Raw genomic sequence first — 144179 nt, forward strand, 5'->3', positions numbered from 1 at the left:
TTCAATAAATGGTGCTGGGAAAACTGGACATCCACATGCAGAAGAATGAAACTAGACCACTCTCTTACACCATACACAAAGATAAACTCAAAATGGATGAAAGATCTAAATGTGAGACAAGAGTCCATCAAAATCCTAGAGGAGAACACAGGCAACACCCTTTTTGAACTTGGCCACTGTAACTTCTTGCAAGATACATCCACGAAAGCAAAAGAAACAAAAGCAAAAATGAACTATTGGGACTTCATCAAGATAAGAAGCTTTTGCACAGCAAAGGATACAGTCAACAGAACTCAAAGACAACCTACAGAATGGGAGAAGATATTTGCAAATAACATATCAGATAAAGGGCTAGTTTCCAAAATCTATAAAGAACTTATTAAACTCAACAGCAAAGAAACAAACAATCCAATCATGAAATGGGCAAAAGACATGAAGAGAAATCTCACAGAGGAAGACATAGACATGGCCAACATGCACATGAGAAAATGCTCTGCATCACTTGCCATCAGGGAAATACAAATCAAAACCACAATGAGATACCACCTCACACCAGTGAGAATGGGGAAAATTAACAAGGCAGGAAACAACAAATGTTGGAGAGGATGCGGAGAAAAGGGAACCCTCTTACACTGTTGGTGGGAATGTGAACTGGTGCAGCCACTCTGGAAAACTGTGTGGAGGTTCCTCAAAGAGTTAAAAATAGACCTGTCCTATGACCCAGCAATTGCACTGTTAGGGATTTACCCCAAAGATTCAGATGCAATGAAATGCCGGGACACCTGCACCCGATGTTTCTAGCAGCCATGTCCACAATAGCCAAACTGTGGAAGGTGCCTCGGTGTCCATCGAAAGATGAATGGATACAGAAGATGTGGTTTATGTATACAATGGAATATTACTCAGCCATTAGAAACGACAAATACCCACCATTTGCTTCAACTGGAGGGTATTATGCTGAGTGAAGTAAGTCAATCGGAGAAGGACAAACAGTGTATGTTCTCATTCATTTGGGGAATATGAATAATAGTGAAAGGGAATATAAGGGAAGGGAGAAGAAATGTGTGGGAAATATCAGAAAGGGACACAGAACATAAAGACTCCTAACTCTGGGAAACGAACTAGGGGTGGTGGAAGGGGAGGAGGGTGGGGGGTGGGGGTGAATGGGTGACGGGCACGGAGGGGGACACTTGACGGGATGAGCACTGGGTGTTATTCTGTATGTTGGTAAATTGAACACCAATAAAAATTAATTTATTAAAAAAAAGAAAAATCTAAATATGCAATAAGAACCCATTAAAATCCTGGAGGAGAACACAGGCAACAACTTGTTTGAACTTGGCCACAGTAACATCTTGCAAGACACACCTGTGAAGGCAATGGAAACAAAAGCAAAAATGAACTATTGGGACTTCATCAAGATAAAGAGCTTCTGCACAGCGAGGGAAACAATCAACAAAACTAAAAGAAAAGTTATTGAATGGGAGAAGATTTTTGCAAATGACATATCATATAAAGGGTTAGTACCCCAAATCTATAAAGAACTTATCAAACTCAACACCCAAGAAACAGAAATTCCAGTCATGAAATGAGCAGAAGACATGAACAGACATTTCTGCAAAAAGAACCTACACATGGCCAAAAGCACATGAGAAAATGCTCCACATCACTTGTCATCAGGGAAATACAAATCAAAACTACAATGAGATACAACTTCTTACCAGTGAGAATGGCTAAAACTAACAAGACAGGAAACAATAAAGGTTGGAGAGGATGTGGAGAAGGGGAACTCTCTTCTACTGTTAGTGGGAATGCAAACTGGTACAGCCACTCTGGAAAACAGTATAAAGTTCCTCAAAGAGTTAAAAATAGAGTTGTCCTATGACTCAGCAATTGCACTACTGGGTATTTACCACAGATATACAGATAAAGTAAAATTCCAGGACACCTGCACTCCAATGTACACAGCAGCAAGTTCACAATAGCCAAATTGTGGAAGGACCTTCAATGTCCTTTGACAGATGAATGGGTAAAGAAGATGTGTTGTGTATATACAAAGGAATATTACTCACTCATCAGAAAGGACAAATACCCACCATTCGCCTCGATGTGGATGGAACTGGAGGATATTATGCTGAGTGAAATAAGTCAATCGGAGGACAATCATCATATGGTTTCAGTCACATGTGGAATATAAGAAATAACGGAAGGGACTATAAGAGAAAGGAGGGAAACTGTGTGGGAAAAATTAGAGAGGGAGGCAAACCATGAGAGACTCCTAATTCTGGTAAACAAACAAAGGGTTGCAGGAGGGGAGGTGGGTGGGGGGATGGGGTGACTGGGTGACAGCACTAAGGAGGGCACTTGATAGAATAAGCACTTGGTGTTATACAATATGTTGGTAAATTGAATTTAAATAAAATATTTCTTTTTAAAAAGAACATTTCTGTTTCCCATATGACTAAGGGGTTGTGGAAAATCTGACACAGCTAAGTTACTTCTAATTAATTTGTAAAAGCTTTACGAAGTATAGGATTTGAACTTCTTAGGTCTTTATCATGAGTATAATAAAATAATTAAGGGTGTAACTTATAGTTGACAGCTTCTCTTCTAAATTCCCTGAGAACAGGGATGATATATGCAGTCTCAGCGACCAGCACTGCATAAACCATAGTAGGTACACAAAAAAATATTTGTTAGACGACTGAACGAGAATGCCTAAGACCCAAAGAACTATATGTCACATTAAGGGTTGAGAAGAAAGGCTGATAGGAAACAGGAAACGGAGAAGTCTGGGTGGTAGGAGGAGATTACCAACATGTGATATCACAGAAGCCAGGGACAAGAGTCTTTCAAGGGAGAAGTGACCCATTGTGTATAATGAAAACTGCAAGGAAGGACATGAAAACCATCAATGGCTCCACCCTCATGACTTAAGCACATTATTTTTTGTCTATTTACCTTTATAGCCACAATGAAAGGTCTGTATAATTTCTAGAAGGATAACTTCCTTATCTATTTTGGTGCCAATTTCCCCAGGCCGGTAAATAATCTAATATTCTACTGCTAGATTCTGCAGTTTATCAAACTTCTATTTGCAAGTTAGGCTATTTTCCTTCCAAACTCTGTCCTTAAACAGTTTCATTTCCTTGAATTCAGTTCTCATCCTCATTCTGCCAGCCTGTAACCCGTGAAATGGGCAAGAATCCGGAGACATTGAAGCCTTCACACGTGACTCAGAAAGCAAACTCCAGTAGACTTTACTGGCTTTCTGAAAGCTTGACCCAAGAAAAACCAGTCACCTAATAGGATCCAAAGCCCTTGGCCACCTCCAATCAACATCTCTGCCGGTTTCCATGCCTCCAATCCCACAGTTCTTTGCAGCCCACTCATCTCCACACCACAAATGAAAGCAGATGATTGTCCATTGCTGCTGCACCCCCTGGGTCTGCATTAGAGTTAATTGGTTCCTTTTACAATGAAAGGAGAGCCCCTCAACGGGGGGAGTTTCACTTAATTCACTTACAAATTGTCAGATTAACAAACCTTGGGCACACAGGGAAGCCATGTTCTGCCTTTCCATTTTCCAGACAGAGGAAGTAATTACAGGTCTCTAGTATTTACAGCACGATGAAGAGGACCAGATCCCTCCTCTTTTAGGGCCTGCTAAGACTATGCTTTGTGTCTAAGTTATTCTATCATGCCATAATAGTTACATCTCTCCAGAGGCTGGAGAACTCAGACTCGGGATTTGAACCGGGAAATGCAACCCTGAGATCTGGGGGCATGATTCTATCAAGGGATCGTCTGTTCACAACTGCCTTGGCCTCCCAAAGAAGGTGGATCATAGGCCACATGTGAGAAGCTTCCAAGGAAATAGTCATCCTCTGGGTGTTTATGCTGACCTTCGCATTCATTTTCTAGTAAGATCTATCTGTTCATCTTTCTGCATAGGTTTACTGGAGGCCTGTCTTTTGGGGAATTGGGTTACAATTTCTTCTTGGGCTCTTAATCCTGAGGACTGATCCTGGATTTATGGCTTTTGATTGGTTGGGCCAACAAGTTCAGGTAAGTTGAGTTCAAATGAACATCTTGCCAATAAGTGCTTTTAGTAATTGGATACAATCCTCAAGACATGTCAGAAATAGGTTCAGCTTGACACAGCTGGCACCTCTGGGGCGGGATGGAAGGGACAATCAGGATAGGATAGTGATGTCATGGATGATATGGGGGAGAGACAACAGTTATTAATTAATAATTAAACAGATTAACATATTCTAGACAAACAAAAATGTAGGTCAACTAATGCAGATGAATAAACCTATTTCTGACATGTCTTGAGGATTATATCCAAATTGACACAGCGGGCTCCTTCTTAAGCATCCCAGAGTCATACTGAATGTCACAAACGACAGGAAATCTGTATGCAGTTATAGCTCAAAAATATACTTCCACGCCATCTACTGGAGTGGGGAAAGCTATGAGGATAGTCCTTCCACAACTCACCAGCAAGTCTGCTGGGCTCCTCCTTGGTGGACTGTAACCACCAATTCCAGGTTGTAATGATTGTCGGCTCTTCCTTTCTTTAACTCAGACCTTCTTGGAATATACTAATGCTGGTGCAGAATTTGTCTTCGGTGACACGTACGCAGACCACTTATTTGCATTTAAGGTAAAACCAAATCCCTTTTTGAAGTAGTTACCTCCTTTTCAGGACCGTCTGGGTCTTTATAGACATTCTGATAGAACCTGACCAGAAACCAGATATACACCTGCTGGTCATGTCCTACATAGATAGCACAGCATTGCCTTTTTCCACTTATCTGATTTTATCTGAAGTCCACAGATTGTAAACATTTTCTTTGTGACCATAGTACTAAGAGAAAGATCTAGAGGAAGTCAGAAATATACAAATAGTTTTGAGGGGGCTCCTGGCATTGCCTGAGATACTACTGAAAAGACCTATGGGGTAATAGTATCTGTGACATCAGGGAAAGGAACATCTGGTACCTGGCCATGATCAGGCACATGGCCACTGAAGGCTTCTAGGCCAAGGATCAGTGACAGCTCTGTGCTCAGGAACCCCATCAGCCTCCCAACAGGAGACTGCTGCCCACCCACATTCACCTCTGTTCTTCCAGAGCCATTTCTGTGCAAAAACTTTCGTGTCCTTCCTTCAGCACAGCAGACCTGGAGGCTGGCCCTTCTCCCGACCAAAGGAGGGACATTATTCTCCAGGGGAAAAGCATTCTGGCCTCCCTGCATTCCCACAAACCCAGGAAGCACAGTTTCCCCTGTCAAGACCCTGCAAATACTTGTTGATGAGTTCCCAAGGATAAATTTGGCTTTTTCTACAGCGTTCTTTCTTGCAGTGCTATTGTTTCTATACTTCTAAGTTGTTTTCTCACTTAGGGACTCTAAGCTTACCTCCAAACTACCCAGTATAAAAGGCCATCTTTTATACTGATTCTTGACTTGTTGATTTTTTTTAACTGCTGATTTGATGCTTTGGTGCTGAGATAACTAAGCCATCTCCAAAAGGCCAAAGGTTTGGAAATATGCTGCTATCAAGAATTGAACCTACACCTGGGAAAAAGACAAGTCACTGGGAAAGCCTAATTTGCTACTCTTTAGACTTTTCCTGCCCACCCACCCACCCACCACCTCCTCTTCCCCAGAGCAGTGGCCTCCATCCTTTCTGCCAAAGCAGAATGCCTGTGGGAACATTCACGAGATAAGCCCCAATAATTCCCTGAAGCTTTCAGGAAGGCTCTGCTTGCCCATTAAAGCCAATAAAAGCACATAAGTGACTGAGCTCTGAGTAATGGCACAAAATGTCTTTTAATATATATTATTAATAGATATTTTAAATTAGATTCTGTATGAATTGTCCTTGGTCATTCTATGTGTCTGGTGGCAGCTTGTCCCTGGACATTTAGCTGGAGAACAGAAGGGAAGGGGTACATAGGGGCAGAGGTGCGGAGGGACCCAGCCCACAGCTCTGTGTGTTCTCTGCAGGGTAGAAACCGCTCACTGTGGAAACAGGCTGCATTGAAGGCACCCAAAAACATCAGGGAAACAGGATCCAAAAAAAGACAATTGTGGTATCACAGAAGTAAACTAGCTTCCAAAGTTCATTTTTTTAGCAATTAAAAAAATCTATAAATAAAATAATTGTTATTTTAAAAGGAGAGAAAATGAGTGGGAAAAATCAGAGAGGGTGACAAAACATGAGACACTCCTAACTCTGGGAAACGAACGAGGGGTAGTAGAAGAGGAGGTGGGCGGGAGGATGGGGAGATTGGGTGACATGAACTGAGGGGGGCACTTGACGGGATGAGCACTGGGTGTTATACTATATGTTCTCAAATTGAACTCCAATTAAAAATATACAAAAATAAAAAACAAATAAAAGCTAAACGAGTAAGTGCTTACTCTCTGGAAGGCAGTGCATGTAAGCACATATCATGCCATATCTGATCCCTGTAGCCTTTCTAAATAAGAAATCTGAGAGGTGACTCACACTCAATTTTGACCAGGATATTCTGCTAATGAGGCTGTTTAATATCAGAACTTCAAGAATATCTGCCAGTGGCCTTTAGTTTGTTGATCTACTTGTTACAAATCCCCCCAAAACTGCATTCCTTCTCTGAGTAACTACAGTAAGAAAACTCATCATCGCAGAGAAACCAAAAAAGTCAAGTTTCCTGTGAAATATACTCAAGCTTATCCAGAGCAAATTCAAATAAGAGATTATAGATGGGGAAACTGCCTGATTAAAGTGTCAATTGATTCAAGAGGAGTTTCCAGTATGTTGATGATGTTTCAGCAGGGCAAAGGAGGCAGGAGAGAGACCTGATCTGAATCATACTAATATACCGAGGCCAACATCAACTCATGATTGCTTTCATCCCCCCACCTCACCCCCAGGTCCTGCCAATCGTGGTTTTCTTCAGCACCGTAATGTCCATGCTTTACTACCTTGGATTGATGCAGTGGATCGTTAGAAAGGTACTGGGACTTGAAACGATTGGGTGACAGGTGTACAGCTGGTTATTTGGGGACAAAGTCTTAAATACCTTTTATCTAGGTTTTCCCAACATGCCTTTATGTTCATACCAAGATCCTCCATCACCTCCTCTTCCACCCCAAGTTATTAGACCCTCGCCAAAAAATCCTACATGTAGCCATAGAGCAAATTTTATCTCAGAGACTTTTATCGGGGCTTTGACCTGCTGGCTATCTTCAGGAAACCTTAGTAATTACTTCTTTGACCAAAGTATTGACTCGAGCAGAGCAGACATCTGTGGGGAGAACAGCACCCTTCCTTCATCCTGGCTGTGTTTCCCTGTGCCTTACATGGAGTCCTGGCTTTCCCTCAGGATATTGCAAAAGTGCCAGTACCACACTGTCTTGATGAACACAGCTTTGTAGTACAACCTGAAATCTGGCATTGTGATGCCCCCAGATATGGTTTTCTTTTTTAAAATTCCCCTGGCTGTTCGGGGTCTTTTCTGATTCCACACAAATCTTAAAATAATTTGTTCTAAGTCTCTGAAGAAAGTCCATGGTATTTTGATAGGGATTGCATTATACGTGTAAATTGCCCTGGGTAACATTGACATTTTCACAATATTAATTCTGCCAATCCATGAGCATGGAATATTTTTCCATCTCTTTGTGTCTTCCTCAATTTCTTTCAGAAGTGTTCTATAATTTTTAGGGTATATTTTGAGAACCATTTGAATGGTAAATGGTTCTCCAACCTTTTATTTTCAGGTTGTAGGTGTCCTTCTGTCTAAAATGAGTCTCTTGTAGACAGCAAATAGATGGGTCCTGCTTTTTTATCCAGTCTGAAACCCTGCGCCTTTTGATGGGGTCATTAAGCCCATTCACGATCAGAGTTACTATTGACAGATATGAGTTTAGTGTCATCATGATATCTATTTAGTCCTTGTTTTTGTGGATTGTTCCACTGGACTTCTTCTTAAAGGGGAGTTTTAAGAGTCCCCCTTAAAATTTCTTGCAGAGCTGGTTTGGAGGTCACATATTCTTTCAGTTCCTGCCTGTCTTGGAAGCTCTTTATCTCTCCTTCCACTTTGAATGAGAGCCTTGCTGGATAAAGTATTCTTGGTTGCATGTTCTTCTCATTTAGGACCCTGAATACATCCTGCCAGCCCTTTCTGGCCTGCCAGGTCTCTGTGGAGAGGTCTGCTGTTACCCTAATATTCCTCCCCATGAAAGTCAGGGACTTCTTGTCTCTTGCTGCTTTAAGGATCTTCTCTTTATCTTTGGAATTTGCAAGCTTCACTATTAAATGTCGAGGATTGAATGTGTTCATCAAGACAGTGTGGTACTGGCACAAAAACAGACATATAGATCAATGGAACAGAATAGAGAACCCAGAAGTGGACCCTGAACTTTATGGTCAACTAATATACGATAAAGGAGGAAAGACGATCCACTGGAAGAAAGACAGTCTCTTCAATAAATGGTGCTGGGAAAATTGGACATCCACATGCAGAAGAATGAAACTGGACCACTCTCTTGCACCATACACAAAGATAAACTCAAAATAGATGAAAGATCTAAATGTGAGACAAGATTCCATCAAAATCCCAGAGGAGAACTCAGGCAACACCCTTTTTGAACTTGGCCACAGTAACCGGAGAAGGACAAACAGTGTATGTTCTCATTCATTTGGGGAATATGAATAATAGTGAAAGGGAATATAAGGGAAGGGAGAAGAAATGTGTGAGAAATATCAGAAAGGGAGACAGAACATAAAGACTTCTAACTCTGGGAAATGAACTAGGGGTGGTGGAGGGGGAGGAGGGCGGGGAGTGGGGGTGAATGGGTGACGGGCACTGAGGGGGACACTTGACGGGATGAGCACTGGGTGTTATTCTGTATGTTGGTAAATTGAACAACAATAAAAATTAATTTATAAAATTTTAAAAAAAAAGTAAAAAAAAAAAGGATGTTGCAAAAGTGGAGACGCCTGCTCTAGTTGTTGTTAGAAGATCAAAGCAAGAAGGAGAAGCTGCTTTGTGTTTCTGAGGGACTTGATAAGCACACACAAGTTTTTTTTTTAATAAAAAACGTCTGATGGGATCCCTGGGTGGCGCAGCGGTTTGGCGCCTGCCTTTGGCCCAGGGCGCGATCCTGGAGACCCGGGATCGAATCCCATATCGGGCTCCCGGTGCATGGAGCCTGCTTCTCCCTCTGCCTGTGTCTCTACCTCTCTCTGTCTGTGACTATCATAAAATAAAAAAAATAAAAATAAAAAAAAATAAATAAAAAAATTTAAAAAACGTCTGAAAAGTTAATCTCATTCCTGCCACCTCAGCATCTGTCAGTTCTACTAGACTTGTGTTAAATCAGAACCTGAGGAAATGTGTAAGTTAGTGCAAATGCACAACCAAACCAGGCGGTGCCTACAGAGATTGGGCACAGCCCTAGCCCTCCCTTGATCCTTGTAAATACATAACTGAGAGGGAAGGAGAGACAAAGGAGAAGGAGAGAGAGGGAGTCAGAGAGGCAGAGAGAAAGAATACCAGCTGAATTCAGAATTTCAGCAACACTGTAATTTTCTGATTGTTGACTTGAACATTCAACAGTACTGGGCTCACTTCTAAGCAGAAAGGAAGGACAGAATGCAACAGGATGTCCCCATTCTGAAGCGGGCACCACAGTCTCTAGCTGGAAGGGCTAGTGTAGAAGTGGGACCATAAACCATGTTCATTTGAGAGTTTAGCACAAAAGGCCCAAAACAACTAACGTGTTCTGTGCCTTGGATTCCTTTGCTATAAAATGGCTATGATTACAGGACCTCTCACAAAGGGTTGTTGTGATCATTAAATTCATTGCCTGAATCAAGAGCTTAAAACAGTGCTTGGAATGCAGCAAAGCTTGTCATGACTGTTAACAATTATTATAATTTATTACTCTTGGGGATCCCTGGGTGGCACAGCAGTTTAGCGCCTGCCTTTGGGCCAGGGCGCGATCCTGGCGACCTGGGATCGAGTCCCACGTCAGGCTCCCTATATGGAGCCTGCTTCTCCCTCTGCCTATTTCTCTGCCTCTGTGTGTGTGTGTGTGTGTGTGTGTGTGTGTGTGTGTGACTATCATGAATAAATAAATAAAATCTTTAGAAAAAATTTATTACTCTTATACAACATTTTGATAGACAATTGTTTGTATAATGAAAGTATGAATTCAGAGGATATACAGTGACTCAGCCCTACCATTCACATAGGAGTATTTGATGGGTCCACTTTGTAGGATAATAACATACGCTCACATTATGCACCATCGCTGGCCTGCCAACAATTATTGAAAGCATTTTCCTTGAAAGATTTTCATCCCTACTTTGAAGTGTCACATATACAAACAGCTCTTCACTGACTTTGTTCCTTTTCCCCTTTTAGGTTGGATGGGTAATGCTAGTTACTATGGGATCATCTCCTATTGAATCTGTAGTGGCTGCTGGCAATATATTCGTTGGACAGGTAAGTTGTAGAATCTAACACCATCTTGACTCGATTACTCCTACCTGCGGGGTAAAAGGGTTGGTTCATGTACTGAGTTTCTATTTAGTCCATGAAGTGAAGCTCAATACATTCCATCTTATAGAACAATTACAAATAATGAGGGGAAACTTGTAAAACTGCACACATGCTTCTGTGGTGCTCAACTGAATACTTACTATGCTAAAAGTACAGCTATTATTTATAGAGAGTCCCATGTCGCAGGCCACCTGTCCTCCTTAATGGGATTCAAGCCCTTACAACTACACTTTCTCTAACTCCTTTCCACCCAAGGGAAAGAGTGGGGTATACGATTCCCAATTAGGAAAGCACCTGTGGGCACCTGTAACCTGTCCTTGTTATTGATGGTATATTCCTAGGCGTCTCTATTTCCCTTTGGTGTAAGCAAAGAGGTTTATGGTCGGTCACGATGAAGCTGGAAGATGAGAAGTCACCAGTTCACAAGGCTAGGGCTCGGTTACTTGGGCAATAGTGTTCCAACTTTAGAAAAGTGTACCTGGCCAGTAGACTCGGCTAGTGGAGACCTTATATGAATTGGTCCTGTAAACTCTGCAAACTTTACACATGACTCAATATGCACACTGACGTAGAGTTCAATGAATCAGACATCAATGGTGTGAGTTCTCAAATGAATATGCATCAGAACCACAATTGAAGGCTTGTTCAAACATGATAGCTGGTCCTATCCCCATAGTTTTTGAATCAGTAAGTCTGAGAACTTGCACGTCTAGCAAGTTCCCAGGTGATGTTGATGGAGCTGTCTGTGGTTCACACTTAGAAATACTGCTTTACATCTGACTCTTGGTTTTGGCTCAGGTCATGATCTTCTATGGGTGCTGGGATTGAGCCCCGGGTCAGGCTCCAAGCTTGTTGTGGAGTCTGTTTGAAATTCTCTCTCCCTCTAACTCTTTTAGTTGTAAAAGTAACTCACACTTGCTCTCTCTCTCTCTCTCTCTCTCTCTCTTTCAGAATAAATAAATAAACTTTCAAAAAAAAAAGAAATACTGCTTTAGACAATGGAATCTGGGGCACCTGAGTGGTTCAGTCAGTTGGGTGTCCAACTCTTGGTCTCAGCTCAGGTCTTGGTCTCAGGCCAACTATGGAAAAATCTCAATGCCCACTGACACATGAATGGATAAAGAATTGTGGTATCTATACAATAGAATACTACTCAGCCATAAAAAAAGAAATCTTGCCATTTGCAACAACATTGATGGAATTAGAAGATATTATGCTAAGCAAACTCAGCCATTCAGAGAAAGATGATTATCATATGATTTCACTCATAGGAGTAATTTAAGAAATAAAACAGAGCATCATAGGGGAAAGGAAGAAAAAACAAAACAAGACAATATCAGAGAGGGAAACAAACCATAAGAGACTATCTGATTATAGAAAACAAACTGAAGGTCCCTGGAGGGGAGAGGGGTGGGTGGACAGAGTAACTGGGTATGAACATTTAGGAGGACACGTGATGTAATGAGCACTATAATTATATAATATTGATGAATCACTGACCTCTACCTGTGAAACCAATAATATGTTACAAGTTAATTAATTGACCTTAAATCAAATTTTAAAAATAAAAATATAATATGGCATTGCATATATGAAAGTTGAGAGAGTAGATCTTAAGAGTTCTCATCACAAGAAAAAAAATCATAAAAAAAGAAAAAAAATCATTACTTATTGTGGTGATCATTTCAAAATATTCACATATATCAAACCACTATGTTGCGTGCATGAAATTAATATAGTGTTATGCCGATTATACCTCAATTTTTTTAAAAAAAATTAATTTTATTGCCAAAGCCCAGACATTCTATGTTCCATTAATCATGTAAGTCAGAGTAAAACACTCCCAAAGAAAAAAAAGCCAACTGAGAGAGTGTTTGGAATTTCAAATTCAGGAAGGTTCACATATTGAAGATTATTCTTTATATATCTAGACATCTTTATTATATGCTGAACATTTTGAATGACATATCATAGAGACTCTGGATTTTGTTCTATTCCTCTAAGAAGTGTGATATTTTGTTTTAACAAACAGATGAATTACTAACATGTCATCTTGATCCTATTGAGTCTTGGGTTTTGACTTTGTTAAGGCAGAATGTTTCATCTTTGTTCTCAATGCTATGGCATGTCCCTTACACCTAGGACATAGTCCTTCCTCCTGAGGTGGGCCTTTCCAGTGTCTCAAGTAAGCGTCCACCTCCACTTTAGCTGTGTCAGAATTCCAATAGCTCTCTTGAGTGTCTACTACTCAAATCACGGTTCACCTTTCAGTCCCCAAGAAGCTGTTCCCAGCTGACTTTGCAGAGTCTCATTCCATGTATATACAGCTAAAGATCTGGCAAAGGATCTGAAGGAAGCCCTTACACAGATTTCTGGGGCTAGTTCTCTTCAGGTTCGTCCTCTCTGGTACCCAAACCTGCAAGTTCCAGCAGCCTTACAACTCTGACCTTCTATTTTTGTGTCCTTTCCCCAACCAGACTGGTGATTTCTGCTTAGGCTCCACTTCCCTAAAGTTTGGAAAATGTCTCAGGCAAAACATCAGCATGGAAGTGAACCTCACCTTGTGTGTTTCTCTCCCCTTAAGAACTGCAGCCCTGGGATGCCTGGGATTAGTTCTTCATCTATTTTGCCCAATTTTATATCTGTTAATGGTAGAAAAGTGAACCTGTTACTCTGTCTTGGCAAGAACTGGAAGTCCTATGAATCTTAACACATCAATAATTTTCATTATTCTAAGAATAACAATGACCTCTAAGCTAAAGCTATCAACACCAGTTTAAAATAAGCCCTGGGGGGCAGCCTGGGTGGCTCAGCGGTTTAGCGCCACCTTCAGCCCAGGGTGTGATCCTGGAGACCCAGGATCAAGTCCTACATCGGGCTCCCTGCATAGAGCCTGCTTCTCCCTCAGCCTGTGTCTCTGCCTCTCTCTCTCTCTCTCTCTCTCTCTCTCTCTCTCTCTCTCTCATGAATAAATAAATAAATAAATCTTTCAAAAAATAAAATAAGCCCTGGGCTTGTAATGAGAAAACCCAGTTACTCCCCCAGTTCCTTCTCTGCGTGGCTGTCATTTAAGCTCCCTAACTCTCAGATTTCAACTCTGTGAAACAAGCCAAGTACCTGATCACTGATGTCTCCTTTAGCCCTAGCATGTGAAGGTCCTTCTACTCCCATTATGTAATTGGGTTAATGAGAAGTATTACTTCAGGAAACAAATCAGTGGTTTTTTGTAAAGGGAAAACCCATGTCTGAAACTCTCCATCCATAGGAGATTCATTGGGGGTCCAAGCCCCCTGCAGTTCCTCTATGCTTGAATGATGGTGCAGCAAGCTCCAGGTCAGTACAGAGGGCAGGAGCCCGTGAGCCATGCAGAGGAACACAGCATGGTGGACCACGTCAGAATACAGGCCCCAACTGACCCAATGTCCAAACTCCTTACTTTGCTTCTCTGACCTACCTTACCATCTGTGAAATGGCAAAAATGATACCCCCTTGTGGGGCTGTTTTATGGATCAACTTAGATAATGCATGTGTTTTGGGGTAACACACAGAAGACTTTTTACCTCTGATATTTTAAAATGCACAGTGGCCTCTAAGAAATGGCAATTCATACATTAAGTTTTGAAATTTCTTCCCCACCATTGTATCTTGCCCACCCCCCTCATGCTGCTACTACAAACACCACTATCCTGATGCTGTATGCATGGAGAGTAATCAGGGGTCAGCAGCACCCTCTGAAGTGGCACCTCATCAGCCTCTCCCCTTCCTGAGGAAATAATCCAAATTTTTTCACCTTAAATGAAAAAGAATTGAGAAGGCTTGAATCAACTAACATTATCTCAAGAAGAGAATGGAATACATTTTTTAGATTTTGAGGATTGCAAAAGAAAAATATCTCAACCTTGGTCTCAGTCTCTCTACCTTTGTACTCAAAATATTCTCAAAACTAAAGAAAAGCAGTGTTTCAGATCCTGGGAGGAGGTCCCCTGAGCTACCCATGGAACCCCAGCCCCAGAGGACAATGACCAAGAACTGAGGACTGCTCCAGAGAATCCACTGAAGAGCACTCTGAACTGAGGGAGGCCCAGAGGAAGTAACATCGCCTTCCTTTGAAAGGCACCAGCTAGTACGGGGTGGAGCAGGTACCACATGGTCAATTGATAAAAGGGTTAGGGCAGGGAGGGTAATGGGATGAGACACAAGGACAATCAGTTCAGAAGTGCCCCCAAGTCGCAAGAAACAGCCACTACAATCAGTTGGCTGACCAACTTGATTTTTCCCCACCTGAAAATGGAAGTTTGGAGAAATTGCCTTTTAGATTGCAAAACTTTCAAAGGCTCCATGAATGATCCAGAAAGGACAGGGGACCCCGAAGAGTATGATGATAAGCTTTTTGCCAATCTAGTAGATGGACACTTAAGCTTATTTGTTCTATACAAGCTGCCACCTATAAGGTACCCAAAGACCAAAAACAAGTCTCGACACATATGAACTCAACAAAGTATCATGAATAAGTGTGAGCTGAACTAAATGAAGACAAAAGCATATATATTATGCTGGCAGGACTTACTAGCCAAAATGACACCCACTAAAATACAAGCTTTATAAAGATGAAACTTTGGTGTTTTGTCCACTGCTGTATCCCCAGCATTTAGAATGATACATATACAGCTTAACAATTATTTGTTGAATTGAATTAGTTAAATGAACTGGATGGAGAGAAGAACCTTTAATAATGTGTCACATGGCTGTCTCTGCATCCCCTTACTATCTAACATAGTTACCAGCAGCTTGAGGAAAGACTTAGAAGATCCCCTTTCTCAAATTAGCCAACAACATCAAGGTAGGGAAAATAGTTGATTCATGGATGACCTGCATCAAAATGCCAAAAAAAAAAAAAAACAAAAAACTAAACCAGTAGAAGGAACTATAATTCATAGAAATTACTGCATATAAGCTGAAAAAATCAAATGTACAATTTCAAGATAAAAAAGACCTGCCCTCATGGAGTCTCTATGGAAAGGACTTGCAAATATTAGTTGGCAGAAAGGAAGGCCTATATTTGCAACATTAGACACCTTTCAAAACACTCATGCAGAAGCAGATGGCCATTTTGGGAGAGTGTCCAGAATAAGTACAAAGTGGTGGAGTAGTTCTAGGGCTCCATGTATAGAATATCACATACATGTGGAGTATAATGTGAGTCATGTGTTGTGAGCCCAGAAAGGAATGGGCAAAAGAATGAGTGGGGAATCTTGAAAACATATCATCCGAGGGACAGTTAAAAAAAAAAAAAACTTGGGATGCCTGGGTGGCTCAGTGAGTAGGTATCTCACTTCATCCCAGGTCATGATCTTAGTGCCCTAGGATCTGGCCCCGCATTTGGCTTACTCTCTCATAAATAAATAAATAAATAAATAAATAAATAAATAAATAAAATCTTAAAAAAAAAACAACTCGGGTTAGCTGTAGAGAAGAAAACACTGCTGGAGGGACAAGATAATTGTCTTCAAATACAGGTAGACGGCCTTAGTTTTGTGTATACCCAAAAGATAAAAGTAGGGCTACTAGATACAAATTATAAGGAGGCTTTAGAAGAGCTTCTCACGATCCAGAGCTGTTTGAAAATAGAATATGCTGTCTTGGGAAGTTATGGTTCCTTACCACTGAAGGAGAGAGAAGAAAATGAGAATTGTATTTAGAGGGCCTGCTGTGTACCAGACACTAGAGTAGAAAATTTGTGTGATCTCATTTCTTCCTTACATTCGTCCTCTGAGATAAGCATTTATTATTAATACAGAATCCTTATATCCAATATTATCCCCTGTAGATAGGTGGTTAATTGAAAAAAATAAGTTAAAGCAGATAATCACAAAAGATGGCACATACATACCTTAAATATTTAATTTCAACTTAATACATATGTTGCTTTCATTCCCCAATGCTGGTGTTGACCCAAGGCCTTTCTTTAAAGGAATCTCCTGATTAGATCTATGTGATCTTTCATAAAATCTACCCCTATGTGTCGATAGTGATTTCCAGTTTCCATTTCTTTAGAGCAGAGCAAGAATTTAAACTCTCTTAAGAAGCAATCTGAAGTGGACAATTTTTCCACGTTTTTATAACGTTCCCTAGGTCTTACAACCACCTCCTCTACACCTGATTCAGAAGCCACATTTTGCCATATGATCCAGTAATTCCATTTCTGGCTGTCTAGCCAAAGTAAATGAAATCGGTGTCTAAGTGTATCCCCATGTTTATTGCAGCATTACTCACAATAGCCAAGACACGGAAATAATCTGTGTCCATCGATGGATGAATGGATAAAGAGAACGAGATGAATAGATAGATAGATAGATAGAATATTAATTAGCCACAAAAAGGGGAAATTTTCCCACTTGTGACAACATGGATGGACTGTAAAAGCATTATGTTGAGTGAAATAAATCAGACAGAAAAGGACAAACACCCTATGATATCACACATATGCCGAGTCTAAAAAAGTCAAACTCACAGAAGCCAGGAAGCCGGGAGGGTGGGTGGGAAAAATGGTGAGATGTTGATCAAAGGATACAAACTTCCAGTTATAAGAGGAATAAATTCTGGAGATCTAATGTACAGCATGGTAACTACAGTTAACATCCTACAGCATATTTGAAAGTTGCTAAGAGAATAGATCATAAAAGTTCTCAATACACACAAAAGATCATAACGATGTGAGGTGATGTGTAATTAAACTTATTGTGGTGATCATTTCACATGCACATATTCGATCTTCACATTGTGCATCTTATTCTTATACAGTGTGATATGGCAATTATAGCTCAACAAAGTTAGGGGTCGGGGAAGCCGGTTTTTTATCAGCTTGTCTGCTCCAAGTCTTGACATTGCATTCAATCGACCATTTCAAAGGAGATGAAAACACCTCTGTTTCTTTTTAACATCCCCATTTCATCAATTTTCGTGACATTTGATTAAATTATGTTAGGATAATATCAAAGAGAGCTGGCCTGGACAGGTTTGGGGAACAACAGGTCTGCCTATGGGAAGGTAGATGTGCCCTCGGGGAGCTCCAGGAGCGTCTCCAGCTGAGCGTGCGGGGGGGGGGGGCATCTGTCAGCCCACAGAGTGGACTGAGGGGAGCCGAGCTGGAGAGATGCTTAAGTGGAGATCTGCTCGGCAAGCTTCTCCTCTGCTTTTCAGTGCGGGAATGTTCTGGCTTCAGAGAAGGTCAGTAGCTCACCCCGGGTCAGACAGCTAAGGGCGTCTTATTCTGAGTCTACACTCTGGCACGGGGTGGGGGGACCCCAGAAGAGTTTGTGGAAACACCGAATGTACAGCAGTCCTTGACCTGTCGGAGGACTCCAATACTGGGGAGAGGGGGAGCTGAATGCTTTCCAAAACTCCTCCAGCTCTGAATCTGTGAGGATCTCTACTGCACCAGGGCTTTGGGTTAGGGAGAAAACATTGTGCTACATTTCAAACACCCCATTGGTGTACCTCTGCAACTTAAGGGGATGTCAGGACATAACGGCAAAAGTCTAGCCTCAAACTAAATGTAAAAAGACATTTTTGAGACAAAAAACGTTGGAGAAATTTGCATATAGACTGGGAATTATGTAACACCTAGAAACTATTACTAACTTGTGATAATGGTATAGGAATTATGAAGAAAATGCCCCACACAGGGAAGAAAGGACTAGATGCTTGGATTTTGCCTGAAAATATTTTATCAAAGACAAAGACCAAAAAAAAAGTATAATTAGGCAAAACAGCATAGCAAAATCTTAAAAATTGTTGAATCTAGGTAATGGATAAATAAGGACTCATGCTATTTGCTTTACTTTTGTATATGTTTACGTTTTTTTCATGATAAAAAGAATCTCGAGTCTAAAGCTGAGATACCCCCCACCCCCCTCCCCCACCCCCCATTATGAGGTAAGAGCCAAAAGGCCCTCCTGAGGACCATCACTCTCTGTCAGTGGGAAAACCAGGCACAGAACCTGCTTCCCGCCCCAGGAAGGTCCTACAGCATCTTGAGGATATGAATGCACACAAACCTCAGCAGCGGTAAGAAGTGGAATCCAGGGCCATGATCTCCACAGGAGCTATCACTTCACAACCACACATTGCCCGCCCCACACACACAGGAAGGAAATGAAAAGGCATCCCTAGACGCTGCACTGCAGGCTCCCCTGCTTCCTCCTGGGAGCTTATTCAACCCCCACACCCCTGGGCTCCAACCCAGACCCACAGAACAGACTGAGAAGGAGCAGGGCCCCAGAATCTGGGTGTGTATTGATTACCCCAGTGATCCTGGGGCAGGCAGCCCTGAACTGGGGGACCCAGAATCTCCAAAGCCAATCAGCACCCACATCCACCAAAGAGGAACTTGGGGGACAAGGTCCTCATCCCCGAGGACTTCCCTCACATTTTTCTGCCTTGCATTCTGCAAGTCTCTCTATGGAAGATGCTGCCTGCTGGACCCCCTCGAAAGAATGGGCCCTGGTTGGGGGGCAGGGCAAGATAGAGGAAGAGTAGGGTCCCCAAGTCACCTGTCCCCACCAACATACCTAGATAACTTTCAAATCATCCTGAAAACCTACGAATTCTGACTGAGATTTAAAGAGAGAACAGGGCAGCCCCGATGGCCCAGCGGTTTGGCCCCACCTTCAGCCCGGGGTGTGATCCTGAAGACCCGGAATCAAGTCCCACATTGGGCTCCCTGCATGGAGCCTGCTTCCTCCTCCTGTGTCTCTGCCTCTCTGTGTTTGTGTGTGTGTGTGTCTCTCATGAATAAATAAAATCTTGTAAAAAAAAAATAAAGAGAGAACAGCTGGAACGCTACAGAGAGAAGAGTTTGCACTTCTAACAAGGTAGGAAGACAGAATAATAAATAAATAAATAAATAAATAAATAAATAAATAATAAATAAATAAATAAATAAATAAATAGAATCAAGTCGGGGAGGGTCCCCCCATCCTCACCCCCCAGGAGCTGGGCTAAGGACTGGGGCGAAAGCCTCTGGGACAGGACAGCCCAGCTCAGAGAAGCAAGAACTTTTAAAAATCCACACCGGAATCTTCCTGGAGGGAAGGGCGCTCGCAAGGAACTCGGGCAGGTTCCCAGGAGGGGCAGTGGAGCCCCTGGCTCCCGGGGTCACTATAGAGGAGGTGCCCCCCGGGGGAGAGCCCCACACCCAGGGCGGAGCGCAGTATACGGCTGCAGCGCCCGGCTGGGCGCGGAGGGGGCTGCGCTGCCAGGGAGCGATTCCAGCGGCGCAGGCCCCAGAGCCCAGGGCGCCGGGGGACACAGCCCAGGATCTGCCCCCCCCCTTGGGATGGGCGGAGGCCCAGAAGGCACAGGACAGCAAGGAAGCCCCTGCCACCGGGCGCCCCCGAGCTGTGCAGGTCAGGGACCCCCACCCCGCCCCCGGAGCATCCAGGCCAGTACAGACCCAGAGGTCTGGTAGTTACTGCAGGGGCTGACTCCAGGGCTGGGGAGCTGGCCGCTGACAGTGGGATTGTACCTCCTGATGTCACCCTGTGCCTGGGACGGGCGGGGCCGCCAGGGAACAGAGGTCTTGCAGATAAACAGCTCCCACTGAGCCTTGCACCTGGCAGGGGGGCGGTGCACACACCTGAGAATCCGCACAGCCGGTCCCTCCCCCAGGAGACCAGCTGGAAGGACAGGGGAAGAGCAAGTGCTTGACCAAGCAGCGCTGGAAAGCTCCAGGGGAAGTCGAGGGATTTACAGTATATAGAACCAGAGGGCAGCCCTCCTTGTTTTTGTTTTGTTTTGTTTTTTGTTTTAATTATTTGGTTTTTTTTTTCTTGTTCTTCCTTTTTCCAGTACAACTCGTTTTTAGCCACTCTGCCCTGAGCAAAATGACTAGAAAGAACTCACCACAAAAGAAAGAATCAGAAACAGTACTCTCTCCCACAGAGTTACAGAATTTGGATTACAATTCGGTGTCAGAAAACCGATTCAGAAGCACAATTATAAAGCTACTGGTGGCTCTGGAAAAACGCATAAAGGACTCAAGAGACTTCATGACTGCAGAATTTAGATCTAATCAGGCCAAAATTAAAAATCAATTAAATGAGATGCAATCCAAACTGGAGGTCCTAATGATGAGGGTTAATGGTAGAACGAGTGAGTGACATAGAAGACAAGTTGATGGCAAGGAGGAAGCTGAGGAAAAAAGAGAAAAACAATTAAAAGACCATGAGGAAAGGTTTAGGGAAATAAATGACAGCCTCGGAAGGAAAAAATTCTACATTTAATTAGGGTTCCAGAGGGCACTGAAAGGGACAGAGGACCAGAAAGCATATTTGAACAAATCATAGCTGAGAACTTCCCTAACATGGGGAGGGAAACAGGCATTCAGATCCAGGAGATAGAGAGGTTCCCCCCAAAAAAAGATCAGTAAAAACCGTTGAACACCTTGACATTTAATAGTGAAACTTGCAAACTCCAAAGATAAAGAGAAAATCCTTAAAGCAGCAAGAGACAAGAGATCTCTAAATTATATGCGGAGAAATATTAGATTAACAGCACACCTCTCCACAGAGACCTGGCAGGCCAGAAAGGGCTGCCAGGATATATTCAGAGTACTAATTGAGAAAAACACGCAGCCAAGAATATGCAGCAAGGCTCTCATTCAGAATAGAAAGAGAGATAAAGAGCTTCCAGGATAAACAGAAACTGAAAGAATATGTGACCAGCAAACCAGCTCTGCAAGAAATATTATGGGGGACTCTGTAAAAGATAGAAGATGCCCAAAGAAATAATACACAAAAACAGGGACTGAATAGGTATCATGATGACACTATAGTCATATTTTTCAATAGTAACTCTGAATGTGAGTGGGCTTAATGATCCCATCAAAAGACACAGGGTCTCAGACTGGATAAAAAAGCAAGACCCAATTATTTGCTATCTAAAAGAGACTCGTTTTAGACCTAAGGACACCTACAGGCTGAAAATAAAAGGTTGGAGAACCATTTACCATTCAAATGGTCCTCAAAAGAGAGCAGAGGTAGCAATCCTCATATCAGATAAATTGAAGTTTATCCCAAAGACTGTAGTAAGGGATAAAGAGGGACACTATATCATACTTAAAGGATCTATCCAACAAGAGGACCTAACAATCATGAATATTTATGCCTCTAATGTGGGAGCTGCCAAGTATATCAATCAATTAATAACCAAAGTAGAGACATATTTAGATAATAATACACTAATCGTAGGAGACTTCACAACACGCAACTTTCTGCAAATGACAGATTTCTAAGCACAACATCTCCAAAGAAATAAGAGCTTTAAATGATACAATGGATCAGATGGGTTTCACAGATATCTACAGAACTTTACATCCAAACTCAACTGAATACACATTCTTCTCAAGTACACATGGAACTTTCTCCAGAATAGACCACATCCTGGGTCACAAATCAGGTCTTAACCGATACCGAAATATTGGGATTGGCCCCTCGCATATTTACAGATCATGCTTTGAAACTAGAACTCAATCGCAAGAAGAAATTTGGGAGAAACTCAAACAAACGGAGGTTAAAGAGCATCCTGCTAAAAGATGAAAGGATCAAACAGGAAATTAGAGAAGAATTAAAAAGATTCATGGAAACTAATGAAAATGAAGATACAACCGTTCAAAATCATTGGGATACAGCAAAAACAGTCCTGAGAGGGAAATACGTTGCAATACAAGCATCCCACAAAAAATTGGAAAAAACTCAAATACACAAACTAACCTTGCACCTAAAGGAACTGGAGAAAAAACAGCAAATAAAACCTACACCCAGAAGCAGAAGAGAGTTAATAAAGATTCAAACAGAACTCAATGAAATAGAGACCAGAAGAACTGTAGAACAGATCAACAAGACCAGGAGTTGGTTCTTTGAAAGAATTAATAAGATTGATAAACCATTAGCCAGCCTTATTTAAAAAAAAAGACTTAAATTAATAAAATCATGAATGAAAAAGGAGAGATCACCACCAATACCAAAGAAATACAAACTATTTTAAAAGCATATTATGAGCAGCTATATGCCAATAAATTTAGCAACCTAGAAGAAATGGATGTATTTCTGGAAAACCACAAACTACCAAAACTGGAACAGGAAGAAATAGAAAACCTGAACAGGCCGATAACCAGGGAAGAAATTGAAGCAGTCATCAAAAACCTCCCAAGACATGAGAGTCCAGGGCCAGATGGCTTCCCAGGGGAATTCTATCAAACGTTTAAAGAAGAAACCATACCTATTCTACTAAAGCTGTTCCGAAAGACAGAAAGCGATAGAATACTTCCAAACTCATTCTATGAGGCCAGCATCACCTTAAATCCAAAATTAGACAAAGACCCCAGCAAAAAGGAGAATTTAGACCAATATCCCTGATGAACACAGATGTAAAACTTCTCAACAAGATACTAGCCAATAGAATCCAACAGTACATTAAGAAGACTATTCATCATGACCAAGTGGGATTTATCCCTGGGATGCAAGGCTGGTTCAACACTCGTAAAGTAAATCAATGTGATAGACCATATCAACAAGAGAAAAAACAAGAACCACATGATCCTCTCAATAGATGCAGAGAAAGCATTTGACAAAATACAACATCCATTCCTGATCAAAACTCTTCAGAGTGTAGGGATAGAGGGAACTTTCTTCAGCATCTTAAAAGTCATCTGTGAAAAGCCCACAGCAAATATCATTCTCAATGGGGAAGCGCTGGGAGCCTTTCCCCTAAGATCAGGAACAAGACAGGGATGTCCACTCTCACCACTGCTATTCAACATAGTATTGGAAGTCCTAGCCTCAGCAATCAGACAACAAAAAGACATTAAAGGCATTCAAATTGGCAAAGAAGAAGTCAAACTCTCCCTCTTCGCCGATGACATGATACTCTACATAGAAAACCCAAAAGCCTCCACCCCAAGATTGCTAGAACTCATACAGCAATTTGGCAGTGTGGCAGGATACAAAATCAATGCCTAGAAATCAGTGGCATTTCTATACACTAACAATGAGACTGAAGAAAGAGAAATTAAGGAGTCAATCCCATTTACAATTGCACCCAAAAGCATAAGATACCTAGGAATAAACCTAACCAAAGAGGTAAAGGATCTATACCCTAAAAACTATAGGACACTTCTGAAAGAAGTTGAGGAAGACACAAAGATATGGAAAAATATTCCGTGCTCATGGATTGGCAGAATTAATATTGTGAAAATGTCAATGCAATTGACCAGGGCAATTTACACGTTTAATGCAATCCCTATCAAAATACCATGGACTTTCTTCAGAGAGTTAGAACAAATTATTTTAAGATTTGTGTGGAATCAGAAAAGACCCTGAATAGCCAGGGGAATTTTAAAAAAGAAAACCATAGCTGGGGGCATCACAATGCCAGATTTCAGGTTGTACTACAAAGCTGTGGTCATCAAGACAGTGTGGTACTGGCACAAAAACAGACACATAGATCAATGGAACAGAATAGAGAACCCAGAAGTGGACCCTGAACTTTATGGTCAACTAATATTCGATAAAGGAGGAAAGACGATCCACTGGAAGAAAGACAGTCTCTTCAATAAATGGTGCTGGGAAAATTGGACATCCACATGCAGAAGAATGAAACTAGACCACTCTCTTGCACCATACACAAAGATAAACTCAAAATGGATGAAAGATTTAAATGTGAGACAAGACTCCATCAAAATCCTAGAGGAGAACACAGGCAACACCCTTTTTGAACTTGGCCACTGTAACTTCTTGCAAGATACATCCACGAAAGCAAAAGAAACAAAAGCAAAAATGAACTATTGGGACTTCATCAAGATAAGAAGCTTTTGCACAGCAAAGGATACAGTCAACAAAACTCAAAGACAACCTACAGAATGGGAGAAGATATTTGCAAATAACATATCAGATAAAGGGCTAGTTTCCAAAATCTATAAAGAACTTATTAAACTCAACAGCAAAGAAACAAACAATCCAATCATGAAATGGGCAAAGGACATGAAGAGAAATCTCACAGAGGAAGACATAGACATGGCCAACATGCACATGAGAAAATGCTCTGCATCACTTGCCATCAGGGAAATACAAATCAAAACCACAATGAGATACCACCTCACACCAGTGAGAATGGGGAAAATTAACAAGGCAGGAAACAACAAATGTTGGAGAGGATGCGGAGAAAGGGGAACCCTCTTACACTGTTGGTGGGAATGTGAACTGGTGCAGCCACTCTGGAAAACTGTGTGGAGGTTCCTCAAAGAGTTAAAAATAGACCTGCCCTACGACCCAGCAATTGCACTGTTAGGGATTTACCCCAAAGATTCAGATGCAATGAAACGCCGGGACACCTGCACCCCGATGTTTCTAGCAGCCATGTCCACAATAGCCAAACTGTGGAAGGAGCCTCGGTGCCCATCGAAAGATGAATGGATAAAGAAGATGTGGTTTATGTATACAATGGAATATTCCTCAGCCATTAGAAACGACAAATACCCACCATTTGCTTCGATGTGGATGGAACTGGAGGGTATTATGCTGAGTGAAGTAAGTCAATCGGAGAAGGACAAACATTGTATGTTCTCATTCATTTGGGGAATATAAACAATAGTGAAAGGGAATATAAGGGAAGGGAGAAGAAATGTGTGGGAAATACCAGAAAGGGACACAGAACATAAAGACTCCTAACTCTGGGAAACGAACTAGAGGTGGTGGAAGGGGAGGAGGGCGGGGGGTGCGGGTGAATGGGTGATGGGCACTGAGGGGGGCACTTGACGGTATGAGCACTGGGTGTTATTCTGTATGTTGGTAAATTGAACACCAATAAAAAATAAATTTGTTATAAAAAAAAGAAGTCAAACTCTCCCTCTTCACAGATGACATGATACTGTACATTGAAAACCCAAAAGACTCCACCCCAAGATTGCTAGAACTCATACAGCAATTCAGGAACATGGCACGATACAAAATCAATGCCCAGAAATCAGTGGCATTTCTATACACTAACAATGAGACTGAAGAAAGAGAAATTAAGGAGTCAATCAAATCAGCCCAACTTCCCCTTGAACTCCTCTCTGCAACACTGACTCTGCCAGCGGCTACAGGGTTTTAGCTGGGAGATGTTCTAATAGAAGACAGGGAGGAGCCACGGGATATCTGTCACAGCCATCATTTTCCACTCAGGACACTATTTTGCATCTTCACTTGAGGCCCAGAAAAGCCTAGACGGAGGAGCCCAGAAATCCGCAGTGGGGAGCTCTTTAAGGAGGGGGCGGGTGGCCGGGCCGACCGCAGCGAAACACTGCCACCACGTGGCCGCTCCGGGTCATCACAGGCGCGGCCCGGCCCCGCACCTTGCGCACCCACGGGGACCCAGGCGGCCGGTGGGGCGCCTTGCCCTTCTCTTCTTCTTAAAACTCTTTTATTTATACCACTGGAAATGCACTCACACGGACAGAACTCGGAGGGCCCCCAGGATCCCCAAGGAACGTCGGTCTCCCCCCCCTTGGCCCCGAAGGCCTGAATGTACCGAGCGTTCCCTGTGTAGCCAGCGGGCGGCGCTCTAAGCACACAGGTACTCTCGTGGTCCACACCTAGGGGGGCACGTTCCGTCCTGTTCCTGCTGCAGCCCTCGTGTGCGGGCAGACACCAGGTAAACATACTCCCCATCTGCAGCTTGAACTTTCTCACCTGCTGTAGCTCATGCACAGTCCCCGGCTCTTGCGATTGATAAAATCCCACCTCTCACAAATACAGCAAGAAAAACAGTAGATAATAAATCAGAGACAGGATTTCAACCAACTGGCCATTCCTTCACACACACACACACACACACACACAAAATCAACTCAGGCCACCTTTCGTGGAAGCCTTAGAAACTCCCTAGTCCAACCTCATTTTACAGGTGAGAAAACAGAGGAGGAATGGGCCTTCATGAGATCACACAGCGCTGGCTTCCCAGGCTCGGGTACATCCACCTGGAGGCTTAGTTGGGGATCTGTACCTTGTCATGAGCCCCGAGCCTGCTCTCTCATCCTGACTGCTCCCTGGCCCTGCCTAGGGGACCTGTGTTCACGGGCCCAGCTCTGTTCCTCCCAGCACTTATCAGAACTCTGGGCTGATTCCACAGCACCCAGGGCCTGCTGCTAAATGCTGCAATTCAGAGGACCCTCTGCGGTCCCGAACAGCCCTGAACACCAGCCCACGGGGTGAACCAGACTGAATTATTTAGCTTCAGCTGCTCTGACAGCCCAGATGGTCCTGCGCTGTGAGAATTTAGGCCTAACAGACCCCAAAAAAGACCTTCTATGGGCCAGGTTATAATCCTGAAATGGATGGCCACGGGAACTAACAGAATCTCTTCTAGAGATCCTACAGTTAGACAGTTACAAAAGAATGCATGAATCTGTAATGCCGTAAAACACGGGGTAAAGCAAAATAAGAGACCCTGAGGGCTGCCTGGAATTTCAAACGGTTTGAAAGTCTCCGACATGCACAGACTCTATGAGCCACGCTTCAAGCAGCTCTTAACACACTAACATGAAGATTATCAGACAAAATCTTTGCATTTACATTTCATGAGAAAGGAACCCAAATATTACTTGTTTTTTACTTGATGGATAGCTTCATAATTAACTGGGTACATAGCAAGTTTAACTTTTTGGCTTATTAAATAATAATAATAATTTCAAAATCGCCCAACAATTTTATCATTTTTTTAATGGTGAACAATTATAAGTAAGGCTAGTTGGCAGTTGTTTTAAGGAATTGATCAACTAAGTGTTCTTTACAAAAACGGAAAGTGAAAAGGCCAGAAAACCTATAGAAAGGACTCTGGAATGGTGGAATCTGGTATCTGAGGGACGGAACCCTAGCACAACACTGTTTTATCATGAGGAAACTGCAATGCAGAGAGTGCAATGGCTTGCCCACCGCCCCTCACCTGTCACCACTCCACCACACACCCTCCCTTAGGGGTAGTGGCTGGGAGCACCCCTACCCGAGATGGGAGGCCTCTGGGTTCTCATTTCACTCAGGACCTACCTGGCTCTGAAATCCCAAGTCACCGTCTACTCTCTCTAAGCCTCAGGTCCCCATCCATATAACAAGGAGGCTGGATGACAGGGCATCTCTGATGCAATGTCCCCCAAACTCTCCATCCTCATGAAACGAAGCTTTAAATACACAGGAATCAGGACAAGCACGTTTGCATCATCTGTAAATCCGAACCCAGCCAGAGCCTCGCAGCATTGGTTCCCAGGTCGGGTTGCAGCTGGAAGGCCACTTCCTGCACAGCTGTGCCTGACCCCACACCGCCCTCCCGCCCCTCCCCAGCCGGTCTGGGCTGGTGGCAGGGGCAAGGTTCTCTGTGGCAGGATGCCTCAACCTTACCCAGTAATTTGCTTCTGGAGATATTTGGAAAACGATTCAGAAGCCCCTGCCATCCCGTGAGTTGTACCTGCTGCCCTCAGAGGGGCAGGGAGGCCAGGCAGAGGCCATACTGCCTTCCCCAGGCTCAGACACATGAGCTCAAAGGTGCAGGCCAGCCACTGGGCAGGTGTTGGCTCCCTCTCAGTTGGTGGCGTCCTGAGAGATTTGGGGAAGGTGAACACCTGCCTAGGCCAGGCTGGCTGTGATCTGGGAAGCTGGGAAGCTCCCAGGGTGGGGAACAGGAGGGTGAGTCACCACCTTGCTGGCCTGCTGCAAGGAAGCAAATACCCCAGAGAAACTCAGAGCGTTTCCTCTACCGCTGGGGCATCTGTAGTGACCACCCACTCCCGCTTCCACCACCGGCCCCCTCACTAGCTCCCAGATCCTACCCCTCACCATGCCTCCCTCCCAGATTTGACCACCAGCCCCGTCTCCTGGGATTTTTTTGGTTGCCCTGCTCATGAGTAGCTGAGAGACCTCAACCCAGGCTCCTTCTAATCAGAGCCTACGTGACATGGGTTTAGGGAAGCAAGTGGCAGAAGCAAAACCCAGGATGCTTTGGGAGGAGCCCACTTTATGTCTCCGGTGTTATCCAGGGCCTTTGGTTTCCTCAGGGGACAGGTACTCAGAGATACTGAGTCCTCCCTGAGGTGTGAACAGGCCCAGATAACACCTGTGATCCCGCTCAAGACAAGGGAGCAGGTCCCGGGCACCCACAGGCTGTTGTCAAAGGTGCGAGGGCCAGCTGGGAGGCAGAGGACAGAAAGAGAAGTGCACCATCCAGCATGGGTGTGCAGGGTGCCCCACTCTGCTCCAAGCCCTGAGCCCTAGCTAGGAGGGTGCACCCTTCAGGAGCTAGTGGGGAGGAGAGGACAGGGGACAGCAACTTCCCTCTGCACAAAGGTGACTTTGGCTCCAGAGTTGCATATCTCAGGACTGCAGTTGCTCTTTTTAAACTCATCCACCCAGAAAGGACACCTTCTCCCAAAGTCACACACAGAGGCTAGCAGGGGCCTTAGGTCTCTGGAGCCCTCCTTCCCCAAAACCCTGGATGCACTTCCCTGGGTGCTTGCTCCCTGCAGGACCTGCGGGAGTGCATTCACTCCTGAGCACCTGTCTTCCCTTATAGGCAGCTCATGCCTTTCCTTCAGACCTGGGGCCTAGAGGCAAGGGACTCTGACATGACAGCCTTGACCTGGAGAAGTGATTGCTGCGGGTCCGGTGGCCCTTCCCTGTAGGAATGGTACCTGACCCTGTTCCATACATGGTCCTAGATCCTCGTCGTTGGGTAGATGTTTCTAGCTGCACGATGCATATAAGATTAGTTTGATCTGACCTCTATGCTATTACGGCATCAGGGCCTCTGAACAGGCTCGGAGAGCTGGGGCTTTGTTGAGCTCACAGACAGAGAATGAACTGATCTGTGCCCGCTTGCCAATAAATGTGTGTTTAATACACACAGACACGGGGCAGCCTCTGATCTGGTCCATGCAATGTTGTCACCTTTCAGTACGGTGGCTATCGTGACAAGCCAAAATAGAACATAATCCCTTACAATGACCACACAAAGGTCATGCTCTTCGACAGGAGAAGAAAGATGTGGGGACTAGAAGTTGGAGGGGCCCCGGGACAATCCTGCTGCCCACAAGCCTGCAGCCCTGGAGAGCAATTCTATCGGGTAAGAAGCACCCAAGGTCTGAAGTTTCCAGGACTCCAGGAAATAGCAGTCCCGTCTTACCTCTACTTCTCGAATGCTTAAAAACCCCCAGAGAGAATAGAATGTGCAAATTATGCTGCCCCCTGTCTGCCTGTCTCTCTGCTTCATTCGTCACCATACACACAGAGTCGCTACACTTTGCCAGGCACACGTCCAAGAACTGAGGCTGGATCCAGCAGGGAACAGAACAGACCGCGCCCGATGGCTCCGCAGGGACGGTCCCGAGCATGCCCTTCACTGGCTCCTCCACAATCCTGGTTGGAGCGCAGGGCTCAGTGTCGGTCCTGGACAGCACCTGGGCTCTACCCAGACCCTTCTGACCCTTGTTGACATTTCTGTGCTTCTCACCCTCCGTATGGCAGACCATAGGCAGTGACTGTGGCAAGGGGTTTAAAAGCCCAGCCCCCTCATTTCAGGTCTAGTATTGCACGTGGATGTCCCTTCCCCTGCACAGCTGGCCCCGGGACCAGGCTGACGCCAGGCCAGCAGGCCTTGATGTGACCTCACTACCTCACTTGTCTTCCTCCCTCCCCTGTCTTGCTTCCTGGGATCCTTACTGGTCTCCCGGGAGCACTTTGCTAATATGTCACTTGCACACAAATCCTCACCTCAGGGCTGTTTCTGAGCCACTGAAAGGCGGCGATCATAAACCCGCAAGTGCTTCCAGCAGATCCCTCACCCGGTCGCTCCGCAGCACCACTGAGCACCTAACGTCTAAGCACTGCTGGGTTTGGGCGGCTCCCCCCAACATGACCTGGCCCCGACAGGAAGGCTGGCATGGCAGTTTAGCGGGGCTAGTGCTAAGTTCAAAGAAGTGGTGATGGACAGAGGGCCGGGCAGGGGGGCCAGGGCGAGGAGGGGTGGGCGGGCCCAGGGAGTGAGGGGGAAGGCTTCTTACTTCCAACAACCCAGCGTGAGAATAGGGTGCAGAAGCCCTCCTGCCAGCCCTCAGCCCTTCGTGCCCTTACCCCCTCCCTTGGAAGTGCGTTAACCCTCTGGCTCCTCCCTGTCCCTTCTTTCCCGCCTGGTATCACCACCCCTCTTCCCTCCGTCTGTCCTTGACAAGATTCACCCTGGGGGGCAGAATCCTGCTTCCAAACTACACCCAGAGCATCCCAACATGCTATCCAGAGGGCTATGTTCCTCCCAAAGGGGGGAAAGCAGGAAGCCTTCACGTAGGAAGACCTTGAAGGTTGGGAGGGAGTTTTGTATAGACCCCAAGGGAAAAAGAGGAGTCAGAAGTAGGAGGGGACGGGGAGCCAAGGGAATGGCTTTGGCTCAGTAGGCACAGGGGTGAGAAGAGGAGCTGGGGGAGATGGATGGAGAGAGAAGGTGGCCAGAACGTGCAAGGCCCACAGTCCCAGGGAAGGGAAGCAGCGCCAGGCAGCAGGAGGCATGCAGGTGGTGACGGCAGGTGGAAAGAACAGGCGGTGGGGCGAGGAAAAACCTCTGAAAGAAAGGTTGGGTGTGGAGGTTGATTCGGTCTGAGAAGGCCACGGGGCTCAAGGACTCGAAGAAAACTGGGAGGATTTGGGCCCACGGATAATCGTGATGTCACAGGAGAGGGCTGACACAAGAGTGGTTAAGGGCACCAGCCTCAGGATCCCTGGGTGGCTCAGCGGTTTAGCGCCTACCTTTGGCCCAGGGCACGATCCTGGAGTCCCGGGATTGAGTCCCACATCGGGCTTCCGGCATGGAGCCTGCTTCTCCCTCCTCCTGTGTCTCTGCCTCTCTCTCAATCTCTGTGTCTATCATGAATAAATAAATAAATCTTAAAAAAAAAAAAGAGCACCAGCCTCGGGGTTATGGGACCTCCGGCTTATTGCTGCCATACAGCAATAAGCCGAGCCTCCGTTTTCTCCCCAGGAAAATGGAAATGACAATAATCCATACTGTGTTATTTTATGTATCACCTTGACTGGGTCACAGAGTGTCCAAACATGTGGTCAAATATTATTCTGGATGTTTCTGCTAAGGTGTTTTTGGATGAGGTCAACATTTTTTTCTTTTTTAAGAGAGAAAGCGAAGAACAGAGGGGCAGAGAGAGAGGGAGAGAGATAATCTTTTCAGGCTCCATGCTCAGTGTGGAGCCCGACATGGGGCTCAATCTCAGAGCCCTGAGATCATGACCTGAGCCAAAATTAAGAGTCAGATGCTTGACTGCTGACTAAGCCACCCAGGTGCCCCTGGGATTAATATTTTAATAGAAAAGTAAAGCAGGTCATACTCTGTAGTGATCCGGGTGGGCCTTGTCCAATCAGTTGAAGGCCTGACTAGAACAAAAAGACCAACTCCCCTCCCCTACTCAGGTAAGAAAAAAAAATTCTCCAGGAGAATGACTTTGGACTTCATCTGCACCATCTGCTCTCCTGAGTCTCAAGTCCTCTAGCCCACACCGCAGATCTGAACGTGTCAGCTTCCATAATCACAAACCAATTCCTTATAATAAACCTCTTTTTTCTATATATACATATTCTTTTGGTTCTATTCCTCTGGAATCTCTAATATGCATACCTCATAGCACTGTTATACAAGTTAAGTAAATTATACTTGCAAAACGCTTAGAACGATGCCTAGCACATGCTAAGCATTAGTCTGAGGGGTATAGATATGTATAAATCAAGATTATTCTTCATCTAGGAAGGCTGGTCATCATTTGAAGACCCCAAATCAGGACTCCACAAAGCAGAGGTGTTCAGTTAGTGATAATCAGAGGAGTAGCAATCATAAATCCATGCACCAAGCTTGTGAAAGGTAGAGGGATAATTGCTTCACATTTTATGTCATGCTGGAGCATTTCCCAGGGAGCCTGCCTGACCCTCACCTGACACCCCCAGGGACTGTCACCACATACTTGGCTAACAATCAGCAGTAAGACTGCAGGCAGTTGTTAGCTCTGTCAGGTTAGAAGTTAACCTGCAGAAATTGATAAGTTGTTCTGACTTTATGACCTAGTAGAAAAGTGAGCCCCAAAGCTGTTGCCATTCCCCCAGGCCACAGAAAGTTAAAGTCCTGTATCTAACCTGGCCGCCTTATTGGGCGCCCATTTCCCCAAGGACCACAAATCCCTCCCCCTCAAATGCTCTGAGCCAGCACTTTGGCCTCCCTGCTGGTTCCCTCATTAAAGAATTAAATCAAATCTTGATGCCTGGTTTCTATCTATTTGTAGGAAAATTATGTTTATAACACTCCAGAGGGAGCCAAATCTGCACCAGAGGGTTCATGATTTCACACAAGACTTTTGAAATAATGTTTCCATGGATGAAAAAGTGCTGGAGAGAAATGTGATTGTCACAGTGCTTCTCAATCTTTTTTTTATTGTGCCTCTTAGGAAAATTTTTTGACATTTTTTCCCCTGATCATCCCCTTCCTGTGAAGCTTTTGTACAATCCATATATGTGTATCTGTCTGTGTACTGTGACCCTTTGGAGAGCCCCAAACCATTGTGACAGCTCATGTTTCTTCATCCCCTGGAAGGGCTCATGTGTTCTCAGTGGTGCCTCCAGGGGGGATGGATTTTAAGCTCTATCCTATCATCCATTTAATCTTGAAGCTGTGACTTTCCTCCCTTCTCATAAGACAGTTGTGGGACACAGAGGTGGGAAGAGAGAGGAGGATCACTCTTCCCATATGTATGTGTCTGGGCAGAGTAATTAGACTCTAGCCTCCCTCCCAATCACCAGTCCACTCTCCTATATATACACACAACCATCTCGCTTGAGTGTTTTGGGTTTGGAGTTTTTTGATCATTTGGTAAATTGGTTGCTTGGTTTGAAGTCATGAGGCCTTGAAGCTTCACCTCTTTTTCTCTATTAAAAATATTGCTAACTATGTATTATTCCATGCCAGTTACAAATGTGAAACACGGATAGCCAGCCTCTCCAGTTGTGCAGATCTTGTGTACATCCCTTTAACACCAGCTCCAAGTGATCATTTTGAAGGGAAAGAGCATTTCTGTTTCAAGAGAACATGCTGCAAAGACTGGAAGACCAACGAAAGCAATACCTCTACTCATACTTCTACTAATATAATAGTCGTGGTGATAAAGTCACAGCCTGAGAGGCAATCTTCACAGAACTCACACTCATTCCCCAGTCACATGATTTTGTCCTTGAAATTTAAGAGGCTCTCCCACTCCAGATTCTGAGAACCCTGACTCCCCCTGGCTGGGGAAAAACAAGAGGCCCTGAGAAATATGGATCTGCTGTTCTGTGTGGAGACCCAGTCAGGGCCAAGATCTAAAAGTGACACCATCCCAGGGAAGGCCTTTTGCTGGGAATCAGCAATGAGCCCAGAGTGGCATTGGCAAAGGAAGGAGGGGACACAGAAGAGAACTGCCTTCTTTCCCCTTGTCCCATCACATCATCTCTTACTAGAGTCTGAACCTCAGAAATTCAGTAAAAAAATAATAATCAATCAATCAATCAATCAATTAATTATTTAAATAAAGCAAGGAAGATTTTTCAAACAGGCCATGAATCAATACTTATGCAACCAGAAAGGAAGGAGAACATGACTAATACAGCAGGCAGAGTGGTGTAAATGACACTGGAAGAGGGAAATGTGGGGAGAAGAGTTTTTTCTTGAAGTTTCAGGCTAACTCAAGGAATAAAGGACAAAAAAAATCAACCCTAGGCTCCTCATACCAGCCTACCTGGTTTTCTTCCCACTTTGGTCCCTCATATCCAAGTAACTCCCAAAGGCTTTTGCAACCCATTTATGTCCTCTATATGACTGAGCTTAAAATAATATCATTTTAATACTGGGAAAGAAGCCCACCAGGAATCTATATGCACTTCCAGGACAAAGAGGAAATTGAGATTGCATTTCCATCATCAGTACAATTTCCCTCCTAGGCGTGAGCAAAAGAAAATTCATAATGAGGGAAATTTTACTCCTGGGGGTCAAATGACATAAAATCTTCCTGAGGTCCTAGAAAGAAGTATCTTCTAAGTCTTAGTGTTAACAAAGTGAAGTTAATCCTGGATATTTATTATACTCACAAAGATGTACCACATTTATCAGCACACTTCCCCTATGGTGCAATACCTTTTGTAAGCCTCCTCCTACTGTCACTGAAAAAATGTATGTCTTTCAGCTTTAGGCTGAACACAGTCAATTCTTGCTATTCCTGCAGTTCTGTTACAAATTCATTGTAAACACTGAATTAGCAAGCACCAAATCATTGTTTCTAAGGAAAATGCATGGTTCAGTTCCTGTCAACCTCTGGTCACATTTTTTTCAACAGATCAATGCACAGCTTCCTTTTGTCTGTGTTTCTGTTTAAAGACCCCTATTGGATGTATATGGCTGATCCATTAGCACTACACTCACAGCCAAGGGCACTGGAACTCAGGCCAGAGCACGGCTTATCTAACGCATGTATCTCCCATAAGATACAAGCCAGCCATCCTGCCGTAGGGAACACTAGACAGCATTTCAGCATCATACTTAGGACTGATTATTTTAAATAGTGAAATCACCACCAAAAACCACGAAAATGCAAAAACTGTGGCACAAGCTAGAGAAGAGGACACTTATTTACAGTATAAAGACTGAAACAAGAAGGTAGTGTGTCACCTTGTCTGAGTGCAGCTGGGAACATGTGACTCAAATTTTGTTCCAATCTGCACATGTCCGCAAACGACTGCTAAGGCGCCATATGCAGTGACATGGGGGTTACAAATAAATTTTAGAACGTAGGTGAATTTGCACATCTGTAGATAATGGGATCAATTGTATTTCTGTGTTTAGCTCCCATGGCACAGATTACAGAAGCTGAGTTGAGGGAGTCCCTCAAATTTATACAGATTTTATACCCAGTAAAAGAACCCTTTCAATTCCATCCAGACTTTCTACTTACGAGAGTCCAGTCCTCTTCTTTGCAGTGAAGAGGACTGAATAGGCCACCCCAAAATATGCCACTTTGACACAGTGATTATTTTGAATGAAAGGTGCTTGAGATACAGCCAGTACAAGACAGATGCCCTGACTATCCTTTGTCTCACTGAAAGCAAGAGCTAAATTTGCCAGGTGAAAAGTACCTGTCCCAGGAGAGTAGAAGACATCCTTATCACCAGACATAGCAAATGCAGAGTTAAGAAGGCTGTATAAACAAATCTTGAATTTGAAGAAATTAATTCTTCACCAATTTACTACCCCAAGCCCAAACCTCTTTGTCTTGTCGATTGATCACAGTAAATACAAAAAAATATATTGTCATAAAAGCTTCCTGATTTGTCACTTCTTTGAGTCTCATGTTTTTATGTGGTTCCCACTGTACGAAATTATGTTTCTCTTGTTTATCTGTTTTATGTCAATTGAATTATTGGACCACTCAAAGAATTTAAAAGAAGAAAAAGTACATTTTTCTGCTCCAACAGCAGCCAGTTTTATCTGTTAGAGAGTTCCTCTGCCAGGGGAGGCTGGGTGGCTCAGTAGTTTAAGTTCTGACTTTTGATTTTGACTCAGATCATGATCTCTGGGTCGTTAGAAGGAGCCCTGTGTCAGGTTCCACAGTCAGTGAGGAATTCTTTTCCTCCCTCTCTTCCCCTGCCCCGCTAAAAAAAAATAATAATAAATTAAAAAAAAGAAAAGATGAAAGAAAGAACAAAGAAAGAGAGAGAGAGGGAAGGAGAGAGGGAGGGAAGGAGGAAGGAAGGAAGAAAAGAAGAAAGAAAGAAAAGAAAATTTTCATCTTCCCTTGGTAGGCCACAGAGCTTTGTGGTTAAGAGTGGACTCTGGAGCCTGATGTCTGAATTTGATCCAAAACACACCATTTACAGCGTAAACTTTGGCAACTCAATCTCACTAAGTCTCAATTTCCTTAACTTGAGAATGGAAATGATAAGAGTACCTAACTCACTGGGTTGTTACAACACTTAAATGATACAGAAAGTTTAAAAAACTTAACCACTTGCCTGCCATGTTCATGAGTCCTCAGTAAGAGAGATTATAGTAAGGTGAACAGAACACACAACCTGCAATACTCACACAGAGGGTAATGCATGAAGCACCACTTTTCTTACATTTTCAGAGCCAGGAAATCCTTTAGAGACTACCTCTAGAGCAGCAGCACCCTCCAAGATTGGGAGGAGAAGAGAAGACCTGGAGAGAAGGAAGAGCACCCAGGAGAGTGTCCAGCAAAAAGCAGCACCATCTGTAGAACCACAGGCCAGAGAAGTTCAGACTGGACCCGAGGGAAGATGCTTGCATTTGGCAACGACGTTTTCCATAGAGTGGTCTCTGAATTCTTTCTTTTCTCTCTGTTTCAATTTATCCTTTTCTAAAAAGTTTTTATTTCAATTCTTGTAAGTTAAAATACCATGTAATATTAGTTTCAGGTGTACAATACAGTGATGGTCTGGATTCTTATCAAGGATGTATCTGAATTCATGAATGCAGAACCCACTAATATGTATTGGCCGTTTACCCCTAAGCCCTCTAAGCCACCTCTGAGACAGAGGAGAGGTCAAGGACCCCCATCACACAGCTAGTGACGGGTTAAAGCCTCATGTGAACCACAGTGCTCCCTCAACACAGGGATGGTCTGTGTCCCTAGAACTAGCTCAGAAGATCCCAGCTCCCAAAGTGTTGAGTTAGCTCGTCTTCCCCACCCCTATGAGGGCAGAAGCCTGTATCCAACACCTCAAAAGACTATTCCCAGGCAGGGCTCAGGTCCCGCCCACCCTGGCCACCCACGCAGACCACGCCCACCAGACACACCCACTCCGGGCCACACCCACAGCCCACCCAGCTGACAGGTCCATTCCCGCAGGCAGGTGAGCCAGGCTCACCTGGAAGCCTAACTGGTTCCCTCATGGTGTCACTTCAGGGTATATTGGTCTCTGATTAGGCTACCATTGTTTGAGTTAAGAGAAAGGCAATATACATCGGGGTGGGTTAGAGTTGGGACTTGTGAACATTTGGCTTCCCCACTTATTGATCAAGTAATGAGGACCCAGTTACTTGCTGTCTCTGAGCCTGTTTCCTAGTCTGAAAAGAGAGGAAAATAGTAGAACCTGCCTCAGGGTGATTGCGAGGGCATGAGGAGGTAATATAGGTGCTGAGCTTAGGAAATTGCTCTTCATAGATGGATGAAAGCTGAAGGGGAGTAGCAGGAGCAGGGACTGGATGAAAAGGCAGTGTGGTCCAGAGGCTCGGAGCACAGACTCTGGGTTTTGTCTGTCTGGGTTTGAATCTGGCTCTAACGGGGAGCTAGCACGCTCTCTGGTCCACCTCATTGAGCTGCCTCTTTGATGAAGTGGGATCATGAGCAGCACCACAGACTGTGTGAGGATCCAGTAGGCAGTGGCATTAGAGCCAGCCTGGCACACTGCACCATCGAAGCATTTGCTGCCATTCAGCATTCTCTCTCCAGCTATTAGGAAAGAAGCCAGTGCCTGATGAGCACCCTGCTTACCCAAAGGCACGATAAATTATCTTTATAAGAATCATTAGAAAATGTCTTTTTTTTGGTCCCTCTTTTGCACATTCCTTCAGAAAATGTATCAAATTCTTTTTATGCAAAAAGAAATACATCAGAGAGAGAAAGACAAACACCATATGATTTCGTCCAGTCCCCAGGTGTCATAAGCCAGACTCTTGGGATCTGCCCACTTCCCAAGTACCTACCTGGGAAGCCCACCTACCTACATACCTCCAGGTTTCACACCTCCCTAATACTGCATTTGCATTTTCTACTGGAGTGAGGCTCTCCAACCTTAAGTGATTTACACAAGCCCACACTATTGCTCTATATTGAGAGAATCAGAGCAAGATTAATGGAAGCAACAAAAAGAAAACCTACACGCAGGAGGTCTGGGCATCCAACCTTCCCAAGCTAAAAGGGAGTGAAAGGGATATATGGAGAATGTTACAGTTTACATGTGGTGGTCAGTCATTTAATTTCATTGGTATCATCCATCCCTCTATGACATGCTGAGATTTATTTGCAACTGTGGGGATTAAACAAAATGCAAGGTGGTACTGTGCCCAGGGCTAAGCACACTTTGGGGTAATTATCTACTTTCCCTAACTCCTCTCCTGGCCTATGACAGCCTCAAATGCAAATGCAATTTTTTTTTTCTTCAAACCCCAGAACTAACTAGGTGGAGAGCTCCATAAGTTCTCCATCTGTGAGGAAAGAAAAAATGCTTAACAAAGGTAGTACTTATAAAGAGAAGATCCTTAAAGCAGCAAGAGACAAGAAGTCCCTGACTTTCATGGGGAGGAATATTAGGGTAACAGCAGACCTCTCCACAGAGAAGTGGCAGGCCAGAAAGGGCTGGCAGGATATATTCAGGGTCCTAAATGAGAAGAACATGCAACCAAGAATACTTTATCCAGCAAGGCTCTCATTCAAAATGGAAGGAGAGATAAAGAGCTTCCAAGACAGGCAGGAACTGAAAGAATATGTGACCTCCAAACCAGCTCTGCAAGAAATTTTAAGGGGGACTCTTAAAACTCCCCTTTAAGAAGAAGTTCAAGTAACTCTGAACCTGAATGGGCTTAATGACCCCATCAAAAGGCGCAGAGTTTCAGACTGGATAAAAAAACAGGACCCATCTATTTGCTGTCTACAAGAGACTCATTTTAGACAGAAGGACACCTACAACCTGAAAATAAAAGGTTGGAGAACCATTTACCATTCAAATGGTTCTCAAAATATACCCTAAAAACTACAGAACACTTCTGAAAGAAATTGAGGAAGACACAAAGAGATGGAAAAATATTCCATGCTCATGGATTGGCAGAATTAATATTGTGAAAATGTCAATGTTACCCAGGGCAATTTACACATATAATGCAATCCCTATCAAAATACCATGGACTTTCTTCAGAGACTTAGAACAAATTATTTTAAGATTTGTGTGGAATCAGAAAAGACCCCAAACAGCCAGGGGAATTTTAAAAAAAGAAAACCATAGCTGGGGGCATCACAATGCCAGATTTCAGGTTGTACTACAAAGCTGTGTTCATCAAGACAGTGTGGTACTGGCACAAAAACAGACACATAGATCAATGGAACAGAACAGAGAACCCAGAAGTGGACCCTGAACTTTATGCTCAACTAATATACAATAAAGGAGGAAAGACGATCCACTAGAAGAAAGACAGTCTCTTCAATAAATGGTGCTGGGAAAATTGGACATCCACATGCAGAAGAATGAAACTGGACCACTCTCTTGCACCATACACAAAGATAAACTCAAAATGGATGAAAGATCTAAATGTGAGACAAGATTCCATCAAAATCCCAGAGAAGAACTCAGGCAACACCCTTTTTGAACTTGGCCACAGTAACCGGAGAAGGACAAACAGTGTATGTTCTCATTCATTTGGGGAATATGAATAATAGCGAAAGGGAATATAAGGGAAGGGAGAAGAAATGTGTGAGAAATATCAGAAAGGGAGACAGAACATAAAGACTTCTAACTCTGGGAAATGAACTAGGGGTGGTGGAGGGGGAGGAGGGTGGGGGGTGGGGGTGAATGGGTGACGGGCACTGAGGGGTACACTTGACGGGATGAGCACTGGGTGTTATTCTGTATGTTGGTAAATTGAACACCAATAAAAATTAATTTATTAAAAAAAAAACAAAGGTAGTACTTTTTTTTATTATTAAGAAATCAGGACATTTTTAAAAAGATTTTATTTATTTATTTATTTATTTGACACACAGAGAGAGGCAGAGACATAGGTAGAGGGAGAAGCAGGCTCCTCACAGGGAGCCCAATGTGGGACCCATTCCCCAGACCCAAATCACATCCTGAGCCAAAGGCAAACACTCAACCACTAAGCCACCCAAGCATCCCAGGACTTTTTTTTTTTTTAACAAATAGAGGACGGTATCTCCCACTTCCCTTCATGCCCATTCCCCACCTACTCCCCTCTGGCAACTGCCAGTGTGTTCTTTGCTTATGTCACCTGAGAAAGCCAGGAGGCATCACAGAGGAAGTATCCCTTGAATGGGAGGCTTAAAAGGTATGGGGAGCTTTTCCTGGTGAACCTGGAGAATGAAGAGGGAGGTAAGGAGGTGGAGGGTGAAGTTCCCTACAGAGGTGAAGTTGCATGTACAATGCAGTGAGAAAGCTTGGTAAGTTCTACAAACCACAACGAATTTGGCATTGCTGACCAAATCAAGCAGGTGAATGAAAGATAATGAAAAGTGTAGGCAAAGACCAAGGTCTTCCTTAACCTGGTTTGGGTGTTTTTTTCCTTGAGCAATGGGAAGCCACTGAAGAATATTTCATCAGGATGACCTGATGAAATGTCCATGTATGAAATACTTCTTGGGCAGTCATGTAAATATTACCTAGACAAATAAGAATGAGAGGTAAGAAGTTGGCAAGGAAACTGTGGCTTTGATTTTGGTGAGTATGTATGTGGACAGGGCAGATGCTGAAGGGTGGAAATGAAGCAAGGACAGAGAGGGAAAACAGATTGGTCCAGTGGGAGATGTCCCAGCAAAGTAACAAGTTAAACTCTCCTTCAACGTCCTGACTTGGGAAGCAGGGTGAAGGGCATCCCACGCACAGGTGAAAGAAAACAGGAATGGGAACCTGTTTGCGGGGGTGGGGGTGATTTAAGTTTTAGTCACAGTGAGCTGGAAACGCCTATGGGTTCATCAGGTGGAGATGTCCAATGGGCACTTTCCTCATATGGGTGTGGATCATCTGCAACCTGCAAACTTGGATTTCATCTGTGTCCTTCCCTCATCTCCTCCCACCTGCTCCCCACTGGTTCTCATGGGGTCACGGATTCTTAAGAATGATGAGAGCTCCAGACCATATCCCCAAGAAGACATGTATGGATACATGTAGAAGAGACACCTGTTCTCTCTCTTCACTTCCCTTTTACTCGACCACCAACCTATGACACTTCTGACACCAGATGTGGGGGCTTTTACCCACACACCAAGCAATTCTGTGACACCATCTGGGTGTCCTATAATTTAACTCAATTCTGACACCATCTGGATATAGCATCAGTTCCCACAGGTTAAGGGCTTAGTCCCACAAGATTCTACCTCCTGCCATCCCTCCCTCAAACACACACAGACTTCATTTTTTTTTTAATTTTTTTTTTAATTTATTTATTTATGATAGTCACGCAGAGAGAGAGAGAGAGAGAGGCAGAGACACAGGCAGAGGGAGAAGCAGGCTCCATGCACCGGGAGCCCGATATGGGATTCGATCCCAGGTCTCCAGGATCGCGCCCTGAGCCAAAGGCAGGCGCCAAACGGCTGCGCCACCCAGGGATCCCACACACAGACTTCAGATGCCAGTCACAAGTCCAGGCTGTCATCTGTGCTTCCGACCAATCTATAGGCTCCAAATCAGAGGTTTCCACAACCCCCTCCACAAGTTCCATTAAGTTGCTAGAACACTCACAGAACTCAAGGAAGTAGTACTTAGTATTTACCAGTTTACTAGTAAAAGAGATAATAAGAGATACAGATGAACATGCAGATAGAAGAGAGGCATACAAGGTATGTGGGAAGGAGTGCAGAGCTACCATGCCCACCCCATGCACACTACTCTCTCTGTGTGTCTCTGTATTCATCAACCTGGAAGCCTTCTGAACCCCGAACCACTGGGATTTTATGGAGGCATGATCGTACGCATGATTAATCAATAACTCAATTTCCAGGACCCTGTCTGGAGAATGGGAGTTGGAGTTGAAAATTCCAAGCTTCTAATCATGGTCAGGTCTCTCTGGGGGCCAGCTCCCATCCAGGAGCTATCCAGGAGCCCACCTAGAGTCACCTCAAAAGAAGAAAAGATGCTTCTAGTGCTCTTGTCACTTGGGGATTTACACAGGTCTTTGAGAGTTCTGGGCCAAGAATGAAAACAAAGCCCAACTCCATAGTTCTTATTTAAGTCACAGTATCACAGCATGCATGCAAAAGGTTTGAATTATCTCAGGACATACTATGATGGATCTTATCTGTGAAAACTGAGTCACACATCCCAGGCAGAACAAAAGGAAGCCCTAGGGACACTCCAAGGGTAGACGAAGGGGAGCCCCAAAGGCAACCAAGAGAGAATGACTGAGAGAGGAGTCCCGACAGACAGGGTGGCCAAAGGGCAGGACAATGTGGCCAGAGCGGGCCAAGATCCAGCATCACTAGAGCAAGGACTGCCAAGGGTTTATGAGCTTGCAAGGAGGGATCACTTGGGACACTGGAGCAAATTCTACAGTGTGATGAGGCACAAGGAACTAAGAAGTAACCTGCGGATGAAGTGGATAAATAAGGTCTGATGAGATGTGAGGTAGTTATTTACAGATTGGCATTGAGCACCCTGCACACCATAGCTGCTTCTCTCAGCAAAAAATAACCAGTAATCAATATTTACCTCAGCTGTAGAGTCTCTTAGGAAATGAAATTGAGGGGGCACCTCGGTGGCTCACTCAATTTTGCCTTCCACTCAGGTTGTGATCTCTGGGTGATGTGATCCAGTATCACATCGGAATCAAATTCCCCGCTCAGAGGGAAGCCAGCTTCTCCCTCTGTCTGCCACTTCACCTGCTCAAGCTCTCTCTTGCTCTAACAAATAAATAAATAAAATCTTTAAAAAACGGTGGGGGAAAATTAAAGTCAGGTTTAAGGTGGAAAATACTTTGAAGAAACATTAAGGAAACAAAGCAGTGAATCGAGGAGGAAAACAAAAGATACAGAGAGATGTGAGTTACAGAGAGAATTATTGACTTAATATATGTGCACTCATGAGTATTTCTCCTTTAAAGACTAAACCCTGAGTTATTTGCTTTCCTCTTCTACATGCAAAATCAGAAATTAATAAACATGCTCAGAGGGTCATGGCACTTAAGAGGCAATGTACAAGGAAGGTATAATTTCTTCTCAGCAAAGATGGTAGAAATGCATCTGGTTTACAAACTAATTGAAGGAGAAGAAAACCTACTGGGCATCCATTCCTGATCAAAACTCTTCAGAGTGTAGGGATAGAGGGAACATTCTTCAGCATCTTAAAAGTCATCTGTGAAAAGCCCACAGCAAATATCATTCTCAATGGGGAAGCGCTGGGAGCCTTTCCCCTAAGATCAGGAACCAGACAGGGATGTCCACGCTCACCACTGCTCTTCAACATAGTACTGGAAGTCCTAGCCTCAGCAATCAGGCAACAAAAAGACATTAAAGGCATTCAAATTGGCAAAGAAGAAGTCAAACTCTCCCTCTTCGCCGATGACATGATACTCTACATAGAAAACCCAAAAGCCTCCACCCCAAGATTGCTAGAACTCATACAGCAATTTGGTAGCGTGGCAGGATACAAAATCAATGCCCAGAAGTCAGTGGCATTTCTATACACTAACAATGAGACTGAAGAAAGAGAAATTAAGGAGTCAATCCCATTTACAATTGCACCCAAAAGCATAAGATACCTAGGAATAAACCTAACCAAAGAGGTAAAGGATCTATACCCTAAAAACTATAGAACACTTCTGAAAGAAGTTGAGGAAGACACAAAGAGATGGAAAAATATTCCATGCTCATGGATTGGCAGAATTAATATTGTGAAAATGTCAATGTTACCCAGGGCAATTTACACATTTAATGCAATCCCTATCAAAATACCATGGACTTTCTTCAGAGAGTTAGAACAAATTATTTTAAGATTTTTGTGGAATCAGAAAAGACCCCGAATAGCCAGGGGAATTTTAAAAAAGAAAACCATATCTGGGGGCATCACAATGCTAGATTTCAGGTTGTACTACAAAGCTGTGTTCATCAAGACAGTGTGGTACTGGCACAAAAACAGACACATAGACCAATGGAACAGAATAGAGAACCCAGAAGTGGACCCTGAACTTTATGGTCAACTAATATTTGACAAAGGAGGAAAGACTATCCACTGGAAGAAAGACAGTCTCTTCAATAAATGGTGCTGGGAAAACTGGACATCCACATGCAGAAGAATGAAACTAGACCACTCTCTTACACCATACACAAAGATAAACTCAAAATGGATGAAAGATCTAAATGTGAGACAAGAGTCCATCAAAATCCTAGAGGAGAACACAGGCAACACCCTTTTTGAACTCGGCCACAGTAACTTCTTGCAAGATACATCCACGAAAGCAAAAGAAACAAAAGCAAAAATGAACTATTAGGACTTCATCAAGATAAGAAGCTTTTGCACAGCAAAAGATACAGTCAACAGAACTAAAAGACAACCTACAGAATGGGAGAAGATATTTGCAAATAACATCAGATAAAGGGCTAGTTTCCAAGATCTATAAAGAACTTATTAAACTCAACAGCAAAGAAACAAACAATCCAATCATGAAATGGGCAAAAGACGTTAACAGAAATCTCACAGAGGAAGACATAGACATGGCCAACATGCACATGAGAAAATGCTCTGCATCACTTGCCATCAGGGAAATACAAATCAAAACCACAATGAGATACCACCTCACACCAGTGAGAATGGGGAAAATTAACAAGGCAGGAAACAACAAATGTTGGAGAGGATGCGGAGAAAAGGGAACCCTCTTGCACTGTTGGTGGGAATGTGAACTGGTGCAGCCACTCTGGAAAACTGTGTGGAGGTTCCTCAAAGAGTTAAAAATAGACCTGCCCTACGACCCAGCAATTGCACTGTTAGGGATTTACCCCAAAGATTCAGATGCAATGAAACGCCGGGACACCTGCACCCTGATGTTTCTAGCAGCCATGTCCACAATAGCCAAACTGTGGAAGGAGCCTCGGTGTCCATCGAAAGATGAATGGATAAAGAAGATGTGGTTTATGTATACAATGGAATATTACTCAGCCATTAGAAACGACAAATACCCACCATTTGCTTCAACGTGGATGGAACTGGAGGGTATTATGCTGAGTGAAGTAAGTCAATCGGAGAAAGACAAACAGTGTATGTTCTCATTCATTTGGGGAATATGAATAATAGTGAAAGGGAATATAAGGGAAGGGAGAAGAAATGTGTGGGAAATACCAGAAAGGGACACAGAACATAAAGACTCCTAACTCTGGGAAACGAACTGGGGGTGGTGGAGGGGGAGGAGGGCGGGGGGGGTGAATGGGTGACCGGCACGGAGGGGGACTCTTGACGGGATGAGCACTGGGTGTTATTCTGTATGTTGGTAAATTGAACACCAATAAAAATTAATTTATAAAAATAAATAAATAAAAATAAAAAAATAAAAAATAAAAAATAAAAAATAAATATATGTGTGCTATGGGAATGCACTGTTTTTATAGAATAAACAAATCTTTCTGTCAAAAAAAAAAAAGGAGCTCAGGCAAAATTCTCAACATGATCTTTAGCTCTTTATTGAGCGTTGTATGGTCTAGCTCTGGTCCAGCATCTCACAGATATTATTAGATCCTCACAAACTCTAAGAGGTCTAGGAAACCGAGGCTAAGAGATGCTGCATAAACTGCACAAGATCCCAACCCAGAAGTGGGGGAATCAGGAGTAGAAGTAGGCAATCTCATTTCAGAGCTCTTGAGAAAAAGAAAAAAAGAAACCAAAACATAACACACGCAAAAAGAGAAGTGATAACACATACATCATACTATCCCACATCAGAGGCTCATAATAGCTGATGGGCCCACTTAAAAGAAATGTTGCAACACCAGAATGGCACAGTCAACCAAGCTTTAGACTCTCGATTTTGGTTCAGGTCATGATCTCATGATCTCAGGGTCATAGGATCGAGCCCCGAATCAGGTTCCATGCTGAGCATGGAGCCTGCTTCAGATTCTCTCTCCTTTCTCACTGCCCCTCTCCACTTACACACACTTTCTCTCTAATAAAAATTAATTTTTAAATAGAGGTAGACCCATTCTCATCAATATTGGCCTGATCTCCTTTTTCCACCCTTTCGTGCTTCCCTATGCCAGAATGTCACCTGTGTGTAGACTTCAGCGCCATACTCTGTCCAGCACCACACCAACTATCCACCAAATAATTTAGTGCCAACCAATCATCCTTACTCAAGGGGTCTCCAAATCACACCATTTTATTCTTATCACTTTTCTTATATTTGCTGCTAGCATTGTTATATAAAGTATACCTCCTCGTCAACTGGGCTATTTGGTTACCTTGAATGTAATTCCTACCAGACAATATAAATGTTTACTTTTCCCCTGAACTAACTTTCACAGTAAGGAATTAATCCTGGTTAAAATACCACAAATATGAGAGGTTTTTTTTCTAGAGTTTTCTTTTTTAAAATTCATTATGGACTCATGAATTTTCATATACTTGATGTGTTTCCATTCCACTATAAACATTGTTATTTTTGGTGTTAAATCACCTTGACTTGGATGCCTTTTGATGCCCTTTTCAGATCACTCCTTTAGATACAAACTCAGTCAGGCTTAAAAGCTTCCTTGTTTCTAGCACACGTTTTAGGGATACCTGTCCGGTTCCTTACAGGGGGACAGCATTGAGAAGCCAAGATCTGAGCTCTCCAAGCTTCTGTATAGCTCCTCTCTGCTGCCCCCAGGAAGAGTCCTGTGCCTGCAGGGGAGATTCAACAGTGCACGGACAGTCAGGCCCTTGGACTAGAGGCGGGCCAGCTAGAGGATTCAGAGGTTTGAGACAACCCACTGGGGAGCTGAGGACCAAGCAAGGTGAAAGAACCAGTCCAAGTTCAAGTGAAAATTCTCCAATCCAAAACAGAGTCTGAAGGGTCTGGAAGACTTGTGAGCAAGGATGAGAACAAACCAGATGAGTCGAGGCCCAGGCATTTCTGCCCTGTTACTCTACCAACAGAGAACAATGGTGAACAGTAGCTCTGTATGTGCAATTCTCAGAAGAGGAAGCTGGGACTAGGATCTCTTTTTTTCTTTTACTCATTAAAATTTGCACGGACTCAGCAAATTTTGTGCCTCTGTGACTCAGTTGATTAAGCGTCTGTCTTCAACTTGAGTCATGATTCCAGTGTCCAGGGATCAAGTCGTGCATCAGGCACCCTGCTCCATGGGGAGTCTGCTTCTCCCTCTCCCACTCCCCTTGCTTGGGCTCTTCCTCTCTGTCAAATAAACAAATGTTTAATTTTTTTTTAATTTGCACAGAGTAAATGAATAGAAGTTACTGGAATTTTTTATAATTTTTGATAAGTTTTGAATCCTGCTAATGAATGCTAACAAAGCAAATGATGACTAACAAACTAAAGTTAACAGAAAAACTCAAAAATTGAGGTTGTCTTGCCTGATTTTACATAGTTTTGACAATTTGTGAAGGTTACAAGGCATATGTAGAATATAGTACTTTTCTGCTTATAAAATGTTTCTAGTACTGTAGAGTGAATAGAATAAAATGCCAATATTGCCTAGTGTCCCTAAATAATGCTACAACTTCTAGGTGTGCTCCTACCTGGTTTAAGAGCCCCAACACTATCTCAAGCTTTGATAATATGTGAAATTATAGCATAGTGATGGGTACGGCTGAAAATGTAAGTGAGCTCAAGATGTCATTTAAACATTTACTTTTACATTTACATCAAATGTTAGAACAACTTACATTTGGGGTACATGCTTAAGTTCTTTTAATTCAATGTCACTGATTGGAAATTTGATGTCACTGTTGGCATTCTGTAATTATGAGCCAGATGCTTGACCGAGTAATGACAGATCTTACATCATTTTATGGATGTGTTATATGAGAGGAAACCCATATACCAAAAATCTTAACCTCCATCCATAACAGAATTTAGAGGCTTTTATTAATAAATCCATCCCAACTCTGTAATCAAATAATAAAATTTGTATGGAATCTGCATTTAACCACATAGGAGAAAATATGTGGGATAATACAAAGATTCAAAGACTATATATATATATATATATATATATATATATATATATATATATATATATATTGGGAGTGGTGAGCATCTGGTCAGTGCTGACCATGTCAGGCAGCTCTTATCTCCATCAGCTGCCTACAACTCTGTGGCTCTACTTCCTCCAAGTGGCATATGAGACCTTCGGCTTGGAATATACTCCGTGTTATGTGACTGTTAAACCCATTTTAACAAGAGAACAGTGCAACAAGAGAGCCCTCATTAGCCAATGCGGAAAACCATTGCTCAACATCAGGTGAGGGCAGCCCAGTTGCAAGCCTTCCATTCCTTAACCTTGAAAGAACCTACCATACATACAAGTGCAGGGTCCTCACCAAACTGCTTAGCAGGCTTCAGAGCAATGTCCACACCATCCTGCACATCACAGGCCACTGAGTGTCTCACAACAGAGCTCTAAGGCCAGCATGGCCCCCCTCCACTACACATGGGATCCGACAGGAGGACAGCCATGTGGCTGACAGCAGCTCACACTCTTAAGAAGCATAGACTTCGCTGACCGTGTCAGGGAAAAGGGAGGCAAGGTTTTGGGATTTCCTGTTCATCCATCATCTGCATTGCTTAGCTCGTGAAGACCAAGTAGTCTGCCTGAAGGAGGCCTTACATTACCTCAAGCAGAAGAGTATGATCTCATCCAACTTTGGCCTCGTGCACCAGGTCCTGCAGGATGAATCTAGATCCTGCCTTCCAGAGCGACTGAGTATATAAAACATATATAAATTAACCATTTCATTATTTACATACATAACAGGCAGAAACTATATTTATATGTTCGCATATGTGAATATTCAAAAAACATCCCTTTTTTAACTTTTTACTCCAAGATCATCTTAAACTTACAAAAGATCTGCAAGGATAACATAAACTCCCAGAACTTAATCAGATTCACCATTTACACATTGCCTCATTTGCTTTTTTAAAGTTTTCTCTCATACTCATGTACATTTACCATTTGCTTATTTTCCTAGGACATTCAGGAATAAATTACAGATATCATACCCCTCTATTCCTAAATATCCAATGTCTACCTAAGGTCATTCACTTATGTAACACGGTATAGTTATGAAGATGAGGAACTTTAACATGGATATATTGCTATGACCAAAATTCAGATTTGGTCAATGTGTCCCTATATTGTCCTTTATAACAAACATTGCCCTTAGTCCAGGATCCACTGCAGGATGCTGTGTTACATTTATTCACCCTGTATCTTGGGTATCTTATTATCTAAAATGGTCTTTCTGCCTTCATTGCCTCCCATGATCTTAACGATTTGAAGGAACACAGGCCATTTTATTTTGTAATTGATTCTAATGTCCTTATTGTTAGATTTGAGTCACGCATTTGGGGCAGGAATCCCTCAGAAGTGATTAGTCCTGCTTTGTGCATCATATCGGGAGGCACATGATGTTGCTTTGTCCCATTCTTGGTGACCATTTGGTTAAGAATGCATCTTTCAGGTCTCACAATTATAAAGTTTCAACATTATAAATACTCTTCTCATCAAAATTTTCTTCTATGTTTATCACCTGTTTAAGATTCTTGCCATAACAGTTATGAAGTGATGTAGAAAACATATTTGGGTGTTCCCTTTTCCAGAAATTGCAATGTTTTTTTCCCCAGTAACAGCCCTTCTTAGCTGACCATCCCAAATCACCCAGTCCTGTAAAGTTGAAAGGGTCTTTCACCTCATTTTCTGATCACAATTTCTATTTCCAAATTGTTCAAAATGAACCATAGCTTCTACCAAGCTACTGATCATTTTTTTTGCCCATGTCCCATGTTTATTTACATATGAAATGTGTTTAAGCTACTGATCATTTTAACCAATGTTGCAAAGAGTCTGAATTTTCATTAGTTCTTAAAGCTTTTAACAAAAGGTTTCAGATAGAGAGCATTTTAAGTTAAAACTTCTCTATGACTGACCGTCAATTTTGCATTTTAGCATCATCATTGTACATATAATTTGTTCTAATTAGGTCTCCATTTTTCCTTTTCACTGGTAGAGGTGGAGCACGGAAGGGGCAAGTCACTGTGTCTTTCAATCAGCACTATAGAGTGTTCTTGTTTGCACAGTGATATGTTATCAAAAATGTTTATACTCTTCAGATTTAAGCTTGAAAACAGCCTGGGGGCAAAGAAAACACTAGGTTTTACATTATAAAAGGTTCATATAAGAGTATCTGCAGAATGTCAGGTATGTCAGTCCAGCTACCTGCGCTTATAACAAGTAGCAGAATATAGTTTGGGTTTTTGTTTTTTGTTTTTTTCCAGAGTAAGAATTTTACCCAGGTTCTAAGTAGATTTGTCTTGAGTTCATGGTGCTTTTGATAGCTGGTTGTAACAGCTGGCTTCTTCCAACAATTTTATAACAAAATTTCCCCACATGATCTGCTTTCTGTTTTTCTTGCCTCTCTTGATCACCTACAGTTGGACTTTTTGCATTTGGTAACATGGTGCCAACTTACCATGACATATCACAATTATGGGGAAGAACTGATCAAAATACCCAAGTCTCCATTAATCAGTGAAATTAAATAAAGAACACACCATAAAGTAAGCTCTGATATTGTTGAAACATGGTGAGGACTTGGAACAGGGGTGTGTACAGGAGCACACAGTGAGAAGTCAGAGATCACCCTTCCCACACTGCCAATACAGTGGGGCTTTGGGGAGAGACTGGACTGACAGTCTAGTGGGGGTGCTAAGCCTTCCTGTGTAAGCACAACATGTCACCTGCAAAGCCATAGGTGTACCTGGCCTCAGGGAGAAAGCTTGTCCCTAAAACACATGCAAACTACTGTTTAGAGATCTAAATAGATCTGTGCTTTTTTCCCCCTAACATTTGAGATAAATATTATCTTATCACAACAAATTTAGTATGTGCCCAGCACCAGGCCATGTATTTTTAAGTGTACTAACACATTTTGGCATCTCAATCATATAGTGTAAAATGGCAACTATTATCCCAATTTTATAGATGAAGTACTGAGGCACAGAAAACCCGGTACCTTGTCTATATTCACATAGTCAATCAGTCAAGGATCAGCACACATTGTCCATAAAGAGCCAGGTAGTGAATATTTTAGACTTTCAGCCATCAGTCTGTGTTTACCCAACCCTGCTCTGTGGAGCAACAGCAGCTGTGAATAATATATTAGTGGATGGGTATGTTTGTGTTCCAACAAAATTTTACTTATGGACACTGAAATTTGAACTTCATATATTTTGCTTGTGTCATGAAATATCTATACCTTTGATTTTTTCCAACCATTTAAAAACCTAAAAACTCACATGATGAGATGAGCACTCGGTATTATACCGTATGTTGGCAAATTGAATTTAAATAAACTTTTTTAAAAAATAAATGAATAAAAGTAAAAATCACAGAAAGCAAAAAATTAAATAAAATAAGTAAATAAAAATAAATAAAATTTAAAAAGTATTCTTAGCTCTTAGGCTGTATGTATAAAAATAAGCACCTTGGGCTGCCTGGGTGGCACAGTTGGTTAAGCAATCAACCCTTGGTTTTGGCTCAGGTCTATTTCATGAGATCCAGCCCTGCATAGGGTTCTATACTCAGCAGGGGTCTGTTTGAGATTGTCCCTCTATACCTTCCCCCTACCCCACACATGCTTGCTCCTTCTCCCTCTCTCTCTTTCGATCTCTCTAAAATAAATAAATAAATCTTTAAAAAAAAAAGCAGCTGGCTGAGTTTAGCTCTTGAGCTATAGTTTGCTGCAGGAAGTGGTAGAGACAGAATTTAAACCCAGGCAATGTGGTTCCAGTGAGTTCTTAATCATTATAGTAAATCATGATAGAAAACTCAGCAAAGTATGAAGGAGAAAATAAGAACCACCCATAACACCACAACCCAGGGGATCCCTGGGTGGCGCAGCGGTTTGGCGCCTGCCTTTGGCCCAGGGCGCGATCCTGGAGACCTGGGATCGAATCCCACGTCGGGCTCCCGGTGCATGGAGCCTGCTTCTCCCTCTGCCTGTGTCTCTGCCTCTCTCTCTCTCTGTGACTATCATAAATAAATAAAAATTAAAAAAAAAACACCACAACCCAGAAATAACCATTAGTAATATTTGATATTTTCTTCCATTCTTTTATCCACCTGTATGCAGTATATCACTCATTAATTCTAGCTTTTCACTTATCATAAGCGTTTTCAGATTTCCAAAGAGGCCCACAATTGTACCTCATTTTAAAAGTACTAAGGGAAACTGCCATTTTTGAAAGAATCCTCGAGCTAATGATTTCCTAAAGAATACTTTTATTAAGTGAGCAGTTGGTCACATTCCATTTTTCTGCTGCATGTTTGCATCTCTAGGAGGTAGATTTTGAAAGCAGTCCAGTCTGTGGACAGAGATGTATTCAAAAGACTTTGGAATCTCCTAGACATGAAGACTTCTGACTGTCCCTTGATTAGCCAAATGACCTTTGAGCAATTTATTAACTTCATTTTACCACACCTGTTTTTGCTTCTACTGACGATAACTCAAGACCACTGTATAAGCCTAGACCAAGTACAGAATATTGGCAATGGGTAGCAACTAGTCCTAAAGGCCCTTGGCCCTCCCCCAAGATTCCTAGTCCCCAGCACCACCCACAGGCAATAGATTATTTCACTCATGACTGTTGAGAAAGCATCCTTTTCTGTCCTGCGCACTGAAAGAGTTTTCCAGAGTAAAAAAAAAAGGCCAAAATGTATGAGGTGGGTCCAGTGGACCTGAACTGGAAGGGTTTCCTTCCCTTAAAACCACTCCTTCCACCCAATCCACCCAATAGATAATCTTAAATTTCGAATGCTAGCCTTGCCCAGGTGCCACAAACAGCAGGTAGCAGCATGACATCAGCAGAGGCTGTGATCCCTTTCAAGCTACCAAGGAACCTCTAGACCAGATCTGAAAAGAATTCGGAGCCCAGCCAATTCCATGAGCAGCAGAGACTTTGTGGAGCTGACGGGTATGACAACCCCCAGAGCCAAGGGCTGCAGCAACACAGGCTTCCAGGTGAGCAGACAGGCGTGTTGCCTTGTGTTTAAGACCGCGTCAATGGGGATAAGGCTCTTTTCTTACCACCTTGGCAGGTTTCTGAACAAAGCAGTGGGATTACTGGAATGCCATAAGATTTTCTCATGAAACTCTTTAAACCTATTGTTTAAAAAAAAATACTATTTTTTTTTCCTTCTTGAACTATTCCTGTTGATAAACATGAAAAATCTCTTTTAACTGAACTTGTTTGGATCCCTAACTTTGCCCTGTCACTTGGAAACAAGAATTTCCTTTCTGGCTTTTCTTTTGGGCTCACAGGCCCTGCCTACATTTTCCAAAGAGTTAGTAAAATGGAGAGAATGGGGGTGAACCCAGCTCCAGGATGTAGGGGCACACCTGAGGGTTTCTTTCTCTTACACCAGGTCCCAAAGCCCATCTGACAGTGGCCTAGGTGCTCCCCTCTCCAGTGCAGCCAGGTTATGCAAACCAGTCTCATGTCATCAACCAAAACTCACTGAATGATTAATGCCACTTACCTCTGAGCTGGGTGCTACAGAGACCCGGAAGGAGCCCTGTTACAGGGAAATGCCGGGTGTTCTGACTGGCACTAGGATGGGGGTTTTCAGAGATATCCCGGGCTGTGGTCCCTTCCCTAAGCTGGCATGGGAGTCCACATTGATGGGGGTCAGCAACCTCTTGGGATTCAGGGTCACCAAAGAAAGCAATGCAAAGTTTTAGGCACTGGCAAAGAAAGGAACAAGGAAGGTAAAAGGGCTTTAGCACACGTCCTAAGTCTTCTACCCACAAGTTACTGTCCCTTCCCTGAGTTTCAGTTCAGCTGCCTGTACAGTAGTCACAGTGATCTTCTCTCAAGGTTAGTAGTGTAAGGAAAGAAAAGTTTTGTCCTCTTCCCTCTTAGATTCAGCACCTGAGGTCTGTGAATTAAACTGAGAAATGGCAGATTAAACAGAGAAAGGCATACAAAATTTATTAATATTTTAATGTGGGATCCCTGGGTGGCCCAGCGGTTTGGCGCCTGCCTTTGGCCCAGGGCGCGATCCTGGAGATCCGGGATCGAATCCCATGTCGGGCTCCCAGTGCATGGAGCCTGCTTCTCCCTCTGCCTGTGTCTCTGCCTCTCTCTCTCTCTCTCTCTCTCTGTGACTATCATAAATAAAATAATAATAATAATAATAATATTTTAATGTTAGGTTCATGTGGCTTCATAGAAAAGAAATAAAAAATTCAAAGAACCTAAACAACTCAGGGGCTTATATACCATTTTAACAAAGGAAAAAGAATTGTGGAAAAGTGATTAGACAAAAGAGAAGGAGAGAAAGAGGTTAAGAGCCAATAGATTTGGGAAGTGACTAGGACATATATGGGGAGAGCTAATGGAAGAAAAGGTTTCACATGAGGTTTATGCTATCTTACCTCTGTTACCGGTGACTAGGAGTGTTCTCCTCTCACTGGTAGAAGAGGGGACAGAGGAACAAAGGAAATTCATGCCCTGCTTTCAGACAGAGGGAGGAAGACCAAAAAGCTCTTTCTGTGTCTGTTTTTCCTTAATAGCTTTCAGCTCAAAATAACTATCATGCCAAAGTGGCATCTTTTGGGGTGGCATATCCTAATTGCCTTCATACGGTTAAATGAGAAAAAAGCATAAAGCAGAGGGTCTTCTACGGTACAAGAGGGACCTTCTTTTATGGTAGGGACAGAATGGCATAGAATCAAAGTCAGGATGAAGCAGGACCCCCCCCCTTTTGCTGCAGTGATAGGGGGCCCATATCACCAGTGGTTGGCATCCCAGTCAGTGAGGAGGACACACATCCATCAAAGATAGCCCTGGTTTCTATCCTTCATTATCTTCTATCAAACATAGCAGTTCCAGGTATCAAACTCAGGAGAATTCCACACACCAACACCCACAAGCTGTGACCAGGTTATTTCTTCCAACACTTGCGGTTTGACAAGACACATGTTTACTCAGCAAAATCATTAACTTCTCCCCCTAGATAAGACCACTGCTGGAAAGGGATACCAAGTCAAGAAGGGATAAGACACTATTCTTGCCCTCCAGAAGTAAAGCAGACAGAAACTAATTCATGATTATAACAAGATGTAAAAGAAAAACAAACAAACAAACAAAAAAACAATGCCAGAAGTTGGCACAGAGTACATTGTACATACAGATGCAGGTGAGCTGGGCTGACCAGGGAGCCTCTCAGGGCTAAAAGGAGGGGCAGGGATTTCCCAGTTGAACAGGGAGGGGCGTCAGCAGAGCACTGCAAGCAAAGAGAACTTCCCAAAAAGAGGGTATGTGCTCGGGATAGAGAAGATGAGGAGCAAGGGCTGGAGAGTAGGCAGTTGGCCCCAGATCACATGACCTCCATGTATGCTAAACATTGGGGAGGAATCAACCAGAATTTGACTATCCAATTGTTAAAGTACTCTACTAGCCCTGTCGAGGGTGGACAAAATGGAAAGAGATTTGCCTGTGGTTGTGATGCCACTTAGAAGGGTAGCATGATAATCATGGTGCAAACCAGCATGGGCCAGAAGTACCAATACTGGTTGGAGGCCCTCTCAGCCGTGGAACTAGCGTTGAGTCAGGGTGAGGTAAGAGTTGCTCTGGCTGTGAATATTCCCGTTGTCTCCTCTGAAAGGTAGGATAATGATAGTATATCTTGGGGTTGAGAGAATTAAATGAATTAATATATGTTAGGGGGAGAAAGTATTTGTTTTAAAGAACTGTGCTGTCTTAGTTCGTTCAGGCTGGTATAAACACCATGAACTGGGTGGCTTATAAATAAAATTTTATTTCCCATGGTTCTGGCAACTGAAAGTGCAAGACTGTGGCACCAACAGACTTGGGATCTGGTGAAGACACACTTCCTCATGGACAGCCATTTACTTATTGTGTCCTCAAGGGCAGAAGGTGCAAGGGGCTCTCTGGAGTCTCTTTTATAAGGGCACTGATCCCGTTCCTGAGGGCTCTGCCCTCATAGCCTAATCACCTCAAAGTCCCCACCACCTAATACTGTCACATTGGACATTAGATTTCCCAAACAGGAATTTTTGTGGGGTTAGTGGGGACACCTTCAGACCCTAGCAAGTGCCTAGCATGCAGTGTAAACATAATAGTAGTAGCTCATGGTGCTGGGGTGGGGGGGGTTAAAGAGAGTGACTAGTCAACATATCTAGTTTTTTTTTTTTTTTAACATATCTAGTTTGACAGCTCAACCTAGAAGTGATTCCCTTTATAGAGACAGGAAGTTCAGAACTAGGGTTAGAGCAAGGAAGACCATGAGTTCATTTTGAGGCCCATTGGATGAAATTAGGGTGATTCTCCACCCCTAGATGAAGATGGGGAGGAAGCTTCAGGCATGCGTGCATCTGGAGGCTAGAAGGGGCCATCGTGCATTTGGGCGCTGTTAGCACAGTGATGAGCCAGTCAGTGGCATGAATGAGACCAGCTGGAGGGAAACCTAGGAAGCCCCAGAGTTTATGGAGCTGGGAAGTTGGAGCAGAACAGCCTCAGGGAGAGAAAGAGGAGCAGCACCAGGAGAGGGGAAGGTCTGGGGAAGCCAAGGGAAAAGAGAACTACATCAGCAGCAACAAAGACAAGGTCATTGGATTTCCCAACCAAGAAGTCACCGGTGACCGGGAGTGGGGATGGGAGGCAGGTGGTGTTATGAGTGGGAGCTTAGAAGGGGAGCAAATGAGGGAAGAGTGGACGTTCCTTCCCCTGGCAGAGAGCAGAGCGGGGAGGAGAGACAGGCTCAGGGGAAGCAAGATTAGACAGGGAGATTTTTTATTAAAAAAATTTTTTTTAAAGATTTTATTTATTTATTCACGAGGGACACACAGAGAGGCAGAGGCATTTGGCAGTGAGAGAAGCAAGTTCCCTGTGGGGAGTCCGATCCAGGACTCAATCCCAGGACCCCGGGATCATGCTGGTGAGCCAAAGGCAGCTGCTCAACCACTGAGCCCCCCAGGCATCCCCCCCAAAAGATTTCATTGTAAATTATAACATGGAGAAAAACACACAAAATCAGACAGACAACGTATAAAGTGCCGTCCACATCAAGAAACAGGACATTGCCATCCCTCAGCTCAGATGCCCCAATCCCACACATCTGTCACAACTGCCCCTCTCCCTTGGGGTGACGATGATTCTAACTTTATAGGAATTACTCCCCTGCTTTGCTTTATGTCTAAACTCATAATTATGAATCCACAAGCACTGCTTTTGCCTGTTTTTAAACTTTATATAAACAAAATTACAAGAAAATTTTGCTTATTTTAAAACATTTATATGGAATTGGGCAAGATGAATCATTTTGTGTCTGACTTCTTTTGCTCATTTTAGTATTTCTGAGACTCAGCCATGGTGTTGTGTGTAACTAGAGTTCATCCCATTTCATTGATATACAGTATTCTCCATAAACATTACACAATTTATCTCTTTTACTGTTGGTGGACATTTATGTCGTTAAGCTTGGAGCTTTTAGGAGCTTCTACAAACAAACGCAGCTCTAAACACTCCCAGACATGTCCCTTGATGCATACATAACAGACTTGCTTAGCATTATATTTAGGAGTAGAATTGCTAGGTTATTGGGAATGAGTATATATTTTCAACGTTAGTGTTAATCAACCTGGTTTCCTAAGTAGTTTTTACCAGTTTACACTTCCATCCACAGAGTGTGAATTCTTTTTACTCCAGAGCCTCACTAATATTTATCTGGCCTTTTAATTCCAATGATTCTGGTAGATGTATACTAAGTAGTATAACACTGAGGTTTCATTTTACTTTTCCCTTGTTATTGGCCACTAGATACCAACTTTATGGAATGCTTGCTCACCTGTTTTCTCTACTGGATTGTGTCTTTTTTCCTACTGATTTGAAAGAGTTCTTTTTATGTTCCAAAGACAAGCGCTTTTTCAGTTATATGGTTTCTAAATGACTTCTATACTTCTTAAGTTGTCTTTCACCCTTTAATATTTGGATGCACAAAAGTTAATTACATTGTGGTCCCAATTATTTATTAAGTGTTTCTGTTTTATATATCCTGTTTAAGACATCTTTTTCAGTCTTGCAAGATCATAAAGATGCCCTTCCATATTTTTCCAAAAACTTGTTGACTTCCACATTGAGGACTCTGGTCGTCCTGAAATTAGATCTTATGTATAACATAAGGTAGGAATCAAGTTTTCATTTTTCTACACAGGCATCCAATTATTTCGGCATCACTTAAAAAACAATCTTTTCCCCACGTGACAAATACCACATTTATCAAGCATCCATATTTACAGTATGTCTTTTTAGAATAGGGCAACTAAAAGATTTTTCCAAACTCAAAGATGGGCAAAGGATTCAGAGGAGAGAGAGAGTGGAAAATTGACAGCAAGAGAGATCAGATAAAGCTCAGACTTTCTAACGGTGAAAATTGAGGCAATTTTTAAAGAATACTCTTACTAAAGGGTGTTCTTTAGATACATTGTTGAGGTTTCGTCCTGCCTATGAGTCAGCATGATTTTAGGACCTGTGGCCTTCAGAGCCACAGAGCCCATGTTCACTCTGAAGTTAGCTGGGTAGTACCCACTTACAAGAGTCTCAACACAGAATTGGATGGGAAATGTGCCTCTGCTCTGCACACACACACACACACACACACACACACACACAAATTGACCTACTCCTTGAATAGCCTGGTGAGCCGGTCCAGTTTGAAGAATTTATTAAATGGAGGGGAAAATTTGGGAGGTCATCTAAGTGGAAGAATGTTTGACACAGATAATTTGAATAGAGAAGTTCTGAGGTTGGAAGTAATTTTGCAAAGTAAAGAGGAAGAGCACTGTTTCTCTCTAAACCTCTGAGGGAGGTCCACATGAATCACACCAGGTGGTTAAGTAGGTTTCCACTAACTCAGGACAAGGTTGGCCAGAATTATTGAGGTGCTTTTTTCCCCTGCAAGTGAATTAAAACACAGAAAACGCATGACAATAATTGCCTTTGTGAAGGAAGTTTAAAAAACCTCTCTCTCCCTTCCTCAAATCAGATGATATCTGACTTGTTTCTAACAACCTAGATGGCTAGAACCCTAGGCACTTTCATGATGCCTCAATGGGGAAGGATTTAGGGATCTAGTTTTGTCCTTTATTCCACAGTCTCTTACTTTCCTTATCTTTTTTTGCAGTCTCTTAATTTTAAATGAAGGTGGTGGCACCTACTAACTCATTTCATCCAGACATTGTTGATATTGATGAGAAGCCGGCCCTGGATGCTAGCTGAACTGTCATTTGTCAAATTGGAAAAAATCAGAAGTGGGAGTATTTGGAATTTTACATAGAACGGATTATTGTGAGTAGGAGCCCCGAGTCTCTATCATGCTACAGAAGTTTGTAATTTTGTCTTCACATGGCAGGTTTAGACAGAGTACAGGATGATTTTCACTCACAGCCAGGATCTGGATTTGGAGGCATCTAATTCTACTCCACGTGGGCTAAAAGTATTTGACCCAGAAGCTGCTCATAGCCTTGGCATGCCTCATTGTTCTTTCTTTTTCCTGGAAAGGAAAAAAAGAGTTAAAAAAGAAAATTTAAAAGATGGTATGCAAGAGTTGTGTCTTCTTGAAGTAAATAAAGATGAAGGTTTCTTAAGAAAAAGCTATGTGTCACACAATTAAAGAGCCTCCTATAGGTATTTAGGAGCAAAGTAGATGATGACCACTGGGAATCAGGGAAAAGTACCTGAAGACTTCTCAAGTTCCTTTCAGTCTCCTTGTTCTGTAAATTCAAAGCTTTGTTTGCTTTATCCTCCAAGAACCAAAAACTCTTTGACATAAAGCATGACATTTATTGATTCAACAAAAATTTATTGGCAGTGCCAGGCATTATGCAAAAAGCCATAAACAGCTACCATTTGGTTAAAATTAGTTAACAATGGCAAATCAGCACAACATAGTTTGTAAAAAGCGCTATTCATGACATGAGAAAGTGGTCTCACTAGATTGGGAGAGATGGGAATATTTCCCAAATGTTCCCAAAGAACACTTACAGAATTTCTTTCATTCATTCATTCAACATTATACATATATATATATATATATATATCTGTGAGAGGGCACATGTGCAGGGAGGGAGAGGTAGGGGAGAGGGAGAGAGAAACTCAAACAGATTCTCTGCTGAGTGTGGAGCCCGGCTCAATCTCACAACCCTGAAATCATGACCTGAGCCAAAATCAAGAGTCAGACACCTAACTTACTGAGCCATCCAGGAGCCCCTCAAAAAAATATATATTGAGCACCTACTCAGTGGATGCTAGGAAGAAGGAAATACCCAGTAGGACACAAATAATTCCCTAAGCTATATGTCAAAAAAAAAACATTTTTTCCCATGTTATTCTTTGTCAAAAAGTCAAGGCCCTGATTGGGAAGGTATGAGATGCATGTGCAGGGAGACAGAAAAAGTGGTAGAGAGCCAGACAGGAATAGAGGCTAGTTCTGATTCAACTCAGGGTCTTCGCTGGTTTCAAAACCTTGATCCCAAAAATCTAAGATCAATGATAAGTTTAGGTTTAAAACTGTTTCTATACTCTGAAGACTAAGGAACATTCTAGAATAAACTATCTGGCCATATTCCAAGAAGTTGTAAGCAAAGTAATGGTATAAACTCCTCCATGAAACATGGTCAGAAAACAACTCCTTAATGTGAGGCAAGGCTTTTTGCACCACGAGAACATGTTATAGTTAAAAAGCATCCATGACAGGCATCTAGTTATGGACTATCTAGTTGCCTTATTCCCTCCACCTGCTCAACTTTGGGAGCATAGCTGTTCCCCAATGGGTCCTACTTCCCTGTCAGTGTCCCTCCCTTTGAATTATATTACTTCTTACAATTTTTCTAGCTTTTAAAGAATTTTTATTTTTCTAATTCAAATTACTGTATCCGAGTTTCTTCTCCACATGAGACCATTGGTTTAGAAACATTTGCGAGGAGGATGTGGGTTAAAGAGGTCAAATTTGGGCAGTCAGGAAGGTTTGAAACAGAAATTACTTAACTGAAGGCCAGAGTCATACAGATAGAGCAGATGAGAGCAAAGGTATTGGTACATGGTCTATTGGATCCAGCAAGGAAGGGAAAGAAAGACAAAGACACACACAAAACCAACAAGTGACATTTCCAGGAGCCAGCAAAATTAGGCTTCCCGTTGATCCACATGGCTACTTCTTCATTTCCCCTGCAAAGCATGAGGTCTTGAGGTTAGAGAAGTGGGAAGAAGGAAGTAGGCAGGGAAGAATTTAAAAAGCACAGCTGGAAAAAGAGGTGGTCTGTAATGGTCCAAGAACTGACTGTACTGTATGTGACTTTGACTTTGGCTAGAGACAACAAGGAGCCCCTTCTTAAGGGGAAAATGGAGAGGGGAGAAAGGGATGAGCTTTTGAGAAAAGCCACACTGGAGTGGGGTGGGGGGGATAACCACAGATGCTAAGGTTAAAAGTGACAATGAGGAGGACAAAACATAGGTTCCTCATAGGGTGAAGAGTTGAGGCTTCAGAGCCAGACTGCCAGGCCTACCATTAAGGCAGGTTACCTAACTCCCATATCTATTTCCTTATCCAAAAAATATGTCCTAATACCCTACCTCATAGGACTGTGGGGAGATTAGTAGAAAACTCTAGCACCTAGCCAATGCTCAAGTATCAGCAACTATCAATCAAACCATTTAGTTGGGGATGCTATTTTGGTGCAGAGGCCAAACTACTCTTTGAAATCCAAGTGTGAAGTCTGTGAATCTACTGATAGGAAACTATTAAAGATGCCAGAGGCAACTTGGAATTGTTTTAATGTCAGCCAAAAGTAAACCTCAAGTCCCTTGGGTCCCTACCAGACCTAGAGACCTTGGCTCCCAGCATCTGTGTCTCTTCAAAAGGGCTTTATAAAGTTCTTTGGTTTATTCTGATTGATTTCTTATTTAGTCAAATGCATCTCTTAAAAATTTTTTCTAGACTCTAAGTTCATTCCATGTGTTTCTAATTAATTTACATTCAGTCAGTGCTCTTTGGAAAGATGTGCTTGATAACCAAAGTGATTTTAGGAATCGCCAAAAAGCAACATTTTTCCAAATGTACATAAATTCAAACGCCAGGGATCCCTGGGTGTCTCAGTGGTTTGGCACCTGCCTTCAGCCCAGGGTGTGATCCTGGAGTCCCAGGATTGAGTCCCACGTCAGGCTCCTTGCATGGAACCTGCTTATCCCTCTGCCTGTGTCTCTGCTTCTCTCTCTGTCTCTGTCTCTGTGTCTCTCATGAATAAATGAATAAAATATTTTCTAAAAAAAATTTCAAATGCCTACGGCATGCTGATGTATTCTCTTTAATGCCTCACTGTACTGTTCTGGCATGAGACAGTCTGATTCAAGGTAAGACTAATACTTAGGAAGTGACCATGATTTCTCAAAATAGCATGAGAGTAAGGCAGGCCCAAGAAACCAAGACTTCATCCTGGAGGTGATTCAGACTTCGGCATCAAATGCATTTTCATAAAAAAAGAGATCTATTATCATTTTGATCCCTTTAGACAGACTGGAGATTTGCCTACTAAAAACAAATCAGAGAAGGAAATGAGAATAAGAAGAATTTTAGTTTTAGTTAATAGATTCAGAGGGATTATATCCTTGTTTACTTTTTCCTCAACTGTGGGAAGATATTGCTAGTAAGAAGATTTCTGTTTCGATCTTAAAAATGTATTGTGAATAACTATATGCCAACAAATTAGACAATCTGGAAGAAATGGATACATTCCTGGAAACCTACAAATTACCAAAACTGAAACAGGAAGAAATAGAAAACCTGTTCAGGCCAATAATCACGGAGGAAATTGAAGCAGTCATCACAAACCTCCCAAGACACAAAAGTCCAGGGCCAGATGGCTTCCCAGGGGAATTCTATGAAACGTTTACAGAAGAAACCATACCTATTCTACTAAAGCTGTTTCAAAGGATAGAAAGGGAGGAAATACTTCCAAAGTCGTTTTATGAGGCCAGAGATACCTTGATCCCAAAACAAGACAAAGATCCCACCAAAAAGGAGAATTACAGACCAATATCCCTGATGAACATGGATGCAAAAATTCTCACCAAGATACTAGGGAATAGGAACCAACAGTATATTAAGAGGATTATTCACCATGCCAAGTGGGATTCATCCCTGGGATGCAAGGCTGATTCATGATTCAACATTTGTAAAACAATCAACCTGTTACATCACATCAGTAAAAGAAAAGACAAAAACCATATGATCCTCTCCATAGATGCAGAGAAATCATTTGACAAAATACAGCATCCATTCCTGATTAAAACTCTTCGAAGTATAGGGATAGAGGAAACATTCTTCAATATCATAAGCGGCATTTATGAAAAGTCCATAATGAACATCATTATCAATGGGGAAAAAAGAGACCCTTTCCCCTAAGATCAGGAACACGACAAGGATGTCCTCTCTCACCACTGCTATTCAACATAGTACTAGAAGTCCTAGTCTCAGCAATCAGACAACAAAAAGAAATAAAAGGCATTCACATCGGCAAAGAAGTCAAACTCTCCCTCTTTGCAGATGACTTGATACTGCATATAGAAAACCCAAAGACTCTACCCCAAGATTGCTAGAACTCATACAGCAAGTCAGCAATGTGGTAGGATACAAAATCAATACACAGAAATCAGTTGTATTTCTGTACACTAACAATGAGACTTAAGAAAGAGAAACTAAGGAATCAATCCCATTTATAATTGCACCCAAAACTAAAAGATACCTAGGAATAAACACAACCAAAGAGGTAAAGAATGGGAGAAGATATTTGCAAATGACATATCATATAAAAGGCTAGTGTCCAAAATCTATAAAGGACTTATCAAATTCAACACCCAAGAAACAAAAATTTCAGTCATGAAATGAGCAGAAGACATGAACAGACACTTCCCCAAAGAAGACCTACACATGGCCAACAAGCACATGAGAAAATGCTCCACATCACTTGCCATTTGGAAATACAAATCAAAACCACAGTGAGATACAACCTCTTACCAATGAGAATGGCAAAAATTAACAAGAAAGGAAACAACAAATGTTGGAGAGGATGTGCGGAAGGGGGAACTCTCTTGCAGTGTTGGTGGAAATACAAACTGGTGCAGCCACTCTGGAAAACAGTGTGGAGGTTCCTCAAGAAGTTAAAAAATAGAGCTACCCTATGACCCAGGAATTGCACTATTGGGCATTTACCCCAAAGATACAGATGTAGTGAAATGCCAGGATACCTGCACCTCAATGTTCATAGCAGCAATGTCCACAATAGCCAAACTATGGAAGGAGCCACAATATCCTTTGACAGATGAATGGATAAAGAAGATGTGGTTTATATATACAATGGAATATTACTCAGCCATCAGAAAGGATGAATACCTACCATTTACATAGACGTGAGTGGAACTGGAGGGTACTATGCTGAGTGAAATAAATCAATCGGAGAAACAATTATCATACAGTTTCACTCATATGTGGAAAATAAGAAATAGTGAAAGGGACCATAAGAGAAAGAAGGGAAACTAAGTGGGAAAAATTAGAGAGGGAGACAAACCATGAGAGATTCCTAACTCTGGGAAACAAGCAAAGCATTGTAGAAGGGGAGGAGGGGTGGGCGATGGGGTAACTGGGTGATGGGCACTAAAGAGGGCACTTGATGGGATGAGCACCGGGTGTCATACTACATGTTGGCAAATTGAACTTAAGATATTTTTTTTAAAAAGTATATTTCTGTTTCCCCATGACTAAAGGGATTGCATCTTTGGAATTTCAGACATGGCTAAGTTAATTCTAATTAATCTGTAAAAGCATTACAAAGTGTAGGAGTTGAACTTTTTAAGTCTTTATCATGACTATAGTAAAATAATTAATTGTGTAACTTACGGTTGACAGGTTCTCTTCTAAACTCCCTGAGAACAGGGATAATATATGCAGTTAAAGCGACCAGCATTACCTAGCCCATAGTAGCTTGACCAAAAAATATTTGTTAGAGGACTGAATGAGAATGCCTAAGACCCAAGAACCTGTATGTCACATTAACGGTTGAGAAGAAAGGCTGATATGGAACTGGAAAGGGAGAAGTCTGGGTGGTAGGAGGAAATTAGCAACATGTGATATCATAGAAGCCAGGGACAAGAGTTGTTTTAAGGGTGAAGTGGCCCGTTGTGTATGATGAAAACTGGATGGAAGGACATCATCAATGGCTCCACCCTCATGACTTAAGCACCTCCCGAAAGGCCCCATCTCCTAATACCATCGTCTTTGGGGGTTAGAATTTCAAGATGATGAATTATAGGGGCACACATACATTGACCATAGCAACCCATGAGTTCAGACAGAAGACTGATTTTTAACAGGAGGAAAAATGATGCTTATCCATTAATGCTTGGTTTCATGGCAATAAAAAAAATGATAAAGATGCAAATATCAGAGAAGCAAAGGAAGGAAGTATTGAGTATGGTTGTGGGGAGAAGGGAGTGCAGAGTGCTGTGTCTGGCCCAGGAAGTAAGGAGTCCAGGTATTGTCATATTATTGCTCTAAGGATAGCAGCTTGTCCAGCTGAAATCAGACATTATCAATGACAAATTATCAATATAAATATCAAAAGCTAAAAATAAGAGTAAAAGGCAAACCAGCAGGAGAAGGTCAGTGATATCTTGGAGTGCACAATTCTACATTTATGTGACTTTTAGTTAGCTCCAGGCTCAGGAAACTCTGGACGTGAAAAAAAATTAAAAATATGCATAAGTGCATTTGCAGACATTTAACTCCACTCTTCTGGTGATGACTTGGTTAGGATGGAGGAGAACACCCCACCACTACCAAGGCATGTTTCCTTGTTTGTAATTAGTCGTATCTATCTACGTATCTATCGTAGAGGTGATATTCAAGGCTATGTGAATATCCAGTTGCCCAACACATTTCACCCAATGGTGTTACCTTCCCTTCCTTGAATCAGTTATTACCTAGGGAGCTGCAAAATGAGGGTTTTCATTGCTTCATTGTTCCTACCCTGACATTCCTCTGAAAAGAATACACCTCCCCTTTTTTTTAAGAATACACTTACCTTTTTGATCATCTTTCTCTCTCTGGACTAACATTCTCTTTCTTTTATTACATATTTTATAATCAATTCCCAACATTTTTTTATTTCTTGGAACATTTTATGATGAGGATTTTTAAAGATAAAGGGAAATTGAAAGACTTGCATAGCAAACACCTCTATATACACCATCTGTGCTTCATAATTAATGTTTTGCCATACTCAAGTTTCTCACATATTTGTTCATCTACACTCCCCTCTATACACCCACCAGTCCGGCTCATTGTTTGATACAAATAAGTTGCAGGCATTATTCATGCTTTTGGCTTTTTAGTGCTCAACTTGTCCCAAACTTGGCCAGTGATCTCAGAATGCTTTTTGACAAGGACTGAATTTACTTATTAGATGCAACTATCCTAAACAATATATGAAGTAGACATTTATGGTATCTAAAATTGAGGCCGTGTTTTAGCCAATTGATCCTTTTTTTAAAAAAAAAAAAGATTTTATTTATTTATTCATGAGAGACACAGAGAGAAAGAGAGAGAGGCAGAGACACAAGCAGGCTCCATGGAGGGAGCTTGACGTGGGACTCAATCCCGGGTCTCCAGGATCAGGCCCTGGGCTGAAGGCGGCGCTAAACCAGGGAGCCACCCAGGCTGCCCCATATTAATGCTTTTAACCAGAGCCAGAATCAGAAGTAGGGCCACACCTTGGCCTTCAAGGCACCTGTATTTAGTGTTAGTGGACTGGCGCCACCAAGTGGACATTTCAAGCAGCAACCATTTAGTGTCTAGCCTGCATTGAGCATGTTTGGTCTGGTCCCACAATAACATTGGAGGCTAATCTGCATTTCATTTTCTAAACATAAGCCAAGATTCTAATGAATTCTGATGCAAAAAATGACCAGTTTTAGAAAATCATATGACATCCACCTCGATTAAGCAGGAAGCTTAAGCTTCACTCATTAAATGCTTATTTCAAGAATCTCTATGAACACGATACCAAAGCCTTTATTCCTGGGCATTATTTGTTATCCTCCACTAGTAGACTTGCTGGATGATAAGATGGACAGACCCGGAAGTAAAACCCAAATATCCAAGTGCAAATAAGAAGGAAAGGTATGTAATCTCCCAGATGTATGATGGTCACTCCTAACTAGGAGATCCACCAGGTGGACCTGAGAGGGAGAAAGAAAGTCCTATCCCACAGAACTGCTTGTTTGAAATGGAGGTGAAAGATGCAAAATAACCCTCCCTACACTAAGTTAATATATACAAGTAGAGAAAACACTTGGTATCTGTTGCAAATACCTCCAAATAAAATTTACATATATGGCACTGAAATTAAGATAGTTAATAGAACTTGACACTGGACTTTGTTGGGGTTTTTTTCTTGTTCTTTAGAGTCTTAATAAAGATGCATATGCACTATCAAAAATTAATTTTAATATTTTAATAACAAAATTTCAATATAACTAGTTCCCTTTTAGTATTATGTATTTAATTTTATGTATTTTGTCCAAGAGGACAAAACTCAAAGATCAAAACACAGTTTGTAACTAAATGCATATGACTTTCACAAAATCATAAAATGAAAGACATGAAGGAATATGAGTGTATGGTTGTGTTTGTTATTCTATCCACCTCAGTCAAATCCATTGATCTGCCAGATGGGTTTATTTGTTCTGAGATCCACCCACATTTTATGTCCTACTTTCTAAATATCTTTTCGCTGTATGTTTTGCATATTTTTTATTTTTGTTTGGTTTCTTCTGAAGGCATCTATTTTGTTTTAGTGGTTCCTTTTACAAGCTTAAGATTATAAGACATCACAAAATTAACATATTTTGTAACTACTATTATTTTCATTCCTCCTCTTCCACCACTTGATCTTAGCTGAATACATATTTTAGCATTTACCTTTCTGTCTTAAACACTGCAGCTTATAATCTCATTCAGCTTCTAGAAATCAAAAGATAAAGTTGGCATACTCCCCTTCCTCTAATTTTTCTCATTAGGCATAGAACACTGCCTTTCCTTACACTCCTATACCGGGGGGTTCCATTTGCCCCTGGCTCTAAAAGGTCACAAAGGGAGAATGTTATCAGTGTTTTGTGGTCCTGCCTCCTTGCACCCAACTCAAAACTGCCTTCAGAGCATTCAGAGGTGACAAAGAATTGTGCCAGAGAAGTGAGACTATGAACCACAGGCTGACCAGGTGGTTTCCTTTCACCCTACTGCTGCTCCTTCATTCAATCCATTACCCAACACAGGCCAGCAACAAAAACAGGGTGGAACAGTCCAGCTAGTGTCCACAAACTGCATTAAGGATTCCCTAAACCTGAGACCTGAGGGAGAAAGCCACGTGCAATACGCAAAGAGCAAAGGCTTCTGGGATACCGCCTTTGAAAACACAATCCTTCTAAGGCAAAGCCCGTACAAATGAGAGGAAATGTGATAGAGAAAATGGCCTTAAAGTGTTTGATATTTTTAGTTTTTAAATGTACAAAATAAATAAGTAAGGGGGAGCTACATTCCCAAACAATGCAAATTCACCAAACAGATATTGACATTTCCATGCCAAATTTCAATAGAGTACAAAGTGACTATAAATGCCCAAAAGCAAGTGAGTAAGTAGCAAACTCAACCATAAAATTAATCTAAAAGTCAAATGACAAAAGTCAATTACTATATGTGGCACTAGGTAAGTAATGAATGCTATATTTCTATATAGTGGCAAATACAGCCTCAAGAAATTAAATCTCGATGTGAACCCAGAAATGATGATGGAACACAGCTTTTTATCATAATGCAGCACCAATTAATATAGATAATTTGTCAATATTCCTGAAACCAGCCATCCTAAGATTTATAGTGAGCCACTTCCTTTTATCTACTCAAATTGCATTTTGGAATTTTAAGTCACTGTTTGAAGCAGTTGCTCCAATCTAGTCCCAATCCATGTCCATGGAAATGGATACAGAAATATTAAATGGATCACTTGAAGCTTAAAAAAGAAAGAAGTGTATTTCTGACATCTTCATTTAGGCACCTAATGCTTAGAATATTGGAACATATAGTAATCTTCTTGGAGGAGTAGAGAAAGCAGTCCTGTACCATTTTGTCTCTACTCAGAGGTAGAGACACTATTTCAGCTGCACTATAATAAGCTTAACTGTCCCCTGGACTATCTTTCCATTGCAAAACAGTTACCAAGCACTCCTGTGCCTGCCATTGTGTTATGCATGTGGTATTCAGAAGAGAAGAGGGGACAGAGAATCTGGCTTCTCAGCTTAGAGTCTAGGGGTATAATCTAGATTTATACAGATTTACACAGTTCCAAGTTTTTGAAGTGACATCATATTCCCATTTTTTCCACAAGCCTTGAGACTTGGGCATCCATAGCAACTTTTAAGGCATCACTCCTCAGAATGTACCTCACTGCTTCTAGAAATATTGCTTAATTTTTTTAGTATTTTTAATTTATTTTAGAGATAGAGCACACATACGAGCAGTCTGAAATGGTTACATACTGTATGATTCCAAGTATATGACAAAGGAAAAGGCAAAACGGTGGAGACAGTAAAAAGACCAGTGGTTACTGAGAGGGAAGCACATGTGGGCAAAGCACAGAGGATTTGGGGCAGTGAAACTACTCTATATGATACTATTATAGTGGATACATGTCATTATGCATTTGTCCAGATACATAAAATGTGCAACACTGAGAGTCGACCCTAATGTATCAATAGACTTTGGGCACTAATGTGTCACTTTAAGTTCACCAATTACAACAAATGTACCACTCTAGCAGGAGACAGTGATAATGGGGGGAGGCTATGGATGCATGGGAGCAGCTGGTACACGGGAAATTTCTACTTTCCCCTCAATTTTGCTAGGAACCTGAAACTGCTCTTTTAAAAAATGAAGTCTTTTTTTAATTGTTTCACAAAATAATCAAAAACAAAAAATAAGATACTTTACAATTATAAACAAGAATATAAAGAGTGAAGAGGAGCCAACAGATTTGGCATCAATGGTCTTTGGGTGACCTTGGTGGCAGCCATCTCAGTAGAAGTCTGACCACAGTGGGCTGAGTGAATATGATGTGATAGTCACTAAAAGTAAAGTAATAATTTCAAGTGGTTTGGCTGTGAAGGGAAAGAGGGAGAGTAGATGGCCCATAATTATGGGGTCATGAAGATTTTGTTGTGGCTAATGTCATTTTTGGTTTGCTCTAAAGATGGGGATGGGGACAGCCACATGTAGAAGAATGAAACTGGACCAATCTCTTACACCATGCACAAAGATAAACTCAAAATGATCAAAATATCTAAATGTGAGACAAGAATTCATCAAAATACTGGAGGATAACACAGGCAATAGCCTTTTTGAACTTGACCACAGCAACCTCTTGCTAGACACATCTATGAAGGCAAGGGAAACGAAACAATAATGAACTATTGGGACTTCATCAAGATAAAAAGCTTCTGCACAGCAAAAGAAACAGTCAACAGAATTAAAGATGACCTACAGAATGGAAGCAGATATTAGCAAATGACATATCAGATAAAGGGCTAGTATCCAAGATCTATAAAGAACTTATCAAACTCAACACCCAAGAAACAAACAATCCAATCATGAAATGGGCAGAAGACAGAATATATATTTCTCCAAAGAAGGCCTACACATGGCCATTAAGCACATGAGGAAATGCTTCACATCACATGCCATGTGGGAAATCAAATCAAAACCACAGTGAGATACTACTTTACACCAGTGCAAATGGCTAAAATTAACAAGACAAGAAACAACAAATGTTGGAGAGGATGTGGAGAAAGGGGAACCCTCTTCAACTGTTGGTGGGAATGCAAACTGGTACAGCCACTCTGGAAAACAGTGTGGAGGTTCCTCAAGAAGTTAAAAATAAAACTACTCTATGACCCAGTGAATCGCTGGGACACCTGCACCCCATTGTTCTCAACAGCAATGTCTAGAATAGCTGAATTGTGGAAGGAACCATGATATCTTCCAACCGATGAATGTATAAAGAAGATGTGGTATAGATATATACTATGGTATACTACTCAGCCCTCAGAATACCTACCATTTGCTTTGACTTGGATGGAACTGGAGGGTACTATGCTAAGTGAAATCAGTCAATCAGAGAAGGACAATCATCATATGGTTTCACTCATATGTGAATGTAAGAAATAGTGAAAGGGATTATAAGGGAAAGAAAGGAAATTGAGTGGGAAAAATTAGAGTGTGAGACAAATCATGAGAGACTCCTAACTCGGGGAAACAAACAAAGGGTTGCAGAAGGGAAAGTGGGTGGAGGAATGGGGTAATGGGCATCACTGGGTGATGGGCACTAAGGGGGGCACTTGATAGGATGAGCACTGGGTGTTATACTACATGTTGTCAAATTGAATTTAAATTTTAAAAAATGAAAAAAATAAAAATAAAGAAAATAATGATGGGAACGGGAGGTCACTTTGTCAGCACATATACTAAAATTGGAACAACAGAAAATTAACATGGCCTCTGCACAAGGATGACATGCAAATCTGTGAAGTATTCCATACTTTTAACACCAAAAAAAAACCCCTAAATCAATTTAAAAATGGGAAGACATGAACAGACATTTCTTCAAAGAAGACATCCAGATGGCCAGCAGACCCATGAAAAGATATTCAACATCAATCTTCATAAGGGAAATGCAAATCAAAACCATAAGGAGATATTACTGCACACCTGTCAGAATGGCTAAAGTCAAAACAGGAAATGACAAGCGTTGGCAAGAATTAGGACAAAAAGGAACCCTTGTGCCCTGTTGGTAGGAACACAAAGTGGTGCAGCCACTGCAGAAAAGAATATGGAGGTTCCTCAAAACTTTAAAATAGAACTACCTGGTGATCCAGTAACTGCACTACTGGGTATTTATCCAAAGAATACAAAGGGATGCATACACCCCAGTGTTTATTGCAGCATCATCTATAATAGTCAAACTATGGAAACAACCCAAGTGTCCATCAATGTAGATGAATGGATAAAGAAGAGGTGATAAGTGTATCATATATATATATATATATATATATATATGTGTGTGTGTGTGTGTGTGTCACTATATATTTATATGCATAAATATTATTCAGCCATAAAAAAGAATGAAATCTTGTCATTTGCAACAACATGGATGGCTCTAGAGACTATAATGCCAACTGAAAGAAGTCAGTTAGGGAAAGACAAATACCATATTGTCTCACTCATATGTGGAATTTAAGAAACAAAATAAATGAACAAAGAAAAAAAGAGATAAGCCAAAAAAAATAGACTTAATATGGAGATATGGCTACCAGAGGGGAGGTGGGTGGGGGACAAGTGAAATAGGTGAAGGGGATTAAGAGTACACTTATCATGTAGAGAACTATTGAAGACTATATTGTACACCTCAATATAATATAAAACTGCATGTTAATTATATTAAAATTTAAAATCATAAAAAAGTCTGTAGCAATCTAATAGTAAAAATAAACAAAAAATAAATAAAGATAGGAACAGGTTGGGTGGGTGAACAGTTAATGCCAAACATTCCATTGACAGTAACTAACTTGAAATTTCACTGAAAAAAAATAATAATCATGATTATTTAAACCAAATATTTGTCAAACTTTACTGGCTAAGTGAGGTGTTAGGTGGGAATGAAAGAAATTAGGCTCATGCCTACACTTGTCCTCAGCAGCTGCAGCTTGGACTTCACTGGTCGGTTTCTATTATTCTCTACCTTCCTAATTCCTGAGGTCCAGCCCAGAAAATGAAGGTAGTCTAAGTGAAACATATAATGGAGTTTGACATCAAAGGACTGTATGATCCTTGGAATCCTTTCAGATTGGATATACGCTTATGACTTTTTTAAAATTTTTATTTATTTATTTATTTATTTATTTATTTATTCATTTATTTATTTATTTATTTTAGAGAGCAGGTATGGCTAGAGGGAGAGAGAATCCTAAGCATGCTCCACACCCAGCACGGAGTCCAATGCAGGGCTCAGTCTCATAACCCTGACATCATGACCTGAGCCAAAATCAAGAGTCGGACACTTAACCATCTGAGCCAAGGTGCCCCACTTATGACTTATTTCTGAGTTTGCACAGTACAGAGAACCAATGGCTACCTGGGATATGACAGAAAACAGAAGCTGAGATTTGACATTATCCTTTTTAGGACCTGTTCAAAACCGCTCCGCATCTGCAAACTGCCTTGCCACCTGTCTTTGCCACGCTTACAATAGCTGGACCTATTTGAGACATTATTGCAAAATGGAGGGAGGCAGGCAATCCTCTATGCTATCCTGAGAGCAGAATGGGTCATGGATCTTGAAAAGCTCAAATGGTACCTTCAAAGATACCCAGGTATATACTTCACTCCATTCCTTAGAGCAAGGGTTAGTTGAGAAAGGGCACTACTTCCAAACTTTAGCCCATTGAGAGAAGGATGCTAGATCCCAAAGGGATCTTAAATTATTTATTAGCTATTGTCACCACCACCACCAATTCTTCTTCCCCACCACCCACCCAACACCATTTTCAGAAATTTAATGAATCTCTATGTAATCACTGTGGTAAATTCAAACTACAGATGTCCTGGGAACCCAATATCCTGGCCAGTCATCGAATTAAATGCATACATTACCAACTAATTGCTCCAGCCCATGCAAAAGTAGTTAATTCATCTTCTCAATGTCAATCAATAAGCAATTGATTTCTCAAAACCCAATCCATATTAAGTCCATTAAATTCACTCTTATGTTGTTGTATCCTGAAGGTATTCCTAGTCCTTATTGCCCCATGAGGTAAGAGAGGCAAATTATTTTCTTTATTTCTTGGACCAGGAAGATAAAGCTCAGAAAAGTGGCTTACTCAAAGTTAGTCAGCTAGAGAGGAACAAAACTACCTTCACAATTTCAGCTTCTGATTCGTAATCCAGGATTGCCTGGGACTCTGTCTTAACACTCAAGTATTTGTCAAGTTTCTGAATGTCCATTTAAATTTCATTTCAATGTCTAAGTCTCTGAGGAACTTTGTTTTTATGCATCAGAAGATATCTCTGGAGTTGGTGAGAATTGGGATCAAAAGCTCTTGTCACATATGCACCATCGAAAATATTTACCACCTCAGAAACCTGAGCTTACTTCCATCTTTCATTTTACTTTATGGATCTCTGACCCCAGGGGCTCAGAAATTCTCCTGAATGGTCAGAGGCATCAGACTTTGCTAATGTTAATGGGATGGAAGCAATCATCAGGAGGTTGGGAGTCATCTAGCCAAGATAACCAAATGGCTGAAGCCTCTATTTTGAGCTACTTTATTTTATGCGGTGTGAGATTGCTATTTGGGACCACATATATTCCTTGAAATTAAAGAATGGTGAATCCAAACTAAAGTACATGAATGCACCCAATTAAATGTTGCCTTCCTCCATGACCACTGTGAAACTCTATCAGAAACTAAGGATGAAGCATCATCCACCTTTCCTAAATTCAACCATGAAAACTTAGTCTCTACTGAACTGGTATTCCCTTAATATCTTCTAGATCAGTGTTTCCACTGCTCAGTACATGTATTCATACATTAAAGTTTTCATGAAATAAGACTCATCATTACTATGTGTGATATGCTCTGATACATCCTCTTCTTTCTTATTAAAGATGGGTGTCCTACAGTGTTCTTCATAACCCACAGATGGGTCCCCCCGCCCAGGGGTAGAATACTGTTCCAGAGAAGCAACACACAGTCCCACTTCATTTAACTAGTAATTCAACATATGCTGGTCAAGCAGCCTAATGTCCAAGATCCTAGTGGTATTGGGCTCACATCTAATCTCCAGAAAGTTAGCCAGTTGAGGTTTCATCACAAAATATGATCAAGGAAGACAGTAGGAGTGAAGCACAGAGGAATGCCTCTGTCCCTGTCCGAGGAGATGCAAGAAGGTGTTGTAGGAGTGAGGGGCTTGGGCCATGCCCTGAAGCAGGCAGTGGGTGCTGGTACTTGGCATAGCTGCTGCAAGGTGGAGAAGTGAGGGTGTAAACAAGTAGAGGGGAGGTCGCAGCTCAGGGATGAGTCCTTTGTGATTCTGGAGATAAGGAATCTCCTTTAGGGACCAGAAGTGACCTAGAAGTGGTCTCAAATTAGCAATGATTAAATGTGTGAATAAATTCCTTCCTCCAGTGGGAGAAGAAGAGGTCTCCATTTTAGGGGGCATAGAGGAAAGAGGTGAGTGCAGGGAAGCCAGATTTCAGGGCAGGTGTGGAGGGAACCAGGAGGACCCCAGGAGAAGTAGAGGACAGTCGTCATGTGTATGGCCCTGGGGCCCCTCCAAACTCACTCACTGATGGACACCAGACTCCGCAGCAGAAGTGATCAGATGCACATATTGCTCACTCACTACCCACGACCCCCTAACAAAGCTCTGAACAGAAACAAAGGCATGCCAACAATGCCAGAACTTTCTGGAAAGCTATATTAACCTGCTGCTTAATAGCTCTGAAATCCACAAAATCCTTCTTTACATTTCAAGCATCCAGTGAAGTGTGTCAGTCTCCCACTAAAACATACAGTGAGCCAGGACAGGGAATGACCAACTTACTCAAACTTTGTGAGACCAGATGGCTTGAGAGTTTCTAAAATCAGATTTCATAACTGAGGCCTAAAAGCTATCAGAGGCCCTCCTAGTCCAGTGAGAAACATTCTTGTCTCGTGATTTTTTTTCAGCGTCTGGTTAGTTATCCATCTTCCCTGCTCTGTTTCCAGAAGCATGTTTTCTACATTTCTGTAAGCCCTCAGGGCTTGTCATATCCATGCATCAAAGGTCGACCCAAGCCATGGTTGATTGTAGTCTAAAATGAGATCACTATCCCCCTTCTGTCTAGTAGGACATACACCTCATCAATTTGTTCGTTGCTTGTTTAATTTACAGAGCCTCACCTAGCTCAGTATGTCCGTTTGTTTCTTGTTTTCTGCCAGTCTTTTTTCTTTTGTGTTGTTACAGATATCTGGAAAGGAAATATGATACGGTTTGTGATTTTTTTTAAGATTTTATTTATTTATTCATGAGAGACAGAGAGAGAGAGGGAGAGAGACAGAGACAGAGACAGAGAGGCAGAGACACAGGCAGAGGGCGAAGCAGGCTCCATGCAGGGAGCCCAACATGGGACTCGATCCCAGGACTCCAGGATCACCCCCTGGGCCGAAGGTGGCGCTAAACCGCTGACTCACCCAGTCTGCCCCAGTTTGTGATTTTTATAATAAAGACAAGACCATCTTTCGGTACATCTGGGGCATCTTAATACTAGGTAAATAATGAAAGGAGGATAGATGCCAGTATCTTTCTTTAAGAATCCCCCAAATATTAGCTTTCTGTAGAAAGAAAATAAATATTGCTAATTTTTTTGTTCCCCTGAACTTTGGAGAACTCAAAGAAGCAGAGAAGTTAATCAAGAAGCCCTGAATGCTGGGTCTCAACTTGTGTTGCCTATACAGATTGTTTCCCTGTTTGGTTTATGCAGCCAGCAGCTAATTTTTTAGGTCCCCTACTCAAACTCTGTCCTTAAAACTTTTGTTTCCATTGAATTCAGTTCTCATCCTCATTCTGCCAGCCTGTAACCCATGATATGGGCAAGAATCCGGAGACATGAAGCCTTCACACGTGACTCTGAAAGCAAACTCCAGTAGACTTTACTGGCTTTCTGAAAGGTTGACCCAAAAAAAAAAAAACAGTCACCTAATAGGATCCAAAGCCCTTGGCCACCTCCAATCAACATCTCTGCCGGTTTCCATGCCTCCAATCCCACAGTTCTTTGTAGCCCCCTCATCTCCACACCACAAATGAAAGCAGATGATTGTCCATTGCTGCTGCACTCCCTGGGTCTGCATTAGAGTTAATTGGTTCCTTTTACAATGAAATGAGAGCCCCTCAACAGGGGGGAGTTTCATTTAATTCACTTACAAATTGTCAGATTAACAAACCTTGGAAAAAAAAAAAAAACAAACCTTGGGCACACAGGGAAGCCATGTTCTGCCTTTCCATTTTCCAGACAGAGGAAATAATTATAGGTCTCTAGTATTTACAGCACGATGAAGAGGACCAGATCCCTCCTCTTTTAGGGCCCGCTAAGACTGTGCTTTGTGTCTAAGTTATTCTATCATGCCATAATAGTTACATCTCTCCAGAGGCTGGAGAACTCAGACTCGGGATTTGAACCGGGAAATGCAACCCTGAGATCTGGGGGCATGATTCTATCAAGGGATCCTCTGCTCACAACTGCCTTGGCCTCCCAAAGAAGGTGGATCATAGGCCACATGTGAGAAGCTTCCAAGGAAATAGTCATCCTCTGGGTGTTTATGCTGACCTTCACATTCATTTTCTAGTAAGATCTATCTCTTCATCTTTCTGCATAGGTTTACTGGAGGCCTGTCTTTTGGGGAATTGGGTTACAATTTCTTCTTGGGCTCTTAATCCTGAGGACTGATCCTGGATTTATGGCATTTGATTGATTGGGCCAACAAGTTCAGGTAAGTTGGGTTCAAATGAATATCTTTTAGTATCCTCAAGACATGTCAGAAATAGGTTCAGCTTGACACAGCTGGCACCTCTGGGGCGGGATGAAAGGGACAATTGGGATAGGACAGTGATGTCATGGATGATAAGGGGAGAGACAACTGTAATATTGATAATTAAACAGATCAACATATTCTACACAAACAAAAATGTAGGTCAACTAATGCAGATGAATAAATTTCATTTCTGACATGTCTTGAGGATTATATCCAAATTGACACAGCGGGCTCCTTCTTGAGCATCCCAGAGTCATACTGAATGTCACAAACGAAAGGAAATCCATATGTACTTATAGCTCAAAAATATACTTCCATGCCATCTACTGGAGTGGGGAAAGCTATGAGGATAGTCCTTCCACAACTCACCAGCAAGTTTGCTGGCTCCTCCTTGGTGGACTGTAACCACCAATTCCATGGTTGTAATGATTGTCCGCTCTTCCTTTCTTTAAATCAGACCTTCTTGGATATATTAACACTGGTGCTGAATTTGTCTTCGGTACACCTATACAGACCACTTACTTGCATTTAAGGTAAAGCCAAATCCCTTTTCAAAGTAGTTACTTCCTTTTCAGTACCTTCTGGATCTTTGTAGACGTTCTGATAAAACTTGACCAGAAACCAGATACACACCCAACATGTCCTAGGTGGATACCACAGCACTAACTTTTTCCACTTACCTGATTTTATCTGAAGTCCATAGATTACAAACGTTTTTGCTTTGTGACTATAGCACTGAGAGAAAGATCTAGAGGAAGTCAGAAATATACAAATACTTTTGAGGGGGCTCCTAGCATTGCCTGAGATACTACTGAAAAAGACATACGGGGTAATAGTATCTGTGACATCAGGGAAAGGAACATTTGGTACCCGGCCATGATCAGGCACATGGCCACCGATGGCTTCTAGGCCCAGGATCAGTGACAGCTCTGTGCTCAGAAACCCCCTCAGCCTCCCAAAAGGAGGCAGCTACCCACCACATTGACCTCTGTTCTTTTAGAGCCATTTCCATGCTAAACCTTTTGTGTCTTCCCTTCAGCACAGCATACCTGGAGGCTGGCCCTTCTCCCAACCAAAGGAGGGACATTCTCCAGGGGAAAGGCACCCTGGCCTCCCTGCACTCCTACAAGCCCAGGAAGCACAGTTTCCCCTGTCAAGACCCTACAAATACTTGCTGAGTCCCAAGGGTAAATCTGGCTTTTCCAAAGCGTTCTTTGCAGTGTTATTATTTCTATACTTCTAAATTGTTTTCTCACTTAGGGATTCTGAGTTTACCTCCAAACTACCCAGCTTCAGTTAGGCCAGATTTTATGCTGAATCTTTCTTTTTAATTGTTGATTTTTTTTAAGCTGCTGATTTGATGCTTTGGTACCAATATGACTAAGCCGTCTCCAAAAGGCCAAAGGTTTAGAAACATGCTGCTATCAAGAATTTCCCAGAAGTAGGAAAAAGAAAAGTCACAGGGAAAGCCTAATTTGCTACTCTTTAAACTTTTCCTGCCCACCCACCCACCCACCACCTCCCTCTTCCCCTCTTCAGCAGTGGCCTCCATCCTTTCTGCCAAAGCAGAATCCCTGAGGGAACATTCAAGATATAAGCCCTTTTAATTCGCCGAAGCTTTCAGGAAGGTTCTGCTTGTCCATTAAAGCCAATAAAAGCACATAAGTGACTGAGCTCTGAGTAATGGCACAAAATGTCTTTTAATATATATTATTAATAGATATTTCTAAATTAGATCCTGTACGAATTGTCCTTGGTCATTCTATGTGTCTGGTGGCAGCTTGTCCCTGGCCATTTAGCTGGAAAACAGAGGGGAAGGGGTACATGGGGCAGGAGTGCGGAGGGACCCAGCCCACAGCTCTTTGTGTTCTCTACAGGGTAGAAACCATTCACTGTGAAAACAAGCTGCATTGAAGGCACCAAAAACATCAGGGAAATAGGATCCAAAAAAAGACAATTGTGGTATCACAGAAGTAAACTAGCTTCCAAAGTTCATTTTTTTAGAGATTAAAAAAAATCAATAAATAAGATAATTTTTTAAGAGCTAAACTAATGAGTGCTTACTAATGGAAGGCAGTGTGTGTAAGCACCTATCATGCTGTATCTGATCGCTGTATCCTTTATAAATAAGGATCTGAGAGGCTACTCCCACTCAATTTTGACCAGAATATTCTGCTAATGAAGATGTTTAATGTCAGAACTTTAAGAATATCTGCCAGTGGCCTTCAGTTTCTTGATCTACTTATTACAAATCCTCCCAAAATGCATTCCTTCTCTGAGTAACTACAGTAAGAAAAGCTCATCTTCTCAGAGAAACCAAAAAAAAAAGTCAAGTTTCCTATGAAATATATTCAAACTTATCCAGAGCAAATTCAGATAATAGATTATAGATAGGGAAACTGCCTGATTAAGTGTCATTAATCAAAGAAGAGTTTCCAGTATTTTGATGATGTTTCAGCAGGGCAAAGGAAGCAGGAGAGAGGCTTGATCTGAAACGTACTAATACTACCAAGGCCAACATCAACCCATGATTGCTTTCATCTCACCCCAGGTCCTGCCCATTGTGGTTTTCCTCAGCACTGTAAAGCCCATGCTCTACTACCTTGGATTGATGCAGTGGATCATTAGAAAGGTACTGGGACTTGAAGAGATTGGGTGACATAATAGGTGTACAGCTGGTTATCTGGGGGACAAAGTCTTAAATGCCTTTTATCTAGGCTTTCCCAACATGCTTTTATGTTCATACCAAGATCCTCCACTGCCTCCTCTTCCACCCCAAGTTATTAGAGCCAAGCCAAAAAATCCATATAGCCATAGAGCATGTAGCCATAGAGCAAATTTTATCTCCGGGACTTTTAACGGGGTTTGACCTGCTGGCTATCTTCAGGAAACCTTAGTAATTACTTCTTTGACCAAAGTATTGACTCCAGCAGAGCAGACATCTGTGGGGAGAACAGCACCCTTCCTTCATCCTGGCTGTGTTTCCCTGTGCCTTACACGGAGTCCTGGCTTTCCCTCAGGATGTTGCAAAAGTGGAGACACCTGCTCTAGTTGTTGTTAAAAGATCAAAGCAAGAAGGGGAAGCTGCTTTGTGTTTCTGAGTGAGTTTGATAAGCACACACAATTTAAAAAAAAGAAAAAAAGGTCTGAAAAGTTAAACCTGCCACCTCAGCATCTGTCAGTTCTACTAGACTTGTATTAAATCAGAACCTGAGGAAATGTGTAAGTTAGTGCAAATGCACACACAAACCAGGCGGTGCATACAGAGATTGGGCACAGCCATAGCCCTCCCTTGATCCTTGTAAATACATAAATGAGAGGGAAGGAGTGACAAAGGGGAAGGAGAGAGAGGGAGTCAGAAAGGCAGAGAGAAAGAATAGCAGCTGAATTCAGAATTTCAGCAACAGTGTAATTTTCTTTTTTTTTAAGATTTATTTTTATTTATTTATGATAGACACAGAGAGAAAGAGAGAGAGAGGCAGAGACACAGGCAGAGGGAGAAGCAGGCTCCATGCTGGAAGCCCGACACGGGACTCGATCCCAGGACTCCAGGATTGAGCCCTGGGCCAAAGGCAGGCACAAAACCCCTGAGCCACGCAGGGATCCTCAACACTGTAATTTTCTGATTGTTGACTTGAACATTCAGCAGTACTGGGCTCATGTCTAAGCAGAAAGGAAGGACAGAATGCAACAGGATGTCCCCATTCTGAAGCGGGCACCACAGTCTCTAGCTGGAAGGGCTAGTGTAGAAGTGGGACCATAAACCATGTTCATTTGAGAGTTTAGCACAAAAGGCCAAACCTCAACTACATCCCACTACTTACTAGCTGGGTGATCTTAGACAAAACAACTAACATGTTCTGTGCCTTGGATTTCTTTGCTATAAAATGGCTCTGATTACAGGACCTCTCACAAAGGGTGGTTGTGATCATTAAATTCATTACCTGAATCAAGAGCTTAAAACAATGCTTGGAATGCAGCAAAGCTTGTCATGACTGTTAGCAATTATAATAATTTATTACTCTTATACAACGTTTTGATAGACAATTGTTTGTATAATGAAAGTATGAATTCAGAGGATATACAGTGACTCAGCCCTACCATTCACATAGGAGGATTTGATGGGTCCACTTTGTAGGCTAAATAACATACGCTCACATTATGCACCATCGCTGGCCTGCCAACAATTATTGAAAGCATTTTCCTTGAAAGATTTTCATCCCTACTTTGAAGTGTCACATATACAAACAGATCTTCACTGACTTTGCTCCTTTTCCGCTTTTAGGTTGGATGGGTAATGTTAGTTACTATGGGATCATCTCCTATTGAATCTGTAGTGGCTGCTGGCAATATATTCGTTGGACAGTAAGCTGTAATCTCTAAAAACAAAACAAAATTCCTGTTTGAAATGGATAATCTTCCTAGAATGTACAATTAAAAATATAACAGCATTATTGGTTTTTTTTGTGTTGGGGAGGGGTGTCAAAATAAGGAACCCCCACCACTGACAATGTCCAGATTCCATAGAGAGAGAAAGGATGCATGAGAGAGATCCCTCCCAAGTGTCCCAGTGCCCTAGTGTCACTTTTGGGTTCTTGAAAGTTTATGGAGAGGAGGCAAGATGCAATCATTTTATCTAAGTGCCATATAGATTCTGTACAGATCCTCAACCAATCTTTTCTGAGTTGATTGAATTATTAGGTCTCAGACCTACCCTTCAGAAGCTACCAGGTCACCCTCTCAAATGAAGTTCACCACTTATCTTGAAACTGCACAGATGTAACAGGCAGCCTCACTTTCTGTGGTATAATGCTTGTGGTAAGGAAAAAGACCAGAAAGACTTTTCACCAACAAACCTGTGGCTGTATAAATAGTTGCACTTATTCTCAATGTGTCTGAACTGGCCAACAGTCTGTCTTAAATGGGCATGAAGGAAAATGCTGATGAGCAAAAGCATTTTCATCTTTCTGATCCATCACATGGGTAAGTGCTTGGCCTGAAAGCCATTTAAGCAAGGAAATATGATGCCAAGGCGTGTCATTCAAAAGAGTAGCATTCCTATGGGGTGGATAAATAAGAAATGGTAACCATCCTCATCACTCAGAATATGTAGCTTCAGGCAAAACAGAATCACACACCCAGGAAAGAACATGTGAATGTTTGCCAGCACAGCGGCCCAAGGTAATCAGATCTGAAGCAAAATTCAAGTCACCAAGAGAAACACATAGCTCCAAATCCAAGGCTTACGACTGCTCCAGGCAGGCTGAGTCTTACTGGTAAGCCCGGCTGCTAGCCTGGAGGATAGTCTTTAGGGATGAGCCCATACTTCCTTCCCTAGGAGTTGAAATTATTATACTTATCATCATAAAATCTCTCAGGACTAATTATTAGAACACCATCTTGACTTGATTACTCCTACCCGCAGGGTAAGAGGGCTCATGTACTGAGTTTCTAGTTAATCCATGAAGTGAAGCTCAACATATTCCATCCTATAGAACAATAACAAATAATGAAGGGAAAACTGTAAAATTGCACACATGCTTCTGTGGTGCTCAACTGAATACTTACTATGCTAAAAGTACAGCTCTTATTTATGTAGAGCCCCACGTCCCAGGCCACCAGTCCTCCTTAATGGGATTCAAGCCCTTACAAATACACTCTCTCTAATTCATTTCCACCTAAGGGGAAGAAATGGGTGTCTGATTCCCAAATAGAAAAGCACCCGTGGGCACTTGTCCTTGTTATTGCTGGTATGTTTTTAGGCATCTCTATTTCCCTCTGGTGTAAGCAAAGAAGTTTATGGTCTGTCAGGATGAAGCTGGAAGATGTGAAGTCACCAGTTCACAAGGCTAGGGCTTGGTTACTTGGGGAATAGTGTTCCAACCTTAGAAAAGTGTACCTGGCCAGCAGACTCTGATTTTAGGTTAGTAGAGACCTTATATGAATTGGCCTTGTACACTCTGCAAACATTACACGACTCAATATGCACACTGACGTAGAGTTCAAGGATCCAGACATCAATGGTGTGAGTTCCCAAATGAATATGCATCAGAACCACAACTGAAGGCTTGTTCAAACATGATTGCTGGTCCCATTCACAGAGTTTCTGAATCAGTAAGTCTGAGAATTTGCACATCTAGCAAGTTCCCAGGTAATGCTGAGCTGTCTGTGATCCACACTTAGAAATACTGCTTTACATCTGACTCTTGGTTTTGGCTTAGGTCGTGATCTCAAGATGTTAGGACTGAGCCCCAAGTCAGGCTCTGGGCTTTTGTGGAGTCTGTTTGAGATTCTCTCTCCCTCTCCACCTCCCACTTGTGCTTTCTCTCTCTCTTTTTCTGGAATAAATAAATGAATCCTTAAAAAAAAAAAAGAAAGAAAGAAATACTGCTTTAGAAAATAGAATCAGGGGCACCTGGGTGGCTCAATCAGTTGGGTCCAACTGTTGATTTCAGCTCAGGTCTTTGTCTCAGGGTCATGAGTTTGAGCCCCAGACTGGGCTCCATTTAAAAATAAAAGAGAGAAAAAAATAAAATAAAAGAGAGTATCTTTAGTAGATTGGCACATCCTCTTATGATTTAAAAGAGAGCATTGAAACTTGGCCTTGCTTTGTTTCTAGACAGAGTCTCCACTGCTGGTCCGACCATACTCACCACACATCACCAAGTCTGAACTCCACACAATTGTGACAGCTGGGTTCTCTACCATTGCGGGAAGCTTCTTAGGTGCATACACTTCTTATGAGGTAAGAATGTTTCAAGGTAAATTTTGAAAAATTCAACCTCTTTCTTTGCTACTCTTATCTCTGTCTTTGCTTGATCACTGCTGTTGGATTAGGAGGCCAAAGAGTGTCCTTTTGCTGTATAGTTGGCCATTCTTCCTCTGGCCTTGGAAAGGAGTGACCCTGAGGACATTTGTGGCTTCACTTTCAAAATCTGCTACCTAAATATGAATTACATTCAACTGTGGCAGAATGAAATCACATATTGAGGTGATTTTGGCCAAAATTCTAACAATGTAAAATAATAACAAAAACCATTATTACTGTCACTAGTAAAGGCAGTCTAGACTGGGGGTCAGCAAAGTGTGGCTTATGGGCCAAGCTAGATTGCTCCTTTTTTTTTTTTTTTTTTTTTTGGTAACTAAAGTTTTACTGAAAACCAGCTGCTTCTATTCATTCTTCTAAGTAGCTTTCATGCTACAGAGTTGAGTAGTTGTGGCCTGAAAAAGCAAAAAATGTTTACTCTCTGGCCCTTCACAGAGAAAGTTTTATGACCAGTGGCTTAGAGCAGTGGTTCTCAAACCTTACTGCACATTAGAATCATCCAGGAACATTTAAAAACCCCGATGTCCAGGCCCATGCCACAGAGTAATTAAACCAGAAGCTCTTGGGGTGAGACCCAGGCATCAATGATTTTTTAAAGTACTCCTCCTGTACATTCTTATGTGCAACCCAGTTAGAGAGCTGCTGGTGTGTGGCACAGGGCCGCAGAGCATTATAACCGAGCTTGTGCCCCAAGCACAGAGTTTATAAGCCCCAGAGAGAGGCAGCCCCCAGTGCAGACATGGAAAAATGAAGAGGTGTGGCCCCAGGTGAGTAGGAGCTCTTACTAGAGAGGGGAGTTTCATCCATCCACATCATCCAGTCCTCGGAGAGCAACCAATAGGAAGAGGGAAGAGCAAAAGTGGAAGAGGGGGCGCCTGGGAGGCTCAGCCAGTTAAACATCTGCCCTTCACCCCAGGTCATGATCTCAGAGTCCTGGGATGGAGCCCGCATCCAACTCCCTGATCTACAAAGAGCCTGCTTCTCCCTCTCCCTCCACCTGCTTGTACTCTCTGTCCTTCCCTCTGCCAAATAAATAAATAAATAAATAAATAAATAAATAAATAAATAAGGGGAGGAGCTGAAAGAGATGTCAGGAATAGCAGTTTGGATCTGCAGATGGTCCACTCAGCCACTGCCCTAAGAATGCTGCCTGCGAAAATGTGCTGGCTGGACTGGGAGTGGGGAGGGAAGTGCAGATTCCGGCATTCTGAAAATATAGGGAAGAGAATTTAGAAACAAAATAAGCATGTGGGGACGAAAGGCAAAAGAGTTTAAGTAGGTGAGGGAAACAGAAATCACTTACAGATTAAAGGGACTCTGGATAAATGAATATTATATAAAGGCACCACAGAATTCAGAAGACTGAAAGGAAGACAGAGAGGGGTGTACCTGTGCCTGCACCCCAGACACTTCCCTTGTCTAAACTGATGATCTAATGAAATACGTGCTTTTGGGACTATTTAAACATTCATCAGGTCCACAGGGAGGGAGAGGAATCTTCTTCGGAAGTTTTTACCAGGATTCATTCTCTTCTGAAATGATTAGATTTTGGTTTTGGGCTTCTCACCAAAGGATGTGGTCAATTAGCACAAATTCCTCCCTTCGTCCTCTGACTCTCAAGGTGATGCTGACATGGCTCACTGAGTGCTCCCAAGCCTCCAAAAATACACTATTGTGAGGCAGGCTCCATTCTGCCCTTCTCTCCCCTTGTAAAGCTTTTGGGCTGTTCATTCTGAGCACAACAGAAAAGCTACACTTCAGCTGGCCCTTCTCCCAAAACCACAGGTTTCACCCTCCCACCTTTTAACTGCTTCAGTGATGTCTGCACCTGCATCATTGGCTGTGGCTAAACTCTTCTGGCCTGAGACAGAAACACCTAAAATAACCCTCAAGAATGCCATGAAAATGGAAACTGGGTAAGTGGGATACCTCGTTCCTACAAGCTGGGGAGGTGGGATGGGGGTGTCCAAATTCAAAGCACAGACAAAAGTTGATCATTGGAGAGCCCATGATCCTAAAATGAATGTAATTTCCCAGTGACTATCAGGCTTCATTAGACTTCCAAAAGAAAAAAAATCCTTCTTCAATACTTGAAAAGCTTCCTAAATACTTGAATGTCAATACATTTCCTTAACCGTTGAATGTAGATATTTCATTTTAAATGTGGTGTAGTGTTTATTGAGCACTGATTTAAGACCGTTGGAAAGTGATGGGACAACCATTTCTGGAAGTTTCTTATATAATAGGGAGTATGAAGGTATGATATAGATATCTTTAACCCCTCTTCAGTTCATTTTTTTGCCCTGTGCAAAAGAAAGGAAGAAAGGGTGAAAAGGATAAAGGGGTTCAAGGTAGTCAAAATAATCAAATTCAATAACAGAATCCATCAACAAACATGTTGCTGGGATTCATCCCCTGTTTGTATATAGGTATAGTCAGTAAAAAGCAACTTGTCAAAGAATACATGTATGGAATAGGTGTGATTCCACTTGTAAAGTTAAGCAAGTGTGTAAACCTATGCAACATATTATTTAGGTATACACTCACATGGGAAAAGGAAAAAGAAAGGGAATGATAAGCAACTTCTAGGGAGCCAGGTACTTCTGAGATTAAAGAGAAGAGGATGAGATTAAGAAAGAGGGGGTACTCAAAGGTGATGGTGACATTCCATTTCTTCAGGCCTTCTTTGATGTATTAGTTCTTATACCATGAATATTTTATAAATATTTTCTGGTAACTACCTTAATATAATTTTTAAAGCCTATAATATCTTTATCTTTTCCCAAGTTTTTAATTATAACCCTCCCCCAATTAACAGAGTAGTATAACCATAAGATACCTATATGACAATCACCTACACTCAGCAATTGTAAGCAATTATAAATGATGTCACAGAATATAGGTATTTTGACCAAGGCATGAGCCTGAGAGTTTGTGTCTCCAATCAAATGAACTCTGATTATGCCATTTCTACACCTGTGATGTCCATCCACTGACAACACCTTGGTAATTCTGGAATTGCTATTTTTTGATAAAGTGATTCAAGGAACCTCCTAGAAGCCGCAACACAGGGAGCATCCTCATCCATCTCCCTGGTGGCAAATATAGCTGTGAATCTGATTGCCTTCCTGGCCCTGTTGTCTTTTGTGAATGCAGCCCTGTCCTGGTTTGAAAACATGTTTGACTACCCACAACTGAGTTTTGAGGTATAATTCTATCATATCTCTCCTCTGTTTTGTTTCTACCTATCTTTGTTTAAAAATCAATAGGCTTGGGGATCCCTGGGTGGCTCAGCAGTGTAGCACCTGCCTTCGGCCCAGGTTGTGATCATGGAGTCCCAGGATTGAGTCCCACATCAGGCTCCCTGCATGGAGCTTGCTTCTCCCTCTGCCTGTGTCTCTACCTCTCTCTCTCTCTCTCTCCCTCTCTCTCTCTCCCTCTCTCTCTCTCATTCTGTGTGTGTGTCTCTCTCTTGAATAAATAAATAAAATCTTAAAAATAAAATAAAATACGCTTGTAAATTGCCTTCCCAAACCACCTGTAGTATACTCTTACGCAATGCACACACTCATCATGTAACCCCCATCTTCCCACCACTGCCCCTCCCCATCTCCTATCACCACCTGGAGAGAATGATTGACCTCATGCCAGGAATCCAGGTGACTTCAAATTACTCAATGCCAATCCTGACTCCTAATGGAAAGAGATAGGCAAAACAATGTGAAGAAATATCTATGCTTAAAGAAGACATAAAGGAGGTGGGAAAATCTTGTCACAAGGATGAGGCAGAGGAACAAGAAGCAAATCACCACTCTAATAAGGAATCTGTTTTTGAGTTTTGTAGATTGTATGCTCCTACGTCTTCATGCCCCCTTTCCTTCATGATGGGAGTGGAATGGCAAGACAGCTCATGGTCACCAAACTCATAGGCTATAAGACATTTTTTAATGAATTTGTCGCTTATAAACAGCTCTCAAAATTGATCAGTTTAAGGAAGGGGCTGGACCCTAATTTGTGAATGGTGTGCAGCAATATGTGTTGGTGAGTAAATACATTGATTTCTCAATACACTTCTTTCTCACAATTCTACATTGGTCAGATAGTCACTGGTGCTTGTGCATAGTGGGCCAGACACTTGGGTATACATCAGAGAAAAACACAAACCAAAAATCCCTGATCTCAGGGAGCCCATACTGAACACAGTACCTCATAACTTTCAATTATGTTGAATTAATCCATGCATGTGTGTCTGTGTGATGTATACACAGCTAGTCCTTACTACTATGATCATTTACTTTTGAGACCTGTGGATCCAAACCTAGAGTCATATGAGTAGGGACAAGAATCAATCAAAAAATATTTGCCACATACCTTCTGTGTGCAATGCACTTATACACTGAGGCCACAACATGGAACAAGTGATGAGGTTTCTGCCCTCATGGGCTCATAGTCTAATAATGTCGAGGGTCTCTTCCTTCCAGCCTTAGAAAGTCTATGAACTCTGAGAAACTGCCCAAGTGCAAAATATTGCCTGGACATCCTAAGGAAATAGTGAGATACAGTTCCTACTCTTCAAGTGGATGAGGGAAGAGAAGAGCTTGGGTTGTGGTCTGAATTTTTGAGACAAGCATCCTATAACTATGTCAGAACTTCAGGTCAGTAGGTTCCAGGGAAATGTTCATGTTTACTTGACCTCAGATGGGACAAGGGAATGTGGGTGAAGCCATTACTTAGGTCATATTTTACAGCTGAGTCTCCAGATTTTACTTTCCCAAAAAACAGAATTGTCCCACTCATGAAAATCTTAGGGAAATGGTGAACATTTCTGACCAGCACCATTACTCATTGAAATAAGCCATTTGTAATTAATGTTCAAGGAACACCTGGGTGGCTCGGCAGTTTAGCACCTGCCTTCAGTCCAGGGCATGATCCTGCAGTCCCAGGATAGAGTCCCATGTCAGGCTCCCTGCATGGAGCCTGCTTCTCTCTCTGCCTGTGTCTCTGCCTCTCTCTCTCTCTCTCTCTCTCTCTCTCTCTCTCTCTCTCTCTCTCTGTCTCTCATGAATAAATAAATAAAGTCATTAAAAAAATAAAGTATGTATCTGGCTATAAAAGGAAAGGGGAGGAAAAGCATGCTGCCCACAGTTCTTTTTTTTTAATTTATATTTATTTATTCATGAGAGACACAGAGAGAGAGGCAGAGACATAGGCAGAGGGAGAAGTAGGCTCCCTGCAGGACTCAATCCCAGGACCCTGGGATCACAACCTGACCCAAAGGCAAACACTCAACCACTGAGCCACCAAGGTGCCCCAGCATGCTTCCCAAGGTTCTAATTGAGATTGCCTACACCAGTGAACAAAACTATCATCTCACCGAGTTCCCTAAAGACAAAATATGCAAATTTGTCCCCACATATTACACAAATATAACAGCATACTTCATGAAATACTGATTTGCATTTTATGGTCAGGGTCATTTGACCTACACATCTGAGACAGCGGGTCTGTAGGTCTCCTGTTTCTCAAATGTTTATTCTTTAACTGGCCAGACAGTGTAGTTTGGCCAAATGTCTTCATTGTTTGGATGCCACCATAAACCGGTTTGCTCTCCTGCCAAAAGTAAACAATGGGCTAAATTAAGTGAATTGCTTTCCATCCCCAACTGCCAGTTGTCAGGAGAAAGTCGTTTTTTTAATGAGCAAAGCAAACTCACAATCCTAGCAGTGCTAAGCAGGTTTGTAAACAGTTATTATGAGAATAGAGAGAGAAGAGTAGGAATGATTTCAGTTGGGGGTGAGCCCAACCAGAGGCAGATCCACAGAGGATATTTGAAGACAGGAGCCCAATAGCTTTTGCTACTGTTGAGTCATAATGGCAAAAGCATTTTGTTTTTCCCATTTTCCTATTTACAGGCAACAAAATGGGGATGAGTACCTGCAATTTTTGTTTACCAACCAACAAGTGGTGGGGAAAAGGCACCTCATGACCAAAGCATAATATCTAGGTCCATGAGGCAAAGCCCAGTGTTATCCAGGTCAGAATATGTATGTAGCATGTTGTCCACAGGACATGAGCTCCTCCTTACTCCATCATCTTTTCTTTCTTAACATAAAAGTAATACTTTGCATGTTTGTTTGTTTACACTTAATTTATACACACCCTGGTATAGAACTCAAAAGGCGCAAAAAGGCAAGAGGGACAAGTAAGTCATCCTCCCTATTTTTCTGTTGCTCAGCTTTTCTCCTTGTACCATAGTATGCTTTTACTCTTGCTCTTTGCACTTAATAACGTATCTTGGATGCCATTCCCTATCAGTGTCTATGAGAGTATTCTATAGTCTGAACACACCATTTTTAATTTTAACAGTCTTTTGTTGATGGACACTTACCAATTTTCTGCTATTGGAACCAGTGCTACAATCACTGTCCCTGTATATCCAGCATTGTTGCTCAGGCTCTGGGAGAACCAAATGATGTATTGATTTCCCACTGCAATGCAGCTCTTTCCATCATTCATGTATGGGAAAAGGCAGAGCAGTAGCATTTTAGCCTCCTGTTCCTCTTATTATAAAACTGTACATGGAACCTGCTCTGGAGTGGAGTGGTGCCTCAGATCTGATGGAGTATGCTCAACATAGTTTCAGTTGCCCAAGACCAACTGCAGTTCAGAAGTAGATGCTCCTCCTTCTGACGTGTCATCTAACAGTACATCAGAACACCTACATTATTCGTCTCCCTTTTTCACATCACATAGGCATTTTATCATTTCATATCACCACAACAATAAGGCACTCTGCATTGGACAAAATGACTAGAAGGAAGAATTCACCACAAAAGAAGACCAGAAGCAATACTCTCTGCCACTGAATTGCTGGACGTGGATTTAAATACAATGTCAAGATACAATTCAGAAGTCCAATTATAAAGTTACTGGTGATTCTAAAGAAGCATAAAGGACTCTAGAAACTCATACTACAGAATTGAGATCTAATCATATGAGAATTAAAAATAGATTAAATGAGATGCAATCAAAATTGGATACTCTAATAGCTAGAGTTAATGAGGTGGAAGAGTGTGTGACATAGGGACAAGTTGATGGAAAGGAAGGAAGCAGAGGGAAAAAATGAGAAAAATAATTAAGAACCCATGAGGAAAGACTTAGGGAAAGAAATGATAGCTTGAGAAGGAAGAATATTTATATTATTGGGATTCCAGAAGAGGCTGACAGAGAGACAGAGGACCACAACACATATTTGAACAAATCATAGCTGAGAAATTCCCTAATCTGGGGAAAGAAGCAGGCACTCAGATCTAACAGATAGAGAGGACCCTCCACAAAATGAATAAAAACCATTCAACCCCTCGACATTTTATAGTGAAACTTGCAAATCTTAAAGATAAAGAGAAAATTCTTAAAGCAGCTCAAGACAAGAGATTCTTCACTTATATGGGGAGAAATATCAGATTACTAGCAGACCCCTCCACAGAGACCCAGCAGGCCAGAAAGGTCTGGCACGATATATACATGATATTAAATAAGAAGAATATGCAGCCAAGAATACTTACTTTATCCAGCAAAGCTGTCATTCAGAATAGACGGAGAGATAAAGAGCTACCAGGAGAGGCAGAAAATGAAAGAATATGTGACCTCAAAACCAGCTCTGCAAGAAATATTAAGGGGGACCCAGTAAAAAGAAAGAGGGAGCCCAAAGAAACAATCCCCCAAAACAGGCACTTAGAATATATAATACAATGACACTAAATTCATATCTTTCAATAGTTACTCTGACCGTAAATGGGCTTAATGATCCCATCAAAAGATGCAGGGTATCAGACTGGATAAAAAAGCAAGACCCGGGCAGCCCCAGTGGCTTAGCAGTTTAGTGCCATCTTCAGTCCGGGGTGTGATCCTGAAGACCCAGGATTGAGTCCCATGTCAGGCTCCCTGCATGGAGCCTGCTTCTTCTTCTGCCTGTGTCTCTGACTCTCTCTCTCTCTCTTTCTCCCCCTCTCTGTGTGTCTCTCGTGAATAAATAAATAAAATCTTTAAAAAATAAAAAGCAAGACCCATCTATATGCTGTCTACAAGAGACTCATTTTAGACTTAAGGACACCTCCAACCTGAAAATGAAGGGATGGGGAACCATTTACCATTCAAATGGTCCTCAAAAGAAAACTGGGGGAGCAATTGTCATATCAGATGAATTAGAGTTTATCTCACAAGATGGTAGTAAGAGATAAAGAGGGACACTACATCATACTTAAAGGGTCTATCCAACAAGAGGACCTAATAATCATGAATATTTATACCCCAGTGTGGGAGCCACCAAGTATACCAATCAATAACCAAAGTAAATAGATACTTAGATAATAATACACTAATAGTAGGAGACTTCAACATGGCACTTTCAGCAAATGACAGATCTTCTAATTAGAACATCACCAAAGAAACAAGGGCCTTGAATGATACACTGGACCAAAAAGATTTCACAGATATATTCAGAACATTCCATCCGAATGCAACTGAATACACATTCTTCCCTAGCGCACGTGGAACTTTCTCCAGAATAGACCACATACTGGGTCACAAATCAGGTCTCATCCAATACCAAAAGATTGGGATTGTCCCCTGCATATTTTCAGACCACAATACTTTGAAACTAGAATTCAATCCCAAGAAGAAATTTGGAAGAAACTCAAACACATGGAGGTTAAAGCGCATCCTACTAAAAGATGACTGGATCAACCAGGAAATTAGAGAAGAATTAAAAGCATTCATGGAAACTAATGAAAATGAAAATACAACCACTCAAAATCCTTGGCATATAACAAAAGCAGTCCTAAGAGGGAAATACATTGTAATACAAGCCTCCCTCAAAAATTGGAAAAAACTCAAATACACAAGCTAACCTCGCACTAAAGGAACTGGAGAAACAACAGCAAATAAATCCTAAACCAAGCAGAAGAAGAGAATATAAAGATTAGAGCAGAACTCAGTGAAATAGAAATCAGAAGATCTGTAGAAGAGATCAACAAAGCAAGGAGCTGGTTCTTTGAAAGAATTAATATGATAGATAAACCCCTAGCTATACTTATTAAAAAGAAAAAAGAAGACTTGTATTAATAACATCACAAACAGAAGAGGAGGGATCACAACCAATATCAAGGAAATACAAACCATTTTAAAAACATTTATCAGCAGCCATATGTCAACAAATTAGGCAATCTGGAAGAAATGGATGCATTTCTGGAAACTCACAAATTACCAAAACTGAAACAGGAAGAAATAGAAAATTTGAACACGCCGATAACCAGAGAAGAAATTGAAGCACTCATCCAAAACCTCCCAAGACACAAAAGTCCCAGCCAGATGGCTTCCCAGGGGAATTCTACCAAATATTAAAGAAGGAATAATACCTATGCTACCAAAGTTGTTTCAAAGGATACAAAGGGAGAGAATACTTCCAAACTCATTCTATGAGGCCAACATTACCTGGAAATCAAAACCAGAGAAAGACCTAACCAAAAAGGAGAATTATAGACTAATATCACTGATGAATGTAGATGCAAAAATTCTCAACAAGATACTAGCCAATAATATCTAACAGTATATTAAGAGGATTATTCAACATGACCAAGTGGAATTTATCCTGGGATGCAAGGGTGGTTCAATATTTGTAAAACAATCAATGTGATAGGTCACATCAATAAGAGAAAAGACAAGAGCCATATGATCCTCTCAATAGATGCAGAGAAAGCATTTGACAAAATTCAGCATCCATTACTGAGTAAAACTCTTCAGAGTGTAGAGATAGAAGAACATTCATCGATACCATAAAAGCCATCTATGAAAAGTCCACAGCAAATATCATTCGCAATGGGGAAAACTAAGAGACTTTCCCCTAAGATCAGGAACATGACAGAGATGTCCACTCTCACCACTGCTATTCAACATAGTACTAGAAGTCCTAGCTTTAGGAATCAGACAACAAAAAGAAATGAAATGCATTCAAATTGGCAAAGCAGAAGTCAAACTCTCCCTCTTTGCAGATGACATGATACTGTACATAGAAAACCCAAAAGACTCCACCCCAAGATCCCTAGAACTCATACAGCAAGTCGGCAATGTGGCAGGATATAAAATCAATACAGAGAAATCAGTGGCATTTCTGTACACTGAGACTGAAGAAAGAGAAACTAAGGAATCAATCCCATTTACAATTACCCCAAAAACCATAACATAACTAAGAATAAACCTAACTAAGGGGATAATGAATCTATACTCTAAAAACTACAGAATACTTATGAAAGAGATCAAGGAAGACAGAAATAAAACATGCCTTGCTTATGGATTGGAAGAATAAATATTGTCAAAATATCTATGCTACCCAGAGTAATTTACAAATTCAACATAGTCCTTATGAAAATATCTTGGTCTTTCTTCACAGAGTTGGAACAAATAATCTTAAAATCTGTATGGAACCAGAAAAGACCTTGAATAGCCACAGGAATGTTGAAAAAGAAAACCAATGCCGGGGACATCACAATGCCTGTCTTCAAGCCATATTACAAAGCCGTGATCATCAAGACAGTATGGTACTGGCACAAAAACAGACACACAGATCAATGGAACAGAAATAGATTACCCAGAAATGGAACCTTGACTCTATGATCAACTCATCTTTGACAAAGCAGGAAAGAATATCCACTGGAAAAAGGACAGTCTCTTCAATAAATGGTGTCCGGAAAATTGGACAATCATGTGAAGAAGGATGAAACTGGACCATTCTTTTACACCATACACAAAGATAAAGTAAAAAATGGTTGAAAGATCTAAATGTGAGACAAGAATCCATCAAATACTAGAGGAGAACACAGGCAACAACCTTTTTGAACTTGGCCACAACAATTTCTTACAAGACACATCTATGAAGGCAAGGGAAACAAAAGCAAAAATGAATTATTGGGACATCATCAAGGTCAAATGCTTCTGTACAGCACAAGTGCCTTGTGCCAGATCCCTCCCCATGGTCCCTTAATAAGCCTGCCTGTTTTGAAGCCAATTGAACTAAATGAAAAACACTAGAGAGAACAGGGAATGAGGATGAGCTTTTCCAACAACAGCAGACTGCTCAAATACATGAAATATTTTTTTTTTTCCTGCCTGCTATAGGCACGCTGATTGCAAATGCCAACAAAGGCATTCTAAGAAACCAGAAAGAGAAGAGAGGCCTTATAATCAACAAAAAATTTACCATGGGTACTTGATTCTTGAATGTGAGCTTTAACAAACCCAGTTAGTTGGGGGATGAAAAGCACTGCTACTTTTGAATGCAGTGCTTTCCTGGTTTTTTCTTTACTTTTTCTTAAAGATTTTATTTATTTATTCATGAGAGACACAGAGATAGAGAGAGGCAGAGAGAGAGGCAGAGACACAAGCAGAGGGAGAAGCAGGCTCCATGCAGGAAGCCCGACTCAGGACTTGATTCCCGGGACTCCAGGACCACACCGTAGGCCAAAGGAGGCGCTTAACCGCTGAGCCACCCAGGTGCCCTGGTTTGTTCTTTAATTTTTTTTAATTTTTATTTATTTATGATAGTCAGAGAGAGAGAGAGAGAGGCAGAGACATAGGCAGAAGCAGGCTCCACGCACCGGGAGCCCGACATGGGATTCAATCCCAGGTCTCCAGGATCGTGCCCTGGGCCAAAGGCAGGTGCCAAACTGCTGCGCCACCCAGGGATACCCGCCCTGGTTTGTTCTTTAAACCAAATCATCGATGTTTTAGGATTTTGGAAAAGAAAATTATTGCTCAATTGTGTGGGTGCCTTTGCCAAATTGGGTGAGCTTCTGGTGAACAACAAAGTCCACTGAATCTTCTGGGTGTCCTGTGGTCAGCCCTTTAAACTGAGAGAGAATTATCTGGCCTGAGCAACACCTCTTGGTTGTCAGAACAGAACTAGATGGCTATGCTCACACTTCCACAAATTCACCCTCCATCTTTCTACTGCCCTGTAAACGTGGGCACCTGACATTCCCAAGGGATGGTTAGAGCTGAGGACCAAAGAGAGGCAAGGACACACCACGGCCAGAATGAAAGGAACTCCTATTATATCTGTGAGTTTCCTCTTTACTAAATTAATCCCTTTCCATTTAAGTATAATTTATGTGCAATAAAGATCCTTTTTTGTGTATATACAAGTTTTGACAAATGTATCACCTGTGTAACCACAACCACAATGAACATATAGAACATTTCTATCATACCTGGAAAATTTCTCTCATGGCCACCTGTAGTCAACAGTACCCCGACCCACCCCCTCATTCCAGACAGCCTGATCTTTCATTCACTATAGATTACATTTGCTTGTAAAATTTCATACAAATGGACTCACTTAGCTTTCATGTTGTTGCATGCATTATTTTCCTTCTTACTACCGAGTAGTATTCTATTTCATAGATATTCATAATTTGCTTATCCTTTTGTCTTTTGAAGGACATTTGGGTTGTTTCTAGCTTGAAGCTATTATGAGTATAGCTGCCATAAATACTCATTTACAGTCTTCTTGTGGACAGAAGTTTATACTTCTCCAGAGAAAATTCCAAAGAGCGTTATTGCTGGGTAATGCAGGCTGTGTCTATCAACTTGATAAGAAACTGCCGGTTTATAAACAGGCATGTGTCAGTTCCCACCAACAATGTACAAGAAATCCAATTGTTCCACATCTTTGTCAACATTTGGTGTTGTCTGACTTCTTAGCCATTTTAGTGGATGTGCAGTGTTATCTTACTGTTTTGTTTTGCATTTCTCTGGTGACTAATGATGTCAAACATATTCTTATGTGTTTGATGGATATATATATATATATAGTGAAAACTCTTTAGCCATTTTCTATTGGGTGCTTGTCCTATTATTATTAAATTATAACAGCTCTTTATACATTCTAAATAAATCCTTTGTTAAACAAATATAATGTGAGTATTTTCTGGGACCAATTTTATATCTTCAGTAGCTAGCACTAGGCCTGGCACATTATAGCAGGTGGCCAGGTCATACTGAATATTAGAAATTATCATTGGGGGTGCCTAGGAAGCTCAGCTGGTTAAGCAGCTGCCTTTAGCTCAGGTCATGATCCTGGGGTCCTGACCTGAGCCTGCTTCTCCCTCTGACCCCTCCCAGCTACTGTTCTCTCTCACTGACTCACTCTCTCAAATAAATAAAAATCTTTAATAAAAAATTTAAAAAAAGAAGGGATTCTTGGGTGACTCAGTGGTTGAGCATTTGCCTTTGGCTCAAATCATGATCCTGGGGTCTGGGATTGAGTCCCACATCAGCCTCCCTAAGGGAAGCTTGCTTCTCCCTCTGCCTATGTCTCTGCCTCTCCATGTGTCTCTCATGAGTAAATAAATAAAATCTTTACCAAAAAAAAGTTTTCATTGGGCAGAAAGAAGCATTTGTAGAGGCTAAGATTACCAATTCCAACTCCTTTGTAGAAAGTCTCCGAATCTACACAGTCCTTTTCCCTCTCTCAAAATTCAAGCAGAGATAGAAGAAAAAAGTCTCTGAAACAACAAGTGTTTGACATCATGCATTGCACATTTACTTGTCAATATTGATTCCATAGTCAGAAAAAGCCTGGTTAGGATGTCAGATTTACTAAGCTAGTCACGTCATGTATTCTTCCAAGTGTTTATGCTTGTTTACAGATTCATTCTGAGACAATTGCCACTTATACTCTCCGTGGCTTTGCGAATATCGGTTCTCTAGAAATAGCGATTGGCAGACTCAGTAAGTGAAAATAATTTTCTTCAATAATGCATGTGACATAAACATACGTTCAATCTCCATCTTGTTCTGTAACATTATTTGTTTCAGGGGAAGAAAAGGCCCTGGGACAGTAGTAAATCCTTTGCAGTCTATTTTTTATCCCTGCTCTGCCATATAGTTTTCCTTTGTATACCCAAGCTAAACTCAGAAAGAATTTGTTCAAACGTACAGGTGCTTGTCTATCCAGGGCTGACACTAGGTCTCACTTTGCATGACAACTCCAGTAGCTTTTAATGGCCCCTGGAGAAGGATTCTGAGGCCTAGTAGATTTGGGAATGTGGGCCTCTGATTAGTGATTAATTAGTCTTCTATAGGCATAGAAGTAGACGGTGACGATGAGTTGAAAATGTTTGGATCTCTCCTTGAAATCCATTTGCCTTGCCATGCCCTCCATACACTGCGGTAAAACTTAGGACTTGCTTCTTCTGTAGAAAATGGAAGTCACTGGGCCTGTGGAAAAATGTCTTCCTTTCCTCTCCCACCAGAGAACTTCTCTAGATGTGAAGTTCTTCATTAAGCACTTGAATCTTGATTTTTCCCAGCTAATTTGAAGGGAAAAAAAGAAGGAAGAGAAGAAAGAAAGAAAGAAAGAAAGAAAGAAAGAAAGAAAGAAAGAAAGAAAGAAAGAAAGAAAAAGATCAATGACCTGAGACCCCCAACCCTAAAACAATTCTCAGAGGCTGGAGATTTGGAATTCCCAAACAATGACCTCAACACCAATCTCCTACTTTCATGTTTCCCAGCATCCGTGGCTCCTTCCAGAAAGTGTGATATCACGTCAGGGTCAGTGAGAGCTCTGATTGCAGGGACCATCGCCTGCTTCATGACAGCCTGTATTGCAGGGACCACATGCCATCCTTTGTGTCCTGTCTTCCAGAGCCCACAGAATGGCAGCTTTCAGGGGGGCCGTGCCTCCAACCTGCAGATGCAGCATATGCTACTGTCGGAAGCTGAGACGCAGAGCTGCTGCTGAGCATATTGTAAAGTGAAATGTGTGGAACATGGTTGAGAAGCTAGGAACAGGAGGGCACAGTAATGTCGTAAATTAACAAAATAGATGACACTCTATTTCACTTCCAGGACTACTCTCCAGCAGCCCCGTAGACATCAACTGCCATTACATTTTAGAGAATGCCTTCAACTCCAGTTCACCTACGAACACAGCAGATGTGGTATCTTGTTGTCAATCTCTATTGAACAGGTATTGTATTCTTGAGTCTAACTTCTTCATATCTATTATTAATAAACAAATTAGACCTATAGAGCCCATCCACTTATTTTTATAACTTTATAACTCTTTTTAAATATAAGAACCTGTGGGACACGTGGGTGGCTCAGTTGGTTGAGTGTCCGATTCTTGATTTCAGCTCAGCTGGTGACCCCAGGGTGCTAAAATGGAAACCTGCCTCAGGCTCAGAGCTCAGGAGGAGCCTGCTTGTCCCTCTCCCTCTGTTTCTCCCCCACTCACACTCACTCACACACACTCACTCTCAACTAAATAAATCTTTTAAAAAATAAATGACTTGTGCAACAATTTATTTTGATTTAGATCATCTTTCATTTTGACTTTTCTCAGCTGAGACTAGGAACTATAATACTAGCTAGTGCTATGCAAGCATTTCTTATGCCCTCAGCTTTGTGATAGGCACTTTGTATGAATTACGTCATTTAACCCTGTTTCTTTTTTTTTTTTTTCAATAAAAACAGGCCTTAAGAAGGCTTTACCACTATCCAAGGGATCCCTAGGTGGCTCAGCGGTTTGGCGCCTGCCTTTGGCCCAGGGCACAATCCTGAGTCCCAGATCGAGTCCCGCATCCGGCTCCCGGCATGGAACCTGCTTCTCCCTCTTCCTGTGTCTCTGCCTCTCTCTCTCTCTCTCTCTCTCTCTCTCTTTCTCTATCATGAATAAATAAATAAATAAATCTTTAAAAAAAAAAAAAGGCTTTACCACTCCAAAAAAAAAAAAAAATGAATGCAAGCACAATAAAGATGCAAACTTTAGGTCTTTCTGTCTACAGAGTCTATGCCCTTAACTAGTACCCAAGCACTAATTCATTGTTACTGCCTCTCTTTCAAGGGCATCAAGCAGTGCAGGCTGTCCTGAAAACATGGTGATAGAGACAGTGATGGGCATGAGGTGCCACCAGTGACCCATCTGGCCACTCCCACTCTGTACAGTTTCTATCTGCAAAATCAATACCCCTACCCCATTTGCCCTTCTTAATGAGCAAATGTTTTATAAGGGTTGATTCTTGGTTTATTCTGGAAGAAATAGGGGGAGTCCTTGAGCCCAGACAGGATTCAAGAATCAAAACTAATTCTTTGATGCCTCTGTCCTTAACCCACCTTAACTTGAATGTGACAGAGAAAATTGGCTTCCTGCCCAATGCTATGTTTAATGTGTCTTCTGCTTACCCACTTTTTCTGTTCTATGGCCCAACTAACTGCTTTATTTCACTTTTCACCAGCACTATTGTCAATGGTCCTGGTTCATCATCCCAGGAAGAAACCACAGCTTGTCTTCTTTAAGGGGCTGCTGTAAATTGATGACCCCATGAACACTGAACTGCAGTTGGATCTCTAATGCATTTTGAGTGCAGCTGCTTCTCCAATGGAAGTGTAGGTATAGATGCTGAATTTTCTGCTTTGTGGGGGGAAAAACTATTCTTCATAGATTGATACTTTCATTGTGGAATGAGCTTTAATTGGAAAAAAGGAAAACAGGAGTGAACCTTTCAGATCTCCAGCATCATCCTCCTCTCCTTCCTTCCTTCCCTTCCGCAAACCCTTCCCCACTGAGAACTACTATGGTATCTCATGATGAGCACAATGTCAATGGTTATGGATGAATTATTCTGTCCCAGGGAAGGATAGCGAGCATTTTGAAAAAACATGATATACTCCATGAATGCATGATAACCATGTCTCCCTTCAAAGAGTCAACCTGTCCCGTAACAGAAAGCCTACTCTTGTAAAATTTGGTTATGTTCCTGGTGACATTACTGGAAAATGGCACTACTTTTCAATCGAAATGTCCCTTAAGAACCATTGGAGGAAGAAAACTAAGTCCTGGTTGAGATTTGAAGCCTTCCACTGACACTTCCATTGACCAGGAAAGCAGCAGCACCAAAGCTGCTTCCTGGGTATCAGATAAGAACCTTCCTCAATGGGTTCTGAGATTTAATGTGTGTCAGAAGAAAATTCCTGAGACAATGACAGGGTGCTCTTAAATGAAATGCTCATCACCAATTCTCTTAATAACACAAAGACCACATTGTGTGAGGAAACAAGAACCCCAATGACTGAGTCAAAAGGTGATTCTCCAGAAAGAGATACGTGAAAAGGGTTTTGGAATACTTGAATTTTTTTAGCTATGGTTTCTTTCTTGCTCGTGCACAATTTTTTGAAATGTATATGTAAGTAGCTGGAGTGTGTGTATGTGTGTGTGTGTGGCAGTATAGGTGAACAATGAAATTAAATGCCCATAGGACTCTTTATCTCTAAAGTATAATATACTAGGATATTCTTAACTATTGATCATTTGAATCAAATTTTTCTTAAAATTTAAATGCCCCTTCAGTATTCAGATTTTACTTTAGGAAAATACATTTACATGTCTTTTCCTTCTGTTCTCTATGTTCTTTGTGGCAATATTTAAAAATAAAGTCTTCATTTATGTCAGGGGTTCCAGTTATTTATATATTGGCTCTCTTTGGTTTACTGTGACTATTATCTTTCTAACTCCTTTTTATCTTGTCATTTCTTTGCATTTTTCTATTTTGCTTGATTCCTGAGACTCTCAAAGAGAATTTCTTTCCTTTTTCTAATGTGCTTCTATGGCCAACTAATTTTCAAATTCTGTCTGTTGCCATTACTGTTCTTTGGATGCTTATCGCTCTTCTCTGAGGTCTCTTATTTCAAGGAAAATGATAATTACTGTCCTGTTTTTAAAGTTTTCTTCTTTTTTCAGTTGCAGAAAGTAATATCCATTTGTAATAAAAAGTGACAAACACACACACCTTCCTTCAAACATATATAAATATGTAGAGGATTTGTTGCTTCTATGGAACTAGAAAGAGTCCACTTAAATATCTTGTTCAACTTCTTTTCATCTGGCAATATACCTTGGACATTCCTACCAAATCATTTTAAATAGTTCTAGCTCTATCCTTCCCTTCCTACTTCTGTGTGTGTGAGAGTATGTGTGTGTGTGTGCACAATTCCACATAAATAAGGTAATATATATGCTGGGAGAAGGAGGGAATCAAACATCTTACATTCTTTCTTTTTGCTTCCTTCCTCTTCCTTGTCCCTGGCCCACCACATACACGTAACCCAGGTAAAATAACTTGACATATACTTTCTATACTTTTTGTTCCTGTTCAGGTCCTGTTTTACAAACATATCTTATTGAGGATTGGTATGGTTGTTTTACCATACTGGGATATTCTGGGATCACTCACATTTCTCTGCAGTTTACTTTTCTTCAATAATATTACTTTCTGTGGAATGCCTGGGTGGCTCAGTGGCTGATCATCTGCCTTCAGCTCAGGTCGTGATCCCAGAGTTCCAGGATCGAGTCCCACATCAGGCACCCCATGGGGAGCCTTCTTCTCCCTCTACCTATGTCTATGCCTCTCTCTCTCTCTATGTCTCTCATGAATAAATGAATCTAATAATTAATAATAATAATAATAATAATAATAATAATAATACTTTGTGGATATTCAGGTCCACTGGCAAAACTTTAACTATTTTTGTTAAAGGCTTCATAATATTCCATGACATATTATGTATATGTATTAACCATTCCTCTAAGAACAAGCATCCACTTTTGGGGGTTTGGTTTTGGTTTTGGCTACTTGGAACAATACCTGCCCACTTACTTCACATACTATTAGCTTTATTCTATAGCAGTGCTAGCTGATAAAATATAATGCAAGTCACATGTGATTTAAAATTTTCTAGTCACCACGTTAAAAATGTAAAAGGAAACTGGTAAGATTAAATTTAATAATGTATTTCACCCAATATACCCATGATATTATCATTTCAATGAATTATTTCATATTCTTTTTATTGAACTAATCATTTAAAATCTAGTATATATTTTATACTTAGAGCACATCTGAAGACACATTTTCACTGGCAATACTTGATCTGTATTTAGATTTCATAAAATTTAGTTGAAAAGTAAATTCACATGCCTAAATTGTTTCAAACACACTTAAGAGCTTTCCAATAATTCAAATGAGCATCAGTTTTTTAAAGTAAAATTTTAGTTCCTCGGTTCCATATATGAAATAGTTCCATAGTTCAATTAGTAGCTACCATATTGGACAGGGCAAGTCTGTATGGTGGTTTCCTAGGTGGACTGAAGGGAGTGTGTATATTTGATATTAATATACGTTGTCAGATTGCTTCTTGGAGAAATATGTTGTCTTAATTTTTACTGCTTTGTGATCTAATCTTTCTAATGTGTTTTATTCATCTACCTTTGTGTGTATATGTGATATTTCTTTTCAAATGCAACCCTGTTCACATAAATCCCATGCTGATTTCTTTTTTAATATTTTCCATCCTTGAGCTGAGGAGGGCATATTATTCTTGAGCCACATGAGAAAGAAGAGTAAGGGCACAGACCAGACAAATGAGCTGATGATAACTTTGGGCTTATTGTGTCCAGAAATCTTACCAATCCCCTGTAAATGTTGAATGGGCTCTGGACTGGCAGAAAGTTCCCCTCCTCCCAGTGAAACCACTTATTGGAGTTTTGGATATATGGTGATGTCTCCACTCATCTTTAGCAAACATAAGAGCTGGGAAGCTGCTTGTTCCCCTCAGTTCACCCTTACACCATCCTACCTGTAGTCTTCTAAGGTGGCCAAGATAGGTAGGGTATCTATGTGTTTCCTATACATCTGAGGTCCCTCAGTGCTGACAGAACATTGCTGTGAATCTATGCACCCTAAGCCTGTTTCAAGACAAGGCTGTGACAACTATTTTGAAGAATCCTATACTCTGTCTAGGCAGCCCAGGAATACTGAAGCCACCATACTTCTCTCTGTGCCTGTCTTCACATCAGTACAGTTTTCACTAGTCTGAAAGACGTTTTTTAAACACTGTACCATGAGTCCAGATATGACTATTTCCTAATTTTAATGAAGATGGAAGCTTGCTTTATTGCTTATTATTCTGTTCATTGTTTTTCACTGGCTTGCAAAAGGAAAGGGGGCCAGAAATGGCATTTCTATCACCAATACAGAAGCTATGGCTATACTCAAATTCTCTGACCCTGCAGAGGCCTTATAGTCTCAGCAAGAGCAGACTGTAGTCATGGGGTATGGGGAATGTTCTCTGATTTTTCTTCATTAAGCTGGTAAAATCAGCACCCCCAAGCAGTTAGATCTGAGTGAGAAAGTATCTGTTAACTATACAGATTACCAACATGCATTCATTTTGCAAGTGTTCCCAAATAATTGCTTTAATATTTCTGAGGCTTAATTAGGCCGGTAGGCCACTGTGAAGAGCTTAAGGTGTGCTCTTGCCCATGAGACTGACTTCCAATTACAGAACAATTCCCAAATCAGGCATGCTTGTAAAGAAGGTATTGAAGGACACAGCGTGCCAGGAAGCATTAAACTACCCTAGATGTACTGGAGGCTGGGATGGGGAGGCAATCATTCACATGTTAAACAGGCAGGAGCACAGAAATTAAGAAAGAAATGTCTGGTACAGGTGCACTATATGGCGCTAATGAACCAGTCCTGAGACTGGTCCTGAGAAAAGCAACTTTTTACAACCTGTTACTTAATTTTAAAAATTGTTTTAAGCTCAAGCAGGAAGGAAAGTATACACTTACCTATTCTCTTTCAGGATCTAAAGACAGCATAAGCTTAAAATCATTACATTTTCTTTTATATTACAAAGGCGATGTGATTGACCTCTGGAGGTAGAGTGAGTAATTTCAACTCCGGTCCTTAGTGGACTACTTGGCATTTTCATTTCAAGGGACTCTAGAAAGTAAACAATGAATCTGCATCAAGCCAGCCCCTCTTATCTGTTATGCCTTTTGCAAAATGGGAGAACAAGTTTCTGATAGTAGGGATGCAGCCTATAATTATGCAACTGAGAACAGTATTTATTTATTTATTTATTTATTTATTTATTTATTTATTTATTTATTTTTATTGTTTTTAATTTTTTTTAAAGATTTTATTTATTTATTCATGATAGTCACACAGAGAGAGACAGAGAGGCAGAGACATAGGCAGAGGGAGAAGCAGGCTCCACGCAGGAAGCCCAGCGTGAGACTGGATCCCAGGTCTCCAGGATCGCGCCCCGGGCCAAAAGCAGGCGCCAAACCGCTGCACCACCCAGGGATCCCTATTTATTTTTGAGAAAAGCATTTAAATGACAACCTTGAAATGTAGTCCTCTGGCAACTGAGAAGCAACAGTTTGCCATGAGAAACCAGGATCAGAGAAAAACTGGTATCTTGTGAACTATATTAATATGCAGAACCAGGTCTACATCATCCATGTGCTGGGCATGCTTCCAGTAATTTCCATAAGATAAGAGAATTGTAGAATCCTAGGTCATTCAGAAAAGCTTCCATCTCCTCTAGCCACTCCCACCCCAGTCACATAGAGCCACCAAACCCATAGATTACTATGGCTAAAAGCAGAGTAGGGGACAGTATTCCCTGGTCTAATCTAAATCCCTTCATCTGTAGAGTATCTACCTCATTCCATAATTGTTTGCCCTTTATGTCTGTCTGACTACTATACTTCTAATTCCTATGTATCTCTAGTACCTCACACCTGGCATCTCATAGACATTCAGTAAATATTTGCTCATTCAGTGAATAAATGAATATTGCAAAATTGCTCACCTTCACATAAGCAGAGATAGTTAATTGGATCACCATTAAAAACTTTTTAAAATCCCATCCAAAAATGCATACTCCTAATAAAAGCTGCAAATGATATGCAAGTGTGTAACTGAGAAATTGGAACTCTTCCTCCCACCTCTATCTTTTCCCCATAGTTGGCCAAAGGTAACACATTGGTGTCACTGCTAATTTTTCTCTTTACATGATAAACTATATTAAGTTAGAACAAACTGAAGTGGATGGGTCTTCTTTCAAGCCCGATGCCTGACTCACTTTCACATTCCCTTTCTTGGCAACATAGGCACATGGATTTACCTTCCTGATACTCTACAAGGTCAGTATGCAATTTAGTAGTGTTTTCCATGTTAAAGCTAAATGGAGTCATTAAGAGCATCCTAATACCCAATATAAATAGGTGTGTTTTAGGTAACCAGATTCCTTCTGCTTAAATGTACAATTATTGTGCTATTGGATTTGGAAAAGCTCTTACAGAAAATGGAAAACAACAAGCTGGTTGCTCCTTCTGTTGAGGGTGGAAGTATGTTTCAGCAGCTAGGAGTCCACCTCTGGAGGTGAGCTGCCAGGGTTCAAACTCTGGCCCCAGGCACTAGTTCCATTACCTTAGAAATTTATAAAACCTCTCTATGTTTCATTTTCCCCTTCTGTAAAATGCAAATAAGCCTATTTCTGGGATTGGGCAAGGTGGCTGAAGAGTAGGGTTCCTCACCTAAGCTAGTCCCACAAACTTACCTAGATAACTTTCAAAACATCCTGAACACCTACAGATTCGACCTGAGATATAAAGAGAGAACAGCTGAAATGCTACCGAGAGTAAAGTTTTCACTTCTATCAAGGTACGAAGGTGAAAAAAAAAACTAAAAAGAAATAAAGTGGGGCAGGGGAACCATGAAGAGCAGGGCTAAAGGAGAGTGGTGAAAGCCTCCGGGACACAAAAGCCCAGCCCTGGAGAAGCGGAAACTAAAAATCTGCGCCTGAGTTTTCCCTGACAGGTAAGTGCTTAGCAGGGAAATGGGTCAGAATTGCAGGAGGGGCAGTGAAGCATCAAGATTCCCGGAGTCACTATAAGAGGAGGGATACCCGGGGGAAAGCTCACCACAAATCTGGGTCCAATATTGGTTAAAGGGCTGGAGCGCAGCAGCATTCCGGGGCATTTGGGGGAAGAACACTGGTTACACAGGCCAGCTCCAGAGCTGCTTTTACACTAGAGCCGGCAACAGACAGAGGTGGCTGTCCTCTGTTCCCTTCAGGAGAGGCGATCCCTGGGATCATGGGTCCAGTGGTTCAGTGCCCTCCATCCGAGGGCGCCGAGGCAGAAAATCCGGCTTACCTCTGATCCCCCTGGATCAGGCAGAAGTGGGTAGGGCACAGGTAGCAAGAACTCTCCTGCCATGGGGCACCCCGCAATCTGTGCAGATCAGTGCAACCGTGCCTGCTCCCAGGAGCATCTAGGCCGGTGTGGACTGGAAGATTGTGGTTGGGTACTTGAGAGGAGATGACTCCAGAGCCAGTAGTCTGGCCGCCACCATTTTTTTCCCCTCTTGGTTTCACCTTGTGCCTGAGAAAGGCAGGGCCTCTAGGGAACAAAGGTCTCACAGGATAAACAGCTCACACTGAGCCCAGCACCCGGCAAGGGGTGGGGCATCTCCACGCAGGCACCGACATGAGAATCAGCACAGCAGACCCCCTCCCGCAGAACAAAGAGGAGCAAGGGAAGAGCAAGTTTACTGAAAAAGCAGCACTGGAAAGCTCCAGGACTTAGAGAAAATAGCATAAAGAACTAGAGGGGCCTTTTTTTTTTTTTTCATTATGACTCATTTTTATATCTGACTAAAAATTTCCAATATTTTTTCTCTTTCCCACCTTTACTACAATATATTACCAACTCTATGTTTTTAAGTTTTTTTGCTTTTTGACTTCCATATTTCTTTTTTTTTTCCGGTATATTTTTTTATTAGAGTTTGACTTGCCAACATATAGTGGAACACCCAGTGTTCATCCCTCAAGTGCCCCCCTCAGTGCCTGTCACCCAGTCACCCCATCCCCCTGCCCACCTCCCCCTCCACTATTCCTTGTTTGTTTCCAAGAGATAGGAGTCTCTCATGTTCTTTGACTTCCATATTTCTATAATTACATGTCTTAGATATATTTTTCCTTTCTGGATTCCCTTCAACGTATCCAAATTAATTTTGGTAGATATACAAGATATGCATATTTGTTTTTGTTTTTTCTACCTCATTTTGTTTTACAATGGTGGAAATTAGTACGTTCTAACACACAACAAAAATATACCCAGAACCAAATGGGACACTGTGTTGGTTCATTCTGTGAGATTATATTCTTGCTTCCTTCCCATTCTGCCCCTCTCTTTTATCTTGTTTAGATTTTGTGGTCAATCTTGGGTCTTTATTTAAGAATTTCTGGTTTATATACATTTGGAATTGAGCACCTTCTAATATACAGAAGAAAATACACTCAGAACCAAGATGATTGTCCTCTAGGACCCAACAGGTAGACTACATTCTCTCTCCACTACAACTTCTTCATAACCACCATTTCCAGCCCTTTTATTCTCATTTCTTTTCTTTTTTGTTTCCTTCTTCTTTGTTTTTGGTTTTTAGTGCTTTATTTTTACTACTTTGTTTTAAAATTTGTTTTTCATTTTAGTGGTCCTTTTGTTTTATTTTGTTCTGTTCTTTTGCTTTTATTTTCTGGACAATGACCTTTTTGGAATCATCTAGGGTGTGTTTTACTTAGGTCACGGTTGATATTTTTGACTCCGCTCGCTCATATAGCCACTGTGCACTGGATAAAATGACTAGAAGGAATAATTCACCACAAAAGAAAGAACCAAAAGCAATATTCTCTGCCAAGCAGAGTTACAGAATTTGGATTTAAATACAATGTCAGAAACTCAATTCAGAAGTACAATTATATGGGGAGCCCTGGGTGGCTCAGCAGTTTAGGGCCTGCCTTTGGCCTGAGGCATGGTCCTGGAGTCCCAGGATTGACTCCCACATTGGGCTCCCTGCATGGAGCCTCCTTCTCCCTCTGCCTGTGTCTCTGCCTCTCTCTCTCTCTCTCTCTCTCTCTCTCTCTCTCTCTCTCTCTGTCTCTCATGAATAAATAAATTAAATCTTAAAAAAAAAAAAAGAAGTACAATTATAAAGCTACCGGTGGATCTGGAAAAAAAAGCATAAAGGACTCTAGGGACTTCATTACTGCAGAATTGAGATCTCATCAGGCTGAAGATAAAAATACATTAAATGAGATGCAATCAAAATTGGATACTCTAATAGCTAGAGTTAATGAGGTGGAAGAGAGAGTGAGTGATATAATACACAAGTTGACAGAAAGGAAGGAAGTTGAGAGGAAAAAAGAGAAAAAAACTTAAGAACCCATGAGGAAAGACTTAGGGAAATGATAGATTGAAAAGGAAGAATATTTATATTATTAGGATTCCAGAAGAGGCTGACAGAGAGACAGAGGACCACAACACATATTTGAACAAATCATAACTGAGAAATTCCCTAATCTGGGGAAAGAAGCAGGCATTCAGATCTAACAGATAGAGAGGACCCTCCACAAAATGAATAAAAACCATTCAACCCCTCGACATTTTACAGTGAAACTTGCAAATCTTAAAGATAAAGAGAAAATTCTTAAAGCAGCTCAAGACAAGAGATTCTTCACTTATATGGGGAGAAATATCAGATTACTAGCAGACCCCTCCACAGAGACCCAGCAGGCCAGAAAGGTCTGGCACGATATATACATGATATTAAATAAGAAGAATATGCAGCCAAGAATACTTACTTTATCCAGCAAAGCTGTCATTCAGAATAGACAGAGAGATAAAGAGCTTCCAGGAGAGGCAGAAAATGAAAGAATATGTGACCTCAAAACCAGCTCTGCAAGAAATATTAAGGGGGACCCAGTAAAAAGAAAGAGGGAGCCCAAAGAAACAATCCCCCAAAACAGGCACTTAGAATATATAATACAATGACACTAAATTCATATCTTTCAATAGTTACTCTGACCGTAAATGGGCTTAATGATCCCATCAAAAGATGCAGGGTATCAGACTGGATAAAAAAGCAAGACCCGGGCAGCCCCAGTGGCTTAGCAGTTTAGTACCATCTTCAGTCTGGGGTGTGATCCTGAAGACCCAGGATTGAGTCCCATGTCGGGCTCCCTGCATGGAGCCTGCTTCTTCTGCCTGTGTCTCTGCCTCTCTCTCTCTCTCTCTCTCTCTCTCTCTCTCTCTCTCTCTTTCTCCCCCTCTCTGTGTGTCTCTCGTGAATAAATAAATAAAATCTTTAAAAAATAAAAAGCAAGACCAATCTATATGCTGTCTACAAGAGACTCATTTTAGACTTAAGGACACCTCCAACCTGAAAATGAAGGGATGGGGAACCATTTACCATTCAAATGGTCCTCAAAAGAAACCTGGGGGAGCAATTCTCGTATCAGATGAATTAGAGTTTACCTCACAAGATGGTAGTAAGAGATAAAGAGGGACGCTACATCATACTTAAAGGGTCTATCCAACAAGAGGACCTAATAATCATGAATATTATACCCCAGTGTGGGAGCCACCAAGTATACCAATCAATTAATAACCAAAGTAAATAGATACTTAGATAATAATACACTAATAGCAGGAGCTTTGATGCAAAAATTCTCACCAAGAAACTAGTCAATAATATCTAACAGTATATTAAGAGGATTATTCAACATGACCAAGTGGAATTTATCCTGGGATGCAAGGGTGGTTCAATATTTGTAAAACAATCAATGTGATAGGTCACATCAATAAGAGAAAAGACAAGAGCCATATGATCCTCTCAATAGATGCAGAGAAAGCATTTGACAAAATTCAGCATCCATTACTGAGTAAAACTCTTCAGAGTGTAGAGATAGAAGAACATTCATCGATACCATAAAAGCCATCTATGAAAAGTCCACAGCAAATATCATTCGCAATGGGGAAAACTAAGAGACTTTCCCCTAAGATCAGAAACACATCAGGGATATCCACTCTCATCACTGTTATTCACATAGTACTAGAAGTCCTAGCTTCAGCAATCAGACAACAAAAAGAAATAAAAGGCATTCATATTGGTAAAGAAGAAATCAAACTCTCCCTCTTTGCAGATGACATGATACTGTACATAGAAAACCCAAAGGACTCCACCCCAAGATTGCTAGAACTCATACAGCAATTCAGGAACATGGCAGGATACAAAATCAATGCACAGAAATCAGTAACATTTCTGTACACTAACAATGAGACTGAAGAAAGAGAAATTAAGGAATCAATCCCATTTACATTTGCCCCTCAAACCATACGATACCTAGGAATAAACCTAACCAAAGAGGTAATGAATCAATACTCTAAAAACTACAGAACACTTATGAAATAAAGTGAGGAAGATGGAAAGAAAAACATTCCATGTTCATGGATTAGAAGAATAAATATTGTGAAATCATCTATATTATCCAAAGCAATCTACACATTCAGTGTAATCCCTATCAAAATATCATGGACTGGGGATCCCTGAGTGGCTCAGCAGTTCACCATCTGCCTTTGGCCCAGGGCATAATCCTGGAGTCCTGGAATTGAGTTCCACATCAGGCTCCCTGCACGGAGCCTGCTTCTCCCTCTGCCTGTGTCTCTGCCAATCTCTCTCTCTCTCTCGAATAAATAAATAAAATCTTTAAAAAATACCATAGACTTTCTTCAGAGAGTTGGAACAAATCATCTTAAGATTTTTATGGAGCTAGAAAAGACCCTGAATTACCAGAGAAATAATTGAAAAAGAAAACCAAGGCTGGGGTCATCACAATTCCTGACTTCAATCTGCATTACCAAGCTGTGATCATCAGGACAGTATGAAACTGGCACAAAAACAGACACATAGATCAATGGAACAGAACAGAGAACTCATAAGTGGGCCCTCAACCCTATGGTCAACTAATATTCGACAAAGCAGGCAAGACTATCCACTGGACAAAGTGGATAGACAAAGTCTCTTCAATAAATGGTGCTGGGATAATTGGACAGCCACAGCAGAAGGATGAAACTAAACCATTCTCTTATACCATACACAAAGATAAACTCAAAATGGTTGAAAGATGTAATTGTGAGACAAGAATCCATCAAATCCTAGAGAAGAACACAGGCAACACCCTTTTTGAACTTGGCCACAGCAACTTATTGCAAGATACATCTATGAAGGCAAGGGAAACGAAAGCAAAAATGAACTATTGGGACTTCATCAAGGTTAAATGCTTCTGTACAGCAAAGGAAACAGTCAACAAAACTAAAATACAACCTACAGAATGGGAGAAGATATTTGCAAATGACATGTCAGATAAGGGGCTCGTATCCAAGACCTAGAAAGAACTTATCAAACTCAACACCCAAGAAGCAAACAATCCAGTCATGAAATGGGCAAAAGACATGAACAGACATTCTTCCAAAGAAGGCCTACACATGGCCAACAAGCACCTGAGAAAATGCTCTGCATCACTTGCCACCAGGGAAATACAAATCAAAACAACAATGAGATACCACCTCACACCAGTGAGAATGATGAAAATTAACAAGACAGGAAACCACAAATGTTGGAGAAGATGTGGATAAAGGAGAACTTTTTGCACTGTTGGTGGGAATTCAAACTGGTACAGCAACTCTGTAAAACAGTGTGGAGGTTCCTCAAAAAGTTAAAAATAGAGCTACCCTACTAACCAGCAATTGGACTACTGGGGATTTGCCCCAAAGATACAGATGCAGTGAAGTGCCAGGACATCTGCACCCCAATGTTTATAGCAGCAATGTCTACAATAGCCAAACTGTGGAAGGAGCCATGATGTCCTTTGACAGATGAATGGATAAAGAAGAATCTGGAGGGTGTTATGCTGAGTGAAATAAGTCAATTGGAGAAAGACAATCATCATATGGTTTCACTCATACAGGGAATATAAGAAATAGTGAAAGGGATTATAAGTGAAAGGAGTGGAACTGAGTGGGAAAAATTAGAGAGGGAGACAAACCTTAGAGACTCCTAACTCTGGGAAACAAACAAAGGGTTGTGGAAGGGGAGGTGGGTGGTGGTATGGGGTAACTGGGTGAAGGGCGGGGAGAGCACCTGATAGGATGAGCACTGGGTTATATTTTGGCAAATGAATTTTGGCAAATGAATTTAAATTTTAAAAATGTCCAAAAAAACCTTATTTCCTCCCACATGTTTTTGTGAGATAAATGAGTTAAATCATGTAAAGCACTTAAGAGAATATTTCACTTGGGGTGCCTGGGTGGCTTGGTCTGTTAAGTGTCTGACTCTTGATTTTTGGCTCAGGTCATGATTTCTGAATCATGATATCAAATCTAGCATCAGGCTCCCTGCTCCGTGGGGAGTGTGCTTGAGATTCTCTCTCCCTCTTCCTTTGCCCCTCTCCCCACTTGGGTGCACTCTCTCTCTCTCAATGAATAACATCAAGAAGAAGAAGGAGGAGGAGGAGGAGGAGAACAAGAAGAACAAGGAGGAGAAGAATAAGGAGGAGGAGGAGGAGGAAAAGGAGAAAAAAGAGAAAGGCTATAAAATATACTTTTTCTTCATTGAAATATAATTTACATACAGTAAATGTACAGACTCTAAGTGCATGGTTTGAGTTTTGACTAATAGATACACCCATGTGGCCATCATCCCAATTGGGATAGAGCATGTTTCCATCATTTCAGAAAGATTCCTGGTGCCCCTTTCTAGTCAATCTCACCGCCTCCCCTCCCAGACAAACCTGAACTGATTTTCCTTTCTCCAGAGATGAGTTCAGATAAGCAGCTCAGATAGAATTTCAATGGAATCACACAGCAAATTCCCCTTTGTCTCTCACTTCAGCATAAGGTATGTAGGTTGTACCTAGTGGATCACTCTGTCTTCATTGTTGAGTACTATTGTATTGTATGAATGTACCACTATTTGTGCATCCACTCGACTCCTAATAGACATTTAGGTTATTTTCAGTTTTTGCAGAATATGTGTTTTTGAAAGAAATTTCTATTTGCCATACACTCTTAGGTGCTTTGGAAGACTTTAAAATTAGGAAATATAAATGGGGATGTAAAGAAGGCATTGTGTAGCCACATGGGAGTTTAATCCTTATCATCCTTTATCTTCCTCATAATTTTGCTGACTTTATTTATATATTGTTTTTCACAGGGATCTTCAAGGTTATTGCCTTCAGGTCACTAACTAGAAGATCAGTGATGACTGAGCCTCCAAAGGGAATAACAGGGAAGCTAGGGCATCAGGAGGTCACTCTGGATTGAATAAAGTGTTGATCTGCTTGCTACTACACACTACATAATGGCACTTTCACTGTACTGCATTTTGATAGAATTCACTCAGCTTTTCTAAATCTCCAATAAAAGTAAAAGTTACATTAGCATTTGACCTCATAGAACTATGGTGCAGGAGCATTAATTTAAAAATATATAAGAGGGGCACCTGGGTGGCTCAGTTTAGATTTGGACCCTTGATTTCAGTACAGGTCATGATATCATGGGGCCAGAGATGGAGCACCACATGGGGCTCTGTGCTCAGCAGGGAGTCTGCTTGAGATTCTCTCTCTCTCTCTCTCTCCCTCTTCCTCTGCACATCCCCCCACTCACGTGCCAGCATGTGAACACACATTCTCTCCCTCTCTTTCTTGCTGTCTTTAAAATAAATAAATAAATCATAATTTTTTTTTTTTTACTATATAAGGAATATAAAAACCACATTATACTTTGGAAGTATTGTAGGAAACCTGATGAGCATGCAAGGTGAGCTCTGATCATACCATAACAGATTTTGGCTCCAGCAGCTTGCAAGGTACAGAAGCATCCATTAGCTGAAATTTTTGTTACTTGGGAGCTATAGTAAATTTAATCCCATTGATGGGAAAGGTTAATCAGCTCTTAAAAGCACTTGTGCAAAACAAAGTCTCTAATTCTCATTAGAATTCACCCATCAAAATACAACTTGACCTTTCTAGAAGGACATCACAAACAGTTAAGGATTATTTGCTCCCTTTGACCATCCATTCATCAATGTCTGGCCATGGAAATGGGTTATTCAGAAAGTGAGGGTTCTGTGTCTACTTAAACCTAACAGAAGGAAACAATATGTTCTTGGGCACTCAGGAGAGATCCTCTTGTGGCAATCTGACTTGATTATTGTTTCCATAGCAACAGACTCCACAAAGTTCTCAAACAAGCACCATGTGCTCCCAGGAAGCTGCAGCTGGACACTCAAGTAAGTTCTTTCTCAAAAGCTACTGAAGTATTCAGAAAGAATTCAATCAAATTCTACCTGATATTGGCAGGGGGCTGGTCTTCTAGATGACCTGAAAAGAAAATTAATTTTTTAACCATTTTCTCCTTGTTCTTACTAGGAATACCAGGAATTTGCCTAGGGGGAATTTTATTCAGGTTAGAAGTTTTTACAAGTGTCTCTGCTCAGGTGCACAGCACACAGACACTGTCCAAACAGCAATAGCAAGGAATGGGGCAGATTTCTAGATAGCTACACAGCAACTGGTCAAAGCCCACATGGACCTGGAAAGACAAAGCAGAGATTCTGGTTCTGGAGGTGGGTTCTGACATCAACCACTGTGGCTGAATTGGAAGAGGTACTCACAGGCATTCTTGCCTGTAACCCTTCTCATAACAGCTTTCATCAGATGTTTGATTGCAAATGTAATCATATTTGCTTTAGAGAAATATTCATAATCTTAAGAAAAAACAGAAACTTTATCCATATCAAAAAATACAAATACTAATAATCTGTAGTTATAGCCATTCAGTGTGTGTGTATGTGTAATACTTTTAAAATGAGATCACTATTGTGATTTGAGGCCAGCTTTTCCTCCCTTAATATATAGTGAACACTTCTGCATGTTGTTAAATATTCCTATGTCATCATTTTTAAATAGCTGCAGAACATTCCATTATATGACTGTACCATAATTTAATCTATCTCCTATGGCTGGCCCTAGGGATGTTCCCCATTTTTCATGATTAGTAACACATTTGCAATAAACATTTTTGTAGTCAAATCTTGGCACAAATTCACAATGATTGCCTTGCAAGACATTCAAAAATGTTACAGACACATAGAGATTTATCTCCCAACAGAATGCTTCCCATCTTATGCTAAGTCTTTTTATAATCTTTTTTTTTATTTTTTTTTATTTATTTACGATAGTCATACAGAGAGAGAGAGAGAGGCAGAGACACAGGCAGAGGGAGAAGCAGGCTCCATGCACCGGGAGCCTGACGTGGGATTCGATCCCGGGTCTCCAGGATCGGGCCCTGGGCCAAAGGCAGGTGCCAAACCGCTGCGCCACCCAGGGATCCCCATCTTATGCTAAGTCTTAAGGCAAAGCCAAATAATCAATCTTTGAATGGGCTATATATTTCCAGTACAAAGCTAGACTACCTGTAGTCAAAATCCCAGATTCTGATAACAATTGAGAAGGTAGTTGAAACATGAAAGAAAGCCTGGGCTTATCAGGATTTCATACACTAAACACTGGTACCCGCTTTGTAGAAAAGCCTTTGGTAAATTACATACCAGGTTATCCTTATCTGATTAAAGATGAATTTTCTAGTCCCAAAGTTGGAACTGAAAGTCATTTCTCTATTTCCTCTGTGGGCTTTTATAATGCCAACATAGACTAATCGGGTATGAATAAACTGATAGTAAGTACGGATGCTAACTCCCAACAATCCTTAGACATCCCACACACATACATACACCCAGGAGTAAAGAAGTCCTAGTCTAAAAAGAATCAAAAAGTATGGTTCTCACCAGTATAGTTGGATATAGGGCATGCTGAGGGTGAGGGGAAAGGGTATACACTGCATAGGTCCCTGAGGATCTGGATCTGTTCACCCAGTTAGGAGAGGACCAGCAATTTCACCAGCAAAAGCAGGATCTAGAATCATGTGTTTTATCTCCTCAGGCTGCCCAGGAGAGCAGCCATGGGTCCTCCATTGCTGGGAGAGGGGGTCAACTCCCCATACTCAGGATGCACAAATGGCAGCATACTATGCACACTGTTCTGTACCTGGCTCTTCTTCACTTAATAATATATTCTAAGGCTCTTTCTAAATCACTATCTACAGAGTTCATTCTTTTGTACATATCATATGGATTTACTACTATTTATTCAGTAGTCTTCTACTTATGTTGTATCCCATATTTTACAAGAAAAAAAAAGGTGTAGTAAAGAGCATCTACATGTGTCACTTTACACATGTGTGAGTGTATTTGTAAGAGAAATATCTAAAAATAGAATTGCTAAAACTTAGGGCACATACATTTAAAATTTTGAAAGACCAACAAATTGCCCTCCATGGAGATTAGACTGATTGATATTCTCACTTGCCAAACACAATGCAATATTGTATTAAACTTTTGGATTTTTTGCACAATGCAAAGAAAATGGCATCTCAGTGTTGTTTCAATTTACATTGCTCCTATTAAATGAGGCTGAGTATCTTTCTGAGTGTTTAAGAGCCATTTGCATTTCTTCTAGAAATAGTCTTTCCTTCATCCATTTCTCTAGGTAAGTTTTCTTTTCCTCAGATATTTGTAAATATTCTTTATCTATTAGGGAATAAAACCCCTTGTCTATGGTATGAATTGCAAATATTTCTCTAATACTGTCATTTGTATTTTTATTTTTTGTGGTATTTTTTGCCATGCAAAACTATGTCCCAACATCACTTATTGAATGCTGGCTGTTTATATGTTCCCCATTTGTTTGAGATGCCACTTTTTATCACATAACAAAGCTCCGCATAGTGAGATATATGTGGACTTTCTGTTCAGTTCCATTGATCTATCTACTTCAGTGAGAATATCAACTGTTTGATCTAGAAAGGGATCAAAGTATCCTATCCCAAAAGATGTCACTTTGGTATTAGGATTGTTTTCAGCTGCAAGCAATTAGTTCTCTGTCTCCCCTTTCTCTCTAAAAGCAGAGCATTAACCACCATTTGTAAAGGAGTCTTTCTGTCCTGTACCAGCAAAGGAGCAAAACTCAATCACTGAAGATGGCTCTTGTCAGTGAGAAGGACACCAACTTGAGTCTGTGTGACAAATCTTGCTGAATAATTATTTTCTTCCATTAGCTCCCTCATATATATATCTTCTACAGCTTACTTCCCCTGGAAATACAATTTACTGCCAGTTGCCTTCCCACAATTTACTCCCCTCCTTTGTCTACTTACTTCACAATTGATCACTCTTTGTTAAAATGGTATAATCCCAGGTCAAACCACTTATTTGGGTTTTCACATCTTTCTTCTGAATCCCTTATATAAAGAGGAAATAAACTGTCTCTATCGTTAATCTATCTTTTATAAGTTTAATTCATGGGTTCCAGCCACATAACCTAAGAGGGTAAAGGAAAAGATGTTTTCCTCTCCTACAGTCTCTAAAATGGAGATTATAATAACTACACCAGAGAATTAGCCATAAGAATTAAATGAATGTGAAATGTTTGGCCCATAGAAGAACTCACTGAATTTCAGCAATGATGATGAAGGGGAAAAAAATATTGCCTCCTTCACTCTTGTGCAAAGAAAAGTAGATCCCTGGAGGGTTTGCACATAACAGTAATCCAAAGATTAGCTTTTCATTATACTCTGAACTAAAGACTCCATTACACGTGGAAAATGATATTATCAATGACTTTGATAGTAGGTTTGAGATTATTTTAGTGAATTTTTCATTAACCCAGTTGAAAGGGAATCTCAAGTGCTATTACTCCTCCTGAATGTCAGATAAGACCAGATTTGAATTCTAGTTCAGCCACTTATCTCTGAGACTCCCATTTCCCTATCATTAAAAGAGGGATACTTTTACTTCCTTCTCATTCTGACAAATAATGAGATAGTAATATAAGAGAAGTGGCTAGCGCTGCACTTGTTGTATATGTTCAGTAAATGGTAGTTCTTTTTGTTGTTATCATCATGTTCTGGTTGTAATCCTTAAAGAGGATAACTTTGGGTGGATGAGGATAAATGAAAGGAACAGAATAACACCAGAATTGGAAGAAAAGAAAGGAGGAAATAATAATCATATTAGAATCAAAACTATCCCAAGAAATAAGATGTGTTGATTGTGGGAAAGTTTACTGTATATTTGAAAAAAATTTTATACTAAAATGTTGGGGAAACACAAGGCTACCAACCCTCTTTCCTTCTAGTCTTAATTTTACCATAACCCCCCCACAAACACTCAAAGGCAAAGGATGATCGATTTTCCTTGTGTCTGAATATTTCATATAGAGGGAAGAACTTGTAATTCCCTTCCTGGCCTAAATTTCAAGCTGGCTTTATGAATGTGATTCACTCCCTGCCCTTAAGACTCATACTTCTTATTTCCTGCTGGTCCAACAGACAGCTCCAATTTACACACATCTGCCACCAATAGCTCATGCCCCCAAATCCCTCCCCACCCTCCACACCCTATTTCTCTCAGGTCCTCAACGCCCAGAGTCCAAACAGCTTTGCATGCAGGAAACTGCAGAGGAAGAAGTCACAGCCTGGGAACAACACCCTGTTTTCAGGGCACCTGGAATACCAAAACCAACTGCAGTGTCCTCCTGTTGCTATGACACAGGTGACCCTATAGAGTTGCCAGCCTGGAAACTGATAGATACAGAGCAGTATGTACTGGTTGCCATGGTGAGGAAGGACCTAAGGATGCTTTCTCCAAGCCAATTGGTGCCTGCCCAGTCAGGTGCCCAGAGCTGGAAGCAAGTGCTAAAGGCCTTTTGTCAAATCATTAACATTTAGGCAGGAATTCTATTGTGCTCCATTGGTCTGAGGGTCTTGTTTCACAAAAGAAATGGGGGTTGAGGGAGGGAGGAGAACTGCTGGTCCCTTTAGAAATCTAGAAAATTAAGTAAAGCAAACTTTGCATTTTTTTTAAATGACTTGCTCTTGTTCTTTTTCAAAAGAAAGTTTAATTAACTCCATTTAGAAATGTTTAACTTCAGACAGTCATCATACTCTAGCCCTGTATTCGTCAAAATGCTGTCCCCAAACTACCTACTCAGAATCTCTGAGGGTGGGTCCCAGTTATCTGCAGTTTTAACAATGATCCCTAAAGTCCTACACACGCTAAAGTTTAAAAGATGCAGCTGTCATATAGCTGGATAATTTTAACATCTCCCAACAAGATGACAATTCCAGCAAACACCACCCAAAATCTTTTCTCTATTCTGAATCCTTTTGTCATGTTCTTCATTCCCATTGCACCCCAACAGCCACGCTGTTTGAGAGACATTTGTCTACCAAACAAGTTACATGTATTGAATAAAAAGATTACCCCTCATTTATCAAAGATTTATATAACCCTCAACATGATTGGCAGGTTTATCAGCTATTGCACTGATAAAAATTAAAAATTCACTTCAAATCAAAGAAAATTTCTCTTACTTTACATCCTCAGCACAGGTGAATGTGTATTGTTCATTAGGCTTCCGGAGATAAAAATAATAATAATAATCCGAGCTCACTGGTGCTACCTCTGCCCACACTTAGTCATCTGAGCATCCCAAAGTGGGATCCACAGAAACTGTTGAGGAACTCCATCGCATCAAAGAGCCCATTCTGCGATTCTGATATTTGCAAAACAGAAACAATAACAAGATCTACTCTCCTTCTAAGGACTGTAACCTTATTTATTCCTTCATTTACTTGTAACTGCTCCTCCCCCAGAATGGAGACAATTTAAAGTGATTCACAAAGATCTAAGTTGCCACTGCTTGCTACTTGTTTCCCAAATGACTCATCTCCCCTTCCTCATTTTTCACTAAAATACATGGCTAAGGACATTTCCCAGCTGTCTTCACAGCTTGGTGAAGTCATACACAAAGTCTGGTCAATGGAACCTAAATGGAATTTGTGTAACTTCCAGGAATATCCTTAAAAGAGATGATTTGTTGTGTTGTTTCTCCTCTCTCCCCCTAACTGCTGCCTGGATGCGGACATGACAGACATGATGGTAAGAGCCCAGGCAGCCATCTTACACCATGAGTTGGAAGCTGTGTGTTGAGGATGGCAGAGAAACACATTAGTCTGGGTTCCTGATTATCCTGATTATCAGCATGGAGCTACCATTCCAGACTTGGACCACCTAACCAGAATTTAACCAATTTCAATTTTCATTCAGAAAAATGAAACTTCTGTCTTGGTTAAGTCACTGGTATTTGGGGTTTTCCATTCTTCAGAGCCAAATATAATTTTTACTAATAATATAGATGGGAAAGGAGTGTAGAAACATACTAAAAGTGAGAAATAAAGTTAACACAAAAATATATACCAAAGAGTCTTTATATTTGCTATGAATGAGTTGCAAATTTAGCTTCAGGTTCACGGTGGGTAATGTGACAGTAAAACATTTAAGGACACAATTCTCAGTGTCATAGGTTTATTTTTTTTAATTGTCCAGGAGAAACAAAACTGTTCCTGATGCCATGAACAAATTAATTTATCCTAAGAGTCTTTGTAAAGATGACATTATCATGTGATGTAATTAACAACACTGCAGCAACTTCCTTATGGGAGAAATGATGTGTTTCACGATGTTCTTCAATACAGGCTGGAAGACTCAAAGTGAAGATAATTTGAAATCGCCCTGTGTATAAGTTTATATAGTATACTGGATTTAATGCTCCTTTCCCATCCCCCCAAAACACTAGCTAGATAGGAATTAGAGAAGCAACTTTTGCGATAAGAGGGGGCATTAAAAAGCCAAGTTCTTATACACTTAACCCAGATCTGAGTCATCTACCACCAGCACCACCACTTCAATGAGAAATGGGCAGAATTGATAGATCCTCCCTTTCACATACCCCACTCAATCTTTATTTTTATGACTTATTTTCTCCTTCAATATATCCTTAAAGTTATATAAACTTAAATTTTATGGATTACATAAAACCTATTAAAAATTCTGTGTGTGTTTGTGTGTACTGGGGGAGGAACTCAGTGTGTGTTTTTTCTACTTTTATTCCCTGCAGATTTCTGAAGATACAACACAGGTAGATAGTAAAATTCAGCTATGTAAGGAACTCATCTACCCATAAAACACAGGCACCAAAAATGTAGCTATTTAATTTGTGGGTCATGTGTCCCACACCTATGAATGCTGTGAATATAAAGTGGTGAGTGTCAGCAATTTGTATCTCCTAAAGGAAACCAAAATAGTTTCCAACACACCATTCCTTTGCCAGGGGCAGACACCCCTGAAGCCACAGAGATACATTTTCAAAGTCTTATGGATCCTCATATCTGCTCTATTGATTCTACAGCTTTTCAAGCAGGATCCTGCCCTCCAAAGACTTGTTAGTCGAACCTGGGTCTCTTTCTGAATTTATTCTGCTGAAGGAATGATCTGTGAGAGCAGTGTGTGGGCAATGAGTGGTGAATATGTGCTACCTAAACCAAATGGTTATATACTTTGCATCCAATGTGGTCCTTTTATACTTTATGACTAGGTTTTGTTAGTGTGTGCTTCCCAATAGCCCAACATTGGCTTTGAGAAAAGAAGAGTACATTGCTTTTTTTTGGTTGGGTTTTACTCTGAGCATTACTTATTTTCATGCTACACATACTGCACTTACATTGGTAGAGCAGACTAATGACAGTTTATCTGCAGGATACCCAGTCATTCTAAGTAACTAAAGTCCCACCGACAAAGAACAAAAAATGAAGTTCCTCTTTATTCTTTAGGGAGAATGACTGCATATCTTTTATTCTTTCCTTTATTTTAAATTAACTATCCAATTCACCTAGCAACAGGCCAAAACCTCAAAACTTTATCACACGGATCTAGTTGTTATCCCCAACAGTCCAAAACCAGCCTTTTCATTTACATATTTAATTTACAAACAAATTCATTTCCCACAAATGGAATCTCTAATTAGGATCAGTTTCATCTGAAACCATGCAGCAAATAAGAAAATGAGAGGATCAGAGAACAACTTTAATAGCAACTGCAAGTAACTCTTTAATCCATGTGCCTATTTCCCTCTAAGAAGTTGCTCTTCTCTTCCATTTAGGAAATAGACAATCTTTGCCTGCAGTTAGCAATAATCTCAACAGAATGCATCATAATAGTAATAATGATAATTTTTTTTAAAAATTATCTCATAAAAATATCTCTCAATAATCTCTGGGGAGATCTTTTTCCATTACAAAAGTGCTTTCATTTGCATTATCCTTCCTTTGATCTTACATCTGCTTTGTGTGCAGGAAGGGAGGTATTTTTATTTCATTTCACAGACACTGGACGGAGGGGTTCATAGTGGGGACTCGTGTTACTTAGGTTTGGATCTCAGTTCTACTTTGTGTCACCTAAGTGACCTTGGACAAGTTATTTAGTGTCTCTGAATGTCCATAAAGTATATAATGAGGATTAAAAATAGTACCTACCACAGACGGATGCTGTGCTACGTGGCAAACCTGGTAAAAGGCTGTAGCTGTTAGTTGAGGACAAAGGGGTGAAGGGTTCTTCCCAAAGGTGAACAGTTGGACTTGCAGAGCCAAGAAGAACTTGGCCTCTCAACTCCAGATCTGAGACTTGCCTGAAGCAAGAATCCATTTAGGGACAGAACTAAGATCAAACATTTCCAACACTTTTCTCCATTTCTGCCATCCCATCAGCTATGTGAGCACTCTGAAATAGTGAAAGGAATACAGGCTCTCTTTGGGGGCTGGGATGCAATGCAAACATTTGATGCCCAAGAAGAGAGTCTATAAATAAGGAACAGAACCCATAGAATTGTGCTTGCAATTTTGAAGCCTGGAAATTCCTGTCCTAAATTGTTTCTCCCCTCTGGGCTCAGCCTAGAGGATCCAGTGCTTAGTGGACAAGGCACGATGCTGAAGTCCACAGCTGGCCACAAGGTGGCAGGATGTCCCCAGCAAGGATTCTCAAGCCCACTCTTCTCTCAAGAGCCAATCTTTGCTCCAGTCCAAACTTCACACCAGAGCAGAACAGGCCAGGGCATTCGCTGATATCTGATGCCCAAGATGACAGACTGAATCTCCAGAACCCTCTTATTATATATTGTGTTCTTATAAAGATAAAAATACCTCAAAAAGATGGGACACCTTTGGCTCAGTCAGTGAAGCATCTGCCTTCGGATTAGGTCATGATCTCAGGGTGTGGGCTCGAGCCCTTGCATTGAGTTCCCGGCTCAGTGCTCAGGAGAGTCTGCTTTTCCCTCTCCTTTGCCCCATCCCTGGCTTGTGCTTTCTCTCTCTCAAATGAATAAATAAAATCTTTAAAAAAGAAAGAAAAGAAAAGATCTCAAAAAGAATAAACAAATCTAAATGATTTCCATATAACTCAATTACCATACACATTTTAATACCTGGATTTTCCTGCCAACCTATTTCTGAGCTATCTTCTCTTTTAATCCTTACAAAAGTGAATGTTTAGGGGTTATAGAATAATTTAAATAATAGCCTAAGGATATACAAGGTTTTACATAGACTCTTGGTTTTGGCAGATGACTATCTTATCCAGAAGATTATCCATGTTAATGCCTTCATTTTCCCAAAAAAGAAACTAGTATTGCCAGAAGTTAATAAATTTGCTAAGACAACACAGAAAGGCAGTTCAGAACTGAGACCAGAACTTTTGTTCCCTAACTTTCAGGATAGTTTGGACTAATTTTGATTTTTTATTTAGCAGTCTCAAGAAAGTCATGATTTTTCTTTACCCTAGAGGACAGAAAACCACTATCAAGTAAAGCAACAAAGAGACAATCTGTGTGATTCAAGTAGTTAAGCTGGCTCTGTATTAGAGATTCAACAATGGTTGGGACAAAAACTGAGGAACACTGTAATTACTACAATAGTAACCCTACCCCTCCCCCAAAAAAAAAGCCCTAACAGGTGATCCAGGGTTAAAACCTCTCTAGAACCTGAAAAAGAACCTGCCAAGTCACACCCACTCAACTGCAATATGAAATTGAATAAAATGCAGACAGGAGAAGCAAAATGCCTCTCTCTGGAGACCCTGAGCCCTGTCTTACAAGGTGTGACTCTGAAGTAATGTGTATGATTTTAAAAGAAACACAACCAGAGCTTTCTAAGTGAGCCCTGTGTACTCTAAAGCAGTCACTTTGGGAAGCTGCATATTTGCGCCAGAGATGCAGCAGCAGCTCTATTAACTCTTTTTTGGGACTTGCTTTCAGAGATTCAGTGTGTCCTGCAAAATGCCTACCGTGGCATAAATCTTGATGGTGTGATGGTAAGGGTGAAAATTTCCAGAGTCAACTCAGGAAAAAGGTGGATGGTCAAGGCAGAAAATAACATTTGGGGAATAAACTGAGTTGCATATAGTCACTGAGTTCATTTCCACTGTGTTTCATCTAGTGGAAAAGATTCACCTTCATGGAGGCAGTCAGAAAAAAACCTTACAGCTTTATGAATATGTGTCTTACTGATTTCAAACTAAAGGCTTCTTAATTCCAGTTCTTAATCATTTATAAGTTTAGAAGTTACTCTTCTGACTCCTAACTCATGTTTAAGCTCCACTAAGGGAAAGGCCACTTATTAGATTGAATCATATAAAATTGCTGCCATTTAACCATATTTGACCCACAAAAATCATACGGTTCAAGCTAACACATTTGACATCTTAATATTTTAGCACAGTGGCTAACGGAATTCAACAGTGTTAATTAATATTACTGTGCTGAGATGAACAATCCCGAATGTCAATACTGAATTGCCAGAGAATATACCAGTGTAGCCTTCCAAGAGGTAAGCATCAGTTTTCTTCTTTGGTAGTTCTTTTTTTTTTTTTTTTTTAAGATTTTACTTACTAGAGAGAGTATGAATGGTACAGAAAGAGGCAGAGAGAGAAGCAGACTCCCCACTGAGCAAGGAGCCCAACATGAGGCTCCATCCCAGGACCCTAACCTAAGAACATGACCTGAGCTGAAGGCAGACGCTCAACCGACTGAGCCACCTGGGCACTCCTCCCTTGGTAGTTCTACTTTTCATGCACTGGGGTTTTTTTCATGAACTAATTTAAGTAGTGCATCTTAAAGGTGAAAAGGTCTGTCAAGCATACCAACAACAGCCTTTCCCAACAGAGCTGTTCCATAAGAAACATCAGTCTTATCCTAAGTCATAATCCACATGTGATAGCCATAATCAAAGGCAGTTTTGTCTACTTGATACCTCCAGGTCCTAGGACTCAGCTACCCAGGCCAGATGATCTGATTTGAACATAATCAATTTCACTAAGTAACAGAGTATACCCTTGGCCTTCCCGCTTCCCTCCCGCAGGGCAGATGTGACCCTGCAAATCATCTTTGAAGTTATTGTGCTACAAGCCATCTTTCCCCTCTGGTTCTTCTGATGCTTCATTTCTGGCTCTCTTTTTCCTTATCCTATATTTACCATCAAAATATGATTAGAGAAGCCACTCTGTTTTTCATTCACTTGAGCATGCAGGCAGTGTCAGCCAGTATGTCCAACCTGCTGGACACAAAGGACTCATTGATTATAGCATAGAGCTTTCTGGTTATTATTTCAGCATAAAATATCATATAACATTTGGATGGAAAACTGTGTGTGCCATCCCTCTGCCTCTTACAGAATACTTCTCTCAGGAGAAGCTTTGATTAAGGAAAAACATCACTGATCAAGCCTGGCCCTGAGGAATTTATCAGTGATCAATAAAGCTATCAAGATCCTATGTTGAGGAGGGGCTTCCCAACTAGAACCGGGCATGCCCTGAGCAGAAGAACAGACGCTAGTGAGCATGCCCTGTGCCTCCATCCCAACAGTTCCCACTCCTCAGAAGTCATCGGTACAAACTCATTCTACACATTCAACTCTTGTGACAAATTTTATATTGTTGACCTGTGCCTCATAATGAAAAGAGTGGGGCTACGTGGCTGTAGAATTATGATCTCTGCCGGGGGTTTCCTGCTAAATCCCAGGCAGGTGGAGGTGTACAAACGTCCTTTGTGTCAGCCCACAAGCAACTGAGCTGACCTGGCTTCCAGATCCCTTTTCGTTATTGTTTCTTGTGTGTTTTTCTTAACTATATTTTGTGATTATAAAAGCAGTATCTTTTCAATCCTAAAAAATTTGGTCATATGCAAAACATACATCTATGAAATCATCACACTGCACCCCTTAAACTTATATGATGTTGAATCTTAATTATACCTCAATAAAGCCGGGGGGGTGGTTAGAAAACGTTGATACAATATTTTTTAAAAAGAAAAACTGAAACAATGTATTCTTATTCCCCAGGATTATCACAGTTAACACCTGTGTGTATATACTTCCAACTTTCCTCATGCACATAAATATGCATCATATATATATATATCATTCGTATACATACTGATACATAATCACTCATTTTTCCATGTTTATACATTTTCTTCTAATCTAATATCTTTCAAATCCCTGCCCCTGCCATTGTACCCAAAATATATGTTATTGTTAGTTTAGCTACACCGGCACCCAATCTAGGACTATGTGTTACATGTGGTGGTTATGTTCCTTATATTCTTTCAATATAGAACAATCATCTCTCACTATGCATCACTGAGTTGTTGAAGAGAGCAAGCCAGTTGCCAAGCTAAACTCCCACCCTCTGAATTCCTCTGGATTTATTTGCCTTATTGCTTCCTTAGGCTATCTATCATTAATCTTATCCTCCCACCCCCTTATTCCTTGTAAACTGGAAAGTAGATCCAAAGGATTAGCTTCAAACATTTCCTGGCTAGAATCCATCAGAGAAGTAGTATACTTCATATTGTGCCACACCAGGAGACACAGACATAACCCACAGACATAACCCACAGACATAACCCTTGCCTACTGGATTAGGGGCTTAATCAGGAATCAATCAGGAAGTGACCTTTGGGGTATTATTTTGGCAAATTATTTTCCAGACTCTAAACCTTTCTAACCAATATCCTGATCCCAAAACCATATCATAAGTAGAGAAGAACAGATTGGACTCGTTTGAGATGTGAGGTAGAGCAGGGAAAAGACAAGACTTGCTGGTGCTTAGAGCTGGCAGGAGGAGTATTATGGCATTTACACTGTTTCCACTGTCCAAAGTACTTGATAGATGGTAATGCAACACGGCTTAAGCTCACAAGCCCGGGGAGGTAGGTGACACTACACAAGTGGTGAAGTCAACACAGGGTGCTATGTAATTTGTTTCCCAAAGAGTTCTTCACAGGAGACCATCCAGGACTCTGATTTTTCTTTGAACACAAAGTTAAAATGCTAGGCTCACACGTGCAAGTTCTTCCAAAACAGAATCTGAATTTAAGCACACACACACTGCCCCTAACCCTAGCCAGAAGAGCCTGATCTAAGCTTCAGCTGCAATCTCATGGGCTGGACATTGTCACGACAAGGAGGCAACAGCAGGGGCCTGACCCCATCTCCCCACCTGCTCACTTCTCATCTCAGTTTCCATCCGGGGTGCAATAACTGACAATGACCCCATTCAGTGACATTGCTGAACTATGGTTGCTGAGTTCACTGCTAGAGAGGGAACATCAAACGGAGCCCTCTCCCAGGTACATATACCATTAGCACTCACCACCACCAGGAACAAGGGCCAGGAACCCAAAGGTGATTTGGTCCTCTTGTTAGCCATGCTACTTGTATTGCTTTCTTTTTCAAGATGAAGGTAGTACAATATTTGAGACAGTTCGAAAAAACCTCAATTTGTCAATCCTATAAGCAAGTACAACTGGAAAGCCTCAAAGAGAAGATGTCTCTGAAGATGTTTGCTTCCGTACCCCTGAGCAAAACATTCGCACAATAGATCAGAGCCAAAGTGGCTCCATTTGAGACTGCCAGGATGGCCTAATTTCAGAATAATAACAAAGATGTGAAATTAACCTGGATAAGGCAAATTGGTCAGGATAAGAGAGGGAAAGAAAATAAACACCACATACCCCAAAGGCCATGCATGCACGTGCACACACGAACAAAGCCGGAATTTGGCCTCAAGCAAATATAATAGATTTAAACAGTCTGGTTCAACTGAAAGTCTTTGGGCATCTCCAGGAAGTGTCCCCATCTTCCCTGCCATATAGAAAGAAGGTTTGATAGGTCTCCTGGAACTACTTGGCGAGCATCAGCCTGCAGTGGCCTTCTGAGTGCCCAGAATTAACAAGGAGTTCTCTGCAGGGCTAGTGGACACACAGCCTTTGGTCAAACAAATTCAATAAGTTCTGTCTAAGTGATCCAACCAGGTAAATTTCCTCCTAATGGACATCAAGTTGAAGATTAAAAGGAAAAAGAAGAGCACAGTACTTAGAAAATGGGTCCTACAGGCTGTTGTACCTGCTGCTTCAACTCTAGGAAGACTCCTCTAGTCTCTGCTTTTAGTACAACTTGTACAACCAATTCAGCTGGAAACAGGCCTGCTGCCCTGCCAACAGCCCTCATTAGCTGCCTTGGACCTGTTGAAAAGCTGAAAATAGAACCTCAAGCCATTTTCTCTGCAGCTCGACTTTAAATATTAGCAGCAGCCCAGTTATGCCATCGTTTTAAAGTACTTGTCCCTTTTTGCCTCTTTGGAACCCCTGACCACCACACTACTTTTCTTTGGGAAAAAGGTTTTTATGTAAAGGGTGAAGTGCCTTTCTTTTTATTTGCTTTCTCCCTATGTGGCTAGAGATGCTATTTTTCTTCTTGATGGCTTTTATACTTGGTTAAAATCACCTAGAAAAAAATCAATTGGGAAGAATAGAGTATTTCCTTAGTTACCCATTAGCCACAGTAACTAAAGTCCACAGAAATCCATTTCTCGTTTCTATTAAAATTTTATAAGCATTTAAAGTATTCACTTGGATGCTGTGGGTTTTCCTTCTTGCATCTCAACTGAGCTGCTTTTCCACCATGAGTTCTAAAGCCTGGCTGATTTTCCTCAGTGGCTTTATTTAAAATATATATTTTTTTTTTACTAATAAGTAAAATGTTCATTAAACCTAGTGACCTTTGAATTTCCTAACTTGATTTTCCTCAGCTGGAGCCAATCCTTGACAAAGCGTCAGTTGATAGGCACACACACACATTAAGCTATCTGCCCCAGGATGTATTTTTCTCCCTGACTCTCTGCATTCAAGGATGGGTTCCCTACAAATCATGGCCAAAATTCACCTTAACTTGCCTTTCCTAGTTTTAAGCTGATACAAATGGCCACTCTGGCACATCGGTGGAATAGAATTGTGCCAACCCCCCAATACCACTCTCCAGATCCTTATTATCCTAAAGTTATCTAACCTCACCAGGGCTAAGCACATCTTGTAAACCCCTAGAGGCTCTCAAAAATCAGACCTCTTGGGGATCTTATTTAAAACACATGCCTGCACTGGGAGTTATATGTAAGTGATGAATCACTAAATTCTACACCTGGAACCAATTTTACCCTATATGTTAACTAACTAGAATTTAAATAAAAACTTGGGGGAAAAAACAAAAAAAGTTTTCCTAAACCCCCCAAAATAATGGCAGGGGACCAGGACAGTTGTCCAATGAGGAGTTTATGTCATACAAAGTAAAAAATGCAAATTTCATTATGAAAAGTGTGAAAATGAGTTTCCTTCAAGAAAAACAGAACAAAGCAAAACAAAACAACCCACAGATTTCCAGGCCCCACCTCCCACAGACTCTAATCCAGGAGGTGTTACAGGGCTCCATGAATCTGCAATTTCAACAACCTCCTGTCCTCCCCTAGGGGAAGCAACCCTGGAACTCATTTTGACAAACCAGTGACCTCTAAGACTGTTCATCTCAATGGCTTTTGATCAGTGCTGTGTTCATTCTTTTATTCAACAAATAGTGACTTACCATGGGTAGGATGTCACTGAAAGGGCAGGTAGATTTCACATGGGCCCCTACCCTCCAGGAATTTATAGTCTAGTGGGAGAAATGAGACATAAACATACATAACTATCTAAGGGAGTAAGAGATTTATGAGAGAGGACCAGAGTTCAGCAGAAGAGGTAATATCAAGGGAGGGGATGGGGCGTGACTTTATGGAAAACTGACATATGTATCATACCTGAAATAACATGTAGTATTTGGGAACACAGAGATAGAAAAAAAGGAGACATTTTGAAAAAGAGAGGGTGTGAGCAATGACAGAGTAGGGAGGCATGAGATCTGTGTGGGGAAGAGGGGACCATTTAACTGACTTGGAGCACAGGGAATAGGAAGGTGCAGAGGAAGAAATGAGCTTATGAAGACTGTGGCCAGTTCTGGAGGGCTTTGAATGCCCTGGTCACAAGGAAGAGCTTGGGATATCCCTGGCAAAGGGGTGGACTATGAGTAGAGTTGTAAGTAGCCTCAAGTTGTGCCAAGCAAGTAGCAATACTGGGTGGGCATTTGTCCAGTGTTGTGGGAAGAAAGTGTTCTGAGCTCGTCTTTGTAAGGATCCCTCAACCCTACTGTCCAGCCCAGAGTCTCATACATTACTGTTCAGGATAAGTTGTCCAGTGTAAGCTCACATCTTGCCTTGCACTAACCTCTTAATGTTCAGAAAGGGCTAGAGCTTTTATCAGTGGATTTTATCACCACAGAGCTTGTAAATGTACCTTGAGATGGAAGGAAGAAGAAAAATGCTGAGAGTGTGCCATGCTCTCACACTTCTATCCTCTTGAGAACACTTCTACCTCTCTAGTCATACTGCAACACACACACACACACACACACAAGTCAAAACTTGGGGGAGCCTGAGCTATTCTCTATTGGCAAGCTAAAAATAAAAATACAGTGGTATTGAGACTAGACCTTCCCTGACAATATTTCCCATATCTGGTTTAATGAATTAGTTTCATTTATGTATATAGCACTTTGTAGATTTGCGTGGGAGGTTGCAGATTCTGTTATCTGCTCAGGGAAAAGTTTGACCATAACTATTAAATCTATCATTCTTTCTGCAGTCAAAATAGTTCTACCTCCAGCACACCACTGCCCACCTCGAATAGAGGTCTTCCACTCAGGGGCTGCCTGTCCATCTGCATATAAAAAGATTCTGTGAAAATCCATAATTAGAAGGCTAATGCCTCTGAATGCACTTCAGAATCATCAAGAGCATAAATTACATGAGCAAATTATATCAATATATTCAGCGGCCACCCTATTTTTCACCTTCTGTGTTTCTAATCAGAAATACAAAACAACATGTGAACGAGAAAAAAATGAATTGCAATCAGATGCAGGGACCCAGAAGAAGCAGATGGACATTAGGATTACTGGCCCAGGTGATGGGTCATATCTCCAGGAAATCTAATCAGAGGCGAGAATAACATGTACTTTTTCAGGGAAGGGGGAGGGAAGGAGGGCTTTTTCTGCTTTCTTTGTGACAGCAACACAACCGTTAGCAACTGCAATTTGTTTCCTGTGACCTTTTTGCACATCTAATATTATGAAGAACCATTTTACGAGGAATTAAGAATCTAGCGCCTGCTACCCTCCACTGGTTTTCCTCCTGATAGGGAAAATATGCCCACAAATTAAAGACATGTATTAGCGGCCTGGTCCTGCTGCCCCACTGGCCCCTGCGTCATGTAACCTGATCATTGTGGAACATGCTTGAGGAGAGGCCCGGAAGAATGACCTGAACACTCATGTCCCCTCAATGTGTAACATGCTCTGACATAGTCTCACAGTGAGCTTTCTGGCACTGTAACTTTCCAGAGTTTCACTCCACTGTGATGTTGCCCCACAACCTAATGAGAAACTCTTTGGTGTAAACGGAATCCAGTGAAGATCCAGGAAAGGTACTCCCTGCTCTGCCTCCATGAAACATAATCGTTTGTCATTCCTCTTCCAATCCCATTCTCGAATTGTCACATCAGTGGTGGGGTGATCCTGGGGCAGCTCCAAGGCAAGTGCAAGTGCAGACAGACCAAAGAGAATATGGGGCCATAGTTAACAACATTGTATTGGATACTTGGAAATTGCTCTGAGAGCAAAGCTTCAATGTTCTTTTTATAATGGCAACAACAGCAAAATGGTAATTATGTGAAGTGAAGGATGTGTTAACTAACCTTATTGTGGTAAACATTTCACAACATATATGTGTATCAGATCATTGTACACCTTCAGCTTATGTATGCAATGTTTTATGTCAATTATATCTCAATAAAACTGGAGTAAAAAAATTTTAATGAAAAAAATGGAATGTGGATCCTCACAAGTCAATGCTGGCCTCTGTGGAGACCTGGAATTAGCTGCTGGCCAAGATTGCAGTGATAGGGGATCTTTAGCAGGAGATCAATTTGCAAGCTGGTTCTTGCTGGGGGAACATCTAAGACCTGCAAAAGTAGTCCATTTTCTCTCTTGGGCACCTGAGGTGTCTGCCAAAGCTCCTGGCCCTAACCCACTCCCTCAGGCATAGCATAAATGCTCTTATTTTTTTTTAATGCTCTTAGAAGTAACCTACACATACACACACAGATGGGGAGCAGACATACACACCTACTCACACATATGCAAACTGCCACTGGTTGGAAGGGCTGGAAACATGGCTCTTCTAGAGGGATGCTCTCTGTACATGCTTCAATCCTGGAGCCCTCAGATTTCTGATTCCTGGGGCAAAGGGCCTAAAACTATGCTCTTCAGTATGGTGACCACTAGTCACATGAACTGAGCACTTGGAGTGGGGCGAGATCTGAATTGAGATCTGAACTGGGCTTTGGGTGCAAAATACACATAAAACTTAGAGGACTCAGCATGAAAAACAACAAATGTAAAATACAATGAAATGTTGAAATGAGAATATGTTGAATGGTATTGGTTTCTTATTGCTAGTGAGACAAATTCCCACTAAATTTAGTACCTTAAAACAATACGCATTTATTATCATACAGGCTGAGAGGTCAAAAGTCCAAAATGGGTCTCACGGAACTAAAATGAAGGTGTCAGCAGGACTATGCTCCTTCTGGAGGCTCTAGGGGAAAGCCTTGTTTCCGTATTTTTACCAGCCTCCAGAGGCCACCCACATACTTCAGCTCACAGACCCCTTTCTCCATCTTCAGAGCCATTGGCAGTGTTCCACCTGCCTGATCATTCTTTTGTAGAAACATCTTCCTCTGACCACAGCCAGGAAAGGCTTTCAGCTTTCAAGGATCCATGTGTGATTAGATCAGGTCCAGATAATCCAGAATAATCCAGAACTATCTTTCCATCTCTTAATTTAATCATGCCTGCAAAGTTCCTTTTGTCATACAGGGTAACATGGATATGTGAGATTAAATATTAAAATCAATTTTGGCAGTTTCTTTTCATCTTCTTAATGTGTCTACTAGACAAATTTTAAATTACATATGTGGATTACATTGCATTTTTATAGGACAATGCTAGTCTAGGGCCTTTTAATCACTGATATTTACTAATACAGGAGGAGCTTAGATCCTCTCCAGGGCATTGGGTACAGCACTGGGGTGACCTCTACTCTTAGAACACAGCCATATGGCATATCCTCGAGACTGTTATGAGTGTTCTTTGCTTAGGGTGACCATATGCATCTGCTTAGGGTGACCATATGCATCTGTTTACAGGGCAGTCCTGGTTTACAATAATGCCCCAACAGAATTATTCCTAGAATTCTGCTCATTCTCAAAATATCCTGGCATAAATGATAGATTAAATGTGTGCCCTATTAATGTGTTATACATGAAGATGCTGCTCACTCACCATTAGTCAAGGGGAACCTCCAATCAAGTTGCTAGTGGTAGAAATGGGTTTGCATTAATCTGCACACTCCACCCCCAAGTCTTTCTTTCTCAGTCCTCCTTATGACAAGGAATCCATCAGCAAGCACAACTGACCAGTGCATCTGCCTCCACAGGCCACAGCAAATTGATCATCTGTAAGCTGATCAACTTCTGGGTTTTCTGTTTGTTTTTTGTTTTTGTTTTTAACTTCTGGGTTTTTAAAGTATACTTTGTTGTTGTCCTTTTATTATTATAAAAATAGTGCATATTAGGGGACGCCTAGGTGGCTCAACAGTTGAGCGTCTGCCTTTGGCCCAGGGCGTGATCCTGGAGACCCGGGATCGAGTCCCACATCGGGCTCCCTGCATGGAGCCTGCTTCTCCCTCTGCCTGTGTCTCTGCCTCTCTCTCTCTCTGCGTCTCTCATGAATAAATAAATAAAATCTTTTAAAAAAATAGTGCATATTATACATATAAATCGCTACAATAGATTGGATGAGCACTGGGTGTTATATGTTGGCAAATTGAATTTAAATTTAAAAATGTAAAAAAAATAAAAAATAAAACAAAATGAATTTAAAAAAATAAATCACTACAATAATCCATAAGGTGAAAATGTATGTCTCCTACAATTCTCCACATGTGCCCTCATAGCTAAGCACTGTTAACTGTCTGCTGAATACGTCTTTAGGTGTTCTCTGGGCAACAGGATTAGTTGAATAGTCTCAGACCAGTGAAGAAAAAGGGAGAAGCTGGCTTTACTGTTTTTGGACTCAGCTCCCCCAACCCATTCACACAAGAAAGATGAATTGCAGTTCAACTAGTTAAACTCAATCATTCAGTAATGGTGAAATCTCCAGTTTCAACTTTCTCTCTAGGTAACACTTAGTGAAACTCGGGAAGTGTAATTATCAGTGATCAATTCAAAGCCCTAGTCTTTGTCTGAAGATGCTTGAGGTACAGAAGGGAATTCCAGACCCACCTCCTCACACCGTCTAATGTCTGTTCTAGCACCTCTCCTAATGGGGTGTCTGAGTGCCTGTATGTGTGCAGGTGTGCACATTTGGAGGGTACAGTCCTCGTTCCACTGGCTATTGCTACCTCTCTGTGAAGAAGTGACTAGAAAGCTAGTGCTGTCCATTGGACAATTGGTCTCACAGTTATACCCTCCTACATATATTCTAACAGATTTTGTGACTATATTCCCCTAGGTCTTAGTATTTAAGTTTATTATATATAATTACTTCAATTGTTAAATAAAACACACAGATGATTCTCAATATTTATGTAATTGCAACCTAAAAACAAAAAGAAACTGAAAGTAGCGAGAGAAGAAACCAAGCAAATCTTGCGCAGATTATTCCCATCATAAACAAGCTAGCCATATGCAGTATAAGGGAGAAGTGATGCCCAGGGCCACTCAGGGGCTGCCTGTTGCAGCACTTAGCTGATGGCAAGACCAAAACATAAAATAAAACTTATCACGAAACTCAGGAAAACTATGCAGAGACAACCAAGAAGAAAGACAAAAACATGATGCATAAGAGAAGGAGATGAGTGTTCTACAGAAATCCAGCCCAAGAATTCAACATCCAATGAGTAGAAGTTCTAGTAAGAGAGTGGACAAAGTGGAGAAGATGAAATTATAAATAATCAAGACAATACTGATAATACATTTCAGATTGAAAATTCTCAGCCTGGTGAATGAAAAAAGAATCATGAAGATAGAATTTTGAAAGCTAATCTTAAGAGAAAACTAGTGACTCCTGTACAAAGAACTGGTCATCAGAGTAATATCAGGTCGAAGATGGAGGATAGAACGATGCCTTCAAAATTCTAAATGAAAATTGTCTTCAGCCTAGCACTCTACCCAGTCAAATGATCAATCAAGGAAAATGGAGGAAATTATATTTTTAGATAGGTTCTTAGAACATACATCCCCTGAACCCTTTTTAAGGAAGCTTATGAAGGACATATTCTGACAAAATAATAGCTGATATATGTATAAAGTACTTTTTGCACCAGGCACTATTGGAAGAGCTTTACATATATTAACTAGTTTACTCCTCACCATGTCCCATTTTCCCAAAAGGAAACTAGGCACAGAGAAGTTAGGTGATTTGCTCAAAATCTCACAGCTAGAGTGAAATAAGTCAATCGGAGAAGGACAAACATTATATGGTCTCACTCATTTGGGGAATATAAAAAATAGTGAAAGGGAATAAAGGGGGAAGGAGAAAAAATGAGTGGGAAATATGAGAAAGGGAGACAAAACATGAGAGACTCCAGACTCTGGGAAATGAACTAGGGGTGGTTGAAAGGGAGATGGGTGGGGGGTGGGGGTGACTGAGTGATGGGCACTGAGGGGAGCACTTGATGGGATGAGCACTGGGTGATATTCTATATGTTGGCAAATTGAACACCAATAAAAAATAGATTTATATAAAAAAAAATCTCACAGCTAGTCAGAAGTGGAGAAAGAAGGCAAGGCATCCAGAAAAAACGGGATTCAACCTAGACAAGGGCTCAGAAAAACTCAGGATAATGTGAAGTGTAGCCCCAACATGCCCACTGATGAACTGATAATGGAGCACTGTTGGTCCAATGTGGAGCTGAAGGATGGGATAGAGGAATCTGGCAGGGAAGCCTGCAAGGAGGAGGAATTAGCTGATAAATTATCTAATATTTTGACTATCTGAAAAATGAAATTGATCAGTGTGTGACAAATCTGGTAGGATGTATTCACACTACTTGGCTCTATAGCTAAGACATAATGATGTGAACACTGATCTGATTTTGTAAAAAAGTGTTTTGCTATAAAATAAAATGGGAAGAAGGGATAATGTGTGTGTGATGAGAGGCAGGGGAGTAACACAGTGTAAGAAATCTAAATCCTTGTTAGCCAAAGACGGAGATGAAAAGAAAATGTCTCAAATCAATAAATCAGAAATAATATAAGCATATTCTTCAGTTAAACAGCAGCAAATATTGGAATAAATGTTTAAAAGCATTTTTTAAGCATTTGCCTTCAGGAACTGAGACACAAGGTGAAAAGGGGCAGAAAATTTTAGTACTATATAATTTTCTAAATTCATCATTCAAAATATGAATTAGTAATCAAATTTTATTATTACATTTCAATTATATACAAAGAGATAACTAACAAGAAGTATGGAAAAATATGTTGACCCAAATATATCAGGTCTGACCTGTTCCAGGTCAGAATTCAGATATAGTAACAATTTTTTGCAAATGGTATAATATGGAATATTAAATATAAAAAGACATTAAGAAGTTTAAAACATATACAATTACCCAAAACCTTTTATTTAATATAAATTTATCATGCAAATCAACACTTGTAGCCTGTGGCTTTTCTGATGCTTCTTGTGTTTAAAACTAGAGGTGAATTTGTCATTTGGATATTATGAGAGTCATGTTAGGTGTAAGTTTTTTCCTTTAAACCGTTTTGAATTTTGCTAAATTTTCTTCAATTACAATACATTGATTTTCTAATCAGAAGAGGTTTAAGGGAGATTCTTTTTAAAGAACTTTGGCAATGTATTTGGATTTTAAAATCAGATTCAGAAACTACTTTGATATAACCAAAAATTTAATTAGAGAAGAAAGAACTTAAGCAAGGAAAATTAATTTAAAAGGAAGAAGATTGGAAAGGCAAAATGTCTCTGTATCATACGATAACATTGGATTTTTCTAAGTGACTCAAGCCTAACATTACACATTCCAAAATAATTTATTTCACATGTTTTGTTGTAATAGGACTCTCATCAAATGTTACTTCAAATGAGGGTCCACGGGCTGAGGACTGGAAATCCTTTGTCACCTAGTGCTCAGTGTGATGGTAAATGCTCGAGCATAAAATGCAGAGGAGCTCTGGGCTGTCTCCTACCCAACATATAATTCCAAGAAGGAAGGGAGAGAGAAGAGAGTGAAGTGATAGCAAAAGTCCTTTCTTTTTGAAACTGTTCGCCGTGCACAAATGAGGAATCTAAGGAAAGCAACCCAGAAGCCCCATAAATGCATGGGTGTCCATTTCTAGGCTGGAGGCATGGCTGTTACACAGGGGACTGTGCAGAGTTTCATGTCAGAAGGTGGCTTGATGGAACCCTCTTCCCTCACTGGTAATTTACTTAAATGCCAAAAGCCTTAACTCAGCCTGTCAACAGCTCCATGTAACATTTAACACGCATGACCTCACTTGATTCTCTGACTCTCCTTAAGTACTTTAAAAACACATTATCATCTCATCTCAATTTACGGCAGGGTCTTAAAGAAATGCCATTTCTCGAAATGAAATGTTACATGAATCACAGCTGCAAAGTGCTATGACAAAGCTCGCCTGATTCCCTGACACCCCACAGCACACTCAAGGCAAGAAATCTTCTGCTCTCAAAACAAAGAGAAAGCATGTGTGTCTGTTACAGAAGTCCTGGCACCAAGGAGTGGCCTCAAGGGGGATACACAAATTCCTGTTCAAAAACAGAACGCAGATTTCTGGGTCATCTTTGTTATGTTCCCCGAATCACCATGTAACCATTTGGTCCAAGTCTAGGGAGAAAACTTTTAGAATGGCCCTGGAATCTGAGATACCTTCCAAGGCCATGAGACTGCCTGGAATAGAGGAGTATGCCTTAAAATGTCCCTAGAAAGTCTGGTCCAATATTCAAGAGCACTGACCCGAGAGTACCTTGGGATAAAGGTCTGAAAAGATGCCTGAACTGAGCCTGAAGCCGATTCTCTAGCACTTTTAGGCAAGTTATCCTTAGATGTCTTCAATAATAACCTGCAAGGTCCCCAGACAAGAAAAGGCTCTGAAGAACCCTCAAAGGCAATGGAAGAGCCAGAATGTTCTATGGCATAGGTATAATAATAGTCCCCAGAATAACCTGGTACTTCCTGGAGGCCACCCCCTAGCCCCTTAACTGGCGTTCTACAGCCACCACATTCTGACAGGCATTGATCAGAACCTTTCCCAGAGTCCTGCCTGTGTCCTGGATGAACTTCAAATGTCTGCCAAAGATCTTCACTCTCCCAGCCACACTCTACCTCCATCCCATTACCCATTACACCCCCGAGGGGTGCCCAGGGCTTCCCTGGTGACCCAACTGTCCATTAACCAGCCTCCTCCACCACCACTGAGATTGCTTTTCAAGCTCCAACTAGTCCCCTGATTAGGGAATGCTCACCTATTCCCTCTGTCTGTGGGCTCCATGCAGGAAGGGTGTGAATGGCATCACGTGTCTTATACTGCCTAACTCAAATGCAATCCCTTTTAGGCATCCACTCTCCTGACCTGATGGGAAGGCCGAATCTGTTCCTTTTCTAATTTCACTTCCCTTTTCCTCTGGTCATCCAGGGCTTACAGAATCCAGACGTGGTGGGAAATTTCTTGGCATCTGGTTTCTTGCTTGCCCTTGCTCTTTGCAGAGGGCAAGCAGTCTGCCCTTTGGCCACCCTCATTGTTCTCCCAGGAACAGCTTTTCCAAGTAGGAGGTGAAACTCTCTGCAGGTTCCCAGGCCCAGCCTGCTCCAGGACACTTCCAGTACCCCCAGGTCCTGCACCTGGGGAGCCAGGCTCAGGGATCTTCAGGACTTGCCACTCATGCCTGAGCTCTGTCCTCTCCAGGCCCTGAAATCCAACCCTATCCTGGGCCAGCCAGCTTCCTGGACCCTGGAAATAAAAAGACTATATTCATCTTAACTGCCAGTAGGAAGGCATTTGTTTTTCCCAGGGGGCAGATCCTAGACCCTAGAACTGGGAAAAAAATATTTATATTTAAGAAAGAGAGGAAAGAGAAGAGAGAATAAGATCGATGCACTGGAAGAGTGATTTTTAGATAGGACTTTTATAAAGTGTAATCCCACTTTATAATGCATGTATTTATTCATCAAATATTTATAGAGCCTGCTGTGGGCCCATTAAAATGCTAGACAATGGGAGATACAGAACTTACCCTCAAGGTAGGTGTCTGGAAGCATTTGGAGAGCAGCCATCAGAGACCACTCCCATCCTCCATGAAGAAAGGCTCTTTTTTATCATTTAAAGCCATTTATTATTACTTGTCTGTAGGCACATAGCATAAATTTCCATATCTTAAATTACCTGTTACTTTACTTTTTACAGAGTATTGTTGATTAGATTTCCTTAGGAGAGAGCCCACTCAAAACCAACAATCACATGAGTTTTCATGGACTTGTGGCTATGAAATGTAAAACTCCTTCACTCACATCACTTGATCCCTCTTACAGAATTACAGGTGGCAAGCTGCAAGTCCTCTAATTACATTTTATAAGAAAGAGAGCAAAGCTCAGAACAGTTAATTTCCAAGGAGGGTACTAATCCACAGGGAAAGGACCAGATATCTAACCCCTGACCCATCTACATACATAAGCAACTTCTCCCTCCCAAATCACAAAAATTAAGTTATGTTTTGTTACTGGAAGCTGAAAGAAAGCCAGAGGCATTGAGCTGCTGGGGGAATGAGGTTGAAAGGTGAGGAGTGTTGTCATCAGAGAGATTTATTGTGAAGTTAATAAAGCTCAGGCGTCAGAGCCCTCCACTTACCCAAGCTCCTTTTGTAGGCTTAAGATATAACAAAAAAAGAAAGGTGATTCCTTCATATGCATTCCAGTTAGGAGACTATAATTTCTCACTTGTTTTAAATTTGTCATTTGTTGGATTCTGTTTTCTTGCTTTAAATATTCATTTGCAAATAAAAATTTGCTAAAAATTTAAAAGTTCTTTTCTTTAAATAGTCCACAAAACAATGTAAGTTCCAAGCAAAAAATTGGAACTGGTTGCCCCTCTGGTGGTTGGTCCCATGGGTCTGTTTGTTCATCAAGGGGAGGGTAGTTACAGGGCACAGAGCTACAGAGAAGAGGATCATCTGTCCCCATAGACATCATTCCTCACCTCACTCTCCCAAGAGGGAAACCCATACATAAGTAGTACTTAATAAAAAAAAAAAATCAAACACCTATTAATTGCCTTCCTACATGTCAAAGAATAGAAGAAAGACTACCAGCACAAAGGGAAAAAAATAGCCACACAAGGCAATACCCACTAGTGAGTGAATTAACTGAGGAACTCACAGAAGGGGAAAAATCAGGGATTTTTAAGTGATGGTAATGCTAATTAAGGATTGAGAACTCTTCAGAGAACTGCATTAGTCCATAGGTCTGTATACTGGTTGGTTAAAACAGCCTCATTGTTTATTCATCAGGAAAATCTTCAGTTAGGTCTAGCAAGAGTCTGGTGTCCCTCAGGCCACTGAAGGCTCATGGTCATTTATCAGCTTCCCATGGTAAGAACAAGCTATGATGACACACTGCATTCCATTTTGATATCTCCTGGGCAGGCACTGCTGGAAGAAGAAAATTTTCTTTTAACATGCAATAAACCAGGAACAATAAGTACTCAGCTTAGGGCTAATCCACCTGACAACCATGAATGATACATATTATTAAATGATTACATAAACTTGAAGTGCTTCCACCAGTATCTGCACCTAGCAAGAGTGCTACATTGTTATTTGCTAGTATTGTAATCCTATATATTTTAATGTTGGATACACAGGGATCCAAAGAGGTCAAGTAAATTTCTCAGGTCATCCAACGAGTAGTGATAGAGCTAGGTGCTCAGTCCAGGGTTCTCTGACGTCAGAGGTGGTATTCTTTCTTTAGCCAAACCTGACCCTTTGCACAGAAATCCCGACACATAGAAGTCCCTGGATAAATGTCCAGTTTCCTGCATTCCTATGAAAACTATTCTAGAAAAAAAGAGCTCTGAGCATAGTTCTTCACCACCACAGAGGGCTCAGGATAGAATTTTGGTCTGTGAAAATTAGTAAAAGGGAAACTCATTAAAATGGAGTCGAGAGGTTTCAGTGGGGTGGGGGTGGAGGGTTCTCACATCCTACTGTGTGTACTCAATCACAGACCCAAAGGGAAGAGACAGACTTGATCTTACACAGACTTGACCTTGCATATAGCTAGTACACTACTATTCCAGCCTTATCCCCCTAAGCCAATGAGAAGACACCATACCTCAAACTCCTAGTTTACTCCAATTAACTTTTAATTTATAACAGCTGTTATAACTGTTCCTGGGGCACCTGGGTGTCTCAGTCTGTTAAGCATCTGCCTTCGGCTCAGGTCATGATCCCAGGGTCCTGGGGTCGAGCCCCCCATCAGCCTCCCTGCTCAGTGGGGAGTCTGCTTCTCCCTCTCCCTCTGCGCATCCCTTCTCATGCTTGCTCTCTGTCTCATGTTCTCTCAAATTAATAAATACAATTCTTAAAAAAAAAAAGAATCAGACCATTCCTGTTGGAACTATGCTAGCCTTCTGTCCAAGTTCTGTTTGGGACTCTTCTTCCTGGAACTATACTGGCCTTTGATCTGATTCCTTCCGGAACCAGACTGTTCCTGAATAAC

General features: G+C 41.3%; 2 pseudogenes; both read left to right on the forward strand.

Annotated features, from left to right (window-relative positions):
• The first annotated feature begins 3755 nt into the window (after positions 1–3755).
• LOC129500000 (solute carrier family 28 member 3-like) lies at positions 3756–101606 on the forward strand (annotated as a pseudogene).
• On the forward strand, positions 72237–72336 carry LOC129501074 (U6 spliceosomal RNA; annotated as a pseudogene).
• Positions 101607–144179: the final 42573 nt, after the last annotated feature.

Source organism: Nyctereutes procyonoides, unplaced genomic scaffold, assembly GCF_905146905.1.
Source record: "Nyctereutes procyonoides isolate TBG_1078 unplaced genomic scaffold, NYPRO_anot_genome, whole genome shotgun sequence".
Classification (NCBI taxonomy): Eukaryota; Metazoa; Chordata; class Mammalia; order Carnivora; family Canidae; genus Nyctereutes; species Nyctereutes procyonoides.